General features: G+C 54.1%; 3 protein-coding genes and 1 long non-coding RNA gene across 10 annotated transcripts; 2 read left to right on the top strand and 2 right to left on the bottom strand.

Annotated features, from left to right (window-relative positions):
• Positions 1-7,790: 7,790 nt before the first annotated feature.
• SLC38A8 (solute carrier family 38 member 8) lies at positions 7,791-41,535 on the top strand. Of its 2 annotated transcripts, XM_057300000.1 has the most exons (11): positions 7,791-8,034; positions 8,423-8,613; positions 14,233-14,431; positions 17,651-17,792; positions 19,155-19,256; positions 21,631-21,688; positions 28,299-28,413; positions 33,883-34,030; positions 34,443-34,651; positions 38,154-38,205; positions 41,326-41,535. In XM_057300000.1, exons 2-11 carry the CDS (start codon positions 8,425-8,427, stop codon positions 41,417-41,419), a joined length of 1,308 nt encoding a protein of 435 aa, XP_057155983.1. In that variant the 5' UTR covers positions 7,791-8,034; positions 8,423-8,424; the 3' UTR covers positions 41,420-41,535. The 2 variants fall into 2 exon arrangements, with proteins under 2 accessions (XP_057155983.1, XP_034796709.1); XM_034940818.3 differs by lacking the exons at positions 7,791-8,034; positions 8,423-8,613 and adding an exon at positions 9,549-9,887.
• Positions 35,983-37,457, top strand: LOC134729371 (uncharacterized). The gene is made up of 2 exons (XR_010110380.1): positions 35,983-36,843; positions 36,898-37,457. It is a non-coding gene; the product is annotated as an uncharacterized LOC134729371 (long non-coding RNA).
• Positions 41,536-48,412: 6,877 nt separating the features above from the next.
• On the bottom strand, positions 48,413-82,266 carry NECAB2 (N-terminal EF-hand calcium binding protein 2). 3 transcript variants are annotated; one of them, XM_034940814.4, is made up of 13 exons: positions 81,913-82,266; positions 78,644-78,668; positions 72,594-72,702; positions 70,298-70,323; positions 70,035-70,132; positions 60,521-60,657; positions 56,740-56,858; positions 56,472-56,551; positions 53,822-53,875; positions 52,779-52,891; positions 50,401-50,478; positions 49,263-49,354; positions 48,413-48,868 (listed from the first exon to the last, which is right to left on the bottom strand). In XM_034940814.4, the coding sequence occupies exons 1-13, from the start codon at positions 82,111-82,113 to the stop codon at positions 48,840-48,842; spliced, it is 1,161 nt and encodes a 386-aa protein (XP_034796705.2). In that variant the 5' UTR covers positions 82,114-82,266; the 3' UTR covers positions 48,413-48,839. The 3 variants fall into 3 exon arrangements, with proteins under 3 accessions (XP_034796705.2, XP_034796707.2, XP_034796708.2); XM_034940816.3 differs by having other exon boundaries at positions 56,758-56,858; positions 81,913-82,128; XM_034940817.2 differs by lacking the exons at positions 70,298-70,323; positions 78,644-78,668; positions 81,913-82,266 and having other exon boundaries at positions 72,594-72,672.
• Positions 82,267-84,406: 2,140 nt separating this feature from the next.
• On the bottom strand, positions 84,407-119,844 carry OSGIN1 (oxidative stress induced growth inhibitor 1). Of its 4 annotated transcripts, XM_034940810.3 has the most exons (7): positions 119,733-119,844; positions 101,633-101,736; positions 92,955-93,053; positions 91,313-91,449; positions 89,961-90,152; positions 89,649-89,740; positions 84,407-85,677 (listed from the first exon to the last, which is right to left on the bottom strand). In XM_034940810.3, the coding sequence occupies exons 3-7, from the start codon at positions 93,019-93,021 to the stop codon at positions 84,732-84,734; spliced, it is 1,434 nt and encodes a 477-aa protein (XP_034796701.2). In that variant the 5' UTR covers positions 93,022-93,053; positions 101,633-101,736; positions 119,733-119,844; the 3' UTR covers positions 84,407-84,731. The 4 variants fall into 4 exon arrangements, with proteins under 4 accessions (XP_034796701.2, XP_054956520.1, XP_054956519.1 ...); XM_055100545.2 differs by lacking the exon at positions 101,633-101,736 and having other exon boundaries at positions 119,733-119,842; XM_055100544.2 differs by lacking the exons at positions 101,633-101,736; positions 119,733-119,844 and adding an exon at positions 97,320-97,467.
• Between the last annotated feature and the right edge of the window lie 6,314 nt (positions 119,845-126,158).

Below are 126,158 nucleotides of genomic sequence, written 5' to 3'. Positions count from 1 at the left end.
CACCGTCTGGTGCTCAGGACCATAAAGGACAGGGTTATGTTAAAGGTTTTGCCTCAAACCAGAAGGCGAGGATACCTTTCTGTCCAGTTGCCGGAATGATGTCGTGAGGAACTGTGTGCCCAGGCATGCTGTGCTAGTTACAACATGTGTTTTTGTTTCATTCCCCACACACTGTAAGGTGGGCATCACTGGGCCCATCACACAGGTGAAACAGAAGCCCGGGAATCACTCATCCCCTTGCCCAGTCATACAACTAGTAGCCAAGGCAGAATTTGAACTCATGTTGCCCTCAGTCCCAAAACCTGTGTACTTAACCCTTGTTCTCTCCTGCTGGTGTCTGTGTGATGTCCCATGTCTGTCTGTCTCTCTCTAAAGGGACAGTGACACACCAGGAGGATACCCAGATGCTGGGGGGCCTTGGGACAGAGTCTGGGAGGATTGAGTGAAGGAGCAGGTGAGGGTGAGCCTGGAGAGAGAACGCCCTGGTGGAGAGTTTATGTAGAAAGGGAATTAGGTCTCCGGGAGGAACCGGATCCATGTGGTCTGCTGAGATGGCTGAGTCTGGCATTCAGATGTGCCACCCAACAGAAGAGGCCCTGGAGGGACGCCCCCTTTGCTGGGTGGCAGCCGTGGGATGCCGGGGTCTGCCTTGGAGGTCCTGGAGAGGATGTCATGGCCCTGGCCCTAGACTCAAGCTGCCTGGGTCCAGTTCAGCCCGGCCACTCCTGCTGTGGGCCCTAGCCAGGGGCCTTCACTCCACCGACTGCTGTGTGTTTGGTACATGGTGTCACCCAGGCCATGTGCTTAGCCATGTGCCTGACAGCCAGCGCCGGTGTCAGCCATTACAGGGACACACGCGCCTGGAGGTTGAGGCCACGTTCTGTCACCTAGGCCCACTCGTGGTCCTGGGCTGGGCCAAACCCCCCTTCGAAAGGATTCCTTTTTGCCCCTGGCATAGGCTCTCATTGTCCCAGTGAACAGCTACATCTTTTTAACAAGCCAGAAAAGGCCAGCTGGCAGTGGCTCTGCCTGAAATCCCAAGACTGGGTGGCCGAAGCAGGAGGATCACTTGAGGCCAGCCTGGCCAAAGTAAGCAAGACTCTGTCTCTACAAAAAAATAACAAAAAACAAAAAAAAGACCAACCAGCCACAACCACAGATACACCTGGGGTTCACAGGGGGCCTGGGGACCGTGAGAGGGGCCAGATGTCATCCTTCGCCCTGGCTCTCTCTAGAGACTCAGGCAGTGGCCCCGATTGCAGGAGCCTTTGAGGTGAGATACAAATAGTGACTCCCCCTTTGGCCCCCTCCCCTGTATAGGACACTCAAGTCTAGATCTTTCTTTGCACACACACTTGTCTGTTCCGTGCAGAGCGTGTCCCACATATGATGGCTCCAAGGAGACCTCCCGGGAAAGCCACACACAGTAGGTGAGCCTGGCCCACAGCGACAGTCCTGGGACCTGCTGAGCGGTCGTCTCTGTGCCTCAGGCCAATGGTTCACGGGCATGATCCCGCCCAGGGCTCTCGGAGCCATTTCTCAGGAGAAAACCCAGGTCTGCCCTGGGCCTGAGCTCTGAAGCCCTCACCGCCAGGCTGCCTGCCTCCCATGGCGGGCGGAGGGTGCTGCCTACTGGAAATAACGGGAGGGTTAACATAGATTTTGATTTCACAGGACACAAAATATAGAGTCAAGGATATGCAAAAGGGTTGTCTCCCATTTTATGTACAGATTAGATAGACATTTCTAGGGAAATATTGAAATTCTTCATTAAAAAAGTGGCTGGCACCACCCCCTTAATTGGATATTAACTCACGGAATAATGGTTTCATTTGCTGGTAACAAGAAGGCATTGCAGGTGAGTGTCCTAGAAATACAGATCCCTGGCCTCACCCCAGCTTGACTAGATCATCTGTTCCTTGGGAAGGGACTAGGAATCTCTCTTAAAAGCTCCCAAGAGCAAACAGCTGCTGGAACTGTGACCCAGCAGTCCCTCAGCCTATACGCAAGAGAACTGACAACAAGGTGTTCAAACAAAAACCTCTGTGGAGTTCACACCTGCACTATTCACAGTAGCCAGAAGGCGGGGCCAGCCCACACGTCTAGCAGTGATGGCCACATGGACAAAGGTGGCCTCTCCATGCCGTTGAACACGGCCGCAAAAAGAAACGAAGTTCTCACACATGCTCCCAAGTGGGGGAACCCCAGGAACGTGCTGAGTAAAAGAAGCCAGGCACAAAAGGCCATGTCATGTGTGATGAAGTCTCCACAGTAAACAAAGTTCACAAAAACAGGGAGTCGATTCGTGGTTGCCACGAGCTAGGGGAAGGGATCTTCCTTTGGGGCTGTTGAAAATGTTCTGGAATTAGATAGTGGTGATACTGGCACAACATTGTGACTACTTAAAGCCACTGGACTGCACACTTTAAAATGGTAAGCCCCAGAATGGAGTTTAAAAAAAGTGAATTTTATGTCATGTTAACTCTTAACACGCTCCCTCCACAGGAGATTCTTGTCAACCGGCGGCCCCCTTGGGAGCCCTGGCTTTAGAACCTGGGAGAGGTTCTTGTGCCCTTCCGACTCCCAGTGTCAGTGTGAACCCAAGTGGTCAGAACCCCCTGGATGAAGACCCTGCGGGCTCAGCCCTGGCACCACGTCCTCCTCCCTGCCCTCTGCCCCCAGCCCTGTGTCGGCTGCTGACCACCCCCCGCAGCACCCCCAGTGTTTCCTCCACTGGACACAGTGGCAGGAGGAGAGAGCCTAAAGGATGCTTCCTTTCCCTCCCACAGTTCACCCCTTTACTGCTTTACCCAGAGCAGGTCTTCTGACTACAGCTCTGGAGAAGCAGCCCGCAGGCGGGGACCGCGGGATGTGACAAGGCCTGTGCCCTGTGGCTGTGTTCCTGAGGGATCCAGCCTCTGCTGCTGAGCCCAGGGGGAGCCCACCAGCCTGTCCTCTCGGAACTGCCCAAGGATCGGAATTCAGGATGCTGGTGTATGTAGTTCCTATTGCCACCTGGACAAACTACCACAAATTTAGTGGCTTAAAACGTATTTATGCTCCTGCGGTTCCAGAGGTTGCAAGTGCAAATTCAGGCTCACTGGCCTAAAATCAAGGTGTTGGCAGGGCTGGTTCCTTCCTGAAGCCCTGGGTGAGAACCCATTTCCCTGCCTTTCCCAGCATCCGGTGGCCCCTCCTCCGTCTTCCACGCACACCCTTCTAGCCTCTGTTGCTGTCTCCACACCACTGTCTCCACACCACTGTCTCCTCTCTGACCTCTGGCCCCTCCTGCATCCGTGTTAGAAGGACACTGATTACATATAGAGCACACCTAGATAGCTCAGGGTCCCCTCCCCACAAGGTCCCCGATCTCATCTGTGAAGCCCCTTTTGCCATGTGGAGTAACATACAAGACCTGGAGGTTCGGATGAGGACATCTTTGAGGCCATCATTTCACCGACCACAAGCAGTTTCTCTATCCCTATGACATCTGTCTCCCATCCGAGGACTTTTGGTCCCTGGTAATTTCTGCAGGTGGGGCCCCTCCCACCATCTGAGAAGCTGGAGGCCGGCTCTGCTCCGACATACTGGGCTTGCTGCGCTGCTTACTAAGCAGCCTTCGTGGGCCAGGCCTAGGGCTGAGAGCTTCGGAGAAAGGAGGGGCTTCAGTCTCGGGGACAGCAGGGTCAGCGGGAGGCCCTAAGAACTGGGTTCTCTACTCTCACAGCACGGTAGACCCTCCTGGGGGAGCTTCGTAGAAATTCTGACTGCCCATAATCCCAGCACTTTGGGAGGCCGAGGCGGGTAGATCACCTGAGGTCTGGAGTTCGAGACCAGCCTGGCCAACATGGTGAAACCACATCTCTACTAAAAATACAGAAATTAGCTGGGCGTGGTGGTGCACGTCTGTAATCCCAGCTACTTGGGAGGCTGAGGCAGGAGAATGGCTTGAAGCCGGGAGGCAGAGGTTGCGGTGAGCCGAGATCGTGCCACTGCACTCCAGCCTGGGCAACAGAGTGAGACTCTTGTCTCGAAAAAAAAAAAAAAATTCTGACGCCTAGTGCCGTCCCAGGCAAGTTGAATGTGCAGTTTTGCGGGTGGGCCTGGCATCGGTAGTGTAGGAAGTCCCGAGGCGGTTCTTGTGTAGCTAAGGTTCAGGATACTGTTCTAGAAGCTCCGATTTGGACCCAAGTGAAAACGGAAATTTGGATAATGGAATATGGCACACACTTCTGTTCCAACCTCAGCAGCTGCCACGTGCCACTCCTGTGCTGTGCACACCGTCCACGGGCCCCTCCTGACAGCCCCAGAGAGCAGGCGCCTGTGTCCTCCCATTTCGCAGGTGACTCGAGTGAGGCTCAGGCCTGAGACCCCAGAGCCAGGGTGACGATACTGTGTGCTGCAGCCGGCTAGCTCCTGAGGCCTGCCGTCATTTGTTCTCTGGAGTTTTCTGGGGTGGTGGTGGTTGTTGTTTGAGATGGAGTTTCGCTCTTGTCACCCAGGCTAGAGTGCAATGGCACGATCTCGGCTCACTGCAACCTCCACCTCCCGGGTTCAGGTGATTCTCCTGCTTCAGCCTCCTGAGTAGCTGGGATTACAGATGCCTGCCACCACGCCCAGCTAATATTTGTAGTTTTAGTAGAGACAGGAGTTTTGCCATGTTGGCCAGGCTGACCTCCAACTCCTGATCTCAGGTGATCCACCTGCCTCTGTGTGAGCCACTGGGCCTCTCCAGAATTTTCTAACGGACGTGAGCAGAAAGGTCTGGGAAACGATCAGAGGCCACTTTGTTGTGAAAGTTCCTAAGCCTGTCACCTGACACGGACTCTGGGGTCCTCAAGAGCTCCCTTGGTGAGGTGGGTCCCCGCAGCACAGGGGGGAGAGGCCACCCCAGGCTGGGCGCTCTTGTGCAGGGTGCCGTGTGCAGCGTGGGCCACGGCCGACAGCATCCACACGGGCACCTCCGTGTGGCCTCCTCGTGCTCCTGCTGCACTGGAGCCAGTGTCAGGTCTGGGTGGGCTGGGCCGACTAAGCAGAGGGTGGCCGCCCGCCCGCCTGCCCGCCCGCCCACTGGCTGCAGATGCAGCCCAGTAGGGCGCCCCTCCACAGCTCGGGAAAGGTCACGCAGCCCTGTGATGCCGGCAGAGAGTGGATATCAAAGCCCCTCCGAATTAAGAGGTTTTCCCCATTGCCTGGAATTTCACAGCCCAATGGCCAATTTCTAAGTCATGCACGTTAATGGGCCGCTAATGAGGGACCCACCGGCAGGGACAGGGAAGTGTCCCCCCAGCCCCCGAGCGGAGATTAAGGACTGCAAAGCCCCCAGCCGCTGATGAAGGGCCCTTTATCTCCTTTCTCAGGAGGCTGGATTTGGGGGGAAGCGGGAATGACTTGGCCTCTTCGGCAGGCCTCGGAGAGCTGTGTGAATACTGCGTGTGGTCCCCGCCCTCTCCCAGCCTGGGTACTGCATGGGCCCTGCCTGCGGTGTCACCCGCAGCCCCCTCCTTCCCTGCTGTGTCCAATGCCATCTCCACATGGTTTAGTGACCCTCCAGCGAGTGGGACACAAGAGTTTAAGCTTTTTCTCAGCTCAGCGCTGACCTAGGTCTCTATCCTAGGGAACCCCAGTCCCCGGGGCCCTTCCCGGGAGCACTGGCTCATGCACCTGCCACTGGGAGTCTCCACTTCCCAGAACATCCTCCCAGCCCTTCACCAATGGTGCACAGATATCCCCTCAGCCCCCACACCTTCTCCAGGAAGCCCCTCCAGATTCACCTCCATTCTTGGGTCTCGTAGTCCGGTCCTCCCATTGGGCTTGGGTGGCTTGTCTCTTCTTGAGCTCCCCACGGGACCGTCCCCTTCTCTGGAGGAGCCTTCTCTTTCACCTTTGAGCTCCAGTGGCTGCATACAGTAGGCACTCAGTGTTTGTTGAATGACTGATGAGAACTCAAACAGATCTCAGATGTGAGGGGTGTAGTGGGCTGAATGGTGGCCCCCAGTAGAGAGATTTATGCCACGCCCTGGAACCTGTGACTGTTAACCTTATTTGGAAAAAGGGTCTTTGCAGATATAAGTAACGATCTTGAGATGGGATCATCTTGGATTATCTGGGTGGGCCTTTCTGAAAAGAGAAGACACAGAGGAGAAAGCCTGGGAAGATGATGCTGGCAGAGACGGCAGCAATGCAGTCACAAGCCGGGGAGTGCCTGGGCCCCCAGGAGCTGGAAGAGGCAGGAATGATCCGCCCTCCATGGCCTCCAGAGGGAGCATGTCCCCATTTATACCTTGACCAACTTCTGACCTTCAAGACCATGACAGAATAACTTTCTATTGTTCTAAGCCCCTGAGTCTGTGTTGGCAGCCTCAGGAGCGTAATACAGGGGAACAATCAAACGAAGTTTCCTTTCCTGTCTTTTCTGGCATTTGTGTATTCATTCATTCATTCATTCTCTCACACACTCATTCAGGCACTGTCAGAGTCCTTGTGGGGCAGGAGGCCGTGTGACATTACAGCCTCTGAAAGGAGCCTGACTCAGGGTGAATCCCAGCCTTGTTGCTTGCCAGCTGTGATGCTCTGAGCCACGTGCTCCACCTGCCTGAGCCGAGTTCCTGCTTGGTGCGGGGTGGGAGTTGGGGGGAACAGTGGGGACACCCGCTCAGGAATCCACGTGAACTCATCCAGGCTAGGTTCTCAGCAGCACATTTATGCAGCAGTGGCGTGAATGCCATCCGGGTCATTGTCCAGCCTTGAGCTCCGGGACTGCAGTCCCGGCTCCCTTTCACTTGCCCCTGCTGAGAAGCCAGCCACTGACTCTGCTGGTTGGGCATTTATGGAGCAGCCATTGTGTGAGCCACAGAGTTTGGGACCTGCCTGCTCATCAGGAGGTAACAGGAGTCGGGGGTTGAGACCATTAGAAACCACATCAAAAAGCAGCCTTTGGGGCTGAGCTGGTGTCGGACAGATAAGGACTGATTAGATGCAGCGGGGGGAGGGGTTCTGGGCATTGAGGATATTTAACTGAAAGCCGTGCTTCTCAGCGAGGGGCCGAACCAGCGGCATTGGAGTCACCTGGGAACCCGTTAGAAAGGCAGGTGCCCAGACCCCACCCCGGAGACACTCAGTCGGAAACATGGGCTGGGGCCTGGTGGTCTGTGTTTGAACAAGCCCTCCAGCGGATTCTGATGCAAACTGGAGTTTGAGAATGCGGGTGAGAGGGAGCCTGGGTTCCAGGAATAAACAGTCAAATTCTAGATCTGACCTGCATGTGCCAGCATTTTCCGGAATGGGGCCGTCTCCGATATTCTGTCCCCTTAGCTGACCATGTATCAGTTTGGAGAGATGTGTCATCACTCAAGCGTGGCCTAGGGACCAGCAGCCGCCTCCTTCCCCAGGCGTTCAACAAGCCCCGTCTCAGGTGACTCGTGTGCACGGGATTAGCTCTGAGGCGCACCTGCTGGAGTTGGGCGGAGGAGGTAAAGGAAACCACCTTGGAGGCAGCACCTGCGGACGGTGGAGCCTGTTCTGCAGAGGAGGAGGCTGGGCTCAGGGCACTTTTCACACCCCCTCCCTTGGGCTGGGGACCTTGGAGAGGCATGTGAGGACAGAGGCGCTGCAGAAGCTGCCATGAGATCATGGTGCCTGCTCCCCTGCCCCGTGTGGCTCCCAGCTGAGCTCCCTGTCACCCTCCAGGGCAGCTGAGAAAGCTCCACCCCCGGGGCCGGGCCTGCAGGGGGCTGGGGAGAGGCGGGAGTCTTAAGCCTTCCTTGCTCAGGTCAGAAGTCTCCAAAGCTGCATATTCTTGGGACCCATGGCCCTGACCACTTGTTGCTGTCCTCTTAGGTGTGGAGGGGCCTGACCCTGACACATACTCGCTAGGGCTCCTTAGTTAATGACTCACTCACCCCTGGACAAGCTCGAATCTTGCTTCTCCCACCCCTCTGGCCCCAAGAAATGGAACTGAGCCACCTGGAGTAAGCCCGAGTCCCATCCCCAACAGCCAAAGACTGTCCGGCACCTTAAAAGTTGGATTTGGTGGTAAGGACCAGGGACTGGGGGTCTGTTTGTACAGAAGTTTGGCTGGAAGCAAAGGGGTGGATGGGAATGGGGGGAGAGGATTGATAGGGATGAGGAAGGTTGGGGGTTTGGGAGAAGAGAGGGAGGGGGAAGGGGTGAGGTTGCCTTGGGGTCTAGTGGGAGGGCAGGAGTGAGAATAATGTGGGTAGGGAATGGGAGACGAAGGGGGACTAGAAGTTGTGGGCAGATGCAAGCAGCACCCTTTGGAAAGGGGGAGCTGACGCTAAGGAAGTGGGCAAGAGCGGCTCAGGGAGCTCTCACTGAGTGGGGGAGAGAAATAAGGATACCTAGAACTTAGGGAGGAAAGTGTGAAGACTGTGCTTTCTCTCCACCCCTCTGCCGCCTCTAGCCATGGAGGGACAGACCCCAGGAAGCAGGGGCCTTCCAGAAAAGCCTCACCCTGCCACGGCTGCTGCCACTCTGTCCTCGATGGGCGCTGTCTTCATCCTCATGAAGTCCGCGCTGGGAGCTGGCCTGCTCAACTTCCCCTGGGCCTTCTCCAAAGCGGGCGGAGTGGTCCCTGCCTTCCTGGTGGAGCTGGTAAGTCCCCGGGAAGTGAGTCCTGGGGACGGGTACGAGGTGGCTTTGGCTTTTCTGGGTGGGGTTCCTCGCATTGCTTCTGCGGAGTTGCGTGTCCTGTAAGCTGTAGCTTCGGGGTTTTATTTTCTATCCCGCTCAGCTAATGAGGGGAGAAGATAATCCCACGGTAGCCCTGGGATGAGAATATCCCCCGTGGGCGCTGGTGGCATCTGATACACAGCTCCCAGGATGGAGCTACAGGCATCGCAGCTCCGTCTGTGAAGTGGGCATTTCACCTGGGAAGGAACCTCTCTGGGCGCCCTGCCTGGCCAGCTGTTCTTTCTTGCCTGCTGGTCTTAGCTCAAAAACTAAAGCTGGGCCGGGCACTGTGGCTCGTGCCTATAATCACAGCCCTTTGGGAGGCCAAGGTGGACGGATCACCTGAGGTCAGGAGTTCAAGACTAGCCTGGCCAATATGGTGAAACCCTGTCTCTACTGGAAATACAAAAATTAGCGGGGCGTGGTGGCGGGCGCCTGTAATCTAAGTTACTCAGGAGGCGGAGTCAGGAGAATCGCTTGAACCTGGGAGGCGGAGGTTGCAGTGAGCTGAGACTGTGCACTCCAGCCTGGGCGACAGAGTGAGACTCTGTCTTAAACACACAAAAACAAAGCTGGACTCCTGTGTGCAGATTGAGCCTAAAACTGGTGTGACACCCCCATACTCCCCACACAGAGCCGGGCTGGCCTTGCTTGGTGTCGGATGTTCCGCTCTCCTGCCTACCGGGTGCAAAGCCAGGATTCCCTTTTGGGGAAGTGCGGACGCCGCGCTCTTCTCTTTGCTGTAGGAGAGCCACTGATGAGCACAGCTTTATTTTCTAAGATCCTTTTCCCCTGGCTGGTGGAATGAATTGCTGCATTTTGTGGTAAGCTCTTTGGCCGGCTTTATCTCACACGTCTTATGGCAGCTGATGGATGATGGCTGAGTTCCAACCGTTTGTGTGCCCTGAGGCTCTTCGGGTCTTTTTGGAAACTAGTGTCGGGTGTAACCCATGCCACCCCTGGCGTTGGCCGAGCTCCTGCCCCGTGCCTGGCCTAGGATGGATGACGCAGTGTGGTCCCTGTCGTCATGGAGCTTTGTTTTAATGGGAAGTCAGACAAGATGCATGTCATCAGCTTCAGATGGTGGATCATGCCGGGAGGGTCATGTGTCTCTGGGGATCGGGGGATGATATGACACGGTGTGGTCGGAAGCCTCTCGGAGGAGGTGACCTTTGCGCTGAGCCCCACTGGAAATGGTAAGAGCTTCCTGAGGTGCACGTGAGGGGGCAGCACGCCTGCGTTTGGACTAGTGTGTCAGGAAGGCTGCCATTACAGCAGTGAGGGAGAAGCCCCATCTCAAGCCACAGGGGGCAGGTGGGGCTTTGGGGATAGGGATGTGGCCAATCCCCGGGCAGCAGGAATGGCCATGAGCCAGAGAGTGGGAACCCTGTTCCACAAGCACCGTGCAGGCATTTCACACAGATCTTGCTGAAATGCAGATGCCGGCCCTGCAGGGCTGGGCGGGCCTGAGACCACATTTGTGACTCGCTTCTGGGGAAACAGCTGTTTTGTTTTGCTTAGGATGAGGTCCAGATCCCTTCACTCAGCAGACTTGAGGAGAAGGGAACCCTGACATGAATAAATGGAAACTCATGGCAGAGCAGAGGAGCCAGCCTGGCTCTTGACAAGCTCCCGCCACCCCAAGTTGTTCCTTTTAGCCTCCAGGGCTACCGGGGAGGTGGAGTTGGGGCTGGAGTGATGTCACTGTGAATGATGGAAGATCTGGGGGAGGCTGCTATCCTCCACTTAGCTGGTGAGGCTTCTGCTTGGGGAGCGTTTAAATGTGAAGTCAGTGGGCAGAGGTTGGAAGCCTGACTCGTTAGGGTTGGCGGTTTAGTGCTATTTGATGAAAACAGTCTAGGGCCATACCACCTTGAACCCACCCGATCTCATCTGATCTCAGGAGCTAAGCAGAGTCGGGCGCGATTAGTACTTGGATGGGAGACATTTGATGAAAACGGGCAAACCCCCTCTTGGGAGCTGTGGAGGGGCTGGGTCTGGCATGGCGGCCGGGGCTCCTTGCGGTTCTGCTGCCTGGAGGCTCAGTCCCTCTTGTGACCCTGTCCTCCAGGGATGGCTCACCAGTGAGGCTTCCTTGCCCCCACACCTTCCCTTGCCCTTTTTTTTTTTTTTTTTTTTTTTTGAAGGTCTCACTCTCTTGCCCAGGCTGGAGTGCAATGGCATGATCTCAGCTCACTGCAACCTCCGCCTCCCTGGTTCAAGCAATTCTCCTGCCCAGCCTCCTCCCAAGTAGCTGGGACTACAGGCATGTGCTGCCACACCCCGCTAGTTTTTTGTGTTTTTAGTAGAGATGGGGTTTCACTGTGTTGGCCAGGATGGTCTCGATCTCCTGACCTCAGGTGATCCACCCTCCTTGGCCTCCCAAAGTGCTGGGATTACAGGCATGAGCCACCGTACCCGGCCCCCCTGCCTTTCAACCACAGATGTTTTCTGAGTGTCTGCATTTGTCAGGCCCTTCTCTGGGGCAAAATAGAAAAAAGGATACCACCCAGTCTTCAGGGAGCTTAGAGCGTGGGTGAGAGGGCATTGGAGAAATCCCTCAATATTTTACAATTGCACGTGTCTGTTTCCTAGGGCTGCTATAACATTACCACAAAACGTAGGGCTTAAACCACTGGAAATGTATTCTCTCACAGTTCTGGAGGTCAGGAATCTGACATGAAGGTGTCAGCAGGGCTTCGCTCCCTCCAAAGGCTCTTCGAGCTCCTGGTGGCTCCAGGTGCTCCTTGGCTTTATGGCCTCAGGACTCCAATCTCTGCCTCCTTCCCTTCTGTCTCTACAAGGACATACCTCAATGGGTTGAGGGCCCACCAGATCCAAGATGACCTCACCTCAAGATCCTTAATGATAGAGGCAAACCCCTTTTTCACTTAATTAACATTTTCCTTGTGGACATCTGCAAAAACTGTTTCCAGTAAGTCACGTTCACAGGCTCTAGGGATTAGATGTGGAATGCTTGACCACCATGCTCAGCTAATTATGATCTATTCAGACAATGGCCTTTTAGCAAAAACAGAAGCAAGCTGCCTGTGCGCACGATACGGATCAATCACACATGCTTGATGGAGTGGGAGGAGCCAGGAATTACATAAAGGTGGAAAATACTAGACCAGTGGTTTCTTCTGGGGATGGGAAGGAGACAGAAGTGGGACTCGTGGCACCGTCCAGGGTGTGGCGATGTTCCGCCTGTGGGTAGCAGTTTGGCTGGCACATGTGCATTGTACATCTTCCAGCAATACACTTAAGACTTTGAGCATTTTATATGTAAATATTCACCCTACAAGAGAAAAGGCCGGTGAATGAACAAACATCAAGCTCTAATGCATGGTAGGCACGCCAGAGTATTGCAGGGGATGTACCCTGGGATCTGCAACTTGCTTCAAAATGCTGATCCATTAAGATGGATGGATGGCCGCACAGAGGCATGGGTGGAAGGGTTGGATGGATGGCCGCACAGAGGCACGGGTGGAAGGGTTGGATGGATGGCCGCACAGAGGCACGGGTGTAAGGGTTGCATGGATGGCCGCACAGAGGCATGGGTGGAAGGGTTGGATGGATGGCCGCACAGAGGCATGGGTGGAAGGGTTGGATGGATGGCCGCACAGAGGCATGGGTGGAAGGGTTGGATGGATGGCCGCACAGAGGCATGGGTGGAAGGGTTGGATGGATGGCCGCACAGAGGCATGGGTGGAAGGGTTGGATGGATGGCCGCACAGAGGCATGGGTGGAAGGGTTGGATGGATGGCCGCACAGAGGCATGGGTGGAAGGGTTGGATGGATGGCCGCACAGAGGCATGGGTGGAAGGGATGGATGGATGGCCGCACAGAGGCATGGGTGGAAGGGATGGATGGATGGCCGCACAGAGGCATGGGTGGAAGGCTTGGATGGATGGCCGCACAGAGGCATGGGTGGAAGGCTTGGATGGATGGCCGCACAGAGGCATGGGTGGAAGGGTAGAGAAGTCAAAGCAAGTATAGCAACCTATCATGGGGGAGTCGGGTGGCTGCCCACAGGGGTGTTCACTGTAACATTCTTGCAACTTTGCTGTACATCTGAATTTTTTTTTTTTTTTTTTTTTTTTTGAGAGGGAGTCTCGCTCTGGGGCCCAGGCTGGAGTGCAGTGGCACGATCTCAGCTTACTGCAACTTCTGCCTCTTGGGTTCAAGTGATTCTCCTGCCTCAGCCTCCCAAGTAGCTGGAATTACAGGCATGTGCCACCATGCCTGGCTAATTTTTGTGTTTTTAGTAGAGATGGGGTTTCATCATGTTGGCCAGGCTGGTCTCAAACTCCCGACCTCAGGTGATCCTCCCGCCTTGGCCTCCCAAAGTGCTGGGATTACAGGCGTGAGCCATAGCACCTGGCCTGAAAATTTTTTATAATACATTTTGGAAAAAGATTTAAAAATACAAAAAACAATTAGCTGGGTGTGGTGGTGTGTGCCTGTAGTCCCAGATACTCGGGAGGTTGAGGCAGGAGAATTCTTTGGACCTAGCAGCTGGAGGTTGCAATGAGCCGAGGTCGTGCCATGGCACTCCAGCCTGGGTGACAGAGCTAGACTCCGTCTCCAAAAAAAAAAAAAAAAAAAAAAAAAAAAAAAAAAAAAAAATTAAGCTGAAATAGAGGGATCTTTTCTTTTCTCTCTCTCTCTCTTTTATTTTTTTGGAGGCAGTCTCTCTGTATCCCCCAGGCTGGAGTACAGAGGTACAATTTTGGCTCACTGCAACCTCCGCCTCCCAGGTTCAAGAGATTTTGCTGCCTCAGCCTCATGAGTAGCTGGGACTACAGGCACCTGCCACCATGCTTGGTTAATTTTTGTATTTTTAGTAGGGACAGGGTTTCTCCATGTTGGCCAGGCTGGTCTCAAACTCCTGACCTCAGGTGATCCGCCTACCTCGGTCTCCAGAAGTGCTGGGATTACAGGCATGAGCCACTGTGCCCAGCCGAAACACCATTTCTTGAGCACTCACACGCTGAGCCAAGTATGTCGCAGACCTTGTTCAGTCCTGACGTGTCATAGCACCCCTGCAAGGGGGCGATGCCACCCCCATTTCACAGATGGAAAAGCAGAGGTTGCCATCCTGCTTCATGCCACACAGCAGGTGAGCAGTGGTTAGAACCTGAGCCCGGCTGTGCCCGCTCCACCTCGGGTTCCAAGCCACCACGCCTACTGCCTCTCCACCCACAGCCCAGGCGATTTTCAGGAGAGTAGCTTAAACACTGGGTTTCTGATGTCTCATTTATCCCACTGGGGCAGGATGGTGTCAGATTCCCAGGTTCACAGCCTAGAGCCAGTGAGCCTGCCAGAATCGGCCTGCACTGCAGCTCTGATTTCAGGATAGGTGGGGTGGGGTGGGGGTGTGTGCAGTGACATAGCTGGTAGACTGCCAACCCCATGCTGGCAGCAGCCCTGGCCTCTGTGGATGAGAAGCCATGTGGAGAGTGTGCCCGAGGGGTGGCTGGCTGGGGGTGGGTGGGCTGTGGGCACACCCCAGTTCCAGGTCCTGCTCCTGCTCCGCAGGTCTCCTTGGTCTTCCTGATCAGCGGGCTGGTCATCCTGGGCTATGCTGCTGCTGTCAGTGGCCAGGCCACCTACCAGGCTGTGGTCAGGGGGCTGTGTGGCCCTGCCATTGGGAAGCTGTGTGAGGCCTGCTTCCTCCTCAACCTGCTCATGATCTCCGTGGCCTTCCTCAGGGTGATCGGGGACCAGTTGGAGAAGCGTAAGTACCTTCATGGGACTCGGGGTGGCCCAGGGTGCTGGATCTCTAATGACCTCTTGGAGTTTCCAGTTGAGCAGGACGTGGGGCCCTGGCCTGGGCCCTGAGGGACAGCAGAGGCTGCAACCACACTCTTGTTCCTAACGTGGTAGGGAAGGGAGGCTCCGAATGGATAGTCACCAGGTGGGTGACAGTCATGGGCAAACAGGTGCATGAGAGAGGTTGTGGCTGCAATTAGGATATCCAGTGGAGATAACTCATTTCACAGATGAGCAAATGGAGCCAACAGCAAGCAGCTCCTTCTGAGAGAGAACCAGTAACACCTTTAGCTTTGGAATGGCTGTGGCTCTGAGCCCTCACCAACCTTGGCCTCGAGTTCCCGACTAAGACTTTCCCTCTAAGCACTGCTTTAGCTGCATCTTGCCAATTTTCATATGTCCTATTTTCATTTTCACTGGACTCATTTCTCATGAGTGGAAAATTTAAAATATTCGCTCCTTTTCACTGTGGTTTCTTTGACTCGTGAGATGTTTAAAATTGTGGTGTTTAATTGCCAATTATTGGGGAGTTTTTTAGATTCCTTCACGGTTTCAACCTTAATTTGCATCATGGTCAGGGAGTCTGTATCATTTCTGTCTTTTGAGATCCACTGAGACTGGCTCTGTAGTCCAGCACATGGTCTGTCTTGGAGAACATTTTGTGTGCTCTTCAGAGAATGTGTACTCTGCAGTTGCTGGGTACAGTGTGCTGGCAGTGTCCATTAGGTCAAGGCAGTCAACAGCTGTGTTCAGATCGTCATTGCAACCATATTAATCTTTAGGTCTAGTTATTCTATTCCTAAGAGAAGGATGTTAAAATCGCCAGCTGCGATTGCAGATTAGCCTATTCTGTCAAGCTTCATGCTTCATGGTCTTTGAAACTCTAGGTATATCCTTTTATTATGAAGTATTCTTTATGTGTGGCATTAAATCTGTCTTCTCTACCATTAATAGAGCCACTCTAGCATCCTTAAGACTAGTGTTTGTATAGAAGTTCTCTTCTCATTCTTTTACTTAGAATCTAACTATGACTTGGATTTTTTTTTTTAAATGTGTTTATATGTCCTTTTCGCAACACCAGCCTGACAATGACTTGGGATTTTAAAATGCATTTCTTGTAGGCAGCATATGGTCGGGTCTTGCTTTTTAATCCAACTTGACAGTCCCAGACTTCCGATTGGAATGTTTAGACTTTTAATTGGAATGTGATTGTTGATAGGGTAAAATTTAGTCTACCATTTTGCCATGTGTGTGGTCTGTGTGTCTCTTGACCCATGAAGCAAAAGGCCCCTGACTGGGGGGTATTGAGATCGAAGGCTGCTGTGTCTTGGTAAACACTACCTTATACCAAAAAGAAGTGAGATTGGCGTATCTGAACCTCTTAATGGGTAAGTGGGCACAAAAACGTCCTGCTCCCCCACAGTGGCAAGTAGAGTTCGTCTGCAGTTTCAACTCCACTGAACTGGTACTGCTGCTTTGTTAAGAAGGATTCTGAGCCTTACTGGGAGCGGAGTCCCCTGACTAGTCAGAGGACAGATGAGGATACGGGCCACCCCAGGTCTGGGTGGATTGACTGTGGTGGAGAGAGCGTTCTTGTGTATATCTGGTTAGATATTTGGGGATGCCTCTCTGTAGGGAAGGCCAAGCTTCTGAGAGGGAGTGCTAGATAGAGGTTGGAGTGCTTGGGGGAGTCATGGCACGAGGTACAATTGGCCATGTCTTTGGTGCCAAAGATCTCAAGCACCCGGGAACGCTGGGTTTAGGAAGGAGCTGGTACAGTCCTGCTGTTGGCCCCGAGGATCCTGGCTATGGGAGGTCCAGAGGCAGACAAAGGGCCTGCCCCATCCCACGCCACCTGGAGGTCTAAAACTCCCCCACGATCTCGGTGCAGTCCTGGGGCATGTGCAGTCCCTTGGCATCTCGGCCTTCCCACGTGGATGCTGCTGTGACCACCTGCTTTTGGAACTTTCCCCTTCATCATTTCGTACACTTGAGCTATTCTCACATGCATTCATTTTTTCACATGGCTCCCCTTGTTGAGTGAGAACAAAGAAGCACTTAAGTCACCTCAGGGCCAACAACCCACCGAAGGAGTGAAGACATCTGAAGCTCCTCGGCCTCCCATCTCCAGTGGTTGCAGGGGCCACCTCACCCACCCAGGTGGTTCCCAGTGGCTCCCACCTCCAACCACCCTCCCACTCTCCTGTGCTTTCCCCTCCCCCATCTGTCTTGCCTCTTAGATGGGTTCCAAATGATTCATCCCACTGTGGCAGAATAAAAATGGCCCCACATTCTTTGGTGTTCTTTCCATGGAGAGGTTAGTGGAGCTTGTGTCCCTTGCCTTTGAATTAGCTGTGCCTGGATGGCTTTGTCCAGCAATGTGTGGCAAATGAGACACTGCCCATTCTGGGTCTGGCCTTTAAGAGGACAGGCAGCTTCTGCCTCAGTCTCTGGGATCCCCCAGCTGCCATGGAAGAAGTTGGAGGTGCCTGCTAGGTGGCCCATGTGGAGAGACTCCCACACTGCAAGGAAGGCCCAGGTGTACCCACTAGGCACTAGGTGTTGGGGGGAGCCATCAGGGTCCCTCCAGACCAGCCCCACTGCCAGCCAGAGACCCCCAAGCAACCTCAGCCAATCCTATATGGAGGAGGATTGGCCGGCCCAGCCCTGTACTAACTCTCTACCTACAATCCATGACTTGTAATAAAGTGGTTTTGAGCCAGTGCATTTGGGGTCATGTGTTCTGCTGCAACCATGAGGACCCACAATGCTGATGCACAGCAGCCTGTTGCTGACGGCACGGTGGCCAAAAATCGACTTCAGGCCCCCATTTGACCCCAGATACTATTGAGTTCCCGAGCGAAACCAAAAGAGTCTTTCACCAGAATGTAAGGGGCTCGAGGGCAGATGGCTTGTCTGGTCATCGCCTCATCTTGGGCCTTAGAGCAGTGCTGGGCTTGGGGAAGGAGCCCAGCAAATGTTTGTTGAATGAATTCATGTGTCAGGGTTTGTTCCTGCGTGGGGCACGTGACCTGTCTCCATCTCACTTGTCATCTGATCCCTGGGCTCCTGGGGCTGGCTGAGGGTGGATGTCCAACCCCAGCCAGGGTTGAAGGGCCAGGTGGGAGCCGAGAACCCACGGCATTTGTACTCTGTGGCTCAGCTCTCCCCGTGTCTCTGGCAGTGTGTGACTCCCTCCTGTCTGGCTCCCCGCCCGCCCCGCAGCCGTGGTACGCAGACCAGCGCTTCACCCTCCCCCTGCTCTCCGTGCTGGTCATCCTGCCCCTGTCTGCCCCGCGGGAGATCGCCTTCCAGAAATACACAAGGTAAGGGCTGGGGATGCTGCCCGGTGGGGGCCCCCACCTTGCTGAGTGTTTGTGTCAGGGTTTCTGTCCATCTGGGGTCAGAGGAGCTGGGGAATTGGCCTTCACATTTGGAGAAGGGGAAAACGAAAAAAAAATTATACAAGTAAAATGTATGCATGATGCAAAACACAGATGAGCCTAAAGAAGAAAATGACCTGTAACAACGTCAGTGCTACTCAGTTTATTTCATTGTTGGATTTTTTGCACATGGCTGCAGAGAGAGAGAGATGCCTCCCCACAACACACACCTACCCACACCCACACATGCACACCCTCCTACCCACACCCACCCATGCACCCCCACCCACACATGCACCCCCACCCCCGCATGCCCTCGTGCCCATGCACACCCACCCACACATGCACCCCCACCCCCGCATGCCCTCGTGCCCATGCACACCCACCCACACATGCACCCCCACCCCCGCATGCCCTCGTGCCCATGCACGCACATGTGTGCACACACACACAGGTTGTTTTTTTGTGGCTAAGGGTTTGTATACTTATGAAGAAATAAAGCTTGGCAACAGTATCCATCTCCCTCTGCTCCCTGCCTTTTCCCTGTTGTGTATGAACAATAGACATTGTATAGAAACAGCAGGCAGCAAACCCGAGCCTCCCTCAGGCCTCTGCCCTGCAAGGCTCTCGTGCCACTCAGACCAAGCCAGGGGGCGGCTTGTCCCCTCTCAAGTGTGAGTGAGCCTGCTGGCGTCCTGCCTTAGGCATCAGGCTGAGTGGCTGATTAGCTTTTGCTGGTGGGAAGGAAACAATATTACAGCTGCCATCCCGAAGGGCGCCGGGTGCCATTAAGAATTCTACACTTTTGGGCTGGGCATCACACCTGTAATTCCAGCACTTTGGGAGGCCAAGGCAGGCAGATCACGAGGTCAGCAGTTCAAAACCAGCCTGACCAACACGGTGAAACCCTGTCTCTACTAAAGGTACAAAAATTAGCGAGGCGTGGGGGCGGACACCTGTAATCCCAGCTATTCGGGAGGCTGAGGCAGGAGAATTGCTTGAACCCGGGAGGCAGAGTTTGCAGTGAGCCAAGATTGCGCCACTGCACTCCAGCCTGGGCAACAGAGCGAGACTCCGTCTCAAAAAACAACAACAACAAAACAAGTCTACATCTGACCCCTTGACCCCAAAGCAGCCCTGCCCCATATGCCCCCTGTACAGATGAGGACGGTGAGGCAGAGGTGGACAGCTTGGGCAGCACCTCATTGTCAAGGGCGGAGCTGGGATTCAGATCCCACTACTGTCCCCGTGCATCAACCGCACATGTCACCCACTGCGCAGCCCCTCACACGGTCACTGTGTTAGCATCCTAGGCACTCTGGCTGCCTGTTACCTGGCCCTGGTCATCACCGTGCAGTACTACCTCTGGCCCCAGGGCCTCGTGCGTGAGTCCCATCCTTCACTGAGGTAAGTCTGAGGGAACAGCTTCCGGCAGCCCCGGCGGGGAGGCGCGGCAGGGGAGTCTGCGAGGGGAGTCTCAGAGGAGGAGCCTCTCGTGGCTCACTGCAGAGCCTGGGCTCCTTCCTTCCAGTTCTTTCCGTCTCTGATGCGGTGAAGGCAAGGGAGGGCCAGTCTCCTTCTGCTGCAGGGACCTGGCCGTGGCTAGTGATGACCGGGACAGGCCGAGGGACGCAGAACCGCCAAAGGCTGCGGCGGCCTAGGGGTCATAGGCTATTGCAGACTTGTCCCCACAGTGTGGAGGTACAGAATCTGGCAGCCAGCCAGCTGCATGTACCGGGGCAGGGGAACAGTGAGGAGACCGGTGTGGCCAAGCCAGCTGGAACAGGGGCAGAGAGCATGGGCGGGGATGTCGTACAGGGATTCAGAGCCATGGTGAGGAGTTTGGTTTTGCTCTGGATGAGTTGGGAGACTTGGCAGTGTTTTGAGTACAGCAGCGATGTGACGGGATCTGTTTTTAGAAAGGGTCACTCTAGGTAGGGTGTGGTGGCTCATAGTTGTGATCCCAGCACTTTGGGAGGCTGAGGCAGGTGGATCACTTGAGGTGAGGAGTTCAAAACCAACCTTGCCAACGTGGTGAAACCCTGTCTCTACGTAAAAATACAAAATTTAGCCAGGTGTGATGGTGGGCATCTGTAATCCCAGCTATTCAGGAGGCTGAGGCAGGAGAATTGCTTGAACCGGGAGGCAGAGGTTGCAGTGAGCCGAGATGATACCACTGCACTCCAGCCTGGGCAACAGAGCAAGACTCTGTCTCAAAAAAGAAAAAAATTAATAAAAAGGCTCACCGTTTTTATTCTGTTCTGTGGTCCTTGGGAGCCAGGGGCAGCAACAGAGACCAAGTGGGAGGCCTCTGCCTAGATCCCAGGTCCCAGACCTGGTGACTTCAGAGGAGGCAATGAGGAATAGTCAGACTGGATACGCTTGAGATCGGATTTCCCAGTGGCAGGGCTGGCTCGTGGGTGTGCGACTCCTACAGTCGCCGAGGCCCCAGGCTCAGTGTACCCTTCTGATGTCGCTGTCTTAAAATCCTTAATGACTGTCCAGCAAGGGTTCCCACATATTCCTCCTGCACCTGGCCCTGTGAATTCTGTGGCCAGTGCTGCTGGTGGGTTGGAAGGTGAGTAAGAGAGAGAAGAAAGTCAAGGTAACTTGGAGCTCTCAGCTTGGACAATGGGAAGGATGGAGATGCTGTTTCCTCGATTAGAGAGGACTGAGCAGGGCGGGTCCCTGGGAGCAGCTCAGCCTGGAACAGTCAAGGTAGAGCCGACCTGGAGACATCTAAGAGGGAAGTCAAGCAGCTGGGCAGGTCTGTGTGTCTGAAGTTCAGAGAGGTCCGGGCTGGCAGGAGAAACGTGGCTGACGTTGGCCCAGACATGGCATTCAAGGCTATGGGTGCTGAGATCTGTACACTGAGCCAGTGGTACTCTAGCACGGGCAGGGCGAGGGGATAGGAGGCCCTAGTAAAAACAGGAGGTGATAAGTTAGGATATGTGAGTGTCCGAGGGCTGCTGTGACAAGTGACCACCTACTCGGTGGCTTAAAATAACAGAAATTTCTCTCACTTCTGGTGCCTGGAAGTCCAGAATCAAAGTGTGTTCAGGCCATGCTCCCTCCGAAGACTCCAGGGGCAGATCTTTCTTGCCTCTTCCCGCTTCTGGGGGCCGCGGCGATCTGTGTTCCTTGGCTGATAGACGCATCACTGGGTCTTGGCCTTCATCCTCACACCATGTTCTCTCTGTCTGTTTTCCCTTCCAATAAGGGCAGCAGGCATTGGATTCAGGCTCACCCTAATCCACCATGACTTCATCTTACTTTCAATAATTACACCTGAAAAGCCTGTCAAAGGAAGCTGTGAACCAGGCGGGGATCCCAAGAGGCTGGACCTGGAGGTTCTCCCCATGCAGACCTCTGTCCTCTTAGGTGGCTTGGACAGAGCTCAAACCATCCTTGTGCTATTTGGGATCACTGGGCGGATGCTCTGGGTGCCCCCGCCCCCGCCAATTACCAAACCGCACTGGGAGCCAGCAGCCTTCAAGAGGGAAGTTGGGAGTTCCTATTGTGGTTTCCCTGCCCAAATTCTGCCCACATGTAAAATGTCATGTTACCAAATGTCAGCAAAGACGTATTTAGAAAGTGCAGCATTTAGCCAGCATCCTTTTCCATTTCCAAAAGCCTGGTCACGGACACAGTCATTAAAAATACATCTTGCAGCCATGCTCTGTTACATTTTCCCAGCATCCTTTAAAATTCACCATAGCAGCCGCAGGTTGTTCTAGGTGTGACCCTTCTTTAATAAACTCCTGTTCTTGTCTGTTTACAGCCCTGCCTCCTGGACCTCTGTGTTCAGTGTCTTCCCCACCATCTGCTTCGGGTTTCAGGTAATTTTAGCATCTGTGTTGAAGCCTGTGGCGTTTGCAGAGGCTATGGGTGACTCTCTGCTCCCTTGGGAAACCTTGGTTTCTCTGTCAGGGAGGCGTCTGAGGACTTCTCCTAGGATACAGTGGGCTCTGTGCCGCCCACCTGTGGTTCCCAGGCTGTCATTCGAGACCATGAGGGTTGGTGTCTGGGCTCAGGGAAGTGGGAATTGCCTTGAACTTGGGAATCCAGCCCCCACTGATGGCCAAAAGCAGCACCATGTTTTTTAGGTTTCGCGTAGAGTGTGGGGACCTGGGACCTGTCCCTTCCTCTGCAGAACCCCCACAGGACTGCAGTCAGACCTGAGGCCTAAGCTGCCCACCTAACTCTGGCAGGACAGTTTTACCCAGGAAAGATCCTGCCTCCTGAGGGGTACAGGGTAGAGGAGCTGGAAGGTGTACAGGGAGCTGATTGGAGAGGGGAAGGGGGCAGAAATATAGAATATTTAATAGAATATCATGGGAGGGAGGATGGGGCTACATGTGTAGAATCCTGGCAGAGGGGCAGAGTCAGAGGTGTCCGCTCAAGGTGGTGGGGTTTGAAAGGGATCTTGAAGGATGTATGGGCAGCAGCCAGGTGACTGGAAGCGCACCCCAGGTAGAGAGGACAGCACAGGTGGGATAGCATAGGTGGGCCACCGATGTGAGCGGGCCCCAGGCACAGCTGGAGGGAGACCTGCAGAGGGCTCTGTGGCACAGTGCTGGGGGGAAGGTGGCCGGGGAAGGGGGGCAGGGGAGGTGGCGGGCCTGGGCTCAGTCCTCTGCTTCTGGGCTGTCATGGGTTCCCCCAGCCCTCCTAGCAGGTGGAAGCAGACACTGCTCTTCCATTTCTTTCTTTTTTTTTTTTCTTTTTTTGAGTTGGAGTCTCATTCTTGTTGCCCAGGCTGGAGTGTAGTGGATCTCAGCTCATTGCACTCCACCTCCTGGGTTCAAGCCTCCTGAGTAGCTGGGACTACAGGCATGCACCACCATGCCTGGCTAATTTTTTTTTGGTATTTTTAGTACAGAGGGAGTTTCACTATGTTGGCCAGGCTGGTCTTGAACTCCTGACCTCAAGCGATCTGCCCTCCTCGGCCTCCCAGAGTGCTAGGATTATAGGCGTGAGCCACCGTGCCTGGCCACGTTGCTTATTTTCGGGAAGATTTGCCTCGATGTCCTAAAAACAACCACCTATCCAGTGCCTACCACCAGCACCAACAAAACCATTCCAAAGTAAAATCAAGTCCACAGGGAGATGTGTCCAGGGTTTACCACCGGATCTCAGCTTTGTAGCCATTGAGCTCGTCTCTTCCCTTGACCATCAGTGAGCTCTGCTTCTGTTCTTCATCTTGCCTTTTCTTTGAGAACCTTTTTAGGAAAAAAAAAAAAAAAAATCTTGAAACATTTCCATTTCTCTTCCTCGTAATCAGTCGGCGTGCTGCTTCAGGGCCTCAGCAAGCCACTTCTGTGGATTTCTCACATTGCTTCCTGCATGCCCAATATTTTGAAAGATCTGAAGAGCTGATTTTGCTGTCAACTGTTTGTCTGGACTGAGTTTAACAACCCCTCTGTGTGCCCAAGCGCCATATGGTGCAGCAGACCCACGCCGGGGCCGCCTCCCCGATGCTTGCAAAGGGTGCCCCTCACCTTTGCCTCCAGCCGTCACCGGATTCTCCTAGCAACGAGGCCTGGGCTGCGTTTCCAGGGACACGGGATGCCGAGATGAAGAGCTGGGAAGGATAGGAATTGAAGGAGTGGGAGTAGGGGCTCAGGCTAGAGGTGGGGGCTGCCAGGATCTGAAGCGGGGGAGAATAAATGTAACTGAAGGTGCTGGGAAAAGGGGGTAAGGCTGGAGAGGGCTGCAGGAAAGGGACGGTCACATACTGTCATCAGGAACTCTGACCTGACTCAAACACAGCATCCCCGCCCAAACACATTTGGCAATGGGGCACCCCCGCCCCAGGCCTGTCCAGTCAGTGAGAGGGGCCTCAGGAGCAGAGGGGTTGTGTCCACTCCCAGCCAATGCGGCTACACCAGGACTTCTAGTGTTTTTTTTTGTTTGTTTGTTTGTTTGTTTGTTTGTTTTTGTGACAGACTATTGCTCTGTTGCCCAGGCTGGAGTGCAGTGGTGTGATCTCGGCTCACTGCAACCTCCGCCTCCTGGGTTCAAGCGATTCTCCTGCCTCAGCCTCTTGAGTAGCTGGGATTACAGGCACCTGTCACCACGCCCAGCTAATTTTTGTATTTTTAGTAGAGACGAGGTTTCAACACGTTGGCCAGGCTGGTCTCGATCTCTTAACCTTTTGATCTGCCCACCTCAGCCTCCCAAAGTGCTGGGATTACAGGCGTGAGCTACTGTGCCTGGCTGGTTTTTGTGGTTTTAAAAAATATCTTCATTGAGATAGGATGCATATACCGTGCCATTCACCCTTCTGAAGCGTGCAGTGCAATGGATTTTAGTACAGTCAGAGCTGTGCAACCATCACCACAGTCAATTGAGAACCTTTCTGTTGCCCCTCGAAGAAACCCATCGCCGTCAGTCACTCTCCATTCTCCACCTCTGCCCGCAGCTCTTGTATTTCTTGTCTGTCTGGATTTGCCTACGATGGCCACCTCCTAGGAATGGAATCCTATTGTGGCCTTTTACGACAGGCTTCCCTCCCCCGCCGTGTTGGTGAGATTCATCCATGTTGTAGCCACCCTATCTGTGGTCAAATAATATTCCATTGTGTGGATAAGCTGCGCTTTATCCCCTGTCCTTTGATGGGCATCTGGGTGGGGTCCACTTTTTGGCCACTGTGTCGTCTTCCTGTCTCCTTCCATCACCGAGCAACTGCCCACTGCCACCACCTCCTGGGTACTGCCTGCCCTCAGCAGGCCTGCTCTGCTTCCCCTTATAAAACCAGTAGAGGCTGGGCACGGTGGCTCATGCCTGTAACCCCAGGAATTTAAGAGGCTGAGGCGGGTGGATCACCTGAGGTCAGGAGTTTAAGACCAGCCTGGCCAACATGGTGAAACCCCGTCTTTACTAAAAATACAAAAATTAGCCGGGTATGGTGGTGCGGGCCTGTAATCCCAGCTACTTGGGAGGCTGAATCAGAATCCCTTGAACCCAGGATGTGGAGGTTGCAGTGAGCCAAGATCATGCAACTGTACTCCAGCCTGGGCAACAGAGCGAGACTCCTTCTCAAAAAAACAAAACACCAGTAGAAACCCAACTGGGGAGTCAAACAGGGAGAAAAGGAGGCACCCTCCTGCCCACCAGCCTGTCTGGCACTACTAACTGTCTTCTCCCTTATATTGGACTCAGCTGTGCCCCTATAGGCAGAGCTGCCGTTCGAGGACTCCCCACCTCGGGGCATCTGCCGTGCCCTGAAGGCAGAGCCTGCGATGGGGCTGAGGTGCTGGTGCTCCTTTAGGAACAGGAAAGGGGCATCACGGAGGTCCCCATTGTGGGCACTGGGGCTCCAGGACCACAGGGCTGACCTGAGTGTGTGGGGTGAGCCCCACAAGTGCTGCGGGGGTGCAGGAGGCAGAGGGGTTGATCCGCAGAGTCCCAGAGGTGTTGAGTCCCCCCTGCTGGCAGAGTCCTCCTGTAGGTCAGGAAACCTGGGGCCAGAAAGCAGGGGTGCGCGGTGTCTGAGGTCAGCACGTCAGCGGAAGGGCTGTGCTCAACTGGGGCTGGAAGCCGGAGGGAGGAGGTCACTGTGCCCTCCTATATTTCCAGAATGTGTCCTGGGGGTGGGAGGACAGCTGTGCTGGGCTTGTTTCCTTGGCTTGGCTCACTTGAACCGAGTAGGACTCATGAGTGACAGAGCGGGGCTGGGTGGAGGGAGGCCTGGTGGCTGCTGGGTGGGTTCACGGGACGGGTAGGTGGGTAAGCCCTGTAGTGTTTATTCAGCTCGGTGCAGGCTCCGATCCTGGCCCAAGCTCAGAGCCCTGAGCAAGGCAGACTTGGTGGTGGTTGTCGTGTGGTTGAGAGACGCTGAGTAGACAAACTGAAAAGCCTGCTCATGATGAGGACACGGGCTGTGTGAGAGAGAAAACCAGCCCACTCGGGAGGGCTCCCCAGGAGGGTGCAGAGGAGCTGGCTGGACTAGGAGAAAATCCGGCCAGAGGGACCAGCAGTGGCAAAGGCCGTGAGGCGCGGAGGGAAGACCTAGCTGGTCTGAGCTCCCTGCGTAGGGTCCCTACAGGGCGGGCAGGAATGAGGCCTTGGCACGTTTGGTTTTGACCAGGAGTGAGAGAGTGGGCGTGATGGTGGGAACCAGCCCTAGGAGCCTGGGAAGAACCCTGAACCCACCAGTGTGTCCGGAAAGAGCAGCATCCCCGCCCAGGGTGTCTGGACAGAGCAGAGCCTCCCTGCCCAGCCCTGGCTGTACATCAGTATTCTCTTGGCTGTTCATGAATCACCAATGTCCATGACCCACCCAGGGAAATGAGTTCACGTGACTCATGGGCTCTTGGCATTGACTGTGTATGTTTTGCGTTAAAAAAATCCTCGCACTGGGCTTGGTGGCTCACGCCTGTAATCCCAGCACTTTGCGAGGCCGAGGTAGGAGGATCACTTGAGGTCAGGAGTATGAGACCAGCCTGGACAACATGGTGAAACCCTGTCTCTACCAAAAATATAAAAAATTAGCTGGGCGTGCCTGTAATCCCAGCTACTCGGAAGGCTGAGGCAGGAGAGTCGCTTGAGCCCGGGAGGCGGAGGTTGCGGCGAGCCAAGTTCGCACCACTTGACTCCATTCTGGGTGACAGAGCGAGACTCTGCCTCCCAGGCTTGAGCGACTCTCCTGCCTTAGCCTCCCAAGTAACTGAGATTACAGGTGCTTGCCACCACACCTGACTAATTTTTATACTTTTAGTAGGGACGGGGTTTCACCATGTTGGCCAGGCTGGTCTCGAACTCCAGACCTCAGGTGATCCACACGCCTTGGCCTCCCAAAGTGCTGGGATTACAGGCGTGAGCCACCGCTCCCTCCTGCATTTAAAATTCTTATCCCACTTGGGCATGGTGGCTCGTACTTGTAATCTCAGCACTTAGGGAGGCCAAAGCAGGAGAGTCGCTTGAACTCAGGAGTTTGAGACCAGCCTGGGCAATGTAGTAAGAACCCATCTCTACCAAAAAAAAAATGCTTACCCCAATATGGCATGTCACATATACAGTATGTAGATTCTAAGTATGTGTGCACCCACGTGACACGATGAAGCCCCCGGGAACCCCTTCATGACATTTTCTGGTCAGTAGCACCCACCCTACCCAAACCACCATCCTGCCTTCTAGCACCACAGAGTGGGGTTTGCGTGGGTTGGTTATATACCCAGGGAACATTTGACCATGTCTGGAGACAGTTTGGGTTGTCACAACTTGGGGGAGGGGGGCTGCTACTGGCATCTAGTAGGTCCCGGCCAGGGACACTGCACAACACCCCACCCCAAACACACAGGGCGGCTGCCAGGAGTTAACCCACACCAGACATCAATCGTGTCAAGGCTGAGAAACCCTGGTGTAGAATTGTTTATCTTGTAACTTGGACTTCGCATCCATTAACGGAAACGTTCTCTGCTGTCCGGCTTGTTTTTCTTCTGAGACACAGTGTCACTGTGTCTTTCAGGCTGGAGTGCAGTGGCACGATCTTGGCTCACTGCAGCCTCCGCCTCCCGAATTCCAGTGATTTACCTGCCTCAGCCTCCTGAGTAGCTGGGATTACAGGTGCTCATCACCATGCCCGGCTAATTTTTGTATTTTAAGTAGAGATGGAATTTTGCCACGTTGGCCAGGCTGGTCTCAAACTCCTGACCTCAAGTGATCTGCCCCCTTCGGCCTCCCAAAGTGCTAGGATGACAGGTGCGAGCCACCGCACCTGGCCCCTATCTGGCTTCTTGTGGTGTTCATTGTTCTGACTGAGATTCTTCTGTGTTGAGGTGCATGGTTCTTTGTCAGAGCCACGTCATGCTCTGTGTGTTAGCATCCTGCCATTTACTTACGCCCTCTGCTCTTGGTGGGCATGTGGGTTCTGTTGGGAATAACGCTCAAAATCTTAAGAAAATAGAACACTGAAAGGATTCTTAGCAAAGTAATTTTACTTTTGTGCAGCGGGGTGCTTTTTCTTGGTCAGAGCACACCCGATCAAAGGAGTACAAGAGCCTTTATTCCTGATGCAAGTCCTGCTCCTGTACCCTTTTCCCATTGGCTGGGGTTGGGCCGCAGAATCTAAACTAGCCTCAGTTGAACATTTGAACTTTTTTTTAGATAAGGTGGGCAGGTAAGGGAGAGAGGGGAAAGGGGAAGTGGGTGTTTGTAATGAGCTAGAGAGCTAGTTTTTTAAAAAATAAGGAAAGGAATGTGAGCTTGTATTGATAATGCCTGGTACTGTGGCGCGTTTGGGCATGTAACAAAGGCAGAAAGGAAGAAAAAAAGGAAAAAGGGGTTGGGGGTGTAGTATGAATTAAAGAATAAAGGATTGATCAGGCTATTTCAAGAGAAACCTCATCATATCCCACATTTCCCACCTTTTGGATATGAGTTTTTTTTCGCATCGCCTGTTCCAGGGGAAGCCAGCGTCCTGCTGAGCTGCCCTCTGTCTTACAGTGTCACGAAGCTGCCGTCTCCATCTACTGCAGCATGAGCAAACGGAGCCTCTCCCACTGGGCCCTGGTGTCTGTGCTGTCCTTGCTGGCCTGCTGCCTCATCTATTCACTGACGGGTAAGGCCCTTCCCAGGCACCCCTGCAGAGGGTGGGGAGTGACAGTAGAAACAAGAGTAACAGCGAGTATCTCTCTAGAGAGTTTACCACGTGCTGGGCTCAATACTCAATGTTTTGAGCATCTTATTTAATCCTTAGTGTCCATAGGAAAAGGCCTCATTTCATAGATGAGGAAGCTGAGGCTCAGGTGCCCTCCAGAACTTGTTCGAGGTTTCACAACTAGATGTGCAAAGCTGAGACCTGAACTCCAGCCTAGCCGTCTCCATAGCCCCTGCTCTTACACACCACACCCCAGCCCTGCTGCCTGCTCTTCAAAGGACATTGACTGCTGTCCGTCATTACACTCTAACATCTGGGTAGGCTTTACAAAACGTTTGTGGGTGCAGTGGACTCAGGTGCTCACAAACTGTGTGTGGGAATCAGAGGGTCTTTAAAGGTGATGAAAGTGTGGCTCAGAGAGGGGCTGTGACACCCAGGATCATACAGTGCATTGGAAGCACCGACCCAGGTCCCTGGCACAGCTGGCTTCTGGTTGGCCACTTGACGCCAGTCTTTTTTTCATTCACCAACGTATCCTCCAATCCAGGAAGCTCTTGGGCTGCAGTGAATCTGTCAGGCAGCCTTGGACTCCTGCGTGTTATGGTTTGAATATTTATCCTCTTTAAAACTCATGTTGAAATTTAATCCCTGATGTGGTAGCATTGAGAGGTGGGGCCTTCAAGAGGGGATTGGGGCATGAGGCCTCTGCCCTCATGAACGGATTAATCTATTCATGGATTAGTGGATTAATAGGTTATCATGGGAGTGGGGCTGGTGGCTTTATAAGAAGAAGAAGAGAGACCTGGGCTCACACGCTCAGCCCCCTTGCCATGTGACACTCTGCGCACCACTTCAGGGCTCTGCAAAGTCCCCTCCAGCAAGAAGGCTCTCCCCAGATGTAGCCTCTTGATCCTGGATTTCTCAGTCTCCATAAGTGTAAAAAAATTTCCTTTCTTTATAAATTACTCAATTTCAGGCATTCTGTTGTAACCAACAAAAAATGGACTAAAACAGAAAATTGGTATCAAGAGTGGGGTGTTGATGATTGACTACCTGGAACGTGGAAGTGGCTTTGGAACTGGGCAATGAGTGCAGGCTGGAAGAATTCGGAGGAGCAGGCTAGAATAAGCCTAGATTCTGGTGAGGGCTTAGAGACAAGACTAGGGAACATTGGGAACTTCTTAGATACTCTAGTTAGTCATGGAAATATGGATAGTAAAGGCTATTCTGAGGAGGTTTCAGACGGAACTGAGGAACAAGGTTTTGGAAGCTGGAGTAAAGGACAAACCTGTTAGAAGCTGGCAAATAACTTGGCTGAACCGTGTCCATGCCTGAGGGTTTTGTGGAAGGCTGAACTTGAAAGGGATGAACTGGCCAGGTGCCGTGGCTCGCTCCTGTCATCACAGCACTTTGGGAGGCCGAGGCAGGTGGATCACTTGAGGTCAGGATTTTGAGACCAGCCTGTGCAACATGGTAAAACCCAATTCCTATTAAAAATACAAAAAATGAGCCTAGCATGGTGGCGGGGCACCTGTAATCCCAGCTGCTTGGGAGGTTGAGGCAGGATTATCACTTGAACCTGGGAGGTGGAGGTTGCAGTGAGCTGAGATCGCACCATTGCACTCCAGCCTGGGCAACAAGAATGAGACTCTGTCATCCCTCCCCCGCCGGCAAAAAAGGATGAACTAGGGTATCTGGCGGAAGAGATATCCAAGTAGCAGAGCATTCAGGATGCTGCATGGCTACTCTTAGCTGCTCACATTATGCTGGAACAGGCAAAAAATGACTTGAAGATGAAATTGATCATCAAAAGAAAACCAAAGCAGCAAGATCTGGAACTCTTTCAGCCTGGCCGTGTAGAGTGCAGCGCGTGTTCTGGATAGGAAACCAAGGTTGTGGCCCTGTGACCTTTTGGTAAGGAGATTAGTATGGAGAGAAAGGATTATCTAGAGAATGGAAGAAAGACCCTGAAGGCATTTCAGAGATCTTAGAGGCTGCCCCTCCCATCACAGGCTCAGAGGCCTCAAGGGCAGGATGGTTTTGGGGACAGACCCAGGGTGCCTCCACAGGCTATCCTACGTGCCCTCACGTCTCTGCTCCCAGGACCCTGGCACAGAGTTCCTCGCTGCACCAGCTTTGGGTCAAGTGGCCCCTGATCTGGCTCGTGCCGCAGCCCCAGAAGGTATAAGTGGTAAACCTTGGCAGGATCAATGTGGTGCTAATTCTGCAGGCTGGCAGATAGCGAGAGCTACAGAAGCTTGGCAGCCTCCACCCAGATTTCAAAAGATATTTTTCAGGCCAGGTGTGGTGGCTCATGCCTGTAATCCCAGCGTTTTTTGGGAGGCTGAGGTGAAAGGACTGCTTGAGGCCTGGAGTTCGAGACCAGCCTGGCCAATGTAGTGAGACCCTGTCTCTACAAAAACATTTTTTAAATGCGCAGAACGTGGGGGTGTGAGCCTGTAGTTCCAGCTACTCAGGAGGCTGAGGAGGAGGGAGGATCACTTGAGCCCTGGAGGTCAAGGCTGGAGTGAGCTGTGATTGTGCCACCGCCCTCCAGCCTGGCTGACAGGGCAAGACCCTGTCTCAAAAAAAAAAAAAAAAGGATGTTGTGGAAAGCGTAGGGGTCCAACTGCAGAGAGTCTCTGCCAGGGCAATGCCTAGTGGAGTCATGAGAGTGGGACTGCCACTGGGACTACAAACTGCGAAGTTACCAGCAACGTGCAACACCCTCCTGCGAAAACTTGAGGCATCAGGTGCCAACCCCTGTGAACAGACACGTGGGCTGTACCCGGCAAAGCCGTAGGAATGGGGTTGCCTCAGTGTGTCCAGGGGGTGGCACATGGTGTCAAAACAGATGATCTTCCAGCTTGACGCTTGAGTGTCTGCTCTGCTGGGTTTCAGGCTTGCTTAGAGCCTTTACTCCTTTCCTTTGGCCTTAGTCTCTCTTCTGGGATGAGAATGTTTCTTTTGCCTGCACTGCCGTTGTGTCCTGGAAGTAGATTGCTTTTGATTTCACAGGCTCACAGACCACAGACCACACTCTGGACTTTGGACCTCTGAGTTGGTGCTGGAGCAACTGAAGACTTTGGGGCCATGGGGTATTTATCTGCGAGGAGGATAGGAGTTTTGGGGACCCAGGGGCAGAATGCTGTGGTTTGATTCTTTGTCCCCTCCAAAACTCTTGTTGAAATTAAATTGCCAGTATGGCAGTATCAAGAGGTGGGGCCTTTAAGAAGCTGTCGAGAGCAGCACTCTCATAAACAGATTAATCCATTTGTGGTGAAGGGTTGAAGGATGCACCATCTGCCAGTATGCCAAATTGGTACATTGATTATTTCGGGTTAAAAATATTGGAGGCTGGGTGTGGTGGCTCATGCTTGTAATCCCAGCATTATGGTAGGCTGAGGCAGGTGGATTACGAGGTCAGGAGATCGAGAGCATCCTGGCTAACACAGTGAAACCCCGTTTCTACTAAAAACAGAAAAATTTAGCCTAGCATGGTGACATGTGCCTGTAATCCAGGCTACTCAGGAGGCTGAGGCAAGATAATCGCTTGAACCTGGAAGGCAGAGGTTGCAGTGAGTCGAGATTGTGCCACTGCAATCCAGCCTGGGTGACAGACTCCATCTCAAAAAAAAAAAATTTTTTTTGGAGAAATTGTAGTTTCAGAAAGAGCTAGCTGACTTGACTCTTTCTGCAGGCATCAAGCCATACAAATTCCTCTGGGAGGGGCCACCTCCCCATACCAGGGTGAGAAAATAGTCCTCATCACTGGAAGCGAGACTTCTGGCTGCAATGGACCTGAATAAATCCATTTATTGAACTAGCCTTAGCTTCTGCTACTTTTATACCCACCCCATATATCTCCTAGTGACTCCCCTAGAGATTCACTGCCCCGACCAGATCCCCTTTGTCTTGTCATTCCTTGTCAGATTTATTCTTTGTCTAAAAAGTATAAAAGCATCTCATTTCGGCCGCTTCATCAGACATCACTGTGTTAAGATCCCAATGACAAGGAAAATTAATAAGATCCGTAGGCTTTTCTCCTGCTGATGTGATTGTCTGGTGTTGATTTTAGTTTCTAGGTCCAGCTGAACAGCCCACATAGGAGGCACGCATGGGGCAGGGGATTAATGGATTAATGGGTTAATGGACTGATGGGTTATGGGCATGGCACTGGTGGCTTTATAAGAAGAGGGAATGGGCCAGGCCAGGCACGGTGGCTCATGCCTGTAATCCCAGCACTTTGGGAGGTCAAGGCGGGTGGATCACGAGGTCAGGAGATCGAGACCATCCTGGCTAACACGGTGAAACCCTGTCTTTACTAAAAATTCAAAAATGTGGCGGGCGTCTGTAGTCCCAGCTACTCAGGAGGCTAGGGCAGGAGAATGGCGTGAACCCGGGAGGCGGAGCTTGCAGTGAGCCGAGATCGTGCCACTGCACTCCAGCCTGGGCGACAGAGAGAGACTCTGTCTCAAAAAAAAAGAAAAAAAGGAATGAGGGCTGAGTCAGAGCTCATCCTTGCTGTACAATGCCCTATGCCACCTCTGAAGACAGTCCCCATTGGCAAGAAGGCCCTCACCAGTGTGGGCACTCAATCTTGGACTTCTCAGCCTTCATAACTGTAGGAAGTAAGTTTCTTTTCTTTATGAGATGCCCAGTTTCAGGTATTCTGTTGTAAGCAACAAAAAATGGACTAAGGATACTGTGGTTATCCAGGAAACTTGCTGGGTGACTCCTTCCCCAGCAGAGGAGGTCCCATCAGTCTGTAGCCCCTGGGTCAGAGGGTGTGACTCAGTGATTCAGTATCACCTCCACATGTTCCCACTGCCAGGGCCATGGGACCTCTCAGAAAGGGCTTGCAGAGAAGCTGAAAGGAACATGGCTCTTAGAGACATATCTCTCAGGACAGGGCAGGCAACCCGGGGTGACAGAAGCAGTGTCACCCTGTTGGCGCAAAGGGACTGGCACTCTAGTCCTCAGTCCACGAAAACTAGCTGTGTGATTCTAGGTATTGGTTGATGCCCTGGCTCTTGGTTTTCCCCATTTGGAAATGTGTGCACAGCTAGCTGCTTTCTTTAGATGTCGTAGGAGTGAGATGGACAGGGCATGGGAGGTGTGTTTGTATTTTTCAAAGTGTTCTGTGCTTCTAGTCAACACACGCACTGTGGGTGAGCTCCGTGCACCAGCTCTGTGAGCGATTTGAAAGAAGGATAAGTGGCGGATTTGTCTGCAGGGGTTTTGAATCCCTGGAGCACAGTCATGTGTAGGCTTAGGACAGGAAAGCTTTGGGCTTTCCCTTCCAGAACCTTCTTTCAGCTCCTAAGGAAAATCTTAGGTGGTAAAGCCAGGCGCTGTCTGTCTGTTGGTGGGGGAGGGGGCAGCATTTTCCTAATCCACTCTGTGGCTTCCATCCTTTCCCACCTTCAGGGGTTTATGGCTTCCTGACTTTTGGGACAGAAGTTTCTGCTGACGTCTTGATGTCCTACCCAGGCAATGATATGGTCATCATTGTGGCCCGGGTCCTTTTTGCTGTCTCCATCGTAACTGTCTACCCCATCGTGCTCTTCCTGGGGAGGTGAGGCCTGGCTCAGTGGGGGGCACTGTGAAGCATGGTCTGCTGATGTGTGCTGTGATTGAGCATGTACCAGGTGTGGGCTACGCGGCTGTGGGACTACCATCCTCTCCAATTGTAGACAGGAGGAAACAGGCACGGAGGATTTAGGTAGATTGCCCAAAGTCACTCCGTGAGTGTGTGTCCACAGCCAGGACTGGAATGCGAACCACGTGCTTCATCCCCTGCCCCATGGGCTGCCCGATGGTGGCAGAACCCCTGAGGGTTGGCAAGGTCTCCTGGGGAATAAACACCTGAGTGTGGAACAGGAGCACTGACAGGTGTGGGGGGACTCCTGGAGGACTGGGGAGCAGCTGTCGGGTGGAGGCTGGTGCCCCTGGGATGCCCATGTGTCTGTGTTGGGTGTGGCCTCCAGGTCAGTGATGCAGGACTTCTGGAGGAGGAGCTGCTTAGGGGGATGGGGGCCCAGCGCCCTGGCCGACCCCTCAGGGCTGTGGGTCCGGATGCCGCTGACTGTCCTGTGGGTCACCGTGACGCTCGCCATGGCGCTGTTTATGCCTGACCTCAGCGAGATCGTCAGCATCATCGGAGGCATCAGTTCCTTCTTCATCTTCATCTTCCCAGGTGAGGCCCCTGCTTTCCAGGCTTTCTGCCCATTTGTTCTTCCCTGCTCATCTCTGTGGGGACTCCCAGTGTTGGAGGTCAAGGTTCTGGAAGGTGGGAGCCATATATGGGTAGGATTAAGACCCCATGTAGGTGCCCTGTTTATTGAGCCAGGCAGAGGTCTTGGGCTTTACATACCTTCCCTCACTCATTAAACATCTCATTAGCTCCTGATGTGGTTTGGTTGTGTTCACACCCAAATCTCACCTTGAACTGTAATAATCACCATCTGTGAAGGGCAGGGCAAGGTGGAGATAGTTGAATCATGGGGATGGTTCCACCCATTCTTTTCTTGTGGTAGTGAATAAGTCTCATGAGATCTGATGGTTTTATGAGTGGGGGTCCCCCCCCCCGCCCCCCAGCACAAGCTCTCTTGCCTGCCTGCCACCATGTAAGACCTGACTTTGCTCCTTATTTGCCTTTTGCCATGATTGTGAGGCCTCCCCAGCCATGTGGAACTGTGAGTCCATTAAACCTCTTTTCTTTATAAATTACCTAGCCTCTGGCTGGGCACAGTGGCTCACGCCTGTAATCCCAGCACTTTGGGAGGCCAAGGCAGGCGGATCACCTGAGGTCAGGAGTTCGAGACCAGCCTACTAAAAATACAAAATTAGCCATCCATGGTGGTGTATGCCTGTAATCACAGCTACTCAGGAGGCTTAGGCAGGAGAATCACTTGAACCCGGGAGGCAGAGGTTGCAGGGAGCCAAGATTGCGCCACTGCACTCTAGCCTGGGCGACAAGAGTGAAACTCCATCTCAAACAAAACAAACCATTACCTAGTCCCTGGGAGGTCTTTATTAGCAGCATGAGAGCAGACTAATACAGCTCCTGATGGACATTCTTGACGTAGGAACGTTTATGATCCCATTCCATAGATGCGAAGACCGAGGCCCTGAACCCCCTGCCAGGGGGCACAGCTAGTATGCAGCAGGGCTGAGGGTCAATCATACAGCTCTGTCCATGCTACCGCTGGTGCCTCCTGCTAAAAGATTTTGTTTTATTAAAAAAGAAAATCGTATATGTGAAAGTCACGTGGCTCAAGGCACCCTGCAAATGTCTCCCTCCCCTCCTGCCTCCAGGCCCTGGAGGCAAACACCGTTTCTGCAAAGGATGGTTTCTTAGGAAACCTTCCCAAACAGCCCAAGCATTATCTGAGAAGGGGAAGCCAGCAAGGTGGGGGCTGGAGGGATGCTTCTTCCAGTGGAAAAGGGAACACTGTAGTGGCCCACTGGAGCCCAGAACAGAGACCGCAGATCCGCAGTGGGGGGTGTGTTCCAGGGCCCCACACACAGCAAGTGCTGAGTACACAGTCGAGACTCCCTCAGTGCGTGTTCCGTGAGTGGACCCTGTGATTCAGCCGCGACAGGAACCATGCCAAGCAGACATCGAGCTTGGGGACCCTTAGCCAGGTATCCCCAATACCCTGATGCAGCCGTTATGTCAAACAGACAAGAAGTAGATGCCCATTGGTGAAACTTAACAGAAAGCACAGGAGAGGCTCTTAGAGGTCTTCCGAAACTCGAATGGGGGCATGAATCGAAATGAAACATTGTTCAGGGTCCCAGGTAAGTGGGTGGTGACAACTTTGTCAACACCCCGGAGGTGGGGGGGATGGAAGAATTGACGGCCACAGAGAAATGCTGGTTATCAAAGAGGCCAACTGATGTGTGGAATATGAAAAGTGGGTTCTTAGCAGGTGAATTAAGATTCAGGGGTTGTCTTTCATGTAGTCCCTTGAGAATCTAACCGTACCTGCCCCAGTTCCTGTAAATTGGGGTCTACTGGGATTAAGGGATAAAGACTGGGGAAGTGAAGTGAAGGGAGGGGAGGAGAACAGCCACCCACTCTGCTCCTGGCTCTGCGCGGAGCTCTCAGAGGTGAGGGGAGTGGCCATGTGGCTCCTCCCTCAGGTTCTGGGTGGAACTTTCAGAGGGGTGAGGGGTGTGGCCATGTGGCTTCTCCCTTGGGCTTAGGGTGGAGCTTTCACAGGTGAGGGTGTGGCTACACAGCTCTTCCCTCGACTCTGGGCAGGGCTTTCAGAGGTGAGGGGTGTGGCCACACAGCTGCTCCTGCATGATCTGAGCGGAGCTTTCATTGATGGGGATGTGGCCACACGACTCCTCCCTCAGTTCTGGGCCGGGCTTTCAGAGGTGAGGGTGTGGCCACGCAGCTCCTTATTCAGGCTGTGGGTGAGGCTTTCAGAGGTGAGGGGTGTGGCCTTGTGGCTTCTCCCTCGGGCTTGGGGTGGAGCTTTCAGAGGTGAGGGTGTGGCTACACAGTTCCTCCCTTGGCTCTGGGCGGGGCTTTCAGAGGTGAGGGGTGTGGCCACATAGCTCCTCCCTCAGGCTCTGAGAGGAGGTTTTAGAGGTGAGGGGTGTGGCCATGCAGCTCCTCCCTCAGCTCTGGGCGGGCCTTTCAGAGAGATGAGTGTGGTCACACAGCCCTTTCCTCAGGCTCCGGGCGGGGCTTTCAGGGCAGAGGGTGTGGCCACACGGCTGCTCACTCAGGCTCTGGGTGGAGCTTCTCAGAGGTGAGGCTGTGGCCACGTGGCTCCTCCCTCACACTCCCTGGTCTGGGCTGCTGGATTAAATTCTGATTCTGTGACCAGGTGGCCAGTTGTAGCACTGGCTATTTCCTGTGGTGGGAAGGACTGCCCAGGACAGGTTTGAGTTGAGAGAGGATCCTTTGGGAGTTTTAGGCCAAGCTACATGGCCCTGAATCCTAGCATAACTATTAAAAAAAAAAAAAAAAAAAAAAAAAAAAAGCTTGGGTGCAGTGGCTCACGCCTGTAATCCCAGCACTTTGGGGGGCCAAGGCGGGCGGATCACGAGGTCAAGAGGTCCAGACCATCCTGACCAACATGGTGAAACCCCGTCTCTACTAAAAATACAAAAATGAGCTGGGCGTGGTGGCATGCACCTGTAGTCCCAGCTACTCGGGAGGCTGAGGCACGAGAATCACTTGAACCCGGGAGGTGGGGGTTGCAGTGAGCCGAGACGGTGCCACTGCACTCCAGCCTGCTGGCAGAGTGAGACTCCGTCTCAAAACAAACAAACAAACAAAAAAACACAACAAAAGAAAATAATGGTAGCTGCCAGTTGCCGAGCATTTCCCGGGTGTCAGGCATGGACTCTCACCATCTCCTCATAGACTCTGCTGTGGAGGGCACGTTGTCAAGGTTGCCTGAAAGATGGGGCTCTGGGAAGTCGGTTGCTGCCAGACCTCTGGCTAAGTCACTAGGGCATGTTGAGCTGGGACTCCAGCCCCGTCCTTCCAGCCCCGTCCTTCCAGCCCCGTCCTTCCAGCTCCACTGTGTTGCCTCTGCAGGGGGCCTGACCCAGGGGCACCTGTGGGCAGAGGCCTTGCTGGCCTCCGGGGTCCCTGAGGACTTTTCCCGGGACCTCTTTGTTGCTTTGGGTTTGATAACGAAGAACTGTGGGTGACCCTGTCTTTTTTGCAGGTTTGTGCCTCATCTGTGCAATGGGCGTCGAGCCTATAGGACCAAGAGTCAAGTAAGTGTCCCTAAGATGAGGTGGCACCCTGGGTGTGCCCCGGATCAGAGTAAGAATGCTTCAGGGGACCCTGCAGATCCTATTTCTCATCCTCTGTATCCTGCAGATGAGAAACCTGCAAGCCACAGGAAGAGAGTCTCTGTCTACCCAGTATGAGGGCATCTGAGCTAGGACAGGAGCCCGGGCCAGTGACGTCGGGTCCTGCAAGGGCCTTCCCTTCCACTCTGAGGGTCTGTGGTTGGGATTTCATGTAGATTCCAGCCTCTGGAAGCACCCAGTGGTGCATCTGTACCCTCCTTTGCTACCTGGCTCAGACCCAGGGCAGGATCAGGGTGCAGGCTGGGTTAGAAAGGCCCCACGGCCGGCCAGACACCATCATCACAGCAGTGGGTCGCTGTTCTGAGGTTCCTCTGCTAGGCACTGAACTAGGTCCTTTTACATGTTCACCTCCCCACCATACCCAAATGTCTTCATCCTACAGCTGAGGAGGTGGGCCAGGAGGCCAGCGAGGACAGAGCTAGGATGCAACCCAGGCCCCTGGCTCCCAGGCCCCATGCTAACCCACCTGCCTGGCATACAATGCTGTTGAGACCAGATAATTTGGATCTTTCCTTTATTTGGCAAATATTTATCCCCGAGCGGACCTGTGGATCAGACACGGCTGAGCCTCTGTACTTCGCCACTGAGCAGCTGAGTCTGACCCACGGAAGAGTACGACGTACACGTGAATGATGTGCGCTTCCTCGGCCGCCCCTGGGGAGTCTGGGGGTCTGGGTGACTCCCTCCCATTCCATAGATGGGGAAACTGAGGCTGAGACAGGTAAAGAGATGATGTATTAGTTTTATGGGATTATTGTAACAAATTACCATAAATTGGGGCATGGTGGGGAGGCTTAAAGCAACAGAAATGCATTTTTTTCCCAGTTCTGGAGCCAGGAGTGTGAAATCAAGGTGTTGGCAGGGCTGGACTCTCTGAAGGCTCCTCAGCTTCTGGTGGCCCCAGGTGCTCCTTGGCCTGTGGCTACATCACTCCCGTCTCTGCCTCTATGTTTATCTAGCTTTCTCCCTGTGTCTCTGGGTCTCAAATATCCCTCTGCTTTTATTTATTTTATTTTTTGAGACAGAGTCTTGCTCTGTTGCTCAGGCTGGAGTGCAGTGGCATAATTGTGGCTCACTACAGCCTCAACCCCCTGGGCTCAAGCAATCCTCCTGCCTCAGCCTCCTGAGTAGCTGGGACCACAGACGCCCACCATCACACTTGGCTGCCTTTCTTTTATAAGGATACCTACCATCAGATTTAGGGTCCACCCTAAATCTAGGTTGCATCTTCTCTCAAGATCTTTTCCTTAATTACATCTGCAAAATCCAGTTTCCAGATAAGCTAGCAAGCACAGGTTCCAGGTAGACATGAATTTTGGGGCCACCCTTCACCCCATCACAGATAATGTTAAATGGCAGCAGTCGTGAATTTGGGTCCCAGCTGTAGGTCTGTTCCCCTATACCCCCGGCCCTCTAGCCCCATTGAGCCCAAGCTTGGTTTTTGCAAAGGAGCAGGCCTGGCCCGGTTTCTTCTGGATTGAGAGCAGTGTTTCTGGATGTTTCTAAACCTGCCTTGGGTATTGAACCAGCCTCCCAATGTCTGGTAACCCCCTAAACCGCTCATTCCCTGGGGTGCTTTTCGGAGTCTTCATGCTTTTTGTTTTGTTCCTTGATCTGAGCTCACAACAGTTTTTACTGATGAGCTTTCAAGATATTTTTATCGCTAAAACTGCTTTGGGTCCTTCTAATACATCAGCGCTGCTCCAGGAGTGCCACAGCCCACAGCCACATTAGCCTCATAGTCCCCGCACAGATGAATGGATGTTTATGGCGCTGAACAGCCGTGCTGAGATGCTGCTCGGTTAGAAATGTTCCTTCCATGACAACCCGGCCTTCTGGCCTTTGTTAATGGGGCCAGAAATATCTCTGGTGGCCCTGCCATTTTGTGGGAATCTTGTTATCGCTCTGACCTCCTTGTCTACCCCTTCTCTGGTTACATTACGAAGCTCACAAATGTGGCCTCGGTGGCTGCCAGTCCCAGTCACCTCTGCCTCCTGCGTCCTCGTCCCCTACCCCTCTGAGATGGTGTGTGACTTAGAGCTTGCGTCTTCTCCTTCATTTTCATGGGATTTCATCAGAGGCTGAGGAACAGAATGGGAGGTTGGGGGGACTTTTCAAAGTAGTGTCTCCCCTCTCTCCATGTCTTTTTCTCTTTTTGAGATGGAGTCTTGCTCTGTCCTCCAGGCTGGAGTGCAGTGGTGCAATCTTGGCTCACTGCGACCTCCGCCTCCCGGGTTCAAGCAATTCTGCCTCAGCCTCCCACATAGCTGGGAATACAGGTGCCTGCCACCATGCCTGGCTAATTCTTTATTTTTATTTTTCGTAGAGATGGGGTTTCACCATGTTGGCCAGGCTGGTCTTGAATTCATGACCTCAGGTGAATCCGCCTGCCTCAGCCTCCCACAGTGCTGGGATTATAGGCATGTGCCACCATGCCTGGCCCCCATGTCTTTTTATTTGATAAAATACTGGGGAGGAATGAGGTTATGACTTAACAGGTGGGATCGGAGGGCTTTTAAAAACTGCTTGGGGCCAGCAACGGTGGCTTGCGCTTGTAATCCCAGTACTTTAGGAAGCTGAGGAGGGCGAATCACTTGAGGTCAGGAGTTCAAGACCAGCCTAGCAAACATGATGAAACTCCATGTCTACTAAAAATACAAAAATTGGCCTAGTGTCATCTTGCATGCCCGTAGTCCCAGTTACTTGGGAGGCTGAGGCAGAAGAATTGCTTGAACCCGGGAGGTGGAGGTTGCAGTGAGCTGAGATCGTGCTACTGCACTCCAGCCTAGGCAACAGAATGAGACTCCACCTCAAAAAAAAAAAAAAAAAAATTGCCTGGGTACTTTGCTTCCCATTTTCTTGGAAACCCATCCCTACAGGTAACTGGAAATATTCTGAATTTTTCTTGTTTCCAAATTGATGACTCCATACTGGGCTCTACATAGTGAATTTTTTATGTGTGTGTGGCTTATTTGTGCAAAAATCCAGAAAAGCTCTGACATGGGTTTATTGACTTGGCAGGTGCTGCCTGGAGGTCTGGGGAGTGGTGTCTGTGCTGGTCGGCACCTTCATCTTTGGGCAGAGCACGGCGGCAGCGGTCTGGGAGATGTTCTGATGGGCAGCCAGTGCCGGGCAGGAAGGGGCCCTCCGGGGCTGACCCTACGTGGCTGCTGTGTGCAGCCAGGAGACCGATGTCATTTCTTTTCGTCATAAAGATGCTGGAGAGACTGATGCCTTCTGCCTCCTTGGGCTGCTCATTGGGCTATGCTGGTTCGAAGGGTTTCTGGTACAAAGGTGAGGAAATTTCTTATGGCTGCTGTGATAAATGACCATAACCTCACTCTGGTGGCTTAAAACAACAGATGCTTGTTGCGTCACAGTTCTGGAGGCCAGGAGTCTGAAATCACGTGTCATTAGGGCCATGCTCCCTCTGTGGGCTCTAGGGGAGGCTCCCTCCTGTCTTCCCAGTTCTAGGGGTGGCCGGCACTCCTTGGCTTGTGGCTGCCTCACTCCAGTGTCTGCTCTTGTCTTCATGTGACTCTCCCCTGTGTATCCTCTGTGTCCAAATCTCTCTCTCAAAAAGATACCAATCATTAAGTGAGCTCCTCCCACCTCCGTAAGTAGTATGATCTCATCTTAAGTTGACTGCATCTTGTATTAATTAGGACCCACAAAGATGCAATTTCCAAATAAGGTTATGTTCACAGGTTCCGGGGGTTCAACCTCAACTGATGTTTCTGGGAGACAAGATTCAATCCATAAAAGGGAGCTAGGGGCTGAGGCCCAGATTATTGGCTTTGGAGTGTCAGGATCAAGGGTGTCAGGTAAGGATACTGCACAGCAATGGGAAGCCCAGAAGGGAGTGGGAGGAGGCGTGGTTGGCCATGGTGATGGACTCAAATGGTCCTTTGGCCAGGGCGCAGGAAATGCCCGAATCCTGCCCTTGGCTGTGACAGGCCCAAGGAGGTGTATGCCCGGAACACGCCACACTGCCATGCACTTGGCCCATGCCCCGTGGAGGGTGGATGACTCCAAGGAAACTGTGCTTTCCCTCCCACCAGCTGGACCCAAAGAGCCTGGAAGCCAAGTGGACTATTGGCTCTGCAGTTCTCCCTGGTGGCCTCCCCAGTTCTGGGACAAGGGGTCACACTGGCAGCAGAGAGCAAGAGGAGACGAGGTTTGCTTCCAGGGCCTGGGTAAAGAAAAGGAGGTAGATGGGCGCAGTGGCTCACACCTGTAATCCCAGCACTTTGGGAGGCTGAGGCGGGCAGATCACTTGAGGTCAGGAGCTTGAGAATCAGCCTGGCCAACATGGTGAAACCCCGTCTCTACTGAAAATACAAAAAAATTAGCCGGGCATAGTTGGGGGTGCTTGTAATCCCAGCTACTCGGGAGGTTGAGGCAGGAGAATCGTTTGAACCTGAGAAATGGAGGTTGCAGCAAGCCAAGATTGTGCCACTGCCCTCCAGCCTGGGTGACAGAGCAGTATTCCATCTCAACAACAATAACAACAACAACAACAAAAAAAAAAAAGGAGGGTAGGATATGGAGAGGCAGACACGGACCCAGCTGCTCCTTTGCGTCCTCCCTGGCATTGACCCTGCACAGGCCCCGGTTGCTAGATTCAGTTCAGACCACGCTTCTCTGCCTTGGGACATCCTCCTAGAAGCCAGCAGTGCCAGAGTCAGGGGAGGGTGGGACTGACATTTGAGGATGCCTTCCTCAGGGTAGGCAGTAGGCCAGGCCTTTCTTGCTGTCACATGGTACAGTGCACGTGACCGTGCAAGGCTGGCGGTGACAGGTCCATATTTATTTTAGCTTGTCCACATGCATGAATTTTCAAAATTGAGATGTAAGGTGTATACCATAAAGATTCACTTCTTTAAAGTGTACAATCCAGTGGTTTTTAGTGTGCTCACAGAGCTGTGCAGCTGCCCCACTAATTCTAGTCCGTTTTCGTCACCCCCAGAAGAAACTTAGTGCCCATTAGCAGTCATCCCCCATTTCTCCTTCCCTCGGCTCCCAGCAACCGCGCAGCTGTGCTCAGTCTCTGGGTTTGCCTGCTACGGGCATGCCCTCTGAACAGCCTCACATGTACGTGGGCCTTTGTGTCTGCCTCTTTGGACCTAGCATAATGTTTCTAGACGTGCCGATTTTACACGTTAGGCAACTGAGGCTTAGAAAAATCCAGGCTGAGTGTCCTGCAAGGTACAGAGATCAGATCAGAACTCATTTGGGGTTAAATTCTTTTCCTTCCCACTCTACATGCCATGCTGAGGAGACACCAGAGTCGGGGGGCAGGGGGTGGGAATAGGTACGTGGCCCTGGGGCTCCTGTAGCCTGGCTGCTGGGGGATGGGAGAAGTGTGGCTGCAGGTGTGGACTCTGACCCTGTGGGGGTATTGGGAGGGTACCCAGGACCCTTCTTCAATGTCTGACCAACCCCACCATGACCTGTCACACCCTATGTTCAAGGGCCAGAGCATCTTCCCAGGCAAGGGCCTTGGGAATTGGGACACGTGTGGGCAGATTGCTCTATTCTTTTTTTTTTTTTTTTTTTTTTTTTTTGATGGAGTCTCACTCTGTCGCCAGGCTGGAGTGCAGTGGCACGATCTCAGCTCACTGCAACCTCCCCGTCCTGGATTCAAGCAATTCTCCTGACTCAGTCTGGGATTACAGACACCTGACACCATGCCTGGCTTATTTTTGTATTTTTAGTAGAGACGGGGTTTTGCCATGTTGGTCAGGCTGGTCTTGAACTCCTGACCTCAGGTGATCCACCTGCCTCAGCCTCCCAAAGTACTGGGATTACAGGTGTTAGCCACCATGCCAAGCCTCTTTTTTTTTTTTTTTTTTTTTTTTTTGGGAGAGGGTCTCACTGTGTTACTGAGGCTACAGTGCAGTGGCACTATCATTGCTCACTGCAGCCTCCAACTCCCAGGCTCAAGTAATCCTCCTTCCTCAGCCTCCTGAGTAGCTGGGACCACAGGCATACACCACCATGCCCAGCTAACTTTTGTGTATTTTTTTTTTTATAGAGTCAGGGTCTTACTATGTTTGCCCAGGCTGGTCACGAACTCCTGGCCTCAAGCAGTCCTCCCACCTCGGCCTCCCAAAGTGTTGTAATTACAGGCATGAGCCGCTGCACTGAGCCCAGATTGCTGTAATGGAGAATTTATCACCCTGGAGTGAGAGGTGAGGCTGAATAGTCATTCATTTCTTATTTATACCTGCCTGCTTCCTAAAGGGCTCTGTGACCCTGGCCAGGAAGGCTGGGGCTGTGGTAGTACTATTTATGGAGAGTTCTGAGATATCAAAGTGTGGTGGGGTGAGGGTCATGCCATCAAAGAAGGCTGTGTGTGAAGTAGCTTTGGAGTTGGACCGTTGGTTTTGAACACTGGGTCTGCCATTTGCTATCTCAAAGCCTTGGGAAGTGTGTGAACCTTCTTGCAGAATCAGTTTCCCTACCAGCAAAATGGAGCAGGGTTACTCTGTACAAAGCAGGTCTCTTGTGAGGATTAAAGACGATGATGGATCCAGAGTAGCTGATGGGATACGTCACACACAATGGAGACCCAAGCAATGTAGCTTTATTCCCAGAAGACCAAGGTCATGATTGGCAAGGGGTACCTGAGTTTCCTGGGAGCCAAGGGGAAATGGGAAGTATGAGGAGGTGACGACTCATCCCAAAGCAAGAAAGCACCTCAGGAGGCAAGTGCGCTGGCACTCAATGCTAAGAGGTGATAGCGGGGCTCTTTAAGGGGTGACTGAATATCACTAATCAGGACAAAGGCTTCTATCTCAATTCTATGACAGGTCGATGTGATCCTCCCATGACTGTCTGCAAATTATCATAATGCAAGGACACAGCTCATGCAATCACAGTGGTAGAAGCTGGGATGTCACCTTCCAGCCAGATGTCCTCAGGGGCCAGGTGACAGTGTGTAGGGCTTCCAGCACATGGGCTCTGGGGCTGGTGGATGACTTGACTCTGCCTGCCACTTACCAGCTGTGTGGCCTCGGCAAAGCCTGTTCCTAGGGTGGTGACTGCAGGAAATCCCTGCCAGTGCTCTCCTCTGCCTCAGCACCCTTCCTCTGGATGTTTTCCAGCCTCCCAGTTCAGACCTTTTTGTCGTTTTTCAAAATGAAGCTGTGGGCAGCCCCTCCCTCCCAGGATGGCTGTGAGTCTGAGCTGAGGTCCTTCCAAAGCCCTCGACACAGAGTGTGTCCTGTTGCAGCACCTGGCCAAGGGTGACAGCTGTGTGTCAGTGGAGAGTCAGAAGTAACAGCTTTGAGCATGGCCCGGTGATGCTTCATAGTGCAAATGCCTTGTGCTCCTGCTCTGAGCATGGTAGGCTGCAGGGGAGACCTCTTTCCCTTGGCTCAGGGGCCCAGCCCAGGGCACTGCTGGCCCTAAGCACCTTAGGAGGAGTTGCCCACCCACAGATGCCTCCCGGGGACAAGTGGCAGGTTTTGAACCGGGCCTGGTGAGTATGCAGCTCTACCGGCTAAGTACAGATGGTGAACTGTTTTTGAGAGTGATTTGAGATTCTTAAACATTGAAATGCAACTCACATAGTGTAAAACTAACCATCTGAAAGCATAGGATTCAGTGGCCTTTAGTACATTTGCAATGCTACGTCACCATCACTTCCCTCTAGTTCTAGAACATTCCATCCCGAGGAAAGCCCCCTGCCCATGAGCCATCCCTCCCCTTTTCCATTTCCCCATCCTAGAGGCAGCCACTCTGTGCTGTCTGTCTACGTGGATTTGCTTATTCTGGACGTTTCATGTAAGTGGAATATTAGACGCCGTCTGTTGCGTCCGCCTGCCTTCACTCAGTGTGGGGTTTTCGAGTCACCGACGGCCCAGTCCTTTGCTCCTGTTGATGACCGAATGCTAAGCTGTTTGGAGAGACTGCATTTGTTTATGCCTTCATCGGCTGATGAGTATTTGGATAGTTTCTACCTTGTGGCCGTTGTGAATAGTGCCGTTATGAGTACATGCGCCGAGTGAGCGAGTGGATGCCTTTTCCATTTCAGGTAGAGTATATCCGTAGAAGTGGAATTGCTGGGATATGGTACTTCGCCATTAGCATTTGGAGGAATCTGATTCTGATCTTAATGAGTTAATCTGAAGCCGTTCTTCCTCACGGGTTGATGCTGTGTGGCGCAGGGGTTAGGCACAGAACTCTGGGTTTCGATCTGACTTGAGCCACTTACTTGCTGTGTGACCTCTGGTGAGTTGCTTGCCCTCTCTGTCTCCATCTCCCCACCTGCCAAGAGCAGGACAGCATAGGCAGCATGGAGGGAGATGGGCCTGCCAAGTGCTTGACTGTGCCAGGCTCTGAAGTGTGAATTAAGCGGGAGCTCTTAGAGCTTTTAGGGTTGAAACATGTTCTTGTCAGAGCCCATCCCCGGCGACTCAGGTTCTGAGGGGGCCCCCGAAGGCTTTCAGTGCACGTGGGCTGCAATCAGCAGAGATATCACCCCCCATGGAGGCCTGGGCAGATGTGACATGTGGGAGGGGAACAGGCCCGGCTAAAGGAGGTTCCTCAGTTGTACCCCAGAAAGCCTTAGCCCCTCAGAATGTTGTTCTTAAAATAGCTGAGCTGGTTGGAATGTACCAGCCTTGTGGGTGGGGCAGCAGGAGCCTGTAAGTGGCATGCTCGTGCGCCAGGCAGTGAAGCCCCTGATCCTTCAAGGGAGGGGTCTTTTCCCCACATTACAGGTGAGAAAACAGGCCCTGAGAGGCTGGTATAGGGACATTCGGCTTGGAGACATATAGATGGTTCTTGAACCCCTTTTCTTTTCCTGCAAACTCATGTCGTGTTTTGCTGGTTTTGTAGCGGCGGGCATCAACCCCGCAGGAGGTGGCAGTACCCAAGGGGGAGGGACCTGCCCTGGGAGCAGGGTTTCAAAGCTCCCGGCAAGCACAGGGGGCTGGACAGTGTGGGCAGGGACCTTGCTGGGTGGTGAGTGTTAATAACCACATGTGGCGCTGGCCAGCCCTCCAGGCTCTGTGCGGGAGGTAGAAAGGTGCCCATTCTGGATCCTGCCCCTTCCCCTCAGGGCTCCCACCTGTGCCCTGGCCTGTGGTCTTGGCTCTGCCCTGTTGTAGGAGAGGGACCCACCATTCTCTTTGTCCTTTGAACTTTTGTGTGTGATTTTTTTTTTGAGGAGACAGTCTCACTCTGTTGCCCAGGGTGGAGTTGTGTGATCTCGGCTCACTGCAATCTCCACCTCCTGGGTTCAAGCGATTCTCCTGCCTCAGCCTCCTGAGTGGCTGGGATTACAGGCATGTACCATCATACCCAGCTAATTTTTATATTTTTAGTAGAGACGAAGTTTCACTGTGTTGGCCAGGATGGTTTCAAACTCTTGACCTCAGGTGTTCCACCAGCCTCGGCCTCCCAAAGTGCTGGGATGACAGGTTGAGCCACTGCACTGGGCTGTGAGTGACTTGTTTCCTGCTAACCCGGACTGAGAAATAGGAAGAAGTAACAGAGCTTCCAGCATTAAGACTTAAGACATGATTTCCAGTTGATAGGCGGGGTTCTCCTGCTGTGTTGAATGGGTAATGCACAGACGTGCCGGGAGGCATTCACCCGTCCCTGGAGCGTCCTGCCTGGTGACAGTGTCTGTGTTGAGCCACACTGCATGGTCTGGGCCAACCATGTGATTTATGGTGGGGTGTTGAGCCATGAGGTGTCAGCGTGTATGCGTCACCGAACCCCAGTAAGACTCAGGACTGCATTCCTGATTGGTGATGCTCATATCTGCAGATATGCTGGGAGGGTTCAGTGCTATGGGCCTTTACTGGTAGCCCCGTGCCTGGGCCCCACTCCGGGAGCCTTTTTCTTTGCTGGATTTTGTCTGTCAGTCAGTCATCTACCCTGACTGTGACTTTGACAGTGGTGCCCAGTCCTTTGAATTACTGACCTGAGGGTAGGTGTGGTGCTGAGCTCCTGAAGAGGCATGAGCCTAGTTACCAAATACTGCATAGAGTGACCACCACCATTTCATGGTTCAAAAAACTGAGGCTGGGAGCACTTGAAGGGTCCCTGGCCCCCTGCTGTTGTCAACGAGGAAACAGACACAGAGCACACAGCCCTTCCCAACCAGGGTTTATTTGGCGCCTGGGCACAGTGGTGGCTACCTGGCTAGGTTGGGCACTACAGGGGCATGACTCCTACTAGGTAGAAGAATGTCACCGAAGAGGGCAGGGTGTGGTCAGTGTGGGTCATGCGTGGCCGTGTGAGGGGTGGGGGAGAGGCCAGGACCAGGAGGCGGGGGTGCTGGCTCCAGGAAGCTGCCCCCTTCAACCTTGGGCTTCACCAGGACCTGGCAGCACAGACACTGCTCTGCCTTCGAAGGTGGGGGCAGGGGAGGCCTCCTTCACTTAACAACAGGGAAACACCTTCTTGCGGAGGACAGATTGAAAAGAAGCTTCTGCACCAAAGTTTCTAGAAAACAGCGGATTTCCTTCACAAGCAGAAGGGGCTGGGGGGCTCCTCCACGGGCCTCTGGGAGGCTGTCAGTCCCGTCCCACCGTGCACCAAGCAGCTAGAAGGAGAGAGACACGTTAGAGGGAAGGAGTGCGAACGTGGGCAGCCTCGTAGCTGGTGGTGGTCATCTTGAATGGCAGGTAGGGGGATGGCTTTGAGTCCTTGTGTGACACACAGGTCCTTGCTGGTCACCCAGGTGCAAACCACACACCTGGGAAGGGAAAGTCAGTCTGGCTGGAAGTAGGGGGCTGTGGAGGGGGTGCTCTGGTGCAAGCTCTGGCCGGCATACCTGTATGTGGGGCCACCTAAGGGCTGGCTCTCAGCCTGGCATTGGTGGCAGGAGCTGACAGTGGGCCCACAGCAAGCAGGCAAGTCCCCGGGAGATACGGGGCAGGCTCTTGCCCTTCTCTCCAGTCAGGTGGCCACTGCAGTTCCAGGCCTTCGCCTCCTACCTGGCACCAAGATCCTGGACAGGGCCTCAGGCTGGCTCAGTGTGTCCACCTTGACGTGCCGGAATGCCTTACACACGGGGCTCTGCAGGTGCCTGTGACGCAGGGACATGTGTTAGTCAGGGGTGGCAGGAGTGGAGCTCTGCATGTGGATCCCCTGTTAATCCTAGCTCTGCCCAAAATGGGGAGCTTATCAATAAGCACGGGGGGGTCTTTGCAGTCAGAGCCTTTGTGGGAAGGTGAGGGGGTACCCAGGGAGGCTGACTCTGGGGATCTCTGGGGTGGGCAGTGAGCTTCTCTTTTCCCTCCCTGTGAGCTATATATGGGCAGCGGGATCCCCCTACTCATTGCACAGAGCCTCTACCTCCCCCTTTACGCTAGGAGGAGTGGGGCCGTCCTCTGCCTGGGACCCATGACAACACAGAAGCTGCAAAGAGTTTTAGTCCCTCGTTTTATGAGTCACTGAAGTATGGACAGGGAGGGGACACCCTCACTTCTCATGACTGCCCCTGTTCCCACTAGGGTCCTGAGTTTGTCAGCAAACCGTGAGTGTTTACCAGGGAAGCAGGAGATGGGGGCATGGGCTACCCCTAGGCCCCACTTCCTGCCTGTGGGGTCTGGCGCATCAGAAATAGTCTCCACCCTGTCCCAGATGTGCGCTGAGCAGAGGACAAAGGCCTAAGGCCCATCAGAGCTGCTGACACCCTACCCCATCTCCATCTCTCGTACCAGGCACTCAGCTGGAGGGGAGGTTAGTCACTCGAACGACTGATCACATGGGGACTGAGTTACCTTCTAGGTCAGGCCCTCAACTCTACAGGGTGGTAAAGAAGGCAGTGCCTCGGCCCCCAGGGGTGTTCCAGGAGGACAAGGTGCTCTAGGGGCACAGAAGCAACCCTGGGGAAAGCAGGAGAGCCCAGCTGAGTGTGGTGGGGGCTCTCACTACCCCCCAAGAGCTCCTGCCTCCACCGGGGTTTACTGAGGCAAGCATGCCAGGGGGTAGATGCCTCATGCCTCGGGAATCTGCTCACTGGACTCAGCATTACCCTCCCCACCAAGGATGCCTGGCTCCAGGAAGACAGCCCCCGCACTTCCCTCTGTCCCCCTCACCTGCTGTGGGGACCCAGAATCAGAATCTCACCTCTTCCACGCCTCCTCTGTCTCCCAGAACTCATAGATGACAAAGGTGAAGCCATCCGAGAGCCTCACGGCAGTGATGCTGCAACAGGAGATGGTTGGGGGAGGCTGGAGCTCAACCAAGGCCACCTCAGTGCTGTTGCCCTGGGGTGGCCTGAGGCCCACCACTATACACAACGGCTGCCTTCAATGTTTCTTCCTGTCTTGACCTCCATCGAGACTCGACAGGGTGACCCCACCAAAGGGAATAAGGCCTGGCTTCTTATAGTGGCCAACAGCTATTTGTTAAATAGAATCAATGCAATGTAGTTTTTCTTTTGAGACAGACAGGGTCTCACTGTGTTGCCCAGGCTGGAGTACAGTGGCACAATCACTTCAGCCTTCCAAGTAGCGGGGACTAGAGGTGTGTACCACTCGGCCTAATTAAAAAACTATCCTAATAGAGATGGGGTCTTGAACTCCTGGGCTCAGGCAGTCTTCTCACCTTGGCTTCCCAAAGTGACAGGATTGCAAACTTCAGCCACTGTGCCCAGCTGAAATGTCATGTTAAAATGTGAACACTTATTTGAACAAAATTCTTTGGGAAGTCTTGAGGTCAGGAGTTCAAGACCAGCCTAGCCAACATGGCAAAACGCTCTTAAAAAACTTGCTGGGCCTGGTGGCACATGCCTGTAATCCCAGCAATACAGGACGCTGAGGCATGACACTCACTTAAACCCCCTGGGGAGAGGTTGCAGTGAGCTGAGCTTCCACTACTACACTCACACTCCTGCCTGGGCAATAAAGTAAGATTCGGTCTCAAAAAAAAAAAAAAAACCTTATCTTTAAAACTCAAAGCATCTTCCTTCTATTTGTCCTCTCATTTAATCCTTGCAACACCCTCACTGCACTGTACCTGACCAGAGGAGGCTGAGGGGAGGGGGTGTTGGGCCACGGAGGAAGGGACTGCAGGCAAGTCCCCCGTTGCTCTATGGGACCCAGGAGCCTGCACTCACCTCATTTTAAAGGCGCAGATAGTCTATGCCGCCCCAGCATCCTCTCTGCAAGTGCACTACAATGAGGAAGCCCCAAGTGACCATAAAGGGGGGGCCAAAAGCTGGGGAGGAGGGGCTACAATGCTCAGCCTGGAGGGAGGGGCCGGGCTGGATTCCATCTTGGGGCAGACACACCTCCGTGCAGCTTTAGGTGCACCGTGCCTGCGAAGTAGAATCTCACCTGGCTCTCCAGGCTTGCTGTCTCCAACTCAACAAACCAGAGCCTCTACGTCCACCGTGCCTCCTCTCCACAGTGCATCGGGGTGGCCCTACTTCACCCTGGAGCCTCCCACTGCCTCCCACTTATTCACATAATGGAAAAAGATCAAGTCTGGCCCCTGCTCCTGTGCAGTCCTTCCTCCTGGAGGGGAGTGGGTCCTGCCCACCATCCTGGCTACTTACTCAAGCATGGCCCCTTGTGGCTTGTGGCCACCCCGGGTCTCGGGAACGACCACACTCCTGCCCAGGCTACTCCTCCCCTAGCGCTACAGGTCAGGCTGTTGTCACTGAAGCCTCAGTGGACAGGGGGCCCAAGAAGACGCCTCCCGACGACCCTGTGCTAGGACCTGGCCTGCCTGGTTCACAGCCATATCCCCAGGCAACGGGGTGAATGAGTGTGTGCTCTGGGGATGGAAGAAAGCCCTGGAAAAGGAGTTGGGCAGAGCCTTGGTGCAGAAACGGGGGGCAGGGGGCCACTACCAGCAAGAACAAAGGGCTGTTGTCTTCTGCAGACCCCTCCACTCTGGCCATGGCCACATGGCTTAGCTTTACCAAGGAGCTACATCAGCCTGGGGGGAGGAACGGGAATTTGAAGGTAAGGCTGCTTGCCCTCCCCTGGACATCTCTGCACATCGTGGGAGGAGGGGGAGAATGGCAACTACATTGCTTGGGCATTTCCCTTCAGCCTCACCGACTCTCCTTTCCTTCCTCGGTTGTTAACTGAGCAAATAATACATTCTGGGCCTGGTGTTAAGTGTGCAGCAACCCCTGAGAGAGCAGCAGCTGAGGCTGACAGAGCACACGGGGCACACCAGGCCCAGCTGGAGCCCTTCACATTTGAGATTCACACGATTGTATATGCACTCATGATCACCCCAGCAAGGAGTCCGGTGGGTGGCCCCCCCTTTACAGATGAGTAAGCTGATGTCAGGGAGATGAAGACGCCTGCCACATTTGCTTGGCTGGGAGGAACCTCAGTAGAGACCTGAACCCAGTTCTTATGCATCCAGCCGTGTGTGTGCCTGGGGTGCAACTTGTACTTAGGGGTAAGCCTAGTCCTGCCCTGTTCCTCCACTGCCAGGCACAGCTCCCTGCCACCATCCCACCCACGCCTCGGCAGCTCACTCACTGGAAGCAGTTCCTCACTCCAGTGGTCCCCTGCAGATACTGGCGCAGAGAGTCCAGAAACTCGCTCAGTTGCTCGGGGCACACGGCCATCTCCTGCCGGACCAGCTGCAGGTGCTACCGGGCACAGCAGGAGTCAGTGTGGGGCTCCACATCAGGCCTTCTCCCTAAACACCCCATCCGGCCCCCATGACCTCCCTTCCTTGGTCAAAATAAAATAACCCTCCCCCACTTTTCATTCTTACCCATGAATGTATAAGAATGGACTAAAAATGGGCTAAGAAAGGACTAGAACCTCAAGAGCCCAGTGCAGAAGTAGCCCCCACAAATGGGGAAAACAGATGAGGTTGTTTACAGAGGCCCCATCCATGTCCACAACCACCTGCACAGCCTCCAGGGCCTGGAGACACAGCACATCCACTGACAAGAAAAACTCATAGTTGATGGACTCAGCATTTTCACATCTCTGTCTGGCTGATCACTTTGCTCTACGCCAAACCTTTTTTGGATCAAAGTCCAGGAGCCTCTGGGCCAGGTGTGGTGGCTCACACCTGTAATCTCAGCACTTTAGGAGGCCAAGGTGGGCGGATCATGAGGATAGGAGTTTGAGACCAGCCTGACCAACATGGTGAAACCCTGTTGGTCTCTACTAAAAATACAAAAAAAATTAGCCAGGCGTGGTGGCACACACCTGTAATCCCAGCTACTCAGGAGGCTGAGGCAGGAGAATTGCTTGAACCCAGGAGGCAGAGGTTGCAGTGACCTGACATCGCACCACTGCACTCCAGCCTGGGAGATACAGCAAGACTCCGTCTCAAAAAAAAAAAAAAAAAAAAAGGTCCAGGGAGCCTCAAGAAATACCCCCAGAGTCGGTGGGGTGGCTCCTATGCCAGGGCAGGGTCTGGGTGCCAAGCGCTGGGTGACATCTCTCCTCATGGTGGTCCCAAGCAGGGAGAGCGGGGTCAGAAGCACTGAGCCAGTTGGATCTTGGCAGTCCTGGCGTGGGTAGGGATGTGGTCCCAGAAGAGAGGTGGGAAGGGGCCTCACCATGTTGGTGCCATCTTCATCTGACAGGCGCTGCTGCAGGTCGAACCACAGTGCCTGAAACAATCCAGCACACAGTGATGCTAGACCCAGAGCCCCACTCCGCCCCGGGGGCCAGGAGCTCTGGGATCCCTGGGGCTGTTGGGAGCTCCCAGGGACCCGGCCCTGTTGCACAGGGCTGGGAGACCAACGCTAGGAAGTGGCAGAGAATCCCTCTGGCCCTGGCATCTGGGGGGCAATGGGAGGCAGAAAAGCCCAGCTGATCCACTGCAGAGGGCCTAAGGGGGGCCTAGAACATGTTGCTGGGGTGAGGATGGCTTGGGAGAGGCAGCAATGGGGACTCCAAAGGCCTGAGTCCAAGATGCTGGGGTTTGCCACAATGATGAGCAACAGCCCTTAGATTCCCTGTAACTTATAATTCACCCCAAATCATAACCCCCAACACCTCAGAGATCTAATGGGGTGAACTGTTCTCTCTGGTCTTCCCCAGACTCTGAGCTAGATGGTTTACAAATACACAATCTTCCAGACTCCCCAGGGAAGGTGCTGCCCCACTGTAAGTTTCAGTCTCCAGGAACCACATCTGCTCTGTTCACCCACGACTGGTGCCCACACAGGGCTGAGCCCTCACAGAAGATCAACAGTCACTATGTCACGGCAGAGAACCCCGGCTCTGAAGGCACGAAAGCCATGTAAGTGTCACAGAGTGGGTCTGAACCCAGTGTCTCTACCTGACGCACAGGCTCATGCTGCTGCTTCCTTTAGCTTGGGCACCCCACTAACCACCTCTGTGGCTATCTCTGTCCATCCTCCATGAGGACAGACCATCTACGGGAGTCACACAGGGCACACACAGGTAAAGCACGCCGGCTAATAAGGAAAACAGCAGCAGGTGGATGAGTCTGTGTAGTCACCACCGTGACGTTCTAAATGTTTGAGCAAGGGACCTTGCACGCTCATTTTGCACTGGGCTCTGTAGTAGCTGATCCTGGCAAGGGTACTGCCTTCTGGGGGCACACAGCATGAACACACCTTGGTAAGTGGTGAAGGTGTGCCTGGCAGGAACAAGTCTGTTTCCATGGTTTTACAAGCATATGTGAGGGGTCCTGCAGGGCTGGGGCTGGAAAAGCCATAGGAGGATGAGGAGAGGCACTGTGGCCCCTGTATCTGCCCCATTCTTCTCCCAGCCAGGGGCTCCTAGAGCCTCCATCCTTCCAGCCCAGAGGCAGCTCAGGTTGGCCGGTGAAGGGCGGGGCCTGAAGCCAGGCCCGGATTGGCCCCTGCTGACCGCCCGGGCCAGTTAGAGGCTGGGGAGGAGGACCTGGTCCCACCCCGTCTCCAGGACGCCCAGGTACTCCGTGGTTACCAGCCAGCCTGGTTGTTAGGGCGACGGTGCTCTAAAAATAAGCTTCAAAGAGTCTCCCTCCCGAGGCGCCCGCTGAGTTGTTATGACAACCGGGCCACGGGGTCCCCTCCGAGCCGCTCCCGCAGCTGGCTTCAGGAAGGGGGTAACTCCACCCCAGCCTCATCCCTGCAGGAGGGGAAGTTTGAGCTTCCTCCCTCGGACTTCATTCCACGTCAGCCTCTGTCTCCCTCCATGTGGGGAGCCCCTTGTTCCTGCCCCCATGAATGCCTGAGAACCCCCAAACTAAAAGTAGCAATACCCTTTACAAAGGGTGTAAAAAAAATACACAAAAGTAGGAGAAACATAAAACCACCTCAAGCCCAGGGTTCTGAGAGCTCAGTTACCTTGGCTTATGTGGGTATACGGGTGTGCTGTGTGCATGTGGATAGGTTTGGGTAGCAGAATGCCTCATAATAATTGCTAACATTGCTAATATTAAATGCAAGCTACAGCACCAGGCCCTGTGCTAAACCGGAGACAGCATTTTGGTGCATCCTAACGACACCCCTATGAGGGAGGGGTCCCATGCTCCAGGTTATTTTCTTGATTATCAGAGGAGGAATCTAAGCCTCAGAGAGGACAAGTCCCTGGCCCAGGGTCACACAGCTATGAAGTGGCACAACCAGAATTCTGACTGATACCTGAGCCCATCTGTCTGTAGGCCCTAAGACAAACTTTTCTTTCCACCAAATGGTCATATTGTGAGCACTCTTATCCCGAGTCACGAAACATTATCTGAAAATGTTTTCTGTAAGGGCTGGGCCATTTCCTATCACCAGTGGACGTCCCATATCACACTTAATACATTTGCTACTGCTGGTCACTTCCTTCCTTGTTTCGAAACTCTCCCGAATCAATCACGTCTCTCTCTCATCCTGGGGCTGCCTTTCGGCCAATATCTGCTCCAGCCACTTCAGAGCAAAGTCTCCTTGAAGCTAGGGCCTTGCAACACAGGACCCTGCTGACCACCCTCTGCTCCTGGAGCTGCTCCTGCTGCCTGCAGGCCCGCCAGACCCCCCAACACTCTCTCTTCCCAGGCGCCCCTCCTTGGGCCTGAACAACACGAGCATCCCCCGGGGTTTGATCCTTAGCTTCGTCCTCGGCAGCTCCACGCCCCACCTGGGGGATGTCTTTTTCATGGTTCCCTGGCCCCTCTGCAGCCCAGACTTTTGTCCTGAACTCCAGGCCTAACTCTGCACTCCCTCAGGGGTTGGAAGGAGCAGACGCGGTGATCAGGCCAGGGCTTACTTTGCTCTCCAGCCTCCCAATCAGCTCTGCCAAGCGGCTGATCTGGGCTTCCAGACCCTCTTCCTTTGCATTCTCCGTGGCTGCGGTAGAGAAAGAGACACACAGACTTCAGTGGTGGGCAGGACGAGGGCTTCGGGGGGAAGCTGGAAACACCCAGCCCCTCCAGGGGCGTCAAACTTGCTCATCTCCCCAGTCCCTGTCAGAGGACTCTCAGAACTCCTCGGGACCCCCAGCCGGTACCCCCACCAGGGCCCCCGCTTTCTCTCACCAGATGGAAGGCTCTTGCCTTGTTCCATAGCCATGAGCTTGTGGTTGGGGGCAGAGGTGGGAGTGGGGCTTCCACACCAGGTCTGTGCTGCGCTGTGGCTGGGTTTGATGTGGTTCTGTCTGCAGTTTGGATGGGAACACACACAGACCATGGCGGTGGCTTCAGGGCCCTTACCACTTCCAGCATCTTCCACAGGCATTTATTACGCAAGACAGTGGGCTCACACATGCACAGAACTTGCATCATGGCCTTTGTTTTGACAGAGGAGGAAATGAGGTTTTTAAAGCAGGTGACTCAGCCAGGGCCATGCAGCTAGCTGGGCAGAGCTGGGATTCGAATTCAGCTCCATTCTAGGACCCCACGGCCCAGGCCTTTTCCCCGAGAGATTCAGTTCCAGGGTGAGGCTGAGCCAGGGGCCCACCCCCACTCTAACAGCTCGAAGCTTTCGGGCACGTGTAGAGCCCAAGCTGTGGAGTGACCAAGTCCCCCTCCCTCCCTCATGATAGGCCCATTTGATGTTTGGTGCCCTCTGGGGTGGGGGACCTGGTTTCAAGACCCGCCTCCAACACATACACATAAAAGCAAGACCTAAAGAGACACTGACAGTCGGGATGTAACAGGACAGAAACTGTGATCCTGACCTGGGCCTGGCCCCATCTCCTGGCCCTGGACACCCCTCTCCTGTGCATACTCATGTGCATACACACCCCTGCGTGCCCTGACAGGCACAGCTAGCCACAGGCAGACACAGACACACACAGACACAGACACACACACACACACACACACACACACACACACACACACACTGCTCACCTTGCACTGTGTCCAGCACATAGTAGGGACTCAAAAAATGCTCAATGAATGACCAAATCCTCCCATGCAAAAGGATGCTGAAAAGCTCCTGGCAGACATACAGAAACACAGACACTCCCCCCAAAAGACACACAGAGTGCCCTGTGCACGGCCCCAACACCCCCTTGGTCTCTGCGCATCGCGGTCTTGGTGCATTCTGGAATTTGTCTCTTGTGAACCTTGAACACTCAGCCAGGCTCTCCCCCGTGCGGAGGGAGCAAACTCGACTCCCGCCTTGGGAGGGGAGACGCTGGCAGAGTCTTTATGGTGTCAGTCATGGCTTCTCTATAAAGCAGCAGGAAATTAAATGTATCCCTCAGACCATGATGGGTTGCTCAGGGCTCCCGGGTGGTGGGGTCTGAGCCAGTAGCCTGTGCTAGAGGTGACATCCTGGGAGACTGTCCTGGGGCTGGGAAACAGGATAGTCCTCAGGGACCCACAGCCTAGAGCCAAACTAGCTGAGATTTGGGGAAGTTCGAGGGAGGGGCATGTGTGGAACAGAGGTATCACGACAAGCTGCCCCGTCTGACAACATCCCCAAGTAAGGTCCCCACCATGGGGGCAGGTGGGTGTAACTGCTGACGCGTGATGGAGCTGACCCAGTGCGGGAAGTCAGCCCTGAAAACCGCGCAGCCCTACTATCTGTTCTGCGGCAGGAGAAAAACAGCAAGTTTTTCATCAAGATAGTAACAGGAAAACCAAGGAAATCTAAGTGTCAGCTTTTTTCACAGCGATGGCTGCTAATTCTAGGGCACCCAAGAATCACAAGACTGACCACATGTGCAGAGTTCTGGGCTCCAGTCCAGGGATTCTAGCCAGTGAGTATGGCCAGGAGCCCGGGAATCTGTATTTTAATTTTCCCAGGTGATTCAGCGCAAATGCTCAGATCAAACTCATTTGGGAAACAGTGTCTCAGAGTTACCTTCACAATCATATCTGATCAGGACCAGCTCTTCAACTACGAAGAAACACACGATCAAACCCCAGTCCCCCAGCAAACCAATATCCTGGTCCTGAGGTACCTCTCTCTGCCTGGAAAATTGAGGGCTCAATCGAGCTTGGGTGCCGACACCTGGCTGTTTCCCTCATCTATTTGCATTTTCTCTTTTTCTTCTGTGTCAAGCACATCAGCTGTTCTGGGAAGAACTGAGCAAAGAAGGGTTTGTCTCAACTTGAAACAGCAAATGGAAGGGTGGGGGGAGTTGCTCGTGGTCCCCGGGGGATGGGACTGCTGAGCCACGAGAATGCCGCTCCTCTCTAAATACCAGGTCACAGCCCTAACACAGCAGCCACCACCTAGGATGAGACCCCAGACGCATTCCCATGGTTCCAAGCACACAAACAAGGCCTAACGCAAGACCAGATATTGTGAGAAAACCACTCCTCTTTCACGTCTCTTTCAGTCCTCCTGAGAAAGTCTCAACTTGCTACTACTGTCTTCAACACCTCTCTGATTTCCCAGTCTCTCTTTTTAACAGAGAGGTGGCAAGCCTCAGGATTCAAGCTGGATCGTAAGCAATGACGGGTGCTTATTTTTACAGTTCCTTCACTTACGGCATGTGATGCCAAGAGTGCAGTTATAACCATATGCCATTTCCTAAACTGCTTTCTAATTTTCAAAAGTGGGCTGGGGTGCGGTGGCTCCTGCCTGTAATCCCAGCCCTTTGGGAGACTGACACAGCAGGATTGCTGAGACCAGGAGTTTGAGAACAGCCTGTCCAACATGGCGAGACCCCATCTGTACAAAAAAAAAAAAAAAAAAAAGCTGGGTGTGGATGGGACTACATGCCTGTAGTCCCAGCTCCTTGGGAGGCTGAGGTGGGAGAATTGCTTGAACCTGAGTTGGAGATTGCAGTGAGCCACAATGGTGCCACTGTACTCCAGCCTGGGGGACACAGCAAGATCCTGTGTTGACAAATAAAATAAGGCCGTGCTTCATGGCTCAAGCCTGCAATCCCAGCACCTGGAGGCCGAGGCGGGTGGATCACCCTAAAGACCAGCCTGGCCAACATGGTGAAACCCCATCTCTAACTAAAAATACAAAAATTAGCTGGGTGTGGTGGTGGGCATCTGTAATCCCAGCTACTAGGGAGGCTGAGGCAGGAGAATCGCTTGAACCTGGGAGGCGGAGGTTGCAAGTGAGCTGAGATCTCGCCACTGCACTCCAGCCTGGGTGACAGAGCGAGACTCGGTCTCAAAAAAAAAAAGAAAAGAAAAGAAAATAGAAAAGAACGAATGAGAGAAAGAGAGAAAGAAAGAGAAAGAGAGAAAATAGGCTAGCTGTGGTGGCTCACACCTATCATCCCAGCACTTTGGGAGGCTAAGGCAGGTGGATCACATGAGGCCAGGAGTTCAAGACCAGCCTGGCCAACGTGACAAAACCCCGTCTCTACTAAAAATACAAAAATCAGCCAGGCATGGTGTTACACACCTGCAGTCCCAGCTACTCAGGAGGCTGAGGCATGAGAATTGCTTGAACCCAGGGAGGGAGAGGTTCTAGTGAGCCAAAATCACGCCACTGCACTCCTGGGTGACAGAGCGAGACTTTTTGTCTAAAACAAAACAAAAAATAAATAAATAAAACTTGGGCCAAACAACAGAATAGTTCGCATAAACGATTAGTATGTGGATGCGGCAAAACAAATTAGAGTCTGGGAAATGGTGTCTTCACTGTATTAATAAATACGTACACCAGGCATTCTCCTGAGCATTTGCTATCTCATTCAATCCTTGCAATGGCTGAGATTTTAGGTATATAATTGTGCCTATATTACATAATGGAGCACCAAAGGCACAGAGAGCTGTGGCAACTTGCCCAAGGTCACCCAGCTCTTAGGTACACAGACATCCCCACCAAGCAGCAGGTGGGCACGTGCGCGTGCATGGCATACCCCCATGGGACCCTGCAGGGTCTCAAGAGACTCACCGGAGCTGGCTGGTCTGTTCCTCGATGGCCTCCACCGCACTCTCCACTGAGCTCAGCAGCGACTGGATCTGATTGGCCGTCTCCTTCAGGAGGAAGCGGGTCACAAACTGGTCCACATTGCTCCCACCCTCATATACCTGTGGAGGGAAGAGAAGAGGCACTGAGGGGAAAGGGGTGGGAGGGAAGTTGGAGGTGGGGTCTAGCACGGGAGTCGGGGGAAAGCTGGTACTGGTGAATTTGCTTTGCAAAGGGAAGGGAGGACCCCACGGCCTCCTGGGGTCCAGTCTTAGAGGCTGTAGCATTTCCAACGCAGAGGCTAGAGGTTTAGAGACCAAATTTGAACCCTGGCTTCACCACTTACTAGCTCTGTGACCTCCCAGAGTATAATGGGGTCACTGAAGTATCTATCTTACAAGGTTGTAGTGAAGACTAAACGGCAACATGCGTATACAATGCTCTGCACAGGGCCTGCCACACAGCAAAGACTCAATCAACAGTAGGTGCTACAATACAGATGACGGTGATGGTGGCAGTGATAGTGACTGGTGGTTTTGTTGTTGCTGTGACAAGGATAATGATCAGGCAAGAAGAATCCACGACCTTCCCTCCCTCCTTCCTCCTGCAAGGAGGATTCCTAGGGCTCCTGGATCACCAGGCTGTTACTAAGGAAAATGACAAAACGGAATCCAAAGCAGCTGAAGGGAGCAAAGTGCCCGGGGCTTAGTAATCAAAAGGAGGCGGCCAGAGAGGAGCCTGGGGGGAATCAGAGAGGGAGTCTTGGCGGAACTCTGGGGAAAAGACGAAAAAGAAAGTTTTCTCCAAGTTTTGCTCTGTGGTGTGGAACAGAATTTCCACCTCTGTCCTGAGATTCTACAAGGACATTTCTCAAGGCTTTTGGATCCAGTGGAGATGCTTTGGGCTGCAAAGACTTTACAGCAGAAGGGAGAAAGCTCTGCTTACCCACGTCACTCAAGGACGGGATGATGAAAATGATGCTGTGTTGGGGGATCCTGGGTCTCCCAAACCCTGCCCTGCTCTCCTGGCCTCCTCTGCCAAGACCCCGCCTTCCCAAGCCACCTGCCCCAGGCACCTTGGAATTCTGCCCAGTCCCTGGCAAGGCAAGGAAAAACAGGGCTCTCAAGGAAAGCAAATTAAACCATCCATCACTCTGACTGGGAATTAATTAGCAATAATTGCACAATGGGAAACACGGCTGACAGACAGACTGAGAAACAGAAGAGGAGGAGGGGCACATGAGAAGACAGCTAAGGCGTGGTGAAGGTGGGCGACCCATGCCACCAAGCCGACAGCCAGACCAGCGTCTGCTGGGGACAGACCCTGACAGAGTACATGGCCAAAACTATGTCAGCTTCTTAAAGCCTGGCAGGTTCCCGCAGCTGAATAAATGGCAATGACCAAAACCACACATGATCCAGTGATCAGCAGACTCCAGACACGCGAATGGCCAAAAACGGACATGAAGACATAACTTGGTAAAATATTTAAACACAAAGCAAAAGGCTGCTAGAAGTGATCAGCAGAAAAATGGGCTGAAGTGTGTTAAAAAGCACCCGGACCGGTGACTGAAGATGTGGTCAGGGATCAATAAGTGTTACTGGTTAGCTGAATTCCAAAGAAGACAAGTTATTTTCCGGGGAGTAAAAAATGAAGCTTTTCCTGATTTCTCCTCCCCAACTGAAAAGCAGCCTACATTCCCCCATGTAAAGATACCACCCCAGATGTGACACAGGGGTACACGTGCCTATTTGTTACATGGGTATATTACATAATGGTGGGGGGACTGAGCTTGCCTCAGACAAGAGACCAGCTCCACAGACTCCACAGGCAAAGGCTGAGGTGGAGAAATTTTGCATCCAGTGGACAAGTTACTCATTTGTAGAACAACTGGGAGATATCCAGAAACCTGCAAATTTCTGAAATTTTACCAGATGAGCACCTTTTCTGCAAACAATGCTTAAGAATTTGTCCTAAGTCACTTGGGCTTGAATTAGAGAGAGTTCTTCATATGGGGAAGTTATGACAAGAAGTAACAGCGATCACTCAGATTAAACATTCAGGTTACAGAGGTTAGGAAATAAAAACATTAACCACTAATGGTTTAATTTCAACTATATTGGATTTAGTCAATAAACATAGGGAAAAAAAAGCCTAAAATCTTAGAAATTATTTTTATTCCCAAAGGGAAGAGAAAGTGTTAATTAGCTAAGTATAAAAATAGGATTAAGAATCTTAATAATAATGTATTTTTTAAAGTAACTGATGAAGTGAAAACTAGGAATTGTACATTCCAAATCATAATCCATGATATAAACAGGGCAGACCAGCAAAAGGTAAAATGTAAAAGAGATGAAGAAAGCATAAAAAAAGGGAAGAATAAAACACAACAGTCAGACCGAATAAAGCAATCATAATAAAAAAGGTGGCCCGAATTCCCTTGTATAAAGACAAAGTCCTAGATCTGATTAAACAAGGTCCATCAGAAGCGCACCTAAACCAAAGCAGCACAAAGGACTTACGAAGAAAAGCCTGTGTAAAGATTCAGTAACCAACTGTGATCGAACAGCATAAGGTGCGATATCACTATCAAGTTAGAAATTAAATGAGAAAGTAATGCCCAAGAAAGGTAGGAATATAATGATAAAAGGCATAAAGTTATAACAAAGACGTGCCATTATTAAATCTTCATGTACTGACACAGAATATAGCTATGGGGACTTCGATGCCTACAGCCATCTTATATAGCCATTTTGCTATATGTCACGGGCCGTAAACTGCTCAGATTCTTTAACCCATTAATTCCCCAACTCTGATAAATTATCCTCAAGAAATACTGCAAAATATGGACAACTATGTTTGCCACAAGGTATTAACTATGTAATACTCATAATAGCAAACACTTGGAAATAATCTAATATACCTAACAAAAGAGGAAAAATAAGTACACTAAAATATTTTAAATGATGCTTTTGAACAGTTTTAGTAACATAGGGAAAATGGTAAAAAATTAGGTAAAAGAGCAGGAAATAGATTTTTGTACCCAGATTCTAAGTTTAAGAAATACACATAAAAAAAGGCTAAAATGTTACCAGTGGTTAGGGATAGTGGGAATTAGAAGCGATTTGAATTTTCTTTATACTTTACTCCCTAAATTTTGCATATCAACTACGTACCATTATATAACAGAAGTACTGTAACAAAAGTCTATATGCGTCAAACAACATGGCTAAAAATTAGAAAGGAAAACCATTAGAAACACAAAGATTTAATGACAAAACGCAATTTAGTATGAGAAATTAGATAACCACTGTCTCACAGAACAGATACATTAGATAATAATAAATAAGGACGCAAAGGGCACTGTTAGAAAGAATAGTGAAAGTCTCTGAAATTGGCAAAAATGACTCTTGGGTTTCTTGTTTTTCCAAGTTTACTATTTTTTCTAGTTTATCTAAGTCTTTCCTTATTCAGGAGCTACTTTGTTTTGTTTTCCAACATTTATTTATTTGAAAGATGGATTTGAGAACTTGTTAAAGGAGGGAAGCCGAGGACAGAAAGTTGGGTTTTATGTTTTATTATTTTTATTTCAGATTCAGATGATACTTGTGCCTGTTTGTTACACAGGTATGTCATGGTGGGGGTTGAGTTTCTAGTGTACCCGTCACCCACATATTGAACACTGTACCTACGAGGTAATGTTTCAACCCTAACCCCACTCCTACCCTCCCTGGAGCAACTTTTAAAACTCTGTGGATATAGACCATTTATAATAATTCAATGAGTTCTCTTCTGGCTGGGCATGGTGGCTTATGCCTGTAATCCCAGCACTTTGACAGGCCAAGGTGGGAGATGATTGCTTGAGCCCAGGAGTTTGAGACTAGTCTAAGCAAAATAGAGAAACCCTGTCTCTACCAAAAAAAAAAAAAAAAAAAAAAAAAAAAAAAAAAAAAAATTAGCCGGGAGTGGTGGCACCCACCTGTGCTCCCAGCTACTTGGAAGGCTAAAGTGGGAAGATCACTTGGGTCTGGGAGGTTGAGGCTGCATTGAGTAATGACTGTGCCACTGTACTCCAGCCTGGGCAACACAACAAGACCCCATCTTTATCGCTTCCACAGAAATGCACAGGAAGTTTGTCTGGCACTCTCCACAGGGCAATTGGTTGTTGCCCTGGGATAGTGACCATTCATGCATTTATTCACCAATTGATTTCGGAATTGCTATTTACCTATGTATTAGTGCACAAGTGCTTTCAATTCTCCTTTGAGCCAGTTCCAACATCTGATTCTCATATTGAGTTAAAGAAAATCTTTGGGCTGGGCGAAGTGGCTCATGCCTGTAATCCCAGCACTTTGGGAGACCGAGGCGGGTGGAACACCTGACGTCAGGAGTTCAAGACCAGCCTGGCCAACAGGGTGAAAACCAGTCTCTACTAAAAACACAAAAATTAGCCGGGCGTGGTGGTGCATGCCTATAATCCCAGCTACTCGGGAGGCTGAGGTGGAAGAATTGCTTTAACCCAGGAAGCAGAGGTTGCACTGAGCTGAGATCACTCCACTGTACTCTGGCCTGGGCAACGAGAGAGAAACTCCATATCAAAAAAGAAAAAAAGAAACAAGAAAAAATATTTGATGTGTGTATTTGAATACCTGCAGAAGAGACATAATTTTACCTTTAAAAAAGTGCCTCTTGGCAACACATATTTCATAACGAAGAAAGGATAGCTGTTTTCAGATCTGCTAATTCTGCAAGCACAATCCACATCGTCTTAAGCATTCATGACGTAGTTATAAAAACAAACACAAATGTAATGGAAAAATCTCAGTACATTAAAAAAATAGAGTAGAAACCTTTCTAGTCATTCAATTTTATCTTAATACAATGAACTGAAAAATAAATGAGAACATAACAGGCTGCTCAAACAATAGGGTGAAAATACTACACATTAATATCTGTGATTGCTATGGGAACATCAACAGTAATTTTTTTTTTTTTCTGAGATGGAGACTCACTCTTGTTGCCCAGGCTGGAGTGCAGTAGGGCAGTATCGGCTCACTGCAACCTCCACCTCCCGGGTTCAAGTGATTCTCCTGCCTCAGTCTCCCAAGTAGCTGGGATTACACACAACTGCCACCACGCCCAGCTAATTTTTGTATTTTTAGTAGAGACGGGGTTTCACCATGTTGGCCAGGCTTGTCTTGAATTCCTGACCTTGTGATCTACCTGCCTCTGCCTCCCAAAGTGCTGGGATTACAGGTGTGAGCCACCGCACCCAGCAGTAACTTTTTTTTTTTTTTTTTGAGACAGAGATTTGCTCTTGTTGTCCAGGCTGGAGTGCAATGGCGCAGTCTCTACTCACTGCAACCTCCACCTCCTGGGTTCAAGTGATTCTCCTGCCTCAGCCTCCCAAGTAGCTGGGATTACAGGCGCCTGCCACCACGCTCGGCTAATTTTTGTATTTTTAGTACAGACAGGGTTTCACCATGTTGGCCACGCTGGTCTCAAACTCCTGACCTCAGGTGATCTGCCCGCCCCAGCCTCCCAAAGTACTCGGATAACAGGCGTGAGCCACTGCACCCAGTCCCCATCAAAAGTAAGTTTTAAAAATGTCAACATTATCAAAAAAAGCATTCCATTTCACATATGAAAAAGAACAGCAAAAACAACAAACCTAAAGTTATAAGAGGGAGGAAATAATAATGATAGGAGCTATAAATAAATGAGAAAACATGTCATGAAATTTAAATAAATGTGCCAGGAGCTTGTTATTTGAAACAGCTAATTAAAACAGGCAAAACTGTCAAATAGAAGGTTTTAAAATGTAGAAAAATAGGAGAAACTTAAGATGTGAGCTATAGCAGCACATTTTATTTTTTTATTTTTGAGAAACAGGGTTTCTCTTGTTGCCCAGGCTGGGGTGCAGCGGCATGCTGTGCCTCACTGCAGCCTCGACTTCCCAGGCTCCAGAGATCCTCTCACCTCAGCCTCCCAAGAAGGTGGGAACTACAGACACATCCCACCATGCTCGGCTAATTTTGTTTTGTTTTGTTTTTGGTAGAAACGGGGTCCCACTATGTTGCCCAGGGTGGTCTTGAACTTCTGGGCTCAAGCGATCCTCCTGCCTCGGCCTCCCAAAGTGCTGGAATTACAGGCGTGAGCCACCGTGAGCGGCAGCAGATCTTTTATTGAACTTAATCTGCATTAAGTGCCTACTTGTGTCAAACAATGTTTTAGATTTTTAAAAATAATCATAAAACATTCCATGCATGACTGATTGTAAAAACGACTATGCCTAGGGCAGTTTTGTTTAAAAATATTCCACCGGGCGCGGTGGCTCACGCCTGTAATCCCAGCACTTTGGGAGGCCGAGGCGGACAGATCACGAGGTCGGGAGATCGAGACCATCCTGGCTAACACGATGAAACCCCGTCTCTACTAAAAATACAAAAAATTAGCCAGGCGTAGTAGCGGGCGCCTGTAGTCCCAGCTACTCGGGAGGCTGAAGCAGGAGAATGGCGTGAACCCGGGAGGCGGAGCTTGCAGTGAGCTGGGACTGTGCCACTGCACTCCAACCTGGATAACAGAGCGAGACTCCATCAAAAAAAAAAAAAAAAAAAAAAAAAAAAAAAATATATATATATATATATATATTACAATGGACAAGTGAAAAAGTTGACTAAAAGTAGAGATGACCTTAAAATAACTATGAAAATCATCCCCTCCCCTGTTTAACACTGAGACCCAAGAGTTATGGATAAATTCTATTTTTATGTAGAAAAATGATTCTATGTTAGAGAAGCTGATTCATACACAGAACACATTCAAAACCACCTCACAAAATCATTCCCAAGCTATCATCCGATCTCCATTCCCAATGGAGACAGAGATGAAATTCTTGGCTCATGACAAGGACTCAGTAATGTGATAAAAGAATAATATACCAATTAGGGTTTATCACAGGGAGCGAAGGATTGTTCAATTTGAGACAATCTAAAAATAGCATCCACCCCATCAATAGCTTAGGGGAAAAAAAATCATATGATCATTTAAAAATACCAAAAGGCATTTGAAAAAATTCACCACCACCCTCCTAAGACAAAATGGAAAAAAGGGAATGCAAAAATATTTCTCCAACATGCTGACGAGGATTCTAAAATAAGAGCTGGTATTAATATGATAATCAGCAGAGAAGTACTAGAGATGCACTTGAAAATCAGGAGCCAAACAAGCATGCCTGGCCGTGCCCCACCACGATGTTTTAGAACATGAGAGAAATGCCACAGGATAGACAGGGAAGCAAGAGGGGCACGTGTTAGAATGCGGAGACAACGGCACTCTTAATAACTGATGCCGCGGCTTGACGAAAGCAAACAGCACATACAAGAAAAGCATTCAAAACAACAACCGACAAGCTGCATTTCTACAAACAAAAACCAGTTAGGAAATACGCAAGCAAAAGCAATGCCAATCACATCAGACCTGTAATCCCAGCACTTTGGGAGGCCGAGGTGGGCGGATCACCTGAGGTCAGGAGTTTGAGACCAGCCTGGCCAACATGGTGAAACCCCGTCTCTACTAAAACTACAAAAATTACCCAGGAGTGGTGGTGGGCGCCTGTAGTCCCAGCTACTTGGGAGGCTGAGGCAGGAGAATCACTCAAACCCAGGAGGCAGAGGTTGCAGTGAGCCGACATTGTATCACTGCACTCCAGCCTGGACAACAGAGTGAGACTCTGTCTCAAAAAAAAAAAAAAAAAAAAAAGAAAAAGAAAACAAAAAAAAAGAAACGCCAATCACCAATGCAACAACCTATCATCACCACGACTGCCAAAAAAAACCACCAAAGACCACCCCTGACATCATACGCATATGACTTCCAAGAGCAAGATCTCTAAAACCGGTCTAACTTGTATCAGTAGACACTGATGGAGAACTCTCTTATGTTCCTGCAAAGTCTGACTAAAGACCAAGACGCAACCATGGATGTTATGAATGCCTCACAGCATGGCTAGGACGTGGGCCCCTTCTAAGGTGAGAAAACCGAGGCTCAAGGAGGTGGTTTCCATTTCCCGGGGTCATCTGTGAGCATATGGTGACCTCACACAGCCTGTTTGGAGCAGAGCTGGCGTTGCCACCCTTGTCTGGGTGACTCGGAAGCCTGGGATCTTTCCATGCTACCTTCTAATCCACTGCCTATACCTTGATACTTTGGGATATCAAACGATATTCTACAAAGATTAATACTTGAAGGGAGCAGGTCTTACATGGTATTAAAATATACTCTAAAACAGCAAGACTCAAAACAGCATGATACTGGGACAGAAATGGAAATGTGGAATCATGGAGGCCCAGAATGAGGCCCAACTATTTTTAGATATATGGCAAAACAGAGACTATCTAATACATGGCAGTCACTAACTGAGAAGCATGGGAAAATTGCACAGAATGGGTTTTAATATCTGGCTGAGCATACAGTAGGAGCGTATTGATACAAACCAGCAGGTGCCTTTGCTCCGTGCTTGGTCCTGCATGCTCAATAGCTCAGAGGCCTTACTTGGCTCAATCTCTGAAGGACTTTGTAATTCATAAGGTGGATGTCTCCATTTCACAGAAGGAAAAACTGAGGCTCAGAAAGGGAAATAACCAGCTCAGATCCTTCAGCCAGGTCTGGCTGGCTTTATCAGCTAAGTTCCCCGGCCTCAACCGGCAGACAAGGCTGGGCTTTTCTGGACTCCCAAAGCTCAGGGTGCTGGTGGCTGCTGCCTCGAGCACCTGTGGGTCCCTCACCCTTGCATGCTCCCAGTTCCCTCACCGTGGGCCTGGACCAGTGTGCCCTATGGCTGCTCTCTGCTCCTGGATGACTGACTCTCCAGTTGCCTCCTGGGTGTGCCTGGAGTCTCATGCTACACTCCCATGCCTCTTACCAGGTCCCTGACTCAGTTTCCCCACTCATCCCAGCCAGCAGCTATGGCTGTCTGGCTATGACTCTGTTGAGTTCACCTTTGTGAGCCTCTGTTTCCATAGCTGTGAGATAGTGGAGGTGACAGCAACCACCCATAGGGTTGCTGTGAGGATTAAACCAGGTGCTGAGCATTGAGAACCTGATAGGGGACCGGGTTCAGATGCATGAACCACCACCCCCCACCACGCCCCACCCCGCCCCCTCTTCCAGTCTTGTAAGCCCACCCTGAAGGGTACGACACCTGTCTGGGGACCCCTTAAGGGTACAGGGTGATTGCGGACACCCTTTCTAAGACTCCAGCCCAGGATCAGGCCTGATTCTGGGAAAATGCCTCCTGCTCCCAACCAGAGCCATTCACCAAACCATTCTATTCCCTTCCCAGTTTATCTCAGCTGCTTCAAAGAGGCCCAGGCAAAGCCCACCCCTGAGATAGGCCTCCCTGGCGGCCTGTCTTCAAAAATCCAGGCATCCTTAGGCAAGGGTGGAACTGAAGCAGCACTGGAGCCCTGGACCCCTGGAGCCACCTACACCCACTGACCTTCTTGGTATAACCCATGGCCTTCAGGACAGAGTGATTCAAGGTCTCCAGGGAGGCCAGGACGTCCTCATAGTCACCCATGTGGTCCACAAAGTAATCTGGGGAAGGAAAGGCAAAGGTCAGGGGTCACAGGTCCTGCCCCTCCCACTCAGCACTCCTGCACCTCCCATCTGCACTACCTCCAGCCTCCCCTGCCTCAGGCCCTTCTCATCCAACCCCATCCCAGCATCCCCATCTTGGTCCCAGCATAGCCAGGCACCTACCACACAGCTCCTTGGTGTCCACATGGCTGCAGAGACAGACAGAGACAGAGAAGGGGTTAGCAGGCCTGACCCTGCACAGCCTGCGAAACACACATCCTGCCTGCTCTTTGCAGCCTGTGTGCTGGCCCCACAAGCTCCGCCTTACAGAAGAGGGTGTAGCAGGTAGGTGACACCCCCGCCCCTGAAGGCCCATGTCTGTCTGACCCCCCACACCACCCACTCTTCTTCTGTTTTCTCTGAGTCTGCTGACCCCATCATGAATAAATGACACCAAGGGGAGGGCCAAGCTGGGGGCCAGGAAAGGGGTAAAGGGACAGAGAGTGGGGACCCATTACTGTGACGGGCTGTCAACAAAGCTCTCATCTGACCCAGTGACCCACCCCCAGGCGACCCTGCCTGCTGGGTCCTGGAGTTCCTGGGGTTGTGGCAGAGCCCTTCCTGTTCTGGTGGCAGCCCCTGGGTCCCATATCCCCATTCCTGCAGCCTGGAGAAGGGTCCTGTCCTTTCTTGGGGGAGCAGGCTGAGCATGAGCCTATCCCCCATGGCAGTGAAGGAGCACAGAATGGCCCCAAGATCAGGGGTGCAGTGCTGGGAACTATGGTGGTTCTGCAGCTTAGGAGCAGATTTGATAAGCTGAGGCCCTCTGGGACTGGCTAGAGATGGTCTGGATAAGGAGCTACTGCCAAGTCAATATGCAAGGGACCCAATACGGTGGTGCCCCTTTCTGGGCCTAGGTCCCTCATCACGCTCAGTGGAGCCCAAGCTCAGCAAAGCACATCTGGACAGAAGGCTTCTGTGGCCCAGTGAATCTGCACTCGGAGGCTTTGCATGCTCTGTCAGGAGGTGCCTCCAACCTCCATCTCATATTCAGAGTTCTGGCAAGTCCTGCAGAAAGCGACCCTGTCATTCTGCTTTAATTCATGTTTCACAAAACTTTTTGACGGTTTGTACACTGTTTGGGGCACAAAGTCTATTTAGCATCCCAAGGGGCTAATGTTCGTGGCTCACACCTTAGGTAATGTTGGGGAGATTAATCCTAAAAGTCTTTATAGAGCTTTGACCTTCCATAACCGCGAGTCCTCCCTGCACCCCCACCCACCCACACGTACTCTCACAGTTCGACTCTCAAACCAGTGCCTCCTCTTCCCTCTGCCTCCACCCCCGCCTCTACCCCGCTGGCCCTAACACAAAAGGCCCTGAAAGAGAAGGTCTAAATCAATGGGCACCTGCCTGGCCCCTTCAAAGCACCCCAGGAAGCTGCAGTAACAGCTCAGAAATCTCCATCTGGCCCCAGAGAGTTCTCCATTCCGCCGTCTGCAGCCTGAAGCCATTTCTTTAAAGTGGCCTTTCCCAGAGGATGGTATCTGCTCCACTTACCATATCCCGGTCCCCAGCCAGTGCCCCCCAGGACTCTCTCAGCCGCAGCCTCTGGTCCAAGCCACCACTGTACTCTACCCCTTGCACACTGGTTTGGTGGTAGCTCCTTGTCCAGACCATCTCTAGTCAGTCTCAGAGAACCTCCGCTTACCAAATGTGCCCTAAGCAGCCCTCCAGACGCTTGGGTCCTCATCACGCGAGCAGGCCTGAGAAAGGAGACCAGGTGGGGCTCTGATCCCTCCTGAAGGTGGGGTTGAGGAGAGGGCTCAGACCTCATCCTGTCTGGGGAATCCCAAGAAAAGGGCAAGATTGGAGGTGAGGCTGGGAAGGGTCAAGGGTAAGTCTGAGTAGAATCTGCATTTTCCACTTGATTTAGAGATGGGTGGAGACAGAGTTTTTGGCTGATTCTGAGATGCAGGTCAGGGTTATGACTGGGTTGGAGAAAAGGTTTAATAAACTATAATGATAGACGTAGTGTTGAGTTAGGATTCGTGTTTGGTTTAACACAGGAGTCAGTGTTAGGATGAGGTTCAACCTCACAGTTAATGTTGGGACTGGGAGGACACACAGGCATTGGGGTTGGGGTGAGAACTGGCTGCTGGCTGAAGATGGCAGAAGGATGAAGTCATTGCCACCTTCCCATTTTCATAATCCCATGTCCACTGTGCAAAACCAGGAGTCTCTCCTTAGTTGGCCATGTGCACTCAGAAGAGACACTTGCGATAGTAGCCAACGCAATATGAATCTGCACACGCCCCATTCACCCCAGGCAGTGAAGAGCTGACTTCTGGATTAGCAAATTTGGGGATTTTCAGTTCTCCTGCCCCTTACAGGGGACTAGGAATGGACACTAGATGAAAAGATGCCTCCACCACGGCCCACACACACCCCCGCTCTGCCAGCCAGGACTGAAGCTCACTTGGTGTTGTCAGAATCAATCGTGTGAAAGAGATCCTCCAGTTCTTTCTCATTGAGGACGCCATCTGCAAAGAAGAGCTGGAATTCCTCCAAGGACAGCTTCCCATCATCTGCAAGGAAGGAAGCAGGGAAAGGAGCTGGTGTCTGCAGAGATAAGGCTGGTGGGGCTAGTGCATGCATGGCCCCCAAATCCAGTCAATGGCTTGACTGACAGATCAACTCCAGCTCAGATAATCCCTACCCTCCCAGCTAATCCCCAAACTAAAAGACAAATTCCATTTTAGATAATCCCTACCCACCCAGCTAATTCCCACACTAACCAGTAAACTCCAGTACACAGAGAATCACTGCCTCATCCAGCTAATTCCCAGACCAATGCCTGTTTACAGATAATCCTCAAACTAACAATAATGCAATAGCTAGCTTTCTTGGGTTCACCATGCACTCAACATTTTCCATGCGTTCAACAAATATAGGGTATCTGCCCCCTGCCAGTGAATTTTCTCTCATTCAATTTACATGGCCACCTGGAGGCAGGTGCTATTTAAGATAACCCACTGTGAGCAACTTGTCCCATGTCACACCATTGGTATAAAGTGGATCCAAAGACCAGCAGCTGGATGAGCCACCACTCCATAGCTTCCCAACCCCAATCCCAGCCCCTAAGCCCTGACTCTCTCAGCACTGTTCTTAGAGTACAGAACAACCCTTTCTTCTCCGCCCCATCTATGTGGCAAACTTCAGGTCCTTCCCTGAGGCAGCATGAGATGCCTGCCAATGGCCGGCATGAGGTTCTCACTGTTACCTCCTCTCCCAGGCCACAGATGCAGCCATCTAGATGCCAAGCCATGCGGGAAGGAGGTGCCAGGCCTGGAGATGCCAACGTGCTGGCCAGAGGCTGTGCTTCTGAGGTGGAGCTCCACAGAGGGGCCTCCACAGCCCCTCTGTGGAGGGGCTCTGTGGAGGGATGGGTGGGACACATGCCACCTGTCCCACCCATCGCCTCACCTTTTCCCTTCACTTGCAGTTGCTGTGGGGACACTTTTGGCCCTACCAGGAAGGTCTTGTGGGTTTGGATCAGATTGGGCCACCAGGGGAGGTGGCTTGAGAAGAACATCAGGGACTCTGGGAGGCGGTCCTTAAGCTTCCACCCTCAGCTCCTTCCACCTGAACAGACCTGCTGAGCAAATGCCAGCAAGCTCATCCCCCACCTGCCCTGCAGCCACCTCCCCCCTCCTCAAGGATCTGTTCATCCTTAAGAGAAACTATGTGAGTGGCATGGAGGTCAGGGACAAGAGGGAGCCCATGACAGTTCCTGGCCCCCAGCCTCTCTGCATAAACCCCTGGCATTACTTCCAGAGGATCTGCATTCAAAGCTGGGTGCTTGGGACAAGGGCCCTGAGAGTCCACATGGCACCTTCCTATGGATTAGAAAAAGACACTCCTTTCTCTGCTGAGAGGATGAGACCAGTGTCAGTGCACATGTGTTGAAAGCGGATTGCAGCCTGGATTTGAAACCCTCCACTTCGTCGGGTGGGTGCCCTTGTGCAGCGCACAACCTGCCTAACCCGACATGGCAGACATACTTGGGTTGAGAATGAGTCATTCTTAAACTTTAAAGGCTCCAGTGCTTCTGTCTGTGCTCCCGGCAGCTCTGCTGGAGCTCAACACAGGGTGAGAGCATAAGCTCAGGAGAGGGGGGTCCTCAGATCTTGCCAAGGTTTCATGCCACCACTTTTCTCTTTAACCCCATAGAGCATAAAGTATCAAAGACCGGTAAAGAATATGAACGTGTGGGCACGGGGGGCTAGGGCCAATATCCCAAGATGCCCCCAACATCGCAGCTCAGATTTCAAGGTTACAGTGGGAAGAATTTCTGTCTTTCAAAGGAAAGGCCAAAAAAACCCCAATCCAACCACACATGCACAAACCAAAGACCCCAAACCTAACAACGAAAAGTCCACAAAGTCAGCCACGAGATAAGTGAAATCGAAGTTGTGGCTTTCTGTGTTCTGTGACAGAGGACGCCTTCCGAGTGTCTTCGGCAAGCCTGAAGATAAAACCCAGGAATCCCAGCGTGGAGTCACACCACACGTGGAGTTCCTTCCACGGACTCACTCCTTTAGTCTTCGTAACACTCACGACACAGGTAGTACTACCACTTCCATGTTAGAGGGGTAAACTGAGGCACAGAGCCCTTAGGGTACTTGCCTAGGTCCTACAGCTGAAGCTTGAACCCAGGCCATCTGGCTCCCAAGTCCAGGCTCTCAACCTAATCCAGGGGTAGGATCTTGTGGCGAGATCGCCACCTACCCAGCAGGGGGTGGGTGCTGGCTCAGGCACCCCCTTCGGGTGAGGGGCAGTCACCATGGGCATGACAGGGGTTGTGAGCCCCAATCCCAGCCTCCCTCTGGCTGGCTCATCTCCCCACCTGCCTGTCCAGGTACCTTGGGCCCCCTCTGCACACAGGGAGAGCAGGCAGCCAGAGGCCAGCAAGGTGCCCCCTCGGCACACAGGGAGAGCAGGCAGACAGAGGCCAGCAAGGTGCCCCCTCACTAAGCTTTCGGCTGACATTTATCCTGAACGCCTGATCATGGCCCTAATGAATTCACTAATGAGGAAAAAACATGCCCTACATAGGCCCCCAGTCCAATTAGACAGGCCAAGCGGGCCCGCGCTGGCACTTTTGCCAGAAACCCCAAGCGGGCCGTTTGCAGGTGTCTTTGCTAATTAGCACGAACTCACTCTCTGTCTCCATGACCTTTCAAATGCCAAGAGCCTGTCAGCCTGTCAGCGTCCATGTCCCTGAAGGGAAATGCTGTCTGCCACTCAGCCCTCTGCCACCCCCTGAGTTTATGTCCCAGGCTGCCAGTCAGGCCCCTCATGCTAACCTTCCCATAGGGACTGGGCATCCGGTATCCAGCTCAGCCAAACAAGTCTCTGTCACAGGAGCCACCCTGACAGGGCAGCCCTGAGCCTTTGTTCCTGTAATCTCTAAGTCCTAAGGGCAGCCTGGGGGGTCCTTTGAGTTTGCACCCCATCTCCCGCTCCCCTGAGGCATCCCATCCATCCTTCTTGTGGACACCTGAGGCAGGGCTAGCATCAGTGTTGAGCAGTCCTGTGTGTGCTTGTGTGCCTATCGGCCTCCACATCTGCACCCCCTGCACACCTGTTCTCATCCCTGCACACCTGTTCCCATCCCTGCACCCACACCTCCCTGCACACCTGTTCCCATCCCCGCACCCACGCCTCCCTGCACACCTGCTCTCATCCCCACACCCACACCTCCCTGCACACCTGTTCCCATCCCTGCACCCACACCTCCCTGCACACCTGTTCTCATCCCTGCACCCACACCTCCCTGCAAACCTGTTCTCATTCTTGTGTCCACACCTCCTTGACACCTATTCTCACCCCTACACTCATTCCTCTTTCCCCAGCCATTCTATTTCCACACCACTCCCCTATCTATACCCACACCAAGTCCCATCCCCACTCCTACAAGCTTTTAAGCTGCTGTGTTGAATCAGAACCTGCCTGCATCACTGCCCCCCGACCATGTGAAGAATATCACGTGCCATCTCCGAGCCTTGTTTTCGTCATCTGGAAGGAGTGTGGGGGTTGATACTTCTTGTCTCAGGAGGATCACAATGAAGATTAAAGGAAAAAGCGCATTCAAGTCCTGGTGCCTAACAGACGTTCAGTGACTGCTGGCAGCCTCCCCCAGACTGAATTCCCTGCTGAGCACAGAGGAATCAAACCCCTCTGGACAAGCCACACCTGCGGACTCCCATTTCCGAGGCATTTGAGGCAGAGCAGCTGGGACTTATTGATATCTTCAATGAGCGAAGCCAGGAGAGCAACTCTCTATCCTCAGACAGCCCTCTGAGGTGGGTGCTGTAATTATTCCCATTTACAGATAAGGAAACTGAGGCTGGAGAATTTGGTGACTTGCCTGAGGCCAGAGCCGGTACGCGGCTGAGCCAGGACTTGAGCCTAGGCAGTCAGGCTGGGGGACCTGGGAAGCTCTTGCTGGAACCCGCATCTCACACCCACATTCACCCTGGTGACAGCCCCTAACGGTCACATAGTGGTGGCTGGGAAGATGTAAGCCCCAAGGAGAAGGAACAGGCTCGGCCTTTGAGGAGGCTGCAGTAAGGAAACTGAGGGTCCCACAGCTGTGCTCAGGGGGTGGACACATGGCCTCTGATGGGGGAAGCCTGCAGCAAGGACAGAACCCCATCTGTACCCGAGGGGGCCAGTCACCACCCGCCCATGTGTATACACTGCAGTGGCTCCTGCAGAGCTGCACACTCAGGAAGCCACACAGGCACACTAACTGCACACACACTCGGGATGCACAGCCGTGGCTACAGGCCCACGCTGGACACACGCATTCCCAACAGCCTCACGCTGCTGAGTCACCGAGATACGCACAGCCACGCTCTCACCAACAAACACGTCCACCAAGTCTACAGACATTTACCGAGGACCTACTGTGTGCTGGGTATCAGGCCCAGGACAAGGGACAAACCCAAATCCCTACCTCTCAACCTGCTGGAGGAGCCAGGCCAGCACACAGGCGATGATGCTGACGGCTCCAGCAACCCCATCTCAGGGGACAGCCCCGATTTCCCCTCCTCATCTCCAAGGCTTTTCAGGCCATGATGCTACGGCTGTTTTTCCAGAGCCACTTCATCTCCCTACGTCCCTCTTATTCCTCCTCTGCTCCGTATGGAATCACTGCTGATGGTCCTTCTTCCCCAGAGGCCGGGGAGTGGTCACTGTCACCCCCCAGGGATGCAGGAGGCCAGGGTGGGAGACTCGTCGGAACTGATTCCAGCCCAGGCCTGTGCACCTGCCCTCCCACCATGCCCAAGGCCTCCAACTCCACCCTGCAACCGCCCTGGGTGGGAGCCGTCAACAGGAACTCCCAGGGATGAGGCGGGTGCTGGAGACCCAGGCCAGAGCTGCCACCCTCAACTCCAGCTTGTGCAGGAGAGGAACCGGGGCCAGAGGCGTTGGGGACCAAGGGCCCTGGGGCAGGTCACAGGGTCTCTGTTACCTGCTCTTCCCCTGCCACAGGCTTGGTACTTGATGTGGATTTTCTCAATGAATGAACATACCGGGAGCACGCGATTCTCTTTAAAAACATTTGTCACCCACACCGCCTCTCTGGCTTTTCCCCAAAACCCAGGGAAGGAGGCAGGGCAAGTGTTATTGCCCCACTTTACCCACGGGAAAACCAAGGCCCAGAGAGGGAATCTGTCTTGGTTCAAGTCCACAGTGAGTTGCGTGGCAACTGTAATAATGATTCTGGTATTTTTAAGAAGGTGCTTTTTGTCAGCCGAAGCTCAGCTGGGCCTCCTAAACGTGCTTATTCTCTCAAGGCCTGGGCTCCTTCTGCAAGTGGAGCCCCTCCAAGGAGTCGGGAGAAGTGGAGCGCTATGAATTCCGTGGCCACAAGGCGCTGCTCACATTTTTGAAGAGGCTGAGAGAGAAAGGGAAAAGGGCCCCGGTCTTCAGGAGAGCCTCCGCTTCTTTCATGCAGCTGGGCAACCCTGGGGCAAATTGCTTAACCTCTCTGGGCTGCTATGGTGTCAACAGAGGCAAGAGCACTGACTGCTCAGGTTGCTATGACAAAGAGTTGCACCAAGGCTTGTAAAGGGCCTAGCGTGTGGCTGGGGGCTTTCTTCAAAGGAGGGTTTCTGGGCCCCAGCCTGGGCTCCTCTGGTCCAGCCCAGCTAGGAAAAGGCCTAAAGTACACCCAGCCCTTACCACGGCCAGTCATTGTTCTTGGCATCACAGACATGACTCACTGAGCCCTTGAGTGGAGGTGTCCCTACTAAGTAGGCCCTACTAGGATTCCCATTTTACAGACAGGGAGGTCAAGGCACAGAGCAGCAGCAGGATTTGGCCTTCTAACTTCAGACCCCTGCACTCCAAACCTTTAGGCTCAAGGTTGCGCTTGTCTCCTATCCCTGATCCCTTCCCCATGAAGCACGAGGACAGAAGGAGCGGGGCGGCGGTCAGCCTGGAAGGGAAACTCACCATTTTTGTCCGCACGGCGGAAAATCTGCAGAAAAGAGAGGCTGAGTCAGCCCTGGGCCAGGGAGAGGCAAGCGCTTCCTGCAGCCTCTGACCGGATACTGGGATCCTTCTCTTCTCCCAGGAGCAGCTTAGGGTCCTGGGAAGCTGAGCCCCCCTTCCCTCTCCCCCTCCCCGGGCTGGGATCCAGGGGGAACTGATGAGGGATGTTGCAGACAGAGGCCCTCCCCTCGCCCACGCGGAAGCGGCTGCCAGTACCACCAGCCTGCTCCCAGCCACGCTGACACACACACGCAGGCCCACGGCTATCCCTGCAGGTGTAGGTCCACAGTCATCAGTCCACGCGGCTTCACCCACCGCCAAACGCTCAGCTGCACACAACCACACTCCCAATCAGTGTCCCAGGGAGCGCCACAACCTTTACCACTGCAGTCCTTCCAAAACCCCTGGTGTGTTTCCAGGGAGGCTGGGCTAAGTCCGACGGAGGTGTTTGCAAGGCCTGGTGACAATGCCAGCCACGGGCAGGACTGCGTTAATTTTGGGGTGCAGGAGGAGAAACAGGATGCCAAGAGTTCAGAAAAGCAGCCGCAGACGAAGTTCCGGCTGCATTAGGCAGGGATGGGAGGAGGGCAGCTCCAAGGCTGGCCTGAACCTACAAGACCAGGTGCCTCCTCGTTCTGCCTTTCCAGTGACATCTGAATCCGTGGGACAGAGCTGCTCCTCTTTCCTCAAGGTCTGGCTGGCAGGTGCTGCTTGCCAGGCTGAGGCTCGAAGGCAGCTTTCCGCCCCTTCCAACACCGTCGCCTGGAGAGCTTTCAAAACCTCCTCAGCCCAGGCCACACCCCAGGGTGACTGAATCAGCTGTTGTGAGGCCCACTCTGATTTCACCATTTTAAAAGCCTCCCAGGCCCAATGTTGACACCTGTGCGCTAAGACCTTGCTGTTCACAGGAGCTGTTTGGGTCCTGCAGGAGCTTGTTTGCAATGCAGGATGTCCCACCTACTCTGCACTGTAGTGGAGTCAGACCGTTCACTATAACCAGTTCCCACGGGGACTGATTCACCAGCACTATTTTGTTTTTTTTTGAGATGGGGTCTCGCTCTGTCACCCAGGCTGAGGTGCAGTGGCGCGATCTTGGCTCACTGCAACTTCTGCCTCCCAGGTTCAAGCAATTCTCCTGTCTCAGCCTCCCGAGTAGCTGGGACTACAGGCGCCCGCCACCACAACTGGCTAATTTTTGTATTTTTTAGTAGAGACGAGGTTTCACCTTGTTGGTCAAGCTGGTCTCGAACCCCTGACCTCAGGTGATCCACCCGCCTCGGCCTCCCAAAGTGCTGGGATTACAGGCGTGAGCCACGGCGCCCGGCCCACCAGCACTTTAAAGCCTGAGAAGGATCCCAGCGTCTGTGGTGGCCCCCACCCCAATCTCAGTGGCTTGTTTTAACAAGGAGGGTGCTGAGACCCAGGGAGAGGCAGCAACATGTACACATTTCCCGACACCAGGGAGGGCTGCTGGGGCCAGGTCAGCCATGGAGGAGGAGGAGGTAATACTCACTCTGAGCCTTCCACCCTCTGTCCTCGCCTTGGGGTAAAGGACAGATGCCCTCGCCCCCCCATCCCTCCAGGCAACGAGAAAGGGAGGGCCCCTCAAACATCACCCCTCCTCCTGGCTGCACCTCAGACCCCCAAGCCCTCCTCAAAGATCCAGCCTGGGCACCCCGCAGCCCCGTTCCTGACTGGGCAAGGCTCCTCAAAACTGGGGTCCCTATCTGGGTGTCCCAGATCCCCCTTGAGGCCAGGCACCAGGCAGGTGCCGGCTCTGGGCAGGAATGCTGAACACATGAGTGACGTGGCAGGGCTGACACCTGGTAATGTCAGCCAGCTCCAGGAGTCTGCACGAGCACCTCCCGCCCCACCCCCCGCTCATCACTCCTTTTGGCAGGTGAGGAGATGGAATCTCAGAGCCCCCACCCTGACTGGGCAGGGCTTCCGTGCAGGGCAGCTTGGGGCTGCAGGGCTCTGCCCAGGACTTTCAGTGGGAGCTCTGCGGGGGTCCTGAGGAGGGGATGGTGTGGCTGCATGGGTGTGTCTCTGGCTGTGTGTGCGTGCGTAAGCGAGTGCGTGAGTGTGTGAATGTGTGCCTGCGAGTGTGGCACTCCAGAGCTCCCCCTGCTCTGTCCGGCCCTCCCAGTCCAGACCCCGCCAAGGGTTCCAGGAGCAGGGAAGAGGAGAGAGGGAGGGAGGGAATCCCCCGACTCACAGGGATCCGCGATACACGCGTGTGCACATTCACACACACCCACCACTCTCCCAGAAATCCACCACACAGGCAGAGGCAGCCCCCAGCCCCACCCCAGCAGGACCCTCGCTGAAACACGCAGTCAACACCCCCAGAAGCCTCCTCCGCCTCCTCCTAGCACTCTCTGCTGGGAGAAGTCCTCGTCCTCCGAGCCGCCCCCAAAGATTCCTCCCTCCCGGGTGGGGCGGGTGGGAGGGGGAGGTGGGCTTCCCAGAGATGGGTGATTTGGGTCCCAGGGGAGTTAGGAGGGGTGAGGGGTGAGTCTGGTCCATGAAGAGGACCCAGCTCTCGGTAGGGGAGAGGGGTGTGGGGAAGGGAACAGAGGACTTGGAATGGAAGGGGGCGGGGTGGGGAAGACCGGAGGGGTCCCAGCTCAGGGCTGATGGGCGATGGCTCTGGCTCAATGGAAAGGAGACGAGAAGACAGAAGGTGGGGAGGGGGCTTCACTTTTAAAGTGGCAGTAGCTGGGGCAAAGGGTCTTTGGGCGTGAGATGAACGGGGGCTCAGGGTCTCGGGCGAAGAGAGGTGGGCTAGAGGTACGGGTTGTGAGGGGTCTCAGAAAAGTATCGCTCCGGACAGGATCCGGGATGGAGAGGAGGAGGCGGCTGGACGCGGCGAGGGGCTCCGGTCCCGCGGGGTAAAGGGTGGGGGTTTGGCTTGGACAAAACTAGAGGGACAGTGGCCGGGTCCGGGGGCTCACGGGTCCCCACTGTGGGCAGGCAGGGACTCCGAGAAGCGCCGGTGGAGGGGCGGAGGAGGGGGGTCTCCCGGTGCAGGGAGAGGACTGGGCTGGAGACCGGCTTGGACGTGGCGGGGCTGGGGGCTCCCGCTCTGGCACGCGGAGGGGCCGGGGGTCTCCTGCCCGGGTAGGGAGGGCCTCGCGGGTCGCGGCGTCGGGGTCCGCCCGAGGGGCGGAGGGGGCTCCGGGTCCCAGCGGAGGCCACGGCGGGGGTCCCGGCCGGCGCGTACTCACGTCCAGGATGACGGCGGTGCCCCCGCGCGGCGAGGCTGGGCCGGGGTCCGCGGGGGCGGCGGGGGCCAGCGGCTCCCGGGGCTCGCCCATCCTGGCGCCCACCCAGCGCAGCAGCCCGCCCAGCGCCCGGCCCTGCTGCGGCGGCTCCCGGAGCAGCCTGTGCGCGCCGGCCCTGCACAGGCGCGCCGCCCGCTCGCACATCGCGCCGCGCCCGCCGCCGCCGCCCGGAAGCCCGCCGACCCCCGCCCAGCTGCGGCCCGCCCCCGCGCGACCCCCTCCCCGCGCTGCCCGCGCCGCCCCGCCCTCTCTCCCGCTGCCCCCGCGGCCGCGGACACCGCGGGGACTGGCCGGCGCCGGGGGGCGGGCCGGCAGGACCCCGAGCCACGTGCCCGCTCCCCGCCGCCCCCACCCCTGCCGGCCGGGCGCGGGGCCTGAGGACTGCCCGCCGGGGCGAGGGGCGCGGGCGCAGCCACAGAGGGGGCTACCCGGAGGGGAGGGGTATGTGGGGCCTGGGGGCGGGGCGGCGCCCCTGGGGTCTGCTCCCCAAAAGTCTCCTGCTCTCCCCGCTTCTAAAGTCCCCCCTCCCACTCGCGGCGCGCAGCAGGGGCCGAAGCGCGGGTGTCCAGCGAGCCCGGAGCGCCCTCTGCCGGCTCCAGCCCCGGGGAGCGGCGCCCACGCACCGCGGCCCCGTCACACCCACGGGCGCCCACCCTTAACTCCCGCGGGCGTGCACGCCCCCTCAGGCCGCCCCCTTGGTTACAAAACGCCCAGAACCAGTCTTCACCCCAGAACATCTTTCCTTCACACTCCATCCACCCATCCATCTATCCACCCCCCCACCTGTCCGTCCATCCATCCATCCATCCGCCTGCCTACCCGTCCATCAATCCATCTGTACATCCATCCACCCATCCTCCCATCCATCCATCCGGCCGGCCGACCGTCCGTCCATCCACCCACCCACCCTCCCAACCATTCATCCATCCATCCATCCACCCACCCAGCATCCTCCCATCCATCCATCCATTCACCCACCCACTCATCCTCCCTCCCTGGCATCCATCCATCCACCCTCCATCCATCCATCCATCCACCCTCCCATCCATCCATCCATCCATCCATCCATCCATCCATCCATCCATCCATCTGCCTGCCCGCCCATCCGTCTGTCCATCCACCCACCCACCCTCCCATCTATCCATCTATCCACCCCCCCACCCTCTCATCCATCCATCCATCCACCCACCTACACACCCTCCCATCCATCCACCCACCATCCTTCCATCCATCCATCTATCCTCCCTCCCTCCCATCCATCCATCCACCCACCCCCCTCCCTCCCATTCATCCATCCATCCACCCACCCACCATCCTCCCATCCATCCAACCATCCTCTCATCTATCCATCCGTCCACCCACCCACCCATCCTCCCATCCATCCATCCACCCATCCATTTAAAAGATGAATTAAGGAGAACCCACTAGGTGCCAGGCAGGTGCCCAACCACTGAGTTCCAGCAATGGGCAAAACAGATGGTGTACTTGGTCTCCCGGAGCTCCTGGAGCTTACATCCAAGTGGGCAGAGCCAAACACTGAAATGATTCCACAAACAAATGAACAATTAAAACTGAACTGCTGGAAGGGTGTGGTGGCTCATGCCTGTAATACCAACACTTTGGGGAGCCAAAGAGGGCGGATCACTTGAGGTCAGGAGTTCAAGACCAGCCTGGCCAACATGGTGAAACCCCGTCTCTATTAAAAATACAATAACTAGCTGGGCGAGGTGGCAGTCACCTGTAATCCCAGCTACTTGGGAGGCTGAGACAGGAGAATCATTTCAACCCAGAAGCAGAGGTTGTAGTGAACCAAGCGCCACAGCACTCCAGGCTGGGTGACAAAATGAGACTCTGTCTCAAAAAAAAAAAAAAGAAAGAAAAGAAAAAAAAACTGAACTGCTATGAAAAGGTAGCACCTTAGACCATGAAAGGAGTCTTTGCTGTGATGGCAGTGGAGGGGTTTGTGTCAGAAGAGGCTTCCTAGAGGAAGTGATTCTTATGCTGAGACATCCCAAGGAAGAGGAGTTAAAGAAAGGCGGGAAACTGTCCTGGACTGGGGACTCTCTGTGCAAAGGCCTTGGGGCAGGCAGAGACCTGGCCAGCAGGAGGGACTGAAAGGAGGCCGCATGGCAGAACAGAGAGGAGGGAGGCCTGGGACAGGCTGCGGAGGGGGCGGGGCTGCAGCGCCCTCCTGGACACCACTGCCTGCACACACTTGCCACTCCCACCCCCAGGCTCTAGTACAGCTGCCTGCTCAACTGCCCCCACACTTGGGGCACCATCCTTTGTACCCCAAGGCCCCAGCCATGGACCTCATCCAGGACCACATGCCCCAGGACTCCTCCCACAATCCCCTTTCCTCCCTTCCCCCCAGCCCAGTGCAGGGTTCCGGGAACGCAGCTCCCTCCCTGAGCACAGAGTCCTCAGACGCATGAGAGCAGGTGGGCACTGGCTTTATTTGGGACCTGCTTCTGGAAGGCGCAGGGCTGCAGGTCTTCTGGCTGGGTGCTCAGCTGGTCACACCAGCAGCTTTCCCCACAAATCCCAGGTCTAGGCCGACCCTGGCCTGCGGCCACTGTTACCACCTCAGACACTGGTCTAAGTCCAGGGCAGCCTGGGATCCCTACTCCTCTTGACCCCAAAGGCCAGCAACGTGGGCTGACACCCCTCCCTGGGGCATCTTTGGACGGGTCCTGCATCCAGCAGGGATGTGGTCATCTCTGTCCTCTCAGGGCCTGGGAGCCAGCGGCTCTGGCCGAGTGTTAGGGTGGCTTCCTGGTCTCCTTCCTTAGCAGGGAGCTGGCCACAGCCAAGGCGCCCCCCTGCACAAACCTCACGAAGTTGTCCCCGGCCAGTGGCCCCATGGCGTACAGGCCCTCCTGGCGGGTGCTCTGGTAGGTGAAGGGGTCCACGTCAATGGGGTTCCTCTTGGCGCTCAGCGGCTGGTCAGGATCCACTGCAAAGTCAGCCCCTGCCCCAGGCAGGAAGGAGAGGTCGGGGTGGGAGCCGATGAGGACCAGCACCAGGGAGACCCCAAACACCTTCTCGACACCCTCGAGGTCCTGGAACACGGCCTGGCAGTCTTCCTTGAAGCACAGCAGCTGGTGCCTGGGGAGGCTGCGGTAACCCTCATAGGGGCTGGGCGACAGGATGGACTGCTCCCGCATCATCTGGTGCACCTTGTGGTACTCGGGGTACAGCATCTTGGGCAGCTGGTTGAACACCAGGCCAGGGTCGTCCACGGCCCGGCGGAAGGCATGGATCACTGGGATGTTGTAGTGGCGGGCGTAGAGGACCGCGTCGGCCGCTGACAGCCCCGCGCCAATGATGAGGACAGGGTCTGAGGCCGGGGTCACCGCACCCACCCTTGTGGCCGCCTCCAGGGCAGACAGCTCATGGTGGATGAAGGGCAGGGCCTCCCCGGGGATGCCCAGCCGGGCCGGGCTATCGAACGTGCCTGTGGCGAGGACCACGTTGCGGGCCCACAGCGAGAAGGGCTGCTGGGCCTGGTTCCTGGTCAGGAAGCCGCTCACCTGGAAGAGGGGGCTGGAGTCCTGGGCCCCACAGCTGCTGGGATCGGGGGTTCCCCACTCCACGGCTGTGACCACAGCACCGGACACAAAGTTATGCCCCAGACCCTTCTTGACCACGTAGTCCCTGTAGTAGTGGGCGATGTCCCCGGCCGTGGCCCGGCTGTTGCGAAGACCTCTGTTGGGGAGGATGCAGGACGCCAGAGTCAGACACTGTTAGGGGTTGGGGGGCTGGGTGGGACGGGAGATGTCCAGGGCAGTGTCAGGCCCTGGAGCTGGACTAGGCTGTAGCTGTAGGACTAGGCCAGGTAATTCAACCTCTCTAAGCCTCAGTCTCCTCTTCTGTAAAATGGAGCTAACAAGGGTGCCTCCCTCAGGAGAGGTGGTGTAGGGTGGTGTAGGATGCTCTAGGGTGGTGTAGGGTGGGGTTCAGAGGGCAGCCTCCAGAGCCACACTGCCTGGGCTCGAATCCTGACTCTGCCATCAGGGAGCTGTGTCTGTTTCCCAAGTTTGCAAAATGAGGAAGATGTTGGTGGCAGGACCTATTTCGTGAGGTCGTGGGGAGGATTTGGCGAGCTGACAAAAACAAAGTGCTTAGGATGGAACCTGACTGGAAGTAAGTGCCATGTAAGGATAGGCCACCATGATTGTCACCTCAAAGGATTAAATATGGTATGATTCCATTTTTATAGAGTTCAGAAACAGGCAGAACTCATCTATGGAGCTGGATGTCAAGAGAGGGGTTACCTCCGGGGATGGGGAAGGGGATCCTGATCAGAAAGGGCATGGGGGCTTCTGGGAGGGGGTCTGCTTCTTGATTCTCTGTGCTTACCTTGAGAAATTTCATCAACCTGTACTCACAGGATTTACGTACTTTTCTATATGTAGCCAATTTATTTTATTTTATTTTATTTTATTATTTTTTGAGACAGAGTCTCACTCTGCTGCCCAGGCTGGAGTGCCGTGGTGTGATCTCAGCTCGCTGCAGCCCCTGCCTCCCGGGCTCAGGTGATTCTCATACCTCGGCCTCCTGAGTAGCTGGAACTACAGGCATGCAGCGCCATACCTGGCTAATTTTTGTATTTTTATTAGAGATGGGGTTTTGCCGTGTTGGCCAGGATGGTCTCGAACTCTTGACCTCAAGTGATCCACCGGCCTCGGCCTCCCAAAGTGCTGGGATTACAGGCTTGCGCCACCGCACCCAGCCTATATGTAGTCAAAAAGTTGATTTAAAGTTGATTTAAAGACTCCCATGTGACGCACTCACCATCGTTCCCAGCCCACGCAGCAGCAGGAGGTATTCTATTATTGTTGTTGTTGTTTGGATTGTCACTCTTTCCAGGGGCAGTGACTGCAGGCCCATTCTTGTGGCGGTTGAATGACAGGCTTTGCATCATTCTAGCACCTTCCTGTATCTCACTGTGTGACCTTAGATGAGTTAATTTACCCAGCTTGTGGGCTCATGGTTCAAGATGAACTCCCATAGGGGAGAATCCTGTGCCACCTGCCGTCTGGCTACATGTAGCAGGAGCTCACAATGGACCCCCAAGGCCGTGCCAGTCAACCCAGCGCAGCCCGTCTGCGACCCTGGAATTTATCTCTGTGGGCAGTCATTCTTTTCTCAGTTTTTGTAAAGATTGTGACACAGAACGGTCCCAAGAGCATGTTCCGTGCAGAGTTATTTACAATAATGACACAATCGAAAGAATGAACGCTCCAGGGCTGGCAGGGGCTGGGTAACCTTGGCAGTGCCATGAGGCAGGGGGTGTGTCTGCGGTGGTTTTGTGCTCTGACGTCTAAGCCCAAGGCCTGGCACATAATAAGCATTCGGTGAAGATTTGCTGGACTGGGGATGCTCACTCGCCTTTGGGAATATCGTGAGGCCATGTAAAGGGATGGTTTTGAACGCTGTGACTTCGCCACATGAAGTGCTTGGGATACAATGTGAAAATGCAAAATGAGCCTATAAAAGGCTGTGCTTACAAGCAAAATGTAAGTTTCTGGCTGCCTACTAACACGTAGCTACACAAACCTGGAAGTCTTCCTCCCAAACATGCAGAAGAGTCTTCGCATCAAAGAGATAGTGAGGCCTGGAGGGGGACGCCTGGAGTGCCTGCCGTTGGGGACACAGGCCTGGTCACAGCCCTGGGGGCGGAGGAAGCAGGGCTTCCCGAGAGGCAGACTGCACCCAGGTATCTGCGCTGGGGCAGCTTCTCATTGAGTGGATGCACCCCAGGAGGAGCAGGGACTGGAACTCCTTTATTCAGTCACTGAAACTGTGAGAGGCAAATCAATCTTGGGGCCCCCAAATCACTAAGTTAAAGGAAAAGTCAAGCGGGGAACTGCCTAGGGCAAAGCTGCCTCCCGTCCTACTCAAAGTCTTCCCTCTGCTCACTGAGATAGATGCACATCTGATTGCCTCCTTTGGAAAGGCTTATAAGAAACTCGAAAGAATGCAACCGTTTGTCTCTTACCTGTCTGAGACCTGGAAACACCCCTCCCTGCTGGAGTTGTCCCGCCTCTGGATGGAACCAATGTCCATCTTACATATAGTGATTGATGTCTCAAGTCTCCCTAACGTATACAGCCAGGCTGTGCCCCGACCACCTTGTGTACATGTTATCAGGACCTCCTGAGGCTTTGTCATGGTTGTGCGTCCTCAACCTTGGCAATTAAACTTCCTAAATTAGCCTGGCGTGGTGGCTCACGCCTGTAATCCCAGCACTTCGGGAGGCCGAGGCGGGCGGATCATGAGATCAGGAGATCGAGACCATCCTGGCTAACATGGTGAAACCCCGTCTCTGCTAAAAATACAAAAAATAATTAGCTGGGTGTGGTGGTGGGCGCCTGTAGTCCCAGCTACTCGGGAGGCTGGGGCAGGAGAATGGCTTGAACCTGGGAGGCGGAGCTTGCAGTGAGCTGAGATCGTGCCACTGCACTCCAGCCTGGGCAACAGAGCGAGACTTCATTAAAAACAAACAAACAAACAAAACTTCCTAAATTAACTGAGACCCGTCTCAAATATTCAGGGTTCACAAACCTTTTCTCTAGGGTGGCCATGATGGGGCAGGAAGCCAGATGGGGAGAAAATACCCCAGGAGTGAAAGGGCGGGGAGAAGTGTGGGTTTGGGGTGAGCTGTTTTCCTTCTGCATTTCCAATAACCTCCATGACCTTAGGTGAGTTAATTTACCCAACTTGTGGGCTCATGGTTAAGGATGAAACTCACCTGTAGCAAAAGCATTACAAAAAAAAAAAAGAAAAGAAAAAAGAAAGTCACCCTATTAGCTGACCCAGAAAGATTGTTCTAGGCCAGGCTCAGAATAGAGGGAAGGGCTGAAGGGAGACCACAAGGACTGGGGGACCTGTGCCAGAGGCACGGGGCAGGGCGTGGGGCTCAGGGGCCAGGTGTTACCCCCTCCTTAGACGCTGGGGCACTACGGGGAGGCCCAGTTGGGGGCCATGTGACAGGGTGGTCTGCTGCTTGCACGGGACAGGGGGTCCTCGGGTGAGCCCAGCTCTGCTGCTCACCCCCACTCATGTGGGGTGGACAAGTCCTTTCCCTATCTGAGCCTCAGGTTCCCCCTCTGGAAGAAGAGGAAGACAGACCAGATGCACTCTGAAGCCCCTGTACCTCTGGCTCACGGGCTCACTGTGGGGGGCCTGTGGAATCCCCCAAATCACTCAGCTAAAGGGAAAAGTCAAGCCGAGAACTGCTGAGGGCCACCCTGCCTCCCATTCCATTCCAAGTCACCCCTCTGCTCCCTGAGATAGATGCGTATCTGATCGCCTCATTTGGAGAGGCTCATCAGAACCTCAAAAGAATGCAACTGTTTATCTCTCACCTACCTGCGACCCGGAAGCCCCCTCCCCACTTCCTGCCTTTGCTTCAAGCCGGCCCACCTTTCCAGACCCAACCAATGTACTTCTTACAAATATTGATTGATGTCTCATGTCTCCCTAAAATGTATAAAACCAAGCTGTGCCGGATCACCTTGGGCACATGTCATTAGGACTTCCTGAGGCTGTCATGGGCACGTCCTCAACCTTGGAAAAATAAACTTTCTAAATTAACTGAGACCTGTCTCAGATTTTCTGGGTTCACAGGCCCAACCTTCCACGTCCCCCAAGGCGTTCCGGGGCGGCCTCACCTTCGCTTCTTCTGCATCCAGTCCTTGACCTCCAGGTCCGGGAGCCCCATCCACTGGCCTTGGCTCAGGGTCACCATGGAGCCTTCGATGGACTGCAGGGAAAGGAACACTTTGGTCCAGGCCTCTGCTCGCCTGAACCCATTTGGGGCTAGAGGGCATGGGAGGCCTTTGCTGGGGCTGGGTAGAGGGAGGAGGGAGAGGCAGGGTTGCGGGGTGGAGAATGAGGAAAGGGAGATGCCAGAGTCCCAGCCCCAAGTGGGGAGAATGAGGGAGAGAGCCCCCCACAAGCCATGCCCTCGCTGCCCCACTCACATGCCAGGCTCCCCCGGGGAGGTTCCGGCCCAGAACCACGTGGGGGATGGCGTGCTCCTTCCGGTGCTTCCAGGTGAGGACCGACTTCATGTTTCCCCCAAAGTCTGTGTCCGGGCGTAGAAGGGCATCAAAGAGCAGGGCCACGGGGCTTTGGGATCGGCCTTCGAGGCCTTCGGACAGGTAGTCCAGGTCCTGAAGGGGGGCATAGGTCAGAGGGGCTGCTGGAGGAGGGCGGGGTCGTCTTCCCAGAGCCTGAGGCTGGGCAGGAACGTGGGGACTGGGGCCGGGCCATTTCCCTGGCACTGGAGGGTCTCAGAGAGATGCGCACCCTGGGGGTAGTTTGAAGCTCTCGTTTTGAGGTCTTTCTAGGAGGCCAAGGGCCCCAGAGTACAGACCAAATGTGCAAGCTTAGATGAGACTGGAGCGATTGCCTGGTCCCTAATATCAGTGTGGTCAGATCAGCTTGGGAGGTGCTGCCTCTTAAGAGCAGATAACACAGACGGGCATATTAAAGGCTCTAACAAGTCCTGCAGCCATCATTTACCTGTTTAATTTTGCCGAACCCAGTGTGTCCCTGTTTTACTGGAGTGGGGACATTTTTCTCTCTATATTATACTGAGGAACTAGTATTCTATAGAGAGCACTTTGAAAAATGCTGATCTAGATCAAATGGTCAAGACCTATTTCCTCATCTCCAACTCAGGGGCGGGAAGGGAACAGGAGGATGTACACGGCCTGACGAGGGAGGTGGACAAGGGGAGGTTGTGGAGGAGCACAGTGGAAGACAAGGGGTACGGAGGGAGGATTTGCAAACCCTTGTGGGCAGGAGGTAGTGGGACTGAAATATCTGTGGTGGAGTTTCTCAACCTTGGCCGCACTGACATTTGAGCCAGATCATTCTTTGTAGCCAGAACAAAGTCATCCAAATGTCAGTGGGGCCAAGGTTGAGAAACTCCACCACAGATATTTCAGTCTCACCACCCTCGTTGTCCTGTGCAGTGCTGGATGTTTGCCAGCATCCCTGGCCTCCACCCTGCTAGATTTGGTAGTACCGTCACCCTGCCATGACAACCCAAATTGTCTCCAGACATTGCCAGGTGCCCCCCGAGGAGAAAAATCATCCCCTCCTTGAGAACCACCGGCCTAGGGCATAGTCAGCCCTAGATCGTGTGGCATTTGTGGGTCTCTGATTTCTCTTTCACGATCTCCGTGGCTGACTTTGTGGACTCTCGAATTCTGTGTTTAGTCTTGTTTCCAGCAAACACACACTTTTGTTTTTCCCTGCAAAAGCGGCGGTAGTTTTCCAAGGGCGGGTATGTCCTACCCAGAGCTCTGGCCCCAGGCTGACCCACCTGGTCCAGGATGGAGACCCCCGGGGCCTCGGTGAGCTTCCTCTGCAGCAGGGGGTGTGGGTGGACGGCATCTGGCTTCATGTAGGGTGTGTAGCCGGAGAGCAGGTAGGACAGGCAGATACCAGAGGGGCCGTTACCTGGGGAGAGAGGGTGGAGGTTAAAGGGGGTGGCCTTTTCAGGTGGGGGACACTACCGTGGAGGGCTTTGATCTAGATGTGGCGCATTCATTCATTTATCCTTCATTCATAAAACTAAATATTTATTAAGCCCTTAGCCTGTGCCAGACACTGCGCCTAATAATAATTTTAAAAAGAAGGAATGAACAACTGCTGAGAGCTTACTCTGTGCCAGGAATTGTACTGAGAGCTTTCACAACAGCCTCACAACAGCTTTAGCGAGGTAAGTGCCACTCTTTTCCTCCTTTTATAGTTGAGGAAATGGGCACAGAGAGGTTAAGTTACTTGCCTGTGGTCACACGGCCGGAAGGTAGACGAGCCGGGATTAAAACCCAGACAGAGGGAACGTCTGACGACATGACTGAGATTCTGAGATTGCTAAGAACTAGGTCAGATGGATGAGTGAATGTAGCACAGATTGCTACGTGGCCTGGGGGCGAACTTGAGTGGTGGGTGCTTGTGGGCGCTCAGGGGTGCTGAGCCACCTGTTGGGTCTGCTGCTTGCACGTCTGAAGAACTGCGCTGCCATCTGCGGCGCTTCCTGGGCAATTCACCAGGCACAGCCCTGTGATAGCGCTTCTCTTTTTATCTGTCCTTTCCCCTCTTCTTATCTCGTCTGATTCGGAATATTACTCATATGCAGCATACCAGGAGGAACCATATGAAATCACAGGCACCCATCTGCTTTTGCCTTGCAGAAATGACCATCTCACGTGGCTTAATTGGACGCCCGCATACTGGGGGGTCATCTGTCCCCATTTGTGCAGACAGAGGACAGGAATCATAAGCCGCTACTGTGTGTCCTCTCGTGTGGGCACCTAGCACAGTGCTGGGCACAGGGTAGTCATGGGATCAGTGTGGGCTCAGGACCAGGCCCCCCTGCGCCACGCCGGGTCGCCTCCAGCTGATGGGTGTGTTCTAGACCCCTGGGTTCTCGGAAGTGTGAAAGGGAATGGTAGTTTATAAACTGCTAAGCCTAGCACTGGCCACATAGTAAACGCTCGATGGCTTAATTTAAAGACCACTGTAAAGAGGCCAGGCCTGGGCCAGGCATGGTGGTTCACACCTATAATCCCAGCACTTTGGGAGGCTGAGGCAGGCAGATCACTTGAGGTCAGGAGTTCGAGACCAGCCTGGCCGACATGGCGAAACCCCATCTCTACTAAAAATACAAAAGTTAGCTGGGCATGGTGGCATGCACCTGTGATCCCAGCTACTTGGGAGGCTGAAGCAGGAGAATCGCTTGAGCCCGGGAGGGAGAGGTTGCAGTGAACCAAGATTGCACTACTGCACTCCAGCCTGGGCGACAGAGTGCGACTTTGTCTCAAATAAATAAATAAAAAAAAAATAAACCCCAAATATGAAAAAAGACACCAGGCCTGGACTTGCCCAGCTCCTGCCCTCAGACCTGGGGGGTACCCGGAAGGCTCAGCGGAGCCCCTCCCCGGCTGGGGCCTGACACTCACCCACAATGATGACTGGGAGGGGCTCTGAGCTGCTGGCGCCGAGGTGGTCCTTTCTGGAGGAGCTCATGGCTGGTGGGGGGCTTGGGGCTGGCAGTGGACCTGGAGTGGGGGAGAGGGGAAGGAAGAGTCCATTCGGGTGAGGCCTGGGTGTCCACACAGCCACTTCACCTCCCAGCTAGGGTGGCCTCCTGTGGCCCTCAGGGTCTGGTCCGGGGTCCCCATGAGACATATCTGACGGGACTCCCTTCTTGCTCTCACACAGCCTCTGCTCCAAACAGGCCGTTTGCCCCACCCCTCCCCAGTCATGCAGAATGTGCCCTCCCCTCCTCGGTCCTGGTTGCCCCAGGCAGCCACCGTCCCTCCGAGCCTCACTCTACTCTCCCATCTCACTGGGGCAGTAACAGTCCCCGAAACTCATTATCTGTCTTCCCGAGAGGCCATTCCTGCCCAACCCAGGAACCAGCCCTGCCAGACCCTTCTGTGGGCCACAGTCCTCGAGTCCCAGTGTGGCCTGGTGGACTCATCATCCAGCCCTGGCAAGTTGCTTCCTATCCCATTCCTGGGCCTCTCTGGGTCTCAGTTTCCTCATCTGTAAAATGGAAGCAATGAGTCCCTACCTCCTAGGGTGGTTGAGGGACACAGTAGGATCACAGACGGGAAGCACCTGCCTGGAGTGAATCTGCCACGGGGAAAGGGCCAGCGCTGTGGCCTGCCCCAGGAGCTGGGATGGACTTGGGGAAATGGAAGCAGTGGCCAGGTTTGGGGACGTGCTGGTGAACCTGCCATCTCTGGGGCAGCCGCGCCCTCTGCTGGCCCCAGGCCCAAATCGCTCAAAGGGACCCAAGTGCTGGTCCTAGAGCTGTCGGTTCCCAGAGGAGCATCAGACCTACCTTCTTCCCCACACCAGCTAGCAGCGGACACCAGCCTCACCCGAGGGCCACATGCTGCCATCCTGAGGGCCACAAGGCAACACCTTTGTGGGCACAGGGATGGTGAGCATTTGGCACTTACTGTGTACCGGGTATTTGACATGCTTTTTCTCATATCCGCCTCACGCTGACCCTGTGCAGCCCTGGCCATATTAATGTCCCATTTCACAGATGTGTAAATGGGGCTCAGAGAGGTCGCACAAGCTTCTCAGTGTCACACAGCTGGCTTTGAAACCCAGGGCTCACTGGTGCCAAGGCCCTGCCAGTGCCACCACCCACACCACTCGGCCTGTCCCTCGAGATCCAGGGCCCATCCAGGCGTCACACTCAAGTGGGCGCGCACAGGGCTCGGACCACCCGGAGTGGCCAGGGGTGGGGGCCCAGGGTCACCTGCCTCCAGAATTCTTCCAGAGAAAGTGGGAATCTGGATTTCTATGTGAATGATCTGAGTTGAAGAAGTGGGCAATGAATGAACGCACAGTTTTGGAAGATGCTTAAAAGGTCAACCAAACACAGCTGAGACCGGTGTGTGGCCTCTGATGTGTGCAGGGTGACAGAAACACCATCGTCCACCTCCAGGCAGGTCCCGAGGAGATGGATGAGAAACTGCCACACAGATGGGCCACTGAGAGGACCTATGTGTCGCCCCCACAGTGACAACAACTGACCTTCTCAGAGCACTCTACAGTTTGCAAGGAGGTAGCATCTAAGCAGTAGCGTCCAGCCCGCTCAGCAGCCTTGAGAGGTGAGCCCTGTCACTTCTGTCTTGCAGGTGAGGAGAAGGAGGCTCCGAGGGTGAGGATGTGCCTAGCGGGGAAGGGGTCTGTCAGGGACCCCTGTGTCAGTGCTCTCTGCTCCCTTGAGCATAGCCTTTCTTGCCTCCACTGGCGTGGGGGCCAGGGACAGCCTCCGTGTCCTGTCTAGGCAAGCTCGTGTGCCCAGCACCGCAGACCTCCTCCTCCCTTTCCAGAGAGAAGGAAGGTGACATGCTGCAGTCACCAGGGACCACATGGCCTCTTCATGCTCAGCTCCCTACAAGACCCCAGGCTGCCTGCCTTGAGGGGGAGATTTCAGGGTGACGCTGCCACCAATTATAATAGTAGTAGTAGTTACAAGAACAACAAAGACAGCATGTGGCCGACATTTCCATACTTCTGTGGAGTGGGCTGGGTGCCAGGCATGATCTCAACACTTAATACACGTTAACAAATTGAATCCTTATTTAATCGGGTTGTTGTAAGTACTCTGAGGGCCAGAGCGTTTCTCACGGCCCTTTATAGTTTGCAAGGTGGTTGAACCAGCTCTTGCAGGCTGGGCTGGATCAGAGCCCAGGCTGCCCTGCTCCAGAGCCTTCTCTGTGCCCCAAGTGCTGTGAGAGGTCCTGCTGAGACCCCTCTGCCGGGTGGAACGTGCAGTGTCTGTTCCAGGGTCCCCCACTTCTCTGTCGCAGCGCTACTGGCAGGCGGGGAGGCAGAGGGACAGCTGATGACCTGGTGTTCTGGCTGGGAAGGGAACATTTCTCATTGACCCTGGGTGCTGGGTATACCCAGAGGCCTTGGAGAACAGGACTACGGGTCCCAGAGCGCTTTCTCTGGCTTGCTCCTGGTACCCTCGAATGGCTCCGGGCCCCTCAGTCCTCATGATGGTCCCCGGGAACAGCAGCCACTGGGGAGCACGGGACCTCCTGATAAAGGGCTTCCCCGCACCACCTCCTTTGATCCTCCTAGCAACCCACTTTGCAGATGAGGAGATTAAGGCTAGGAGAGGTGAAGCCATGCCCTGAGGCTACAGAGCCGGTGGGCGATGGAACTGATATTTGATCCCCGTGGGCTGACACCCCCAGGCACCCCAGCCCCTTCACCAAACGAGTGAGCCAACCTGCTCCATCTGCCCCAGTGCGCCCACCCTGGGCCATGCCCTGCCCCTCCTTTGTTCTTTCAGATTTTCCCACCACCCCAAGAAAGGCATTTGCAGGAGCCCCTGCTGGCCAATGAGGAATCAGAACTGGCTGCCCCTTCCCACCCTTTGCAGGCAGCAGAGGACACTGGTTTACCACCAGGGCTTTGGGGCTCCAAGTCCAGGGCTCCCTCCTGGGACTGTCCTCAGGCACTTGAACAGAAGCTTCTGGATGCCACATACATGAGGTCACCACCCAGGGGCTGGACCTGAGAAGTCACTTCCTGTTCAGAGTGACACAGGACGCCCCAAAGTCCGAAGCAGCTTGACGCTGTCACTCATAACCTCGGACAAATATGCTGCCAACTTACAAAAGAGAGTTCAAAAGTTTCATTTCAATTCCTTTTGTGCTTTTTAGTTTTACGGAGTTGGAAGAATCAATTTTTAATGTTATCTTTTTAAGTCCCTTTAATTGAAGATGGCAGATGTTGATGGAAAGAAGTTAACATTAAAAATTGATGTTCCAAATTTCACAAAGGCAAACAGGATAAAAGAAATGAAAACAGTTGCACCTCCGACTGACGTTTCTTTCAAGTGTGCGGCATTTGTACTTCTGAGGTTGCTAAAGCTGCAAACTGCTCTGAGACTCTGGGACACCTGTATGTCTGCATTTCTTTGGCACCTCTAGTGGCCATTTACTCATTTGCCTTTGAAGACACCCCAGGAGGTGGGTGTTCTTATCCCCATTGTGCAGAGGAAGAAAAGCTGCTCAAGAGGAGTTGGCGTCTTGCCCCAGGTCACCTAGGAGGGGCCAAGACCACGGCCATGTGACAAATCTTAGTTCTGCCAAGTCCCCTCCAGTAAAACAGCTGATTACAGGGAGACCAAGAAAGTGACACGAAGCCCTGGGGGGGCTAAAGTGTGAGGGGGTGGTCTGTCCACGCAAGCGGCACTTGCCATTTATCACAGATGAGGCCTCACCCCAGTGCCGCACACCTGGAGCCCAGGGTCTCCCGCAGCTCCCCAGCCTCCCAGGGGCCGCCCTCCCAACCCGCTGCACTCTTGAGCCTCCTGAGAGAAGCTAAGTCGCTGGGACCTCCAGGGATGGGGGCTGTTCATGGGCACCCAAGGGCTCTGTCCCTCCTGAGCAGGAGAAGCAGAAACCCAGAAGGCACCCAGCCTGGCTGCCGACCCAGTGGCCTTGGAACAGCTGGGCAGTAAGCCCGGGCTGGCCACACCCCTTTCCTGCTAGGAGCGGCGGTCACATGGCCCAGGGTACGCTGGGACTGTGGCCGCTTCAGCTGCTTGGCTGAGGGTACCAGGCACCTGGACAGGGACACAGCTGAGGATCTGGGAGGAACCTGGGGTAGGGCAGAACCCTGCCGGGCTCCAGAGAACCCAGGCGAGGGCCTCCACTCAGGACCACCCGGGATCCCTGCCTGGCGCCAGGGCTCTGCAGACCCTCCGGTCCAGCTGGGCTTGCCACTGGTGCCTGGGATGTGCCTGATTCCCTGCCCCGGAACCTGGCCCCGACACTCACCTGACAGGCAGTGGTGCAGGAGCCCGGTGAGCCCGGCCAAGTTGTGCACTAGGAGGGTCAGGGGAACACGGATCACAGAGTCCCCCGCGAAATCGGGACACCCATTACCCTGTGGGGATCCAGGAGGCTCTGAGAGGCCAGAGGGAAGTGAGGGTATTTTACGGGGAGGGAGGAGGCGGCGCAGGCAGTGGGCGGGGCCAGGAAAATCACTTTCATAAGCGTGAGTCAGCAGGGGCCCGTGATGAATGAACTTGCACACTGGGCGGGTGTCACGCTGCCTGCCTCATGGCCAGCCTTAAAGGACCCCTGCTGGGCGGCCTGCCAGGGGGCCTAGGGTGGCGCTCCCTCCCAGCCACCTCCCCCTAGCCAGACCCCCATCCCTGCAGCTCAGTCTCTGGAGGAGGAACCAGTGACCTCTGAATGAGCCAGCCGGGCCTTTGCCATAAGCAAAGAGGAGATGGCTTTGTCCCGCACACAGTTAAAATAACAGTCCCTTTAAGTGGCGAAACCCCATCCAGTTCCCGCATTCCACCTGGATTTCACTGCGCCCTCCAATCCCCGAAAGCCCTCTGGCACCAGCCTGCCTGGGCTGCGAATCCAGCTTTGCCATTTCCCAGCTGCAGGGCTCTGGCAAGCTGCCTTAGGGCCCGCACCTCAGTTTCCTCATCTGAAAACTGGGGCCAAGTCACAGATTTGTCTCTACCAGAGTGGCCGTGAGGGTTTAAATGACATCCTTCTTGGCTGCCATGCTTAGAACTTGAAGCCTGCTCCCAGGCTCTTCTCTCCTGTTTTGTGTGGGTAGCACTGCACACCCCACACCTTGCTGTTTCTTAATTATTATTATTTTGAGAAGGAGTTTCGCTCTTGTTTCCCAGGCTGGGGTGCAATGGCGCGATCTCGGTTCACTGCAACCTACGCCTCCCGGGCTCAAGTGATTCCCCTGCCTCAGCCTCCTGAGTAGCTGAGATTACAGGCATGTGCCACCACGCCCGGCTAATTTTGTATTTTTGGTAGAGATAGGGTTTCACCATGTTGGCAAGGCTGGTCTCGAACTCCCGACATCAGATGATCCACCCGCCTCAGCCTTCCAAAGTGCTGGGATTACAGGCGTGAGATGCCACACCTGGCCTATTTCTGAATTATTTTATTGTCTCTCTTCCCAAACCAGAATATGAGCTCTGTGTGGGCAGGGAAGTGTATTCGTGACTGCTCTACACAGTGTCTAGAATAGCGCTTAGCACACAAAGGCACTCAACATCGGTTAAACAGAAGGGAGGCAGGGAGGGAGGGAAGCAGGGAGGGAAGGAGGGAGGAAGGCAGGGAGGGAGGGAAGGAGGGAGGGAAGGAGGGAGGAAGGCAGGGAGGGAAGGAGGGAGGGAAGGAAGGAGGTAGGGAGGGAAGGAGGGAGGCAGGGAGGGAGGGAAGGAGGGAGGCAGGGAGGGAGGGAAGGAGGGAAGGAGGGAGGAAGGGAGGATGGAGGGAAGGAGGGAGGAAGGGAGGAGGGAGGGAAGGAGGGTGGAAGGCAGGGAGGGAAGGAGGGAGGGAAGGAAGGAGGTAGGGAGGGAAGGAGGGAGGCAGGGAGGGAGGGAAGGAGGGAGGCAGGGAGGGAGGGAAGGAGGGAAGGAGGGAGGCAGGGAGGGAGGGAAGGAGGGAGGCAGGGAGGGAAGGAAGGAAGGAGGGAGGAAGGCAGGGAGGGAGGGAAGTAGGGAGGGAGGGAGGAAGGGAGGATGGAGGGAAGGAGGGAGGAAGGGAGGAGGGAGGGAAGGAGGGTGGAAGGCAGGGAAGGAAGGAGGGAGGGAGGGAAGGAGGAAGGGACGGAGGGAAGGAGGAAAGGAGGAGGGAGGGAAGGAGGAAGGGAGGAGGGAGGGAAGGAGGAAGGGAGGAAGGAGGGAAGGAGGGAGGGAGGGAAACGGGGAGGAAGGCAGGGAGGGAGGGAAGGAGGGAGGAAGGCAGGGAGGGAAGGAGGGAGGGGGAGGGAGGCAGGGAGGGAGGGAAGGAGGGAGGGAGGGAAGGAGGAAGGGAAGAGGGAGGGAAAGAGGGAGGAAGGGAAAGAGGGAGGAAGGCAGGGAGGGAGGGAAGGAGGGATGGAAGGAGGGAGGAAGGCAGGGAGGGAAGGAGGGAGGGAGGGAAGGAGGGAGGAAGGCAGGGAGGGAGGGAGGAAGCTGCCGCGGTGCACACATGACCTCAGTGTCCATTCGCTGTTGTTTTCAGTGTTGATGTTGTTGTCGCCCGCCCTCGTCCTCCTGCCTGCCACTCTCGAGGGGCGGGGGATGGGGGTGCACCTTTGAGTGCAAACTTTAAGAGGGAACCAAAACCGGTAAACAAAATAATATTTTGAGGCAATTAAAAAAAATCTAAATGAATGCAAAAAAGCCAGGATAAACCCAGACAGGTTCCAGAGCAGTGCCTTGGGGCTGACGCAAAGAGGAGAACCAGGACTTCCAATGCTGTCTGTGTTTATAATAAAAGTTTGATATTTTTTCCATTCTGGATTTTTTTTCATGAATTTTGGTGTGTAAGAACACTGCATGGACACAGTATGTATTCTAGTGATGGGAGTGCTTTGCTGCCCCTAAAATTTTGTGCCTGAGGTGATACCTCCCCCTCCTCACCCTCGTCCTGGCCCTGGTGGCCACAGCCCTGCCCTGGAGTCACACACAGCCTGGAAGCCACAGCCCAGGGCCCCGGAGCATCTGCTGGCGGGGGCTGGGGCTGGGGTTGGGGCTGGGTCGTGGTAGAAAACAACTCTGATGAGGTGAGAGTAGCAGGAACCTACAGAGGGCGAGAGAGAGAGAGAGAGAGAGAGAGAGAGAGAGAGAGAGAATGAGGATGTGTGTGCATGTGTATGTGTGCACATGTGCTCATGTGTGCATGTGTGTGTACGTGTGTGCCAGTATGTATGTTCATGTGTGCACATATGCTCATGTGTGCATGTGTGTGTACGTGTGCCAGTATGTATGTGCATGTGTGCACATGTGCTCATGTGTGCATGTGTGTGTACGTGTGCCAGTATGTATGTGCATGTGTGCACATGTGCTCATGTGTGCGTGTGTGTACGTGTGCCAGTATGTATGTGCATGTGTGCACATGTGCTCATGTGTGCGTGTGTGTACGTGTGCCAGTATGTATGTGCATGTGTGCACATGTGCTCATGTGTGCGTGTGTGTACGTGTGCCAGTATGTATGTGCATGTGTGCACATGTGCTCATGTGTGCATATGTGTGTATGTGTGCCAGTATGTATGTGCATGTGTGCACGTGCTCATGTGTGCATGTGTGTACGTGTGCCAGCATGTATGTGCATGTGTGCATATGTGCTCGTGTGCATTGTGTGTACGTGTGCCAGTATGTGTGTGCATGTGTGCACATGTGCTCATGTGTGCATGTGTGTACGTGTGCCAGTATGAATGTGTATGTGTGCACATGTGCTCATGTGTGCATGTGTGTGTACGTGTGCCAGTATGTGCATGTGTGCACATGTGCTCATGTGTGCATGTGTGTGTACGTGTGTGCCAGTATGTATGTGCATGTGTGCACATGTGTGCATGTCTGTGTGTACATATCTGCCAGTGCTGGCAGTAAGGGAGGGCCTGATAGCTGGGGGTAAGGGTTTAGGGGGCAGAATGAGAAGCTGGGGTGAAAAAGGCTTAGGGAAGAGGTTAGGCACAGTTGGGGCCATGTGCGCAGAGAGCCTGGAGGGCTGGGGAGGGAGCCGGGACTGAGCTGGGTCTCTCCTTCCCCTCCTCTGCTTCCCTGGGTGACCTGTGCTCAGGGCCCTGTGATCAGAAGACCCCGGAGTTTGGTTTAATGCTCTGCTGCCACTGCCTTAAAATTGTTAATTTTGACATGAATATCCTGAATTTCTATTTAGTACTAGGCCCCCAAAATCACGTGATGCGTCCAGCCTGGGGCTGCACCCTGCATGAGGCTGGGTAGGTGGGAGCTGTCTGTGGGTTCAGCCCTGGCAGGCTGGGTAGGCTTTGACGAGGCATGGCCCCCTCAGTCTCAGTTTTACCCAGGGGAAATGGGCCCTCGTATTCCTTTCCTCCCGGGGCCCTCAGTAGCAGTGCCCCACATGGTGGAGGGGCAGCAGGAAGCCCCTTGCTCTGAGCCTCAGCTCCAGGCCAGTGTGTAGCCCCACCTCAGGTGTGCTGTGTGACCTGGGGGGGGAAGCCTCCCTCTCTGGGCTTCTGTTCCAGCTGTGGCCTTGTGACCAACACTCTGACGCTCTGAATGTGCAGCTCCAACACACCAGGACCTAGACAGGGGTTTTGAACATGAGGGCAGGGAGGGATGCAGCTGCCGCTGACGTACCTCTTGTCTGCACTGCATATTTCCCCGACAGCAGCCTCTCGGTCTCCACTTCCCCATCCCACGCTGCCTGATCTGCAGCTTCCCAGTGGTTTCGAATGTGTAAACTGAGGCAGAGAGAGACATGCACCCAGGATCAGAGACCCCCCCACCCTGGAGTGCTCAACTCCTTAAGGCTGGGGCTTGAGAAGGCCCGAGGCTGGGGGTCTTGGGGGTCTGGACGGGAGACCCAGGAAGGAGGTGGGCTTCCCCGGACCCTGTCTCTTCTCCTGGGCTTGGCCTGGCCTTCCTCCAAACCTGCCCTGCCCCTGCTGACCCTGACCTTGTTCTAGAATTTGAAGATTTGCTGATATGGGGAACTGTGGGGCGAGACGTGGACTTTCCTCCCTGCCATCTTGTTTACCTGTTAGGTGATTATTGGAAACAGAATTGCTGAGTTGCTCCTCGAAAGCTTGACTAAGACAAAGACCGATACTGTTAAAGGCAGGCAAAAGGGCGATGGTTAGAGGGGCTGCAGAGAGGGGAGGAGCCAAATGGGTCTTTGCAGGCTGACTTGAGGGGGCTGGCTGTCTTGGGTGCCAGTGGATGCCCTGGTTCCCCTGGACCTGCCTTGTGCTCTTTAAGGCCATGAGTTCAAGTGGCTATTGAGAGCTTGCGACGTGATCTTCCAAATTCAGGCGTGCTCACAAAAGGGTTTCCAGAGGCAGCAAAAGAAAACAGAGGTTCCAGGGAAATTTGAATTTCAGATACATAAGAAACAAACTTTTAGTGTATCTTCAATATTGCACATGACATACTTACACTAAAAGTTTATTTCTTGTTTATCTGAAATTCAAATTTCCCTGGCAGCCTGTATTTTGTCAACTGTAGTTGTAAATGTAAAATACATGCCAGAATTCAAAGAATTAGTACCAAAAAGGTAAAATATCTCATTCATAATTTTAATATGGATTACATGTTGCAATGAAAATAAGGAAAATATCTGACATACTGGGATAGATAGAATATATTATTAAAATTAGGCCGGGTATGGTGGCTCACGCCTGTAATCCCAGCACTGTGGAAGGCTGAGGCAGGCAGATCACCTGAGGTCAGGAGTTTGAGACCAGCCTGGCCAATATGGTGAAACTCCGTCTCTACTAAAAATATAAAAATTGGCCGGGCATGGTGGCGGTCACCTGTAATCCCAGCTACTCAGGAGTCTGAGGCAGGAGAATTGCTTGAACCCAGGAAGCGGAGGTTGCAGTGAGCTAAGATTGAGTCACTGCACTTCAGCCTGGGCGACAGAGCGAGACTCCATCTTAAAAAAAAAAAAGAATCTATTATTAAAATTAATTTCACCCATCTCTTTTTTATTTTAACTTTGCTACTGGGACATTGGAGGACACACACGTGGCTCTCGTCGGGTCTTTGTTGGACACTGCTGGTGTGGACTTCGGCACTGTTGCTAACAGGAGCTGGGACATTCCAGGGTTTCTCACTGAAAGCCTCACTCTGTCCCAGGAACCCCCAGGCCTGGGTAAGCCAAGACAGTTGGTCACCCTGCAGTGCTGCAAGTGCCCAGGCAGGCAGTGTGGTCAGTAGAGGTGCTTTCCTTCTGAGCCTCGGTCTCCCCATCTGTGTACTGCTCCTGACAACGTGGAGTGTTGGGGTGGTGGCAGCTGATCCATGCAGGCTGAAGGAAGGGGCCTGGCACTGGGGAGGAGCTCACACACAGCAGCCCCTGGTGCTGGATGGCAGGCCCCCTCCCCAGGCCTCCCTCGGCCCCCCTGCAGGCTGTCTGGGAGCTGAGAAGCCAGGGGAGAAGCAGGTAGGGGTGGCCTCAGGTTGCATCCCTGGTGTTCTTGGTATCAAAATGGATCCCTGGGCCCCTGTTGGAAAACCACCATCACTCTCTGCCTAAGAAATCCCAGAGCTATTCGAAGGGGCCTCTTGACTCCTCCTCATCCCTTCCCGCCTCTGTTTCTTGCCTCCCTCTTCCTCAACCAGTGGCTCCCACAGCTCTGCCATTGCTGGGCACCTGCAGGCATTGGGCACTGTGAACAGAGGGCTCTTAAGCACAGCTGACGCTCAGAGAGGCCGATCTCAAGCCTGAGGCCACACAGTGTGAGTGGCAGAGCTGAGGCTCGAACCCAGCTGCAGAGTTGGGCACCTCCAGGAAAAGACATACAGCAAAGCAAGGAAGGAAGCCTCCTTCTTGCCTCAGGTGCAAAGGCACAGGTCCAGAAACACGGCCGTGTTCACCACGCCCCAGCCTGCAGGTCCTGAAGGGCCTGCCCATGTCCACGGCCACCCACACTGTAGGTGGATTTCTTGGACCCGTGCTTTAGACCTGCACACCAGTCCAGCGAGGAGGGCACGGTGCTATTATTTTCCCCACACTACAGGTGAGGAAACGGAGGCCCTGAGTGTAAGGTGTGGCCCAAGTCATGGTCAATGGCAGAGCTGGGGCTATCAGTCCGTCCTGCCCGGAGCTGTGGCATGAAGAGATCAGGCCATTCCAGCTCATGAAACAACTAATATTTGTTTGGTGCCACAAGGTTTACAGAGCCCGTTCACCCACACTGTTTCATTGATTCTCCCAGAACACAGAGGAGGGCAGATATTTACAATACCGATTTTAGTTTACAGACGAAGAAAGCCGGAGGAGCCTTCCCAAGGTCATAGGAAATGAAGTGGGGTAAAGGGATTCAGACTTCAGTCTGTCTGGAGGCAAAGCCACTGAGGGCATGGGTGTGAGCTGTCAGTGCCCTGCTCAGGGGAGAGAGCATCACCCAGCTCCAGGGGGTGGGGGTGCAGGGTCACTATTGCCCCCTGGGGAAGATGGTGTCACAGCTGGGGAGCCAGGGCCCAGGGAACGGGGTAGAGGGAGGTGAGGAGTCATAGAAGGAGGGTGGGAAAGGGTGGCCGCACAGGGGTGAGGTTGGGGAGGCTCCCGTGTCTTCAGGCAGTCACATCCTGTCTTCCCTGATTCCTCCCTCTTTTTTCTAAAACCCAAGGGAGAATCTCGGCGGGAGAGGGAAAGTGCCTGCCGCAGAGTTCGAGTGGTCAGGAGGTCCGGCCCAGCTGTGTAAAAGCCCTCCACTTTGGCGTCAGACAAGCTGGGACTGGGCTCCGTCATTTTCGGCTGTGTGACTCCGGGCCTGTGGCTGAACCTCTCAGCGCTTCCATTTCTGTGTGTGAGACGGGGATAGCGGCACTTGTCTGCTGGCGGAGCCTCTGTCTCCGCTGCACATTGTGATCAGCTGGGGAGATTTTAAAATACACTGACACCCAGGCCCCGGCCCAGAGAGGTCTGACATCCCTGGGCTGGGGTGTGGCTGCACATGGGGAGTTTTGTCCCCGGCGATGGCCTGGGCTGAGAGCCTCTGTCCCTGCGGCTGTTGGAGGATGAGCCGAGATGCAACCTAGAAATTGTCCGGCCTGTGGAGGTGCCACATACATCACAACCCCACTCCACCTGGCAGCCCATCTGTTTTGTAAAATACATTCATTGCCCCGTTGAAGGAACAGCCACAGGTTCTAAAGGAAAAGTTCATCTTCAGAGGTGCCAGGCCAGCAGGATGGCAGGGGCCTGCTGATGACCCTGGTTGGGGTGGGGGGTGGCTCATGGGAAGCCCAAAGGGCCTCTGAATCGGCCACCTGGAAGAGAGAACCCCGTCGGCACCTTGCTCATTCACCGCGTGCAGGATTAGCCCTTTCCCTGACTCAGTTCCCATAACACTGACTTTGAACTCAATGGACTTTGAATTTGGCGTTTCCCCTTGGCCGTTTCATGTCTTTCATCCTAAGCGTGGCCATACTCTGAGCCCCAAATTACAGTCTTTTTTTTTTTTTTTCTTTAGTAGAGATGAGGTTTCACCATGTTGGCCAGGCTGGTCTGGAACTCCTGACCTCAAGTGCTCCACCCACCTCAGCCTCCCAAAGTTTTGGGATTACAGGTGTGAGCCACCACGCCGGGCCCAAATTACAATCTTAAAGGAAAAAGTTTCAGGGGAAAAACACCCAATCGAGAAATGGTTACAATAGACAAGGAGGCATCAACTGCAGCATTAATACTAATACTAATAGTGAAAAAACTGGGAGCAACTTCCGTGTCCAACTATGAGAACCATTCAGCAAACACAGGCAAATGCCCAGAGAGGAATATCATGCAGCCTTAAGAAAAGGAGTTAGAGAACCAGGCGGCAGATTGGCAACAAGACAAGCAGATGACGAGACCGGGCTGATGCTGCGTCTGATGTGTAGGCCGCTGGGCAGGAGCTGGAAAGGGATCAGGAAGAAAGAAAGAAGCCAGACTGATTGCTAGGGCCAAGAAATTTTATGTGAGTTTTTAAAATTCTAATTTCCATTATATTTGTGTAATGAACAATAATCCTAAGGAAAGGCAGTTCGGTGGGACAAGGACCTTCTGTGTTTTGCTGAGTTCACTCGGTGAATCACAGATGCCTAGCACAGGGCCCAGGGCATAACGGTAGCTCCATAAACATTAACTGAATGAAGGAATGAATCCCGTTGCTTTCAGACTTTGCTGATAGACTCTTTTTTGTTTTTTGAGATGGAGTCTCGCTCTGTCACCCAGGCTGGAATGCAGTGGTGCAATCTCTGCTCACTGCAGCCTCTGCCTCCCAGGTTCAAGCGATTCTCCTGCCTCAACCTCCCAAGTAGCTGGGATTATAGGCATGCCCCACCATGCCAGGCTAATTTTTGTATTTTTAGTACAGATGGGGTTTCACAATGTTGGCCAGCTGGTCTCGAACTCCTGACCTCAGGTGATCTGCCCGCCTCGGCCTCCCAAAGTGCTGGGATTACAGGCGTGAGCCACTGCGCCTGGCCAACTCTTAAAACATTTTTCAGCAGGCGTGGCTCCTCTTGGCTTTATACTGTATGCATATGGATTGACACGCCTTTCATACACTTACTTTTTATTTTTTTGAGGCAGTCTTGCTGTATCACCCAGGCTGGAGTGCAGTGGTGCACTGAAACCTCTGCCTCCTGAGTTCAAGCTATTCTTGTGCCTTAGCCTCTTGAGTAGCTGGGATTACAGGCTTGTGTCACCATGCCCGGCTCAGTTTTGTATTTTTAGTAGAGTTGGGGTTTCACCATGTTCTTCACGCTGGTGGTCTCAAACTCCTGGACTCCAGTGATTCGCTTGCCTCAGCCTCCCAAAGTGCTGGGATTAGAGACTGTCAGTATGTTTACATGTGAGCCTGTCAATATGTTTACATGTTTGATAATAATTTTGAATTGGCCAAAGGTGAAGACAGAGCCCTGTGGTTCACCATTAGAGATGCTGTCTCCAGTGGAAACAGCTCTGTTCCTGGAAGACGGCTGAGTGGAAAGGGTCCTGTCCATGCAGTCAGGAACTCTGGGTTGCGTCTAAGCTCTGGAACTTCCTAGCTGGGTGTTCTTGGGCAAGTTGCTTCTCTTCTCTGAGCCTCAATCTCCTCATCTATATAATAGGAATAGTAATACCTGTTCCCCAAGGTGGCTTGCTGCCTGACACATCCTAGCTCCTCTGTAAACGGTGGGTACCCCACACCTCTGTCCGCCAAACCCTGGGCCTTTCCCTGTGTGTGTTAATCATCCAGCTCTCTGCAGCCAGTCACTTTCCTGTCATGCAGCCTGCATTTCCCAACAACTGCCCTCCAGGGCAGTCATTCTCCAAGTGTGGGTCCCTGGAGCAGCAGCAGCAGGAGCACCAGCAGCACCTGGAAACGCATCAGAAATGCAGATTCTCAGGCTCACCCGAGACCCAGTAGATCAGAAGTTCTGGGTGTGGTGTGGGCCCGGCCATCTGCGCTTTCACGCGCCTTCTGGGTGGTCCTGATGCTTGCTTGGGTTTGAGAGCCGCTACTCTAGGCTAGGATGAGAAACTCCACCAGGGGCTTCTCTGCCTACACCCTCCTTGGGACCAGTCCATAGGCACAGCAAGAATGACAGGCATGTGGCCTGGCTCTCCTGGGGAATCCAGGGTAGACCCTCTGGGTGACAGCTTCTCCATTCCTACAGGATCCTAACCCCCAAACATGTGCTAGAATTCTGCCTGGAAGGGCTGTCAGTCCCCACGGCTGGGGTTCTTGCACATGCCTTCCTCATTCCGCAGAAAACTGGAGCCCCACCTGCGTGTCCCTGCCCCTAAGGGCCCTGCTGGTTTCCTGTGACCCAGCAGTGACAGTGGCCCTAAGGGCGAGTGCCCAGGTCCCCTGCATACCAGGAGGTCACTTTGTAGCATGAGGAGGTCTGCAGACTCCAGTCCCTTGCCCAGGCTTCCATTCCTTCCTAACAAGCGTGTGACCATTCCAGCACGAGTCCCTTGCCCTCGACAGAGAGGTCGTTGTCCCTCTGGAGGGGGAAGGACCATCACTTTCCTTTTTTTCTTTTTCCCACAGCTGCTTTAAACCAAACCAAACCAAACCAAACCAAACAAACCCTGTGTACTGCTCTTATCAGACTCCACAAACATTCTAGGCCTTGACTTCTGGCATAGGTAGGGTCAGTGACATAACTGACAGTCATGTGAGCCATGCCCCTCCCCAGACGCAGGGCCAGCCCAGCCTGCGAGCACTCTGCACCTTTCTTTTTTGTTGTTGTTGTTGAGATGGAGTCTTGCTCTGTCGCCCAGGCTGCAGTACAATGGCACAATCTTGCCTCACTGCAACCTCTGCATCCCGGGTTCAAGTGATTCTCCTCTCTCAGCCTCCCAAGTAGCGGGGATTGCAGGCGCCACGCCCGGCTAATTTTTTTATTTTTAGTAGACACGGGGTTTCACCATGTTGGCCAGGCTGGTCTCGAACTCCTGACCTTGTGATCCACCCACCTCGGCCTCCCAAAGTGCTGGGATTAAAGGCATGAGCTGCCATGCCTGGTCCACTCTGCACCTTTCTCTACAGAGGAGCCATAGTGCCGGGCCTCCTGGCATTCTGGGGAGTTTTCTGGCCTTTGGGCTCCTGTCACTAGGCAAAGCAGGATTCCAGAGTCCTGTCCTTTTCTACCAAGGATCTGATACCTCCAGAATCTGATATACTACAAATTAGACCCTGCCCTGCTCTACTGAACATCCGGCAGGGGTTCCTGCTGTCCCCAGGCCCACCCCAGACTGATGGCCCAGCACTGACAGGCCCCTGCACGGACTGACCTGTAAGGACCTCCCCACCCGGTTTCTCTTCTCTGTCCTTCCAGGGCGTGGGCTCGCCCGTGGCCGCCTCCCCGCAACTGCACTGCGCGGCTCTGCCTGGAGGCCCCTTCTTTGCTTTACCTTGGTCTGGGCAACCCTCTCTAGATTTGTCTCTAGTTTTCCACTGTCCAGAGAAGCGGCGGGAATGGAGCTTGCATCTCCGCGGCCTTGCTGTGGGTGGGGCTTGTACCAGGAACTTAGTAAGTGCACTCCTGGCTAGGAGGTTCTGAGGCTCCTGCTCTGAAAACCAGACCAGACGAGCCAAAAAGTGATTCCAGGCTGGGCGCGGTGGGTCACACCTGTAGTCCCAGCACCTTGAGAGGCTAAGGCAGGTGGATCACTTGAGATCAGGAGTTGGGAGACCAGCCTGGCCAACATGGTGAAACCCCATCTCTACTAAAAATACAAAAAATTAGCCCAGTATGGCGGTGTGCGCCTGTGGTCCCAGCTGCTTGGCAGGCTAAGGCAGGAGAATAGTTTGAACTCAGAAGGCAGAGATCATACCACTGCACTCCAGGCTGGGTGAGACCCAGTCTTGGAAAAAAAAAAAAAGGCATTCCGGCTGGGTGCGGTGGCTCACGCCTGTAATCCCAGCATTTTGGGAGGCTGAGGCGGGTGGATCATGACGTCAGGAGTTCGAGAGACCAGGCTGACCAACATGGTGAAACCCATCTCTACTAAACATACAAAATTAGCTGGGCATGGTGGCGTGTGCCTGTAATCCCAGCTACTTGGGAGGCTGACGCAGGAGAATCGCTTGATCCTGGGAGGTGGAGGCTGCAGTGAGCCGACATCGTGCCATTGCACTCCAGCCTGGGCAACAGAGTGAGACTGCCTCTCAAAAAAAAAAAAAAAAAAAAAAAAAGAAGGCATTCCTGCCGGTGTCCCCCGTGTCATGTTGCCCAGGCTGGTATCAAACTCCTGGGCTCAAGTGATCATCCCGCTTTGGCCTCCCGTGCTGGGATTACAAGCGTGAGCCACCGGGCCCGGCTCAGCAGTCAACCCCTTTTCTGACTTCTGTCCCATACATCAGTTGTGCCTGTTCTCGATGTTGGCATAGATGGAACCACGCAGGATGTTCTCTCTTGTGCCTGGCTTCTGTGGCTCGACATCGCGTCTCTGCTGGTCACCACACCGATGTGCAGACCAGCGGTTCCCCCTTCTCACTGCTGAACCGGTCCCCTGCCTGAACACCTGCAGCTGTTTCCCGGCGATGGAGGCTGGCTGTCACCAGCTTGCTGCCGGGCCGTTCCCGTGGGAGTCTTTGTGTGCCATCTGTTTTCATTTGGGCATTTGGGTGAAGACTGAGAAGCGGCACTTCTAGGCCACAGGGAAGGTGAGGGTGATGTGTATTAGAAACTGCACCCACTTTTCCAGAGGGCTGCCCCCACTGCACTGGGGTTTCCACAGCAGCCTTTCAGCATCCTGCCCCCTGCTCCCTGCTACCAAGCGGGCTTTCTACCTGCAAAGCAGGCCACGCCCCTCCCTTGCTTACAGCGCTTTGATGACTGCCTGGCCTTCAGAGGAAAAGTTTAGACTCAGCTGAGCCACAGACCTCCTATCCCCCAGCCCTGCGGGTCTCCTCAGCTGGACCTCTGACTCGTTCCCACCTTGGACCTCATGTTCCAGGCGTACTGAAAGCCCACTGTCCTCCGAGGACACGCCATTTCTGTCCTTCTGCACAAAATGTCTTTTCTGCCTGGAGCACAAGTCCCTCCCTCGCCCTCCTGGGGAGAGCCTCCTTGTCGTCTAAGATCTCTAAAGCATCTTCTCACCCTGCTAACTCCTCCGAGTTCCTGACCGGTATCCTCTGGCCACCTCCACCTGCCTCCTCGAAGCCACCTTGGTTTGGGCTGTCTGAGCACACTGGGTTTGTGTTGTCGCTGAGGATGCTGTACAGTCAGGGCAGGGATGGTGACTTTTTCCTCCCCAGCTGTGTCCCCAGAGCCCAGCAGGACAAGGAGGCCTCAGTAAACATGCAGTCAATCCGTGAAACTGAGTGTGGGTAGGCGCAGGCTGAGGGATGAGTTCCACGCTGAAGGGGGCAGCAGCGTGAATCTCTGCAGATGCCTGTTCCTGTGAACATCACCCAGGACAAGACGGGGAGTACGCCCAGCCTCCTGGAAGCCTTCCTTGGCGCCCCTCAGTTTTGTTTGTTTGTTTGTTTTTTTTGAGACGGAGTCTGGCTCTGTGCCCAGGCTGGAGTACAGTGGTGCGATCTTGGCTCACTGAAGCTCTGCCTCCCAGGTTCACGCCATTCTCCTGCCACCACCTCCCAAGTAGCTGGGACTACAGGCGCCTGCCACCACGCCCGGCTAATTTTTTTGTATTTTTAGTAGAGATGGGGTTTCACCATGTTAGCCAGGATGGTCTCGATCTCCTGATCTCGTGATCCGCCCTCCTCAGCCTCCCAAAGTGCTGGGATTACAGGCGTGAGCCACCGCGCCCGGCTTGGGACCCTCAGTTTTTTGACCCCTTTGTGCTTTTTGTCCCCATAGATTAGTTTTGCCTGTTCTGAGCTTGACATAAGTGGAATCACACAGAGTGTCCTCTCTTGCGTCCGGTTTGTTTTGATGTTGTGTCTCTGAGATTCAGCCACACTCCCGCTTTGAGAGGCAAATTCCTCTGCCTTGACATGTGGCATCTTCCTTAGCCTGGACGTCACTGTTTCTCTCCCTAGACTTCTCTTCCAACTTCCTGTTTCCTTCCTCTGCCGGGGTGGGGCTTGGTCTGTAAGTTCCTGGTTTCTGAGTAGACAAGGCCTCTTCTTCTTGTTCTCGGCAAGTTATCCTTGACATTCAGGACATTTCGGTTTGAATATCCTTGAAATACACGGGCTGCGGTACTGCCCCGGCACCTCACGGAGGATTCCTGGGCAGGTCGCCCAGGGCCCCCATATCTGGTGCCCTCTTTGCAAACACCTGGCCTTTCATTCACTGCAAACCCTGGTCCACGCACGCCACCTAGATCCACGAGGAGGAGGCCCGGCCCCTCCTCCATGCCTGCTGGGGTGATAACACAGCCAGCCACTTTGTATTTGTCAGAGGAGGGGAGTATTACAGTTTAGTCTGCATGCAGCAGTGAATTCTGAAAGTGGGGTGCCACGCCAGCAGAACCTGGGGATTTTGAAATCCAAGTTCGTGGGCACCCTTCATCCTCCCGACTCACAGAATCAGAAACACTGGTCTGACTCTGGGGCGCAGCAATCGTTTTTCTTTTCTTCGAGACGGAGTTTTGCTCTTGTTGCCCAGGCTGGAGTGTAATGGCACAATCTTGGCTCACTGCAACCTCCACCTCCTGGGTTCAAGTGATTCTCCTGCCTCAGCCTCCCAAGTAGCTGGGATTGCAGGCATGGACGACCACACCCAGCTAATTTTGTACTTTTAGTAGAGATGGGGTTTCTCCCTGTTGGTCAAGCTGGTCTCGAACTCCCGACCTCAGGTGATCCGCCCGCCTCGGCCTCCCAAAGTGCTGGGATTACAGGCCTGAGCCACCGTGCCCGGCTGCAATCATGTTCTTAACCTCCCCCCTACCCAGGGGTTCTGATGTATGCTCAAGTGTGAGAGCTTCTGACTCCTGGCCTAGGAATGTGTCAGAGATGAATCAATCAAAATGGAGCATCGCTTTCTTTGAGTAGATGTTATCACTATTCCAAAAAATTAAAAAGAGGTTCTAGTACGTGGGGCTGACGTGGTCTATTACATAAGCCGGGCACCAGAGCCTCCTTGATGGATCATCCAGCTACCAGGTGGTCGCCTGGCTCAGTGCTGGCATGCAGGTCTGCCTCACGCAGAGGAACACGGTGACTGCAGGTGTCATGTCTCCCTGAGAGCAGGTGTGGGCAGGCTGATCATTTTCTACTGGCTTCCCCCATCCATTTTCCACCTCCTCTGTCCTGCTCTGAGCTCCAGGAGGCTGAGCCCCACGCTGTGCACCCTTACACGCTTTGGCCAGCTGGCTTCTGGTTGCTTTTGATCAATGGGTGGCTGTGACAGAGTCCAGAGGGCGAGAGGAGCGGGTGGTCAGGACAGTGCTGTGTTGGCAAATGTTTAACAACCAGTCTTGGGGCCGGGCGTGGTGGCTCACGCCTGTAATCCCAGCACTCTGGGAGGCTGAGGTGGGCGGATCACGAGGTCAGGAGTTTGAGACCAGCCTGGTCAACATGGTGAAACCCTGTCTCTGCTAACAATACAAAAATTAGCCAGGTGTGGTGGCAGGCACCTGTAATCCCAGCTACTCAGGAGGCTGAGGCAGGAGAATCACTTGAATGTCAGAGGTGGAGGTTGCAGTGAGCCGAGATCATGCCATTGCACTCCAGCCTGGGTGACAGAGCGAGACTCCATGTCAAGAAAAAACAACAACCACCAACCACCAGCCTTGGGGGGCACTGTGGAAAGCCCTGTTTTGCAGTCCACCAATATCTGTGGCGTGAACACTCCCACCATGATCAATTTCACGTTACCAGTGTAATACTTCTGAACAGTGGAGTTGGAAAGAGATGTGCGGCTTTGCACTCTGCAGCACTACTGCTCCCTGGAACACACTTTGGGAACCATGGTTAGCAGCTGGCATAAATGCCGACTGTCACCCTTAAAGGCCTAGAGACCAGGGACTTAAGGAGTTAGGGATAGTGGTTGGGGCTCAGAGGACTAGGAGGCCATGGGACACCAGCATCTCCATCTTCTGGTTCTGGCTACCCACTGTAATCACCTGATACCATCTCCAGAGATGATAATCCTGGATTTTTTAAATTCTCAAATGATTGCATTGTGTAGGCTGGGGAGAACCACTGCCTTAGAGCTAGGATCAGTGGGAGAGGCAAGAGGATGATGATCTTTCTATATTGCAATCTTGGGTCACATTAATAAGGGCATAGGCTACAGAATGTGGGAGGTGATGGTCCTGCTTGATTTGTCATTGATCAATGAAACCACATTCTGAGCCCCACAGCTTAATGGAAACACCAAGTTGGAAAATGTTCAGAAAAGAGAAACCAGTAAAATGAGGAGACTCAAAACTTGGTCTTGAGGGGTTCAAACTAGGCCTGTCCTGTGCAGAACTCCACAGATAGCGGCCATTCTGGGAAGCATGGGAGCCAGTTCAGGGCATGCCATCTGCCACACCGGCCCTAAGCTCTGTCAGTTGAGGGCTCACCTTTGAAGCCACTCTGGTGTTTCTGTCTTCCCACTGAGGAGCAGGAGGGATTTCCTGAGGGTGGAAATGGCAGATGCTGGGTGGGGAGAGCCCAAGATGAGGGGGACCTAGGGGCAGGGCAACAAGGATTCACTTGGGTGACGACGACGATCAATGATTCTCCAGGGTCATGCGGGAAGACCAGCTAATCTCAGGCACGATCCGATGAGCTCATGAATATTTAAGAAGGAGGATGGAAAGGAGAAGGTCAGATGACAGCATCGGCCATGCTGGTAGCTGTGCCCAAGAACGCACACCCTGTGCCGGAGGTCAGGTCTGCCAAAGCTGGGACCGCGCTGTCCTCATTCTCTGTTTCATCCCTGGCCCAGACGGCACTCAGCGCATGCTCAGTACAGTTGCATTCAATGAATGAGTGAGCAGGAAGGCGAGACGGGGTCCCGATGCGGGGGGAAGATGGGCCACCAGGGCTGGCCTTCGTGAAGAGGGGGCTTTTCCACTGAGGCCCGAGGAGTGGGTGGGGAGCCAGCCACGGGAAGAGCACTCCAGGCGGAAAGAAGAGCACAGGCAGAGGCCTGGGGGCTGGCAGTGCCCTGTGGGTCTGAGGTCAGCAGTAGGACCCGAGGGTGTGGAGCTCTGGGGGTGAAGATGGCAATAGCGGAGAGGGGGACAGAGGGTTGACCCCACAGGGCCGAGAGGCAGTGGAGTCAGGAACCAGCCTCAGGGGCTGCTTCCCGGCTGTGTGGCCCGGGCCAGTGACTTAACCACTCTGGGCCTCAGTTTCCTCAGGGCAAAATGGAGAGGAAAACAGCAGCCATCTCCCGTGACTGAGAATGACGGGTGGCGCTGGGAATGGTGCCTGGCACACAGTAACCTCTGCAGCAATGGTCACTGCCATTGTTATTATTATTGTTATTAGCAGCGGAGGAGCTGGGGAGACAGAGCTGGGTCTGGATGCTGGGTCAGCCTGCCTGGGTTCGGGGTCTTTTCCCCTGATTAGGAAGAGTCTGCAGCTGGCAGAGGTCCAGGGTTTCTGGGTGCTGCCCAGGCCCTTAATTGGGAGCTGTGTCTCTGACACTTCCACGTCCTGGAAGGAGGGCTCAGCGGGCCTGCCCGTCCCTGCAGGCTGGGTGCCCTGGCAGGCATGCTGCCTCCTGCTCTGGGTGGCAAGGAGCAGGCAAGCAGGCGGAGTGATGATGGGGCTGGGAGTCTTGCTGGGCTGCGAGGGCAATGGGGCTGTGTCCCAGGCGCTTAGGGACACGGTGTCCCTCTGTGTAAGCCACTCAGCTCTGGGAGGGCCGGGTGGGCTGGGTCCCACCTGGGTGGGTGGGTGAGGCCCTGCCTGCAGGCTCAGCAGAAGAAAGGGGCTTCTGGGTGAAGGGTGAACCCAGGGCAGGACGTGCCCAGCCGCCTCCTCTCCCTGGGAACTCGCACTGCTCCCTGCCCGGGCGCCAAAGCTGGCGCTGCCCACGCCTCCTTCCTTCCCACTCCAGCCCCGCTCTCTTGCTTCAGTGGCTCAGGCTGAACCCTGAGTCAACCTTGCCCCCTCTTTCATTCACATCCCAATCCCTTCGTGAACCCACCAGCTCCACCTGCAAATAAATTTGGATTCTGACCCCTGGGCCCCTCCCTGTGACCCTGGGTTGCTGCAAAGCCTCCCAGCTGAACGGTGCCCCCAACACACCCTCCACACAGCGGCCGGGACACCCACACCAGAACAAAGCCCTCTGCTGACCACCCCGGATATCGACAAGTCACCGCTGAGCTGGGTCCCTTGTCCCCGTCTCCATCTCCCTGGGCTCCTCCCTGCTTCTGATTGACTCTTACCCCAGGACCTTTGTACTGGCTGTTCCCTGTGCCTGGAACACTGTTCCCTCAGACGCCCACACGACGCTGCCTCAGTGAGTTCAGGTCTGTGCTCCAGCGTCTTCTCAGCCAGGCCAGCGCTCCCTGCATGAAACCGGAACTCCCTCCCGCTCATGCAGCTGCATTTTTCTACACAGTCTCATTGGCGCTTTAGGTGCTACACACTTCCTTGTTCATTTGTTTGTCTGAGTCCCCACCTTGGGATGCAGGTTCCCAGAGGGCAGGGTGTCCTCTGCTCTCTTCCCTGGTGTATCTCAACTTCCTGGCACATAGTAAGTGCTCCCGACATACCCTTGCCTGAATTGGGCCGACATGCATTCTTTAAGCAAGAGATGAACAGGGCCACGGTCTCCTCCCTCTGGGACTGGCCTTTCTGTCCCTGGAGACACAACATCAGAAGGGTCAGCCCTTGCAGGACCCTTTAAGCCCCTGACTCCCCAGGAGTGGCCGCTGGCTTTCCCTTTGCAGGAGCCACAACGAGCCCTGGACTGAGGGCCAGCAGGCCAGAGCTGGCTTCTTTCTGGCCAGGGAATTGGCGCAGGACACCTATTACTTGCTCATCCGGCACGGGGCTAACTCTTGGGGGGCAAATGCCAAGACCCGTCAGACGGCGCTCACAGGCAGAGGAGGGGAGCAAGCGGGAGGCAAATGCCACACCCATGGCGCACGCTGCTGGGCAGGCTGAGATGCCGCCCCCCAAGCCAGTCTAGGGGGCTTAGAGACTTTCTGCAGGAGTAAGATTAGGGACCAAAGACCTTAGCCAGGAAAGCTGGGCCCAGAGAAGCCCCGCAGCGGGGATGGAAGCCGAGGCCGAGACAGGAGGGGACAGGGCTCTGTGGGGTTCAGCGCCAAGGCTGAGCTTGGAGGTGTGTGGGGCAGAGACGGAGGCTGCTGTTGCCCCGAGGGGGGCTGGGGCTGGGAGGAAGAGCAGGGCAGGAGCAGGCTCTCGTGGGGGTTGCAGAAAGGCCACCATCGGCTGCTGGGAGAAGGGCCTGTTGCTGCAAAGGTTGGGCCAGAGGCTAGGGTGGTGGCGAGGGTGCAGACAATCAGATGGATTTGCGAGCTTAGTTCAAAAGCCAGAATCTGGGCTTCAGGATTCTCATCCATAAATAAGGGGGCCGGTCTGGGTTCTCTCCAACGGACTTTACGTCTTGAAGATCTGGGTGTTTACTCTTCCAACCCCCTCCGCTCCCGAAGGAACATGAAGTGGCGTGGGAGTGGGGAGTGTGTCATCCACTGTCGGTAAGAGCAGGAAGCTTACCCAAGTGAACAACCACAACAGAAACCCTGCATGGCTCCAAGTCGCTGCTGAGACGCCGTCGCATCTGGGGGCAGAGGAGACGGGATGTTGAGGACCAAATGGTGGCTTCCCAGTGACGTGTCCGGAATCTGTAAATGCGGCCTTGATTGGAAAAGGGGTCTTTACAGAAGTCATTCAGTTAGGGATCTTCCAATGAGATCATCCTGGATTTAGGGTGGGCCCCATATCCCACGACAAGTGTCCTTATATGCAAGGGGGAGATCCGAGGACCCAGGGAAGAAGGCCACAAGACCACAGAGGCAGCGGTTAGAACCAAGGGACGCCTGGAGCCCCCTGAGGTTGGAGGAGTCAATGAAGATCCTTCCCTGGAAGCTCCAGAGGGCGGGGTTCCTGCTGATGCCTTGAATTTTGACTTCTGCTCCAGATGATGAGAGGGTACATTTCTGTTGCTTTAAGCCACTTAGTTTGTGGTCACTGGTGATGTCAGGTACAGGAAACTCATTCAGGAGGAATTGCAGGGGGATTAAACCCCGACAAAAGGATTGATGAGGAGTCCGTGGAGGATCATCTTTCCTTCAAGTTTCAGGTCTGGGATCCAGCACAGCTGCGGGCCCTGTAGGGGTGGGGGAGGCGCATCGAGGAGACAAGGGGCATGCGCAGGGCAGGGGCTGGGGGGGTCGCTCGGCGCCTCTTTCCTCCCCAAGCTGGGCACCTGCTGCTGCCCTGGTGGAACATTCTGGGCCTCGTGTTTGCCGGAGGCGAAGTCTCACAAAATGAAGGGAACAAGGGGGGCAGTGTGGCTGTACTTGATCTCATCTGCCCTTGGCTGTGAACTTGGAGCCCCAGAAGCCTTTGCTGTCAACCTTGGAGATGTTTAAAATGGGAAAGAGATGGCACGGGAGGAGAGTGACACCATGCTCACGCAGGGCGAGCGTGCGCCAAGGCCATGCTGCTCCTACAGAAGGCGCAGGAAACGGTGGCCCAAGTGCAGAGGCTCCGGCACACAGTGGAGCGTGGGGACCGTTTCTGGAGCACTCATCGCCCCCCACCCCACCGGCAGAGCTCAGCATCTTTCCTGTGTTACACCATGGGGCGTCTCAGCCTCCTCATGAGGGAGCTGCCGTTCTAGGCATTTTACAGATGAGGAAACTGAGGCAAAACAGCCTTCCCAAGGTCATCCTGCCAGGAAGTGGCGGGGGTGGGGTCAGAGCGGCTGAGCCTCCTGAGGTGAGGTCGGAGCAGCTGAGGCCCCAGGAGCCTCCACCTAACAGGCTCCGTGGCCTTTGTGTGTGCAAGGCACCAGGTGTCTCTCCATGGAGTGGGCCTGTCCAACTTCAAACCTGGCTGGACCTACCACGCCGATAAGTCCCAGCACGTGTTCCCACACTCAGAGCTCAGGGTTCCCCAGTGCCTGCCACCGTAGGAAGGACCAGGACACGTTTGGGGGTTACTCCTGGGCAAAGACTCCAAAACCAAGTGTGAGTCTGGAGTGCCGGGAGCCAGGGCTGAGGGGTGGAGGAGCAGGGCTGGAGCACTCCAACGGGGATGGGAGTGCACTGAGGCCCTGGACACCCGATCTGCTGCCTCTGCTGGTGGAGCTGGGATCACAGGGCTGGGTGGGGCCCCTGACCAGGGACTCCACTTGTGGTCTGGGGTTGGGAACTGGGTTTCAGTGTTGTCCAAAGCTTTCCAGGTGGTTCTCATGGGCAGCCATGGGTTGTAGCGGAACAGTCTGGAGAGATCTGGGTTCAAACCGCAGCCCCGCCTTTCCTTGTGGGATCCTGGAGGCCATTCTTGCTCAGCCCTGAATGGAGCTCGCTGGACAGAGAAGGGGATGGTCTTGAACACTTGGGAACCAAAAGCCCAGTGAGGCTGCAGCATCTGCCGTTCTGTGGTGGGACAGGCTGGGGGTGGCCATGGGCGTCCTTGGAGGGCCTGTAGTTTATTCTCTGAGTCACACACTGTGGGGCACACAGAGTCCCCTGGGCAAGCTCGTTCACAGATGAGACTCAGGGTCAGAAAACCTAATGCTAGGCCTCTGCCGGGGACCCAAGCCTTCCCCCAGGTGAGTGGCACCCACACCCGGGTGAGAATGACAGGATGTAGATGCAAAGAGGCACGCTGGGGAGACCTGCTCCTGCTGTCCGCTCTCCCCCATCCACCAGGATGAAGGGGCCAGGCCCCAGCATGGCAGTGGGTGGGGAATCAACGAGGGGCTGGTGACCAGAGGACAGCGCCCAAGCCTGGCTGAGATAGGCATGAGTGGCGGTCGGTTCCGGGGCCTGATGACTATGGGCGATGTGTATCGAGCGCGGTCTGCACGTGGGGCGAGTGCCAGGGCCTCCCGTGGAGGGGCTCACTTCACCTCCCAGGACCCCTGCGAGGAAGGGACCCGAGGAGCCATTTTACAGCCTGGGAGATGGCAGCTCACAGGTTATGGCACTTGTCCCAAGATCACACGACGGGCAAGCAACAGCACCAGGTTCCCACCCAGGCCACCTGCACCCCAGAGTCCACAAGCTGAGCCTCCTGCCTCCAGGGCCACCGCCCGGGAGCCCCTCCTCCTGCCTGGCCCTACCAGGCCCCCCAGCACACCTCACCCCTTCCTGGAGCAGCCCCTGCCCCTCCCTGCTCCAGGCCCTCCTTACCTGACAACGAAGGGGCCGGGTGCGGCAGAGGTGACAGAAGTGACCAGTTTGGCCGGGGAGGAGTGGACACATTGGGGTTGGCCCTCCCCCAGGGGATGCCCCCCCGACGTGGCAACAGGGGAGCTGGGGGACAAGAGGCCAGGCTGGGCCGTTTGTCGCATCACAAAGTCCTGCCCTGGGCTTGCTGGGGTGCCCGGTCAGTGGTGGGCAGCCTCAGGGTGGCTCTGCCTGAGGGCCCAGCCGGCCCCGCTCCCGTCCTCTGCTGCAGCTCCTCCGGAGCAACTGCAGCCTCGGTGGTAGCACCTGGAAAAGGGGCACATCTTGCCAAGGTGTGCCCAAGAGGCAGGTTGGGTTGCTGTGATGATGGGTACACAGGGCCCTGCACACAGTAGGTGCTCAGTAAACAACTGCTGAAGGACGTGCCTTTCCCACGGTCACACGCAAGCAGGTGCTGGCGCAGGGCTCAAACCCAGACTAACCTCGGTGCCCACCTGGTGCCTCCTCCCAGGCAGCCCTGCTGGCTGTGAGGATGTGGGAGCCCTGGGGATGGAGGTTTCTACCAACCTCGGTGCCCTCCTTGTGCCTCCTCCCAGGTGGCCCTGCTGGCTGTGAGGGTGTGGGAGCCCTGGGGATGGAGGTTCCTACCAACCCCGGTGCCCTCCCTGTGCCTCCTCCCAGGTGGCCCTGCTGGCTGTGAGGATGTGGGAGCCCTGGGGATGGGGGATTCTACCAACCTCGGTACCCTCCCTATGCCTCCTTCCAGGCGGCCCTGCTGGCCGTGGGGACAGAGGTTTCTACTTGTCCTGCCTCCATCCCATTTCCCGTAAGGGAGGAAATTCTCCGTGGAACTCCCCTGCTGGACTGACACTCCTCCACCGCTCGACACATTCAGAATCAGGTCAGGGCTTGGTCAGCTCGGAGCCTTCCACCAGGAGAATGAGGCTCAGGAGGCTGCTGGCCTTGTGGGGAGCTCTGGGCGGGACCCTCCTTGAGGGGTGAGACCCCCTCACCACCACATTTCTGCCCATAATTCATTGTCTGCCCGTGGTTATTCTCCTAAGAGCTGCCCTTGCATGGGCAGCCGCTGTGAGGGAGGAGAAATGCACACCCGTCTGTCCACCGCTTCCTCTCGGCAGCCATGTCCACCCAGCACTGCTTCCCCACCCCCAGGGACACCTCCTAGCCCTCCTCATGTGGACACCGGCACTTTGCCCCAGATCCCAGGGTGAATAGCGCTGCTGCTTAAGGACAGCACAGATCCTAGGAAGATAAGGCAGATGACATCAGAAATGTTCAGAGGGTTGTCTATGCCAGCTGTGGGAACAGCCCCGGGGCCAGGCCTGTGGGCACCTGGGCCTTTGCAGATCAGAAGGAGCAAGTGTCCTTCTGTGTTGATGCGGGCTTTCCAGTCAGAGCTGCAAAAGGAGACACAAAAATCACAGCTCATTCCAAGAGGTGCCTGCAGCCAGCAGCACCCAGCAGCATTGTCAACACTGCAAGCAGCCACTGACAGCCGACCTGAGAATGAACACGAGGGCCAGGGAGGAGGCAGCTCAGCCTGCAGCGTCAGCAGCGCAGTTCGGCAGGGCCAGCTAATCGTCTTGCTCAAGTTTCAAACTCTGTTTACCAAATGACCACAGAAGCGTTTTAATAACAAACACCTCATTTGAAGGCCAAGATGAAAAATTTTACATAAAAAATTAATTTTACTGGTTTACATTGTTTTTATACATTAAAATGGATACATTTACTTATTTTTTTGAGACAGGGTCTCACTCTGTCACCCAGGCTGGAGTGCAGTGGCATGATCATAGCTCACTGTCGACTCGACCACCTGGACCCAAGCAATCCTCCCACTTCAGCCTCCCAAGTAGCTGGGACTACAGGTGCTCACTGCCACATCTAGCTAATATTATTTTTATTTTTCGTAGAGATGGGGGTCTCATTATGTTGCCCAGGCTGGTCTCCAGCTCCTGGACTCAAGTGATCCTCCTGCTTTGGCCTCCCAAAGTGCTGGGATTAAGGCATGAGCCACCACACCCAGCCAAATGGACACATTTACTTATTGTAAATTTAGTAATGGCCACACAGCTCATAAGTGACGATGCCAGGCTCAGGACCCATCTCTGAGTTCTGATAAAATATTTTCTAGCCTCTGTCCTGTCTAACAATACAGTTGGAAAAAAACTGGGTACAGCTATGTTTTTATGTGCCTAAGGGTCAGCAAGATGTCAGAGATGACTGTGCATCGTATGGATGGGCTGGCACCGTCTGGATGAGTAACTGAATGCAGTTGAGTGAGATTCATAAATTACACCGGCTCCATGGCAAGCTGGACTTTGGCAGGCAAGAGGCTCTTGGACTCCTGCTATCAGAGAGGAAGGACCACACAATTCAATGACTGCACCTCTTGTCTCACCTCAGCGCTTCCACGTCTCAGACCCTGCCTCTACTCCAGTGCAATGTCTGTCTCTGTTGGTGATGCACAACCTACCTGCCTTTACAGCATTGAGATGAAGTGGCCTTTTGTTTCGAAGTTGTCAAGCGGGAGACGCAGTGTTTCTTCCAGGCTTGAGGGGTGGTTGTGCGACAGTGGACGCTAAGTCCGGGCCAACACTGAGTGCTGTATCCCAGGGACATAGGAGTTCTGCGTGTGGGTCTGCGACACGTAAGGGCCTCTCAAGCGTGGGGTCTGTGGCAGGTGCCCTCCTGCCTGGGTCTAAGGCCAGTGCCGATTATTGCTGTGAAAGCCCCACATTCCTTTCAGAAGAGGTTTGGCAATCGACTGCTTTACCATAGGGTCCTGCCTTCATGATCCTGAGGTCATGGGTAAAAATCTCCACTTTCAACCACAAGGCTGCTTTGAGGATTGCAACACTTGGGCAGCAGAGGTTTATGTCCACTGCTGGTTTCTAAGCCAGCCTGTGTCTGTGCTTGCACAGGAATGGGCAGGAGCTCTGATTCATACAGATAAAAAGCTGCAAATTATAGGAGTTTCAGACTGTTCCCTCTGTGGGTGCTCCAACTCACAGATTTTGGGAGAAGCCTGGGTATGGTGAGGGCTTACGAAGTCGAGATGACCTCACACCACAAGGTGACACGTTGGTGGTTCCAACTTGCTAATCTCTGGTGCATGACACTTGTGAATTGGCCACTTCCAATGCAGTTACAAATGAGATTTTAAGTGAAAGCTTAATAAGTATTTTGGAGCTCTGGAAGGCCTGCAGGATTTGGCTGGTCCCCAATGCCACTGTGCCAAGCAGAGGCCAGGTTCTGCTGGGGTCCCCCAACTCCTGGTCACGTAGGGAAGCTCCTCCTCCCAGGATGCCAAGGTCTGGCTTCTACCTGCATGTAGCTTCTCCTTCTGGTCCCAGTGCTTATCACTGGGGTTTCGAGAACACATCTCTAAGGGTCGGGCGTGGTGGCTCACACCTGTAATCCCAGCATTTTGGGAGGCCAAGGCGGGTGGATCACTTGAGGTCAGGAGTTTGAGACCAGCCTGGCCAACATGATGAAACCCTGGCTCTATTACAAACACACAAAAAATTAGCCAGGCATGGTGGCGTGTGCTTGTAGTCCCAGCCACTCGGGAGGCGGAGGCAGGAGAATTGCTTGAACCTGGGAGGCAGAGGTTGAAGTGAGCCAAGATGGCCCCATTGCACTCCAGCCTGGGCGACAGCGCAGGACTTAGATAAACCCAGGGCAAAGTGCACTTTGTATGTCTAGAGACAAAATTCTTCAAAGGATTGCCCAGGGTGTGAGATGTGTGATAATCTGGTGGCTCCTGGATGAAGCAATAATCTCATTTAATCCTTTTCCAATTCTTGCTCCTTCATGAGTCTTTTGAGGACTTTCTGAGTCCTCAAAGAGAAAGTCTGTTTGGTAATATACGTTTTAAAAACCTTAACATTTATTAATCCTCCCCCCACCCCGATTTTTTTGAAGAGAGAAAGCAACTGTATCTAACTGAAGTTTAATGCTGTTTTGTTTTTATATTACTTTTTACTTTTAGCTTCTACTTAATGAAAAAAATCCAGCTTGTATTGATGGGAGTGATATAAAAAAATTGCGACAGTGCTCAGCAAATGACTGGTGTTTGGGACCCGTGGCCTCTAGATTTAGCGGGGTTTCGATTTGTGATCTGGGCTCCATGCCTGAGACAGAAAGTCATGCCCTCAGTCAGCCCGATTTGAGACCGATGTGAAGCGACTGGAGGGGGCCCTCCGGGACATTTGCAAATGACCACGCCCCTGCTGTACTGCAAACGACGACTGGGCAAGGAGGACTGACCACGGGGCTGGGCAAGGAGGAGCTGACCACAGGAGGCTCAGACTGGGAGCCAGAAGAGCCCCCGGGGAAGCTTCAGAAGGCAGGAAGAGCAGCTGGTTTGGGCAGTCCCAAATGCCTGCTCTAGCTCTGAGTATCGTTACCTAATCCCTGCGAGAGAGAGGGGAGCGGCTGTGCAAGTTCCGAGTGCAGGTTTACGCCTGGCTCGGTTTGCTACCTGTTAGGATTTTATTTTATTTTATTTTATTTTTTTTTTTTTGAGACGTAGTCTCGCTCTGTCGCCAGGCCGGAGTGCAGTGGCGCCATCTCGGCTAACTGCAACCTCCGCCTCCCGGATTCAAGCGATTCACCTGTTAGGAATTTTAACATTCAGCGCCCAAGTGCAGAGCAGAGGAGGCTGGAGGGGCGCAACACCGCCATCTCGCGGCGACGGAGTGCACAGCGCCTGTGAGGACCCAGACTGGGATCCACCTGTCCCAGAGACTCATTTTCAGCATCAAAGCGCGTCCCTGCGCTGTCCGTAAAGAGCTTGCCACGCGGCAGGTACCGCGCAGGACTCCAGACGTGCCTTATCTTTTGAGATGCCCACAGCCCCTGAAGGAAGGGACCACTAATATCAACATTCACAGGACGGAATCGGAGGTGTCCTTGTTTTCACAACCGGGCAGCCCACCCAGCTCGAGGGGGGACTTGGGGAACGCTGTCTAGCCTGCGAGAGGTGGAAGTGGGCTCCTGAGAAGGGCGGCCACGTGTGGCTTCACCGTCCCCTTTTGGGTTTAAAGGGAACTTCCCCGGATGGATTAGGTGTCAACGGCAGCAGTGTGAGAATGGAAGCGCCCAAGCCCGTCCCCTCGGCCAGCCCCTTCAGCTCTCTGGGCCTCAGTGTCGTCACCGTCAAACGGGGACAGAGACACTCCTTCCCAGTGCAGGGTGGGGTCCGAGTGAGCTAGGACAAGCCAGCGTTCAGTGCAGGGCAACTGGGGTCTGAGTCCTTGGGGAGCTGGGCTTGGAGAAAGTGAGATCTCGTGGGCTCTGGGAAGGAGGGCCTGTGCTCTGTTCCCACACAGCACCCCCAGCGGCAGGGCTCCTTGGGGAGGCCAGACCAGGGCCAGGCGTGGCCAGAAAGACCCTGCCTTTAAGGGGCTGTGGAACCCTGGGCAAGGAGTGTACCCAAGTAACCAGCATGGCCCCAGGCCAGGGGTCCCCTCTGCAAGTGTCAGATTGGAGGGGGCCCTGATGATCTTGCAGACCCTGCAGCCACCTCGGGCCAGAAGCGAAGCAGGGTCCCTGCCCTCAGAGAGCGTCTAGTCTAGTGGAGATACACACATGAAACTGCCTTGTTTTGAAGCTACCAGGAAGGAGAGGCCCCAGTGAGAAGACGGCAAATAAAGGGGGAATGTGACCTAGTCAGGCCACCAGGGAAATCTTCCTGAGGAGAGGACGATGGGTGAACTTTGGAGGCAGAGTGGGCATTGCCTGGGAGGCAGGGAGGGGACAGCGTTTCAGGAAGAGGGAGGAGCATGTGCCACGCAGGAAGGAGGGAGGACAGGGAGTCCGAGACTGAGGGAGGACAGTGCCAGGAGGGCCTGGAAAAGCAGAGAGGGGAGGGTCAGGCCACAGCAGGCTTGAGAGGCCACGGAGGGGGCTGTGTGTGAGAGGGAGGGTGACGGGGATGGCGGGAGGGAGGAAAGGAGAGGAGAGATGGAACCTGATTTGCATTTCACAATGACAACTCTGCCTGCTGGGGTGGAGAAGGATCTGGAAGGGTCTGGGGTAGGCAGGTGGGCAGAGCACCTGCGAGGTTAGTTAATGCACATGATCAGGAAGGAGACTTTGTAACCTGGGCCAGGGAAATGAAGAGAACAAGGCCAGTGGTCTGTCCAGGGGCCCGGGGACGGGTGGGAGGTGGGGGTGAGGGGAGCCCCAGGGATGGCACCCAGGCTTCTGTGTTACACAGTTGGAGATGGCCTCGCCAGGAAGGAACAGCTGGAGGAGGCCAGGTTTTGGAGGGAGGGCATCTGCATTCAGCCTTGGCCGTGCTAAGCCTGAGCTGCTGCTCAGCTATCCAGGGGAAACACACAGGTATGGGGTGTCTGTGTTGCCAGTGAGGGGACTGTGCAAGTGACTGTCCTAACTGAA

The sequence above is a fragment of the Pan paniscus genome, chromosome 18 (assembly GCF_029289425.2).
Source record: "Pan paniscus chromosome 18, NHGRI_mPanPan1-v2.0_pri, whole genome shotgun sequence".
Classification (NCBI taxonomy): Eukaryota; Metazoa; Chordata; class Mammalia; order Primates; family Hominidae; genus Pan; species Pan paniscus.
Note: the sequence above shows the minus strand (reverse complement) of the source record. Positions and strands in the feature narration are given on the sequence as shown.

Coding starts and splice junctions, on each gene's coding strand:
- SLC38A8 (XM_057300000.1), top strand. CDS start 8,425: ATGGAGGGACAGACCCCAGGAAGCAGGGGCCTTCCAGAAAAGCCTCAC. Junction 8,614..14,232: donor CTGCCTTCCTGGTGGAGCTG/GTAAGTCCCCGG, acceptor CCTGCTCCGCAG/GTCTCCTTGGTCTTCCTGAT. Junction 17,793..19,154: donor GCCTTCCAGAAATACACAAG/GTAAGGGCTGGG, acceptor TCACTGTGTTAG/CATCCTAGGCACTCTGGCTG.
- NECAB2 (XM_034940814.4), bottom strand. CDS start 82,113: ATGTGCGAGCGGGCGGCGCGCCTGTGCAGGGCCGGCGCGCACAGGCTG. Junction 70,133..70,297: donor GGACACCAAGGAGCTGTGTG/GTAGGTGCCTGG, acceptor TTCCTTCCCCAG/ATTACTTTGTGGACCACATG. Junction 60,658..70,034: donor CCATGGGTTATACCAAGAAG/GTCAGTGGGTGT, acceptor TTCCCTCCACAG/GTATATGAGGGTGGGAGCAA.
- OSGIN1 (XM_034940810.3), bottom strand. CDS start 93,021: ATGAGCTCCTCCAGAAAGGACCACCTCGGCGCCAGCAGCTCAGAGCCC. Junction 91,450..92,954: donor CCTCCCAGTCATCATTGTGG/GTGAGTGTCAGG, acceptor CTCTCTCCCCAG/GTAACGGCCCCTCTGGTATC. Junction 89,741..89,960: donor TCCCCGGGGGAGCCTGGCAT/GTGAGTGGGGCA, acceptor CTTTCCCTGCAG/TCCATCGAAGGCTCCATGGT.